The sequence below is a fragment of the Vigna umbellata genome, chromosome 6, assembly GCF_029865625.1.
Source record: "Vigna umbellata cultivar VRB3 chromosome 6, Vumbellata_1.0, whole genome shotgun sequence".
Classification (NCBI taxonomy): domain Eukaryota; kingdom Viridiplantae; phylum Streptophyta; class Magnoliopsida; order Fabales; family Fabaceae; genus Vigna; species Vigna umbellata.
The window spans coordinates 3174114-3318292 of NC_142170.1; the positions used below are offsets into that span (position 1 = coordinate 3174114).

General features: G+C 34.5%; 5 protein-coding genes, 1 long non-coding RNA gene and 3 pseudogenes across 7 annotated transcripts; 2 read left to right on the forward strand and 7 right to left on the reverse strand.

Annotated features, from left to right (window-relative positions):
* Positions 1-16878: 16878 nt before the first annotated feature.
* On the reverse strand, positions 16879-19477 carry LOC124836979 (Tetratricopeptide repeat (TPR)-like superfamily protein). 2 transcript variants are annotated; one of them, XR_015780127.1, is made up of 3 exons: positions 18776-19477; positions 17266-18533; positions 16879-17189 (listed from the first exon to the last, which is right to left on the reverse strand). XR_015780127.1 is itself a non-coding variant. In XM_047312256.2 (2 exons), the coding sequence occupies exons 1-2, from the start codon at positions 19375-19377 to the stop codon at positions 17699-17701; spliced, it is 1437 nt and encodes a 478-aa protein (XP_047168212.2). In that variant the 5' UTR covers positions 19378-19477; the 3' UTR covers positions 16879-17698. The 2 variants fall into 2 exon arrangements, 1 of the variants encoding a protein (XP_047168212.2); XM_047312256.2 differs by having other exon boundaries at positions 16879-18533.
* A 12114-nt stretch (positions 19478-31591) lies between these two features.
* LOC148196588 (uncharacterized) lies at positions 31592-32805 on the forward strand. The gene is made up of 4 exons (XR_015780057.1): positions 31592-31754; positions 32123-32194; positions 32537-32614; positions 32713-32805. It is a non-coding gene; the product is annotated as an uncharacterized LOC148196588 (long non-coding RNA).
* A 4946-nt stretch (positions 32806-37751) lies between these two features.
* Positions 37752-40039, reverse strand: LOC148196589 (uncharacterized; annotated as a pseudogene).
* Positions 40040-41636: 1597 nt separating this feature from the next.
* Positions 41637-49553, reverse strand: PRA1.H (prenylated RAB acceptor 1.H). The gene is made up of 5 exons (XM_047292413.2): positions 49126-49553; positions 48196-48332; positions 47249-47320; positions 47017-47159; positions 41637-41863 (listed from the first exon to the last, which is right to left on the reverse strand). Exons 1-4 carry the CDS (start codon positions 49509-49511, stop codon positions 47089-47091), a joined length of 666 nt encoding a protein of 221 aa, XP_047148369.1. The 5' UTR covers positions 49512-49553; the 3' UTR covers positions 41637-41863; positions 47017-47088.
* A 2357-nt stretch (positions 49554-51910) lies between these two features.
* Positions 51911-55807, reverse strand: LOC148196590 (uncharacterized). The gene is made up of 3 exons (XM_088093407.1): positions 54355-55807; positions 53880-54274; positions 51911-52280 (listed from the first exon to the last, which is right to left on the reverse strand). Exon 3 carries the CDS (start codon positions 52241-52243, stop codon positions 51911-51913), a length of 333 nt encoding a protein of 110 aa, XP_087949533.1. The 5' UTR covers positions 52244-52280; positions 53880-54274; positions 54355-55807.
* LOC148196591 (uncharacterized) lies at positions 54351-55364 on the reverse strand (annotated as a pseudogene).
* Positions 55808-57370: 1563 nt separating the features above from the next.
* Positions 57371-71922, reverse strand: LOC148196592 (uncharacterized; annotated as a pseudogene).
* On the forward strand, positions 62837-64690 carry LOC148196593 (uncharacterized). The gene is made up of 2 exons (XM_088092557.1): positions 62837-63744; positions 63976-64690. The coding sequence occupies exons 1-2, from the start codon at positions 62878-62880 to the stop codon at positions 64387-64389; spliced, it is 1281 nt and encodes a 426-aa protein (XP_087948683.1). The 5' UTR covers positions 62837-62877; the 3' UTR covers positions 64390-64690.
* Positions 71923-88837: 16915 nt separating the features above from the next.
* Positions 88838-101345, reverse strand: LOC124819714 (protein yippee-like At5g53940). The gene is made up of 5 exons (XM_047291275.2): positions 101159-101345; positions 99892-99935; positions 90019-90127; positions 89660-89715; positions 88838-89185 (listed from the first exon to the last, which is right to left on the reverse strand). Exons 1-5 carry the CDS (start codon positions 101252-101254, stop codon positions 89101-89103), a joined length of 390 nt encoding a protein of 129 aa, XP_047147231.1. The 5' UTR covers positions 101255-101345; the 3' UTR covers positions 88838-89100.
* Positions 101346-144179: the final 42834 nt, after the last annotated feature.

Here is a 144179-nt window from a genome sequence, read left to right on the forward strand (position 1 = left end):
GCACCATCAGCAACCACATTGCGTCGCGCCGTGCCACCGCCATCAGCAATCGTGTCACCACACCTCGCAAGTTCCATGAGGCTGCCACCATGACAACCGCGAGAGCTCTATCTCTCTCTCCTCCACACAACCTGCAATCAGAAAACAACACCCAAACCCAGATTGCGATGCTCCGTAACCACCATTAAAGCTGCAAGCCTCCACCTTCGTATCATGATACTTGTAAAAAATTCCCTACAAAAATTTGTTCATCAAGCTTTCCCAATTTACACCGTGAGTTTGATTCACCTGTAGCATCTGTGAAATTGCAAAAAGAGAAGCACAACGACGCGATAGAGGAGAAGAGGCGAAACCCTATTCTCGCATGCGTGATGTGCAACAGTAGAAGCCCCTTTCCCCAATCTGAAACCCTAATTTTGGGTGGAGAAGGGGCTGACACATGGCAAGGTGTCATTGGACGTGACCTATCTTCAGTCATAGATAGTCAAATGGTCAATCCTAGTCAAGTCTGGTCAACTTGGGGGTTTTGGTGCAATTTTTAAAGAAATAAAGGGGCTGAAGTGTAAATAGAGAAACTTTGAGGTGCTTTTATGTAATTTTGAAAATTTAAGAAGGACATTAAAGTCATAGATAATTTAGTTGATATTTTTAAGATAATTGATTGTCTAAAAATATATCAACAGAAATATCTTATCAACAAAATACTCAGAGTCCAAGCTCAATCAAGCCTATATAAAGAGACTTAGGGGAGGCAAAACTCATTCATTCTAAGACTCCTCCACTGGAAGCCATCATCCACCCTCATCTCACTTTTATTTCAGCATGGGTTTCACTCCATTCATGGAGGGCTAAGCTCCTAGGGCTATTCCATTGTAATTTCATTATGGATTCTGAGATTAAGTTAAATTAATGAATTTGTTTTTTTATTATTGATTTGAGTTATTCTTCTTCTATATCTTTCATCTCCAAAACATATTAAAAGCAATGATTTTAGCATCATAAGGTTTTTGAATCTACATGTATATTAATCATATGAGTTCAAGAGTTTCTCGGTTTGATTGTGAATCTACTTTGATTGAATTTAGGAACTTTCATATGATTAAATGGGTTTTTGCTATCACTGAGAATGTACTTTGATTAATGGTAATAATTTCAATTATAATTAATTGAGAATTTACTTTGATTAATTAGCTTTTAATTTGGTTAGGAGATTTAAGAAAAGAATAATTAAATACAATAGAATTTGATTGAGAATGTACTTTGGTTGAATTCATTGTGAATAATCTAGGAAGGTCTTGCATTTGATTAAGAATATACTTTGGTCAACTGCATAATCGCCCTCAATTTAATTAAGATTGTACTTTAATTAATTTGAAACTTGAACAATAATCAATTGAATAATTATTTGTGGATAACCGATGATGAATCTATCTTGGAAAAGTAGTGGAATTAGCTTATTTTATCATAATTGTTTCTAAGCTTCCTATTTGTTCTTCAAACATTCTCCAAACATTAACTTCATTAGCATAATTTCTCACTTTTATTCTTGAGCATTCATAACGTTCATAAGATTTAAATATTGAAAAACAATTTCGTATTCATTGGGAGACGACTCAGGGTTACTTTAACCCTATCTACTTTCTTGAACACTACTTGGCAATACTGAAATTGCCTTAAAAAGTAGTATTAATTTGATAGCTTCAACGATAGTGTATCACAGTACGATGGGGAAACCACCATAGTAACAATAACGCCCTCACTTCCTCCTCCGACAGCGTTGGCGGTGATGCTGCCTCCCCCCACACGCCCTGCGAGTTCGATCTAAACCCTCTAGCCGCCGGTGGGGTTCAACTTCAGGAAGAAAGTCAGTGGAGGCGACGAGTAAGAGGTAGAAATTCCATTGTCACCAAGAAGGTTTGCATGTTTTCGGGGGAGGACCACGATGCACTAGTGCAGAAAGGGCTTTAGACGTCTGTTCTTTTGGCTTTTTGACGTCCGACCTGTACCCGACGTCTTTGTGGGTGACGTTAGTCAGACGTTGGGGGTATGCCTCGGACGTCTATATAAACGTCCCTTGTGGTCAGACCCGACGTTTATATAGACATCCGAGGCATACCCCCGACGTCCATATGCCTGAAACAGGTTGTTTAGGGATTAGGGGGTTGGACGTCGATTTGTGCACTACCAGACGTCTATAGACGTCCGTCAGTGCACTAACCGACGTCTACTGGGTGTTCTTTTTTTAAAAATTAATTTATTTTTGCATTAAAATCACACCCGAAAAGCAGAAAATTGTCCGAGAACAATATAGTATAGTATATATGCGTTTCATATAAAGAAAGTCCTACTTAATGTACAAAATAATCCAATACCAAAACTATCAAGATATAAACTTAAACTAAAACTAGGCAATGTTCAACAACAAATAAAACTGTTCCTAACTTCATCTTTGTAGAAGATAAGCTATCCACTCCTGCCTTATCTGCCTAATTGTGTCCTCTGGTATAGGAGATGCATTCTTGAAGCACTGCAAAATTGAAGAAAGATTCATTATGGTTTCATATATGTTTAAAGATGAATTTGATTTGTAATGTATTCAAGGTATGCATCATTACCTCATTCCAGTCATCTGTAATGACAACTCGAATGATGGTCTTAATCCAACACATGACATAGAAGCCACATTCCCATGAATCTTGCTGTTGGTTACACTAAAATGACAAACTAAATAGTCAAGAATTTAGATCATTCAATAACATAGAAAATGAATTAGAACTATAAATGACTTACAACCTTTGGATACAAAATTTGAACTAGTTGACCTCGAGAGTTACCAATAACTCTATACAGATTGAAAACACAAAGTAAAATTATCATAACTATATTTATCATAAAAGTTTAAGGTGAACATCAAATTCAAAGTCATTTTTGGACAAACACTTACCCTTGAAGCATGGTTCTCAAGTCATTTTTCATCTTCCTGTGCAACGAACAAAACCATATAATTTTACATTGTTTGGGAATGATGACCATCAGCTGCCAATGCAACCTATCACGAAGGACAAATAGTTATTTAACTAATTAAGGAAACTTTAATAATGAACTTTTACATATAACAACACCTACCCATCAATGTATGGCACAAGGTATACATCTCTTTTTGACTCATTCATCCATGTTTGCAAATAATGTTGTCTGTTTTCAAGTGTGTTACAAGAAGGTTGAATGGTCTGAGGTTCAACAAATCCGTACATGGAAGACCGACCTTGGTCTACAACGATTGTGTCCATGTACCTAAAACAACAAAGTTAAGTTGTTAGAAACTATAGGAATGTAAATAAAAGGAATATGGAAGACAAAATTAACTATCTTACATGCACCATAGTTGAATGATGGAAATATTCAACATCCTGTCTCCCCCAATCACCTCCAATGCATCAGGCAATGTGATATATACTGGCACATGGGGGGACAGACCAAATACTCTCAAATCCCAGTATAATTCTAATGGTGCTCTCTTCAACCTGGGTAATCTTGTCATTAGCTTTGATAGAGGATCATCCTCCGCTTCAGCCATGTCATCATCTTCATGTATGACTTTATCATGAATCGGCAACTTCTGAGGATGTGTGAATTGAAGATAAGAATTTCATCAAAGAGTTATCAACAAATACTTTTAAACTTAACATAGAAATATTAAGTTCTTTGTATTTCTTCAAGCGCTCTTTGTATTTCTTTTTGTTCTTGTAGCTGCTCCATGAATCGTTGCTCCATTGATCTCATACTTTGGTTGAGTCTTTCCTCCCACTGAAGATCCATCTGCCTCAGTGCCTCCTGACTCATTGATTGAGTGGTTTTTTGTGTAGGGCCAAAGTAGTCACGAAGACCAATCGCCCCAGGAACTCCACGTACACGTGCTGGGTGCTCGGGCTTTCCAATGGCCGTTGTTAGAATGTCGTCCCTACCTTGGCCAACAAATGTTCCCTGAGTCTGCTGCTCAACCAACTCATCCTGCACATAAAAAAACCAAGTTACTTAGAAGACATGCTGTGATAGATACACAATCAAACAATGTTTAGAATTTGAACTTACAATTCTTTGTGAGATTAAGGCAGCTGAGGAAGATGTCATGTTCCCATCAGATTTAGTCCGAGCAGCCTTCCACAGCTCGTACCTAGCAGGTGCAGGTGCTAGGTCTGGTGACTCAAGTCCCAAGGCATCCGCTCTAGACTTTCTAATTTTTTTTTCCAGTTTTGCATAACCACCTCGTGATAACAAGTGTGGTGCATCGTTTAACCTTTGTCTTTCTTGGGCGGCTAACCTTTTACCCTGTGAAACCATGTATATAAATAAGTGTAAAATCATAAGAACTCAATGAAAGACTTTTCAGATGTTAAGAAACATACCTTCCATTCCTTAGACTCTCTAGATGCACGAAACTGTATCCACTCCTCCTCTGTGAAGGTATACTGCTGACATGGATTTTCATGTTGTCTGTCTCCAAAGACATATAGTCGTGTCAGCCTTGTCTTGAAATCGCTCCATCTTATCGCTATATGCGATAACAATTTCTTTCTAATTTGTATTGTGTTTGGAATATCATAATGTTGCTGTTTAAAACAAAAAAAATGTTATTGATAAGAAAAGATGAAAGAAATAAGTATATCAAAATTCTTTTAAGTAAACATACCTGAATATCTTGCCATAAGAGGTTCTTGTCGACCTCTCGGACGTCATCCCAAGTTGCATCAAGGATAGAGACATGACTTTTTGCTAACTTACCCAGATAACTCCTAAACCTATCAGCATTTGGCCTTGATGCCTGACTTGATCTGGGGTTAATGTCAAGATGTCTCCTCTGCCCATCAACACGTTCGGATGTCACATCTGCCAATCGTGTGACGCCTCGACCACGTTTGGTTTGTCCCGATCCTGAGTCTGAGGCCGACATACCTGAAAAATTATACAAGGTTAGTAATAATTCAATTATGATGAACATAAATATAAAGTCAATACAAAAATTATCACAACCTATTAAGATATTGTTTTCTCCCAAATCCCTTCATTGTGATCACTACGAATTGCCTGGATTACATCAGCAACGTCATCAACTGTAGTGTGACGCCACTATTTTGAACTCTACTTTTGTCATCTTCTACCTTTGTCTGAAAAGAAATATTGTTTATATAGTACCCACCATATGTAATAACATTTGTGTTCGGCCCACGAGATAACCTCAATAAACTTTCAGAAACATGTGGAGTCGCATAAATCTTTTTCTTAAACCATTGTAAGAAGGTTTTCACATGTTCATTAAGATGCCATTTTTCACTCATTCTTGGGTTTGCTGCCTTTATTTCATTAACGTGGTCAGAAATGTAAGGAATCACATCAATAGTGTTGTTTAAGATGTACAAATGAGCTTGGTCAACTTCTTTTCTGCTAACACTTTGAATTCTAACACCTCGAACACCCTTACCTTCACATTTTCCTTCATGTCTGCTCTTGGGAAGACCCACTGGTTCACAAGATGGCATATAACTTGAACAAAATTCAATGGCCTCCTCTGCAACGTATCGCTCTATGATTGAAGTTTCTGGTACATACTAATTCTTGACATATCCCTTTAAGATCTTCATGTATCTTTCAACTGGGTACATCCACCTTAAGAAGACCGGCCCACATATTTGAATTTCTCTGACTAGATGAACAATCAAATGTACCATGATATCAAAAAAGAAGGTGGAAAATACATCTCCAATTGACATAGTAGTCTTATTCCTTCATTTTCCAATTCATCTAAACCTTAAGGGTCAACAACTTTCTTGCAAATGGCATTAAAGAACAAACTCAAACTTGTCAGAATACCCCTAACAGAAGGAGGTAATATGCCTCGAATAACAACAGGTAACAATTGTTGCATCAATACATGACAATCGTGAGACTTTAAACCAACTAACTTTAACTCTTGCATAGAAACAAGGTTACTAATATTTGAAGAATAACCTTGTGGAACCTTCACACTTCTTAAACAGTTACAAAAACTTTGTTTTTCTTTTTTAGAAAGTGTGTGACAGGTTGGGGGCAGATAGGTGCGTCTTCCTATTATCTGTGGATGTAACTCAGATCGGATTCCCATGTCAGCCAAATCTTGTCGTGCTTTTATTCCGTCTTTGCTCTTCCCTTTAACGTTAATAAAGTTCCGATGACACTGTCACAAACATTTTTTTCAATGTGCATCACATCAATACAATGTCTAACATCAAGTTGACACCAATATGGAAGCTTAAAAAATATTGATCGTTTCTTCCAAATGTTTTTTGCAAAGGTACTTTTATGATGTTTTCCAAACACAATGTCAATGTTTTTGACTTCGTTCTACACCTGTTCACCATTTCGGGGTCTGCACACAACCTCATGCTCAGCACTTTCATTAAATGCTTTTTTCAATCTACGATAAGGGTGATTACGAGGAAGGAATTTTCGATGTGTTGTATATACCGTCTTTTGTCCATGCTTCAATTGAAGGTAACTAGTGTTTTCTTCACATATGGGACATGCAAAATGACCTTTAACACTATAACCGCTCAAGTTTCCATACGTTGGGAAATCATTTATAGTGCAAAACAAAATTGCACGCAAACAGAACTGTTCCTCAACATGTGAATCAAACACGTCGACCCTTTCTTCCCACAACAATTTCAAATCATCAATTAAAGGTTTTAAGTAAACATCAATGTCATTTCCAAGTTGTCTAGGACCCTATATCATCATGGACAACATCACATATTTTCTCTTCATGCACAACAAAGGAGAAAGATTGTAAATCATCAACATAACTGGCCATGAACTGTGTTTGCTACTTAAGTTTCCATAAGGATTCATACCATCAGGTTCAAGTGCAAGTCTAAGTTTCTTGGATCTGCACCAAATTCTGGAAATTTTTCATCAATCTTTTTCCATTGTGGTGAATCAGCAGGGTGTCGAAGAAGATTATCGCACTTTCTTTCGTCAAAGTGTCATTTAAGGTTCTTTGCATCTTCTTTAACAGAGAACATACATTTGAACCTAGGTATTATAGGCAAATACCACATCACCTTAGCAGGTGCACCATCATTACCTTCATTAGCAGTGTTTCTGTCAGATTTCTTTTTAAAACGGGATAAACCACATGTTGGACAATACTTTAGCGAAACAAACTCCTTTGTGTACAAAACACAATCATTAGGACAAGCATGTATCTTTTGATATTCAAGATCCATTGGACATAAAAAAAACTTTTGCCTCATAATTACGAATAGGTAGAGTATTATTTTCTGGAAGCATCTCCTTCAACAACTCCAACAACTCGGTGAAACTTTTATCGGTCCATCCATTCCTTGCTTTTAAACTAAACAACTTTAAAGTTGCAGACAGACGTGTAAAGTTCGAGCATCCGGGGAACAACAATTGCTCTGAATCATTTATAAGAGAATCATACAAATTAGCTCTTCCAAAATTATCTTCACCGACATCACGTATCATGTCCTCTAAATGATCACTCATCCATTCTTCCACATAATTCCTTCCTCGTGACATGGTAGGCTGGTCCAATACTTCTCCATGACAAGTCCAAATGGTATAAGTCCTCATTATGCCGAACATGAATAGATGGTCACGCACATTGCCTAAGTCTTGCCGTATTTGATTAAGACAACGAACATAAGGACAAAAATATGTCCCGTTCACAGACTTAGCATTTTGTTCAACGTATTGCAAGAACTCCGAAACACCTTTATCATATTCTTCACTGATGCAGTGTTCATTCATCCAGCTTCGATCCATACTATGTTCGTAAAATCATCAATTTAAGTTTTTAACTCTCACAAGGTTAGGCCCTACCCATTCAAAAAAATTATTTTTCATAATTTGCTAAGACACGTGCAAAGAAGTCTACATCATAAGTTTGATAAGATTTCGGGAGCATTTCGCATTGGTCTCCGAAATACACGAAATGAGAGTAGTCAACGATGACCACAATCAAATATGCATCCGAAGAACAACACAAATACTGAACCGAAATTTTATCAATCTTATCCATAAACTCCAACTAACATGTTATTGCAAATTATGAAAATTAATTTTCTCAAACTGTCCAATCGGACAATTCAAAATTTAATACAAATGATTAAAAGATTAATCGTTTGTGTTAAATTTCAAACGGGAACTAAGTTTCACTCAATGATTTGATACTTATAATCTAACAAGTCAATTATAATAACACAACTAATATATGCATATTCAAAAGCCAATAACACATGCAGACCTTAAAGTCAAAAACATGCATACACAAAACCCAATAACATGCATACAAAAAAATTATCAACGAAGAAGCTAACCTTTTTAGCAGATTCCAAATGAAATGGAGGGAAATCGAGGAGTGCACGACCTAAAACGTAGGCCAAAAAGAGTCAAAAATGTCACCCAAGAATACGCAAGAAACTGCACAAAAACCACAGAAAACGATTTTTAATCGGTTCAAATCAAAGATATTTCATCACAGAGCAATTTAATCGGATTAAAAGTAAATTTAAACGGTCCAAAATAGAGAAAACGCACCTGAAAATGCAATGCCGCAGAGAGAAATCGCGGGGAAGACGATGAACAGTGAGCGTAACTCCTCGCGAGTTCGCCATTTTAGTATAAATGGCACTAGACGTCGGGTACTAGGGGGCCCCGACGTTTATAATATTATAAACGTCGGGGCCATAACTAATATGACCTCTTTTGGATTTAAATATTCATATTCGCGGGGGGTTTTAGACGTCCGTTATCATGGCCCCGACATTTATAATATTATAGACATCGAGGGCCCCTCCAACGGACGTTTCAGTGGCTGAAAAAGTTAACTCTTCAACTACCCTGTCAGCAACTTAAACGTTCGTTGTGGAGGGTGATAACAGTTGAAAAACTGTTATTTTCATGCTTAAATTGATACTAAAAGCAATCTTTAACACTTAGAAACTAGCTTGAAATCATGCTTTTATTCATATTTTCAGAAATAAGAGAGCTGGACAGGTTTATGCTTGATTTCAGTGTTTTTGTGCAGGTTTTAAGGTGAATTTGGTGAAAGAAGTGAAGAAGGAGAGAGATGGAATCAGAAAAGACATCAAAAAGTGCAAAAGGAAAAGCCGCAACTGCCGCTCAGCGGCAGTTTACCGCTGAGCGGCACTCAGGAGTTCACGTTGGAACCGCTGAGGGGCAAAATGGCCGCTGAGGGGAAGAAACTACTCACGCACTCACCGCTGAGCGGTACTTTACCGCTGAGCGGCACACTTATGGGCTTGGGCCTAGATTTTCTGTAATTTTAGAATAGTATATAAGCTTTAGGACGTCCTAGGGTTTGTATCTTTGGCAGAAACGAAGCAAACACTCTCTCTTCCACCCCTTTGAAGGAGGATCTTGGATGCTCAGGCTACCTCTTCACCTTTCTAGGGTTTTATCCTTCATTCTTTCATTATTGTTCATCTAGGTTCACCATGAATATGGTGAACTAAACCTTGTATGTTTGTTGGGGAATCAATGTAATCTTTTGAAGCTCTCATATATGGAATTTGTGCTTGCATCTTAATCTAAGACTTATGCTTTCTTTCATCATTAGTTAGGGTTTTTCCTCTTTGCTCAATGCTTGCTTTGTTTAACTCATTCAATGCATGATTATTGGTTTTGTCGATCCGGGAACGTACGGGGAAGTCTAGATCCGGGGAATTTCTCCCAATAGTATATTGGTTGCCTTAAGCTCCTGTGCTAAAAAAACTAATTATTAGGAATGCTAGGAATCGTATGAACTCGTAATTAGGGAGAAGCCTTCTTGAAAGGTAATTTAGAGAGTGGCATTAACAATGATGACTTGAATGTTGAATTCCTAAAATATATGAGAGTGGATAAGATGAAATTGACCCCCAACAACATATTCATCAATATATTTCATTGAAAGTGCTTGTCTTTTGTTTTAGCCATTGATCACACTCATGCATACATGTTTATTTTCATCTTTTGCATAGTAAAATCCAATTATTTCGTTCTTAAGTCTTAGCTAATCAACGAATCACATAACTAAACTAGGTCGTGAGTCCTTTGGGAGAACGATACTTGGTCTTACCGAGTTTATTACTTGAAACGATTCGGTCACACTTGCCGATTGTTAAACAAGTTTGTGGCGCCGTATTTCGGTGTTCATAAATTTGTCATCAGAGGGGCCCCAACGTCTATAATATTATAAACGTCGGGGTCCCTCCAACGGACGTTTCAGTGGCTGAAAAAGTTAACTCTTCAACTATCCTGTCAGCCACTGAAACGTCCGTTGGAGGGGCCCCGACGTTAATAATATTATAGGCGTCTGGGCCCCTCCCCAACGGACGTTTAAGTGGCTAACAGGGTAGTTGAAGAGTTAACTTTTTCAGCCACTTAAACGTCCATTAGAGGGGCCCCGACGTTTATAATATTATAGACGTCGGGGCCCTCCCACAACGGATGTCTAAAGCCCCACCGGTCAATTATTTACGTTGGTGTTTTCGTGGACGGACGTCTATTGGGTGACGTTAAAGGCCAACTCTGCACTAGTGATGGTGATGATCAAACGGTGTAGCTTGGTTCACCTAAGAAATGTTTATTTGAATTTTATTGTAGGTTTAATCATTTCGGACATCCCTATTTATGTAGGATCATCTCAAATAGGTCATCGTATTGTAAATGCTCTCGATTAGGTCCCTTATTGTGAAAAATTGAATCAATTTAGACCTCGCCGTTAGTTTCGTACTAACACCGTTAAAGAAGGTGACACGTGTCAATTCGTGGTTTTTTTGAATTTTTTAATTATTATTTTTTATTTATTTTTATTTTTTTTAAATAAAAAAGAATTCCATGTGTCAAATTGATATATTGCCACGTGACAATGATAGTGTGACATGACATTGACAGTGCCATGTGTCATTGTTAGGCCACGTGTCATTGCATTAGTCTCAATTTCATCTCTATAATTTTATTGTGTCTCAATTTGATCCTTGTATTTTTATTTTGTCTCAATTTAGTCTTAATTTTAAAAATTAAACAATTTTGTCCCTCCTCAAATTCAAACAAAATTTAAATTGTATATAAATCTTAACAAATATTTTTTATTAAAATTGATATTTTTATTATATTTTTAACAAGATTAAGTTTAATTATATTTATATTTACTTAATCATATAAGTGTTAATTATGTTATTTAAATATACCTATAAGGGTTTAAAAAACAGTGAAATAACATGGTGGTGTGAATTTTCCAAATGGTTTAGCTCATTGAACAAATTATTAATGTGAGATTTCACTTTTTTTTAAATAAAAAATTTGAGAAAGTTTTCGTGAAAACGGTAATTAAAGGTAATTTCTTCTTTCATGATTTTCCATGGAAATTTTCACTACAAAAATTCACACCAACATGTTATGTCACTCTTTTTTTTAAACCGTTATAAGTATATTTAAATAACATAATTAACATTTATATGATTAAGTAAATATAAATATAATTAAACTTAATCTTGTTAAAAATATTTAATAAAAATATCAATTTTAATAAAAATATTATTAAGATTTACATACAATTTAAATTTTGTTTGAATTTGAGGAGGGACGAAATTGTTTAATTTTTAAAATTAAGACAAAATTGACACACAAAATAAAAATATAAGAACCAAATTGACACTAATGCAATGACACGTGGCCTGACAATAACACGTGGCACTGTGTCACACTGTCATTGCCACTTGGCATAATATCAATTTGACACGTGACATTTTTTTTTAATTTTTTTTAAAAGAAATTAAAAATAAATAAAATAATAATAATAAAATAATTAAAAATTAAAAAAAACTACAAACTAACACATGTCACCTCCTTTAACGGTGTTGGTATGAAACTAACGACAAGGTCTAAATTGATTCAATTTTTCACAATAAGAGACCTAATTGAGATCATTTACAATACGAGGACCTATTTGAGACGTGTAGAAATAGGGATGTCCGAAATGATTAAACCTTTATTGTAATTCAATTTGGTGGTTTGGTGAATATGAATCGTAGTCACTTAGTTTAATTTTCATTTGTTGTTTTTATTTTTATTTTCTTCAGTTTAGGAAAGATTAGTTTGGGATTAGGTTTGAATTTTGTTTTTAAACATATGTACATACACAAATTTAAAAGAGGATGAATGTTGTGATGAGCTAATAGACACATGATTAGATGGAACAATAAGAGACATGTGATGAGGTGTAAGAATGGGATGCAAAGTGCAATATTGATCCAAATCTTTAACAATGTTGGGAGTTGTTTGGTTTCTTGAGAGAAAACCTATTGAAAACACCTCACTCACACACAGAGAGCAATAATATAGAGAAACAAAGATAGAATGTGTATCGAATTTCTTTGTTCTGTACAGTGTATCCATGTCCCTATGGGAGCCAAGTTCTCCCTCCATAGGAAAACAAAATCCTGACTATACAAAAGAATTCATAAGCCAAGTATTTACAACAAAGAATAACTCTTTTATATGAGCTCTATTCCCGCCACTTCTAACTGTATTTCAATTAGAACCATTCGAAGCCACTATCCCTTCTCTCCTTCCTTCCTAACTCTTCTATTCCTCTCATAAACCTTCCATCCTCTATCATTACCCCCACCTGAAGATTAACATTGTCCTCAAGGTTAAAATCAAGGAATTGCTCCTGGATTGTCACCACATCCTCTCAAGTTGCACCTTCGGCCCCTCCCTCTTGCCACTCGACTAAGATATGCGGTATTATCTGCCCTCCTTGTTGTCTTTGTCTTCAACCTAAGATTCTGAGTGGCTAGAATGTTGGTCCCTCCCCTAGAAAGTTCATGGGCAATTCCTTCTCTACTTGCTTCGTGCCTACTGCCAATTTTAACCATGACACATGGAATACAGGGTGTATTCGAGCCGTCTCTAGTAGTATCAGCTTGAAAGCTACATTCCCCACCTGCTGGATTACTTTGAAGGGTCTGAAGTATCTCGCAGATAGTTTGGGATGCAACCTTATTGGTATAGAATCTGCCTATGGGCCGAATCTTCATGTATACCCAATCATCAACCTTGATGGTCACTAGTTTTCTTTGCGATTTGCATATTTCACCATCGTGTCTTATGCTCGTGCCAAATGAAACCGAAGTTGCTTGAGTGCTTCATCTCTAGTTTGCAGCTCCTGAGCCACGATCTCCACTGCCGTTTCTCATAGTACGAATTTCATGAGAGTTTCTCCTAGTGCAATTGGTCGTCCCCTGATAACTGGTGTTGTACAAGTATTCAACCCATGGGAGGATAAAGCTTCAGCTTTTGGGTTGTTCCGAATAGAAGCACCTCAAATACCCTTGAGGATTCGATTCAACACCTCAGTTTGACCATTCGAATCTAATGAACAATAAAGTTGAAACACGAAAACTCATTGCTAATTTCATTGTCTTTGCTGAAAAACAATTTAACTCTCAAGCTCAAATCATTCGCACAAACAATGGTTCTGAGTTCTCTATGCATGATTTTTTCACATCTAAAGGCATAATACATCAAACATCATACATTGAAACTCCAAAGCAAAATGGAATTGTTGAGCGCAAGCATCAACATTTACTTAATGTTACTCGTGCTCTACTATTTCACTCAAACTTACCTTCATGCTTTTGGAGTTATGCACTTTTGCATGTCACTTATTTGGTAAATATCATTCCGACTCTGTTTCGAATAATAACACTCCTTTTCAAAAACTTTATGGTCATACATGTGATATCTCTACACTGAAAGTGTTTGAATGTTTGTGTTACATTTCTACACCCACTACACATCGTAAGAAATTAGATCCACGTGCTCATCCTTGTGTTTTTCTTGGAATCCCACCTGCTACAAAAGGATACATTGCATATAATTTTCCATAATCGTAACATTGTAATCTTACGCAATGTATATTTTTATGAGGATCATTTTCCATTCATCTACATTCCATCAACCAGTTATGATATTTCTACTGTCTCACCAACTTCCTTTACTTATAATTCACCATCTCCTGATTTCGTTCCTGCTTCATCCCCTAAATCAGCTCCTGTTACTTCACCCCATCCTGTTCAACCAATTTCACCTACATATTCACTAAGGCGATCCAGTCGTCCTCGTCATCCTCCATCTTATCTGCAAGATTACCATCACTCTCTCATATCAACTTCCACCAATCTTCATCGAGGTATACGCTACCCTATTCAAGATTTTCTTTCTTATTCTCATTTTTCTCACAATTTTCAATCATTTATTTCATCTATTTCCACTATCACCGAACCACATTCCTATGCTGAAGCTGTAAAATATGATTGCTGGAAAGATGCCATGTAAGCTAAATTGGAGGCTTTAAACTTGAATCACACTTGGACCCTCACATCTCTGCCACGAAATAAACATGTGATAGGTTGCCGCTGGATCTATAAAATCAAGTATCACGCTGATGGAAGTCTTGACCGCTACAAAGCTTGTCTTGTAGCTAAGGGATACACCCAAATGGAAGGATTAAATTATATTGCAACTTTCTCCCCTGTTGCAAAACTCACCACGATTCGCTTACTTTTGGCTTTAGCTGCAATCTTTAATTGGCACCTCAAACAACTGGATGTGAATAATGTTTTTCCTCATGCTGACTTAGATGAAGAAGTTTACATGACTCTACCTCCAGGCATTACTCTTGCTTTTCCCAACCAAGTGTGCAAACTTCAAAGATCCATCTATGGCTTAAAATAAGCCAGCCGACAGTGGTTTGCCAAGCTCTCTTCCTTTCTCATTCAACATGGCTATCAACAATTTGAATTTGATCATTCTCTGTTTTTGAAGATTTCCGAGTCGTCTACTACAACACTCCTTGTATACGTTGATGATATTGTTCTTGCCGGTAATAACATTGAAGAAATTGGAACTGTTACACGCCTCCTTGATCACGCCTCCTTGATCACGCCTTTAAGATAAAGAATCTTGGCAATCTCAGATATTTTTTCGGTCTAGAAGTTGCCCGCAACAGCACTAGCATACATCTCTCTCAACGCAAGTACACTCTTGATATTTTTACAGATTGCGGTATGCTGGCTTCTCATCCTGTTGCAACACCAATGGATTATATTGCTCCCCTTTCCAATTCATCTGGTACACCACTTCCTAATTCTTCCTCATATCATCGACTTCTTGGACGCTTAATATATCTCACTACCACTCGCCTTGACATCTCCTATGTTGTGCATCATCTCAGCCAATTCATGTCTGCTCCTACATCTGCACATTCTCAGGCAACCTTTCACATTTTACGATATATGAAACAGGCTCCAGGTTTAGGCCTATTTTTCTCCGCTAATAGTTCTCTCCAATTGAAGGCATTTAGCGACTCTGATTGGGCGGGCTGTCTCAACACTCGTCGTTCCATTACAGGTTTTTCCGTTTACATTGGAGATTCACTCATTTCATGGCTTATAAGAAGCAACCTACAATGTCTCGCAACTCCTCGGAGGCTGAATATCGTGCCCTTGCAACCACAACCATTGAGCTTCAATGGATAACCTATCTGCTGATTGATATACACATTCCCTTCAAGCAACCTGCTCTTCTCTACTGTGATAATCAATCTGCACTTCAGATTGTAGCAAATCAAGTGTTCCATGAGCGCACCAAACACATCGATATTGACTGCCATTTAGTCTGTGAAAAGGTTCACTCTGAACTGGTAAAATTACTCCCTGTGTCTTCTCCTCAGCAACTCGCAAACATCTTCACCAAATCTCTGTCTCCTTCCATGTTTTTCACTCTTCGTACCAAGCTGGGAATGCTCAATCTTTATTCTCAACTTGAGGGGGGGTCTTAACCGTAATTAGTTTTTTGCAATATTTTTGGGATCCCGTTTTCTGTATGGGTTCTGTTATTACTTTTTCTGTTATTTGTTTTTCTCTTTCCTCCTCTTCTGTTTATATACACACTTTTATCTTTTAATAAAACAAGTCTGAGCAACATGATTCATGCTTGCATTACGTTTCTCTTTGCGCAATTCTATCTATTCTTTGTCAGAAAGTAAAACAAAACTTCAATTGCAGCTTGAATTAACCACAAAATCAATCACGCACAAGAAAGTGAGACAACTGCACCGATTGAAATCCTCAAAACGACAAGTCCGAAGAAAAATCAACGAAAACAAACATGCAAAGCGGTAATTCACGAAGCATCGTTGCAATTGAGTAACAGCGCGAAGAGAAAAGACATTTCACCGATTGAAACTTGAACTAAGTGAAGCGCAAGCAAAGTTCAAGAGAGTGGAACAATGTAGAAGACACTCTCAATATCATGTTGAAGCACTAGAACGAGAGAAAATGTGAGAAACATATATTGAATTGAACTAAATTTTATTAAATGAATATCATACTTGAATGTTCTGTACAACTTATATTCATACACAACATGTACTGTTGTACAAGAGATTTAAAACTAATAATGATTGACCATTGACCATAATTGACCACTAACTATTAACTTTACACTAACATTATAAAAATTTAAACTTATTAAAAATCCCAATAATTGACTTTCTAATTAATAGTTATTTTTGAGTACTGCAGACAATTTACAATTTTTTTAACTGCTATAGTTATCCACAACTGGTGTCTACAGCTGCATTGACTTTCTAACCTATAATCAACTTTTAGAAGTATATTACAGTGCATAAACATCTTATCATGCAACTGAACTGGTGGAATTGGTTGCTTACTTGGGCTGGAAATGAAATCTTAGATGCGAAAGTAATATTTGTCATATTATATGTCTTCCCTTAAAAAGTTTCCATTATTGCACAAATAAAAAATATTTTTATTTATGATAAAGATCTTGTTCACATAGTCCTTCTAAGGATTCACATGTCACAGAGAGGCAACAAAACAATTACAAGTGAATTGAAAATTAAAAATTACTTGGACTATAAATACATATACATACCAGTAATGTTACTGCCAACTATGTTAGAGTTTCTAACTATTCCCTTAACTACCAGCTGCCATTAACAATCTTGAGTGTTTTTAAGAACTTTCAAGTGAGATGCGACACAATGCTTAAAAGAGCATGTTTCCACTGGTTCTCAGCTGCAAACTCTAACACAACTTCATAGAAGAAATTGCCCTGTTATCCAATATTATGAAATTTTCAATTGCAAGTTAAGGAATAAAGAACACTTACAATTTGGAGATTATTGGAATAGCGATTGGGAGAATAACAGCAAGAACTCCATGTCACTGGAAACAAATATCAGCAAAGGTACATAAAGAGGAAGATGCAAACAAACATGTAATCTCTGCAAACAGATAGTGAAGCAAAAATGGGTCATTCTCAAGGCCAGAAGTCTTGGACAACGATGGCGGAAATCCTCGTTCATTTTGCAAAATCTCTGGCAGTTTCAGTACGTTATTGGTGGTGCCATTTGGTTCAGGCACTTCAATTTCCATGTACAAACATGGCAAATTAAGTTGTCGAGGGTTGAGGAATTGGCAATGAAAACCACCCCCATTTTAGTCGCAACCATGACATGATGAGACACATGAAGCTTCATAAAGCTACAGGAGAGAGATTGTAGAGTGAATATCCAATTCCAATAGGACCAAATTCCAAGACCTCAAAGCCCAGTTCTTTCCTCTTCCACATCTTCCTGTTTTTCAGTCCTCCCCTTCACCCGAATGTTTAAAGAACTTATTAACTTCTCTGTCCTTGGCTCTGGCACCATTCCTTTTGCTACCATCTCCTCAAAATAACGCACAACATCCTTCACCCTCCCTTTTTCAAAGTGCTCATGAATCATGATGGTATATGATCTCCTATCTGGCCCCCATCCACTCCTCTCCATTTCTTCCCATGTTTTTCTAACTCCATCCTCGTCATCCCATTTCATGTACAATCTCAACACCAAATTATAAACATCATCATTCATGCTGCACCCATTCCTCTCCATCCTCCCCAAAACCTGGTGTACTTCCCCTGGCTCCTTCAAGCTCTTGAGCAAGCAACAATAAGTAACAACATTAGGCAAGCAACTCCCGTTCCTCCTCTCCATCTCATCCACCAGTTCATACACCTTCTCCATTCGTCGTATCTTGCACATGTACTTAATAAGAGAATTGTAAGTAGCGACGTTCGGTTCGCAACCTCTCTCACTCATGTCACGAAAAATCTCCAAGGCCTCGGGAATCCTCTTCTTGAAACAAAGAGCATCAATGATGCAGTTGCATATCACAACATCTGGCTTACAACCCTTGTCCAACATGCCACGGAACAACCTCAGTGCCATCCCAAGTTTTCCTTTCTTGGTTAACGCCTTGATAAAGGTGGCATAAGTGAATACATCAGGCTTACAAGGAGAAGCCACTATGTCCCTCCACACCCTCTTTGCCTCATGAGCGTTTCCCAAAACACACCAACCATTCAGGATCACGTTCCAGGTCTTTATATCCGCACTACAAGACACATTAAAAATTAAAAAATAAAATAAATTATAGACTAAATTTAGCTTATGCATAAATAAAACATTAAAAAACTGTATAAAAAAGGCTTTATGAGTTTGAATAAACTAATTTTAACTACTTAAAAAATTTACTTCATTTTTTCTATTCATTTCTGCTCTTCTAATAAACAATCCCAAATCAAAGTAATTTCATCACTAATTCTGGTCAGTGATACCTTAATTTTTTTAGAATACCTGAAACCCTTCTTCATCACATTATGGAACAACGTTTCGGCCTCTTCGACGTGCTTGAACCTGCAAAGCCACATCAAGAGGGTACGAAAAGCCTCGGAACCAGGCTCCAAGCCGAACTCCTTCCTCCGGCGGAATAACTGAATTGCATCGTCCACTTTATGAGCACCCACGAACCTACGAAGCAGTGTGGCAAACATCTTTTCATCGACAAGCCCCTCTCTGTTTGACATTTCATCGAGCACCTGGTGCAACTCCTGAAAGCGCTGCATTTTGCCGAGGATGTCGAGGATCTCGTTGCAGACATCGGAACTGGGTTCATAGCCGGCGGTTTTTGACCAGTTGAAGAAGACGTGGGCGGGTCGCCAATCGGAACGGTGCCGTCGCAGAACGTCGAGAACGAGGTGGTGGTTGAGATCGACGCCGCACTGGTCAAGGGCTCGATGCAATTGGTCCGCGGGCTTGTCTCTTCGGAACTTGAGAATGTTCTGGATCAACGAGGCTGGACACGAATGCACGAATCGTGGGTTTGAAGTTCCAACGTTGAACAGTGTTTGGAACAATCCTTTGTAAGCCCTGCTACTGCTTCTACCGTTGTAAGCCATGCCTCACTAACAAGGATTTTATTTGATTTGTCGCAATTTGCAAATGCTCATTCATCGGAAAAACTATTTTGAACAAAAATCCAAATAAAGTGTTAAAGAATTTCACAATAACAAAAATAAAATTCAGCTTTCTTTTAAGTTTTTAATCTAAAGAAATATTATTTTATGTATAAGTTTTTGTTCTCCTTATCTTTATAGAGAGAAAGAAAATTCATTCATCAGATCTCTTAATAGACAACTAAATAACAAGGTGATTAAGCTTGTAAAAATTGAATTCCTATAAGTTGAAGAAGGGTTGGCTAGCTAAAGATCCTTACAAATTTTATGACTAACTGTGAAAATGTGCAAGAGAAAATTTGAATCATATATTTGAGAGAAAGGTCAGGTACATGACATTACTTTGTTGATTGCACTGTCAAATATTAATTATATATAGTGAGAATACAGCAAAGAATGAGAATCTACCCTTGTCTATCTCTCAGTTGGTCAAAAAATGAAAGATGCGATGATGCTAAGTAGAAATTATGATTGCGTTGAAACATAATTTTCGTGAGTGAGTGACTTAAGTGGATGAATTTGAGAGAATTAAAAAATAAAATGTGTGTTTATTTTGAGATTTAGAAATAATTGAGAGTTAATATAATGTCAAGAATATTTGATTGATCTAATAAATTGAAAAGAAAAGTTTAAATAGAGAGAAAATAAAAATATTAAATATCAAATTGTTCTTAGTAATAATAATATAAAATGATATATATAAATAATATAATTTTTGGTAAAAATTATTTGAAATATTATAATTAAAAAACTTAATAAATAATTAATACAATATTTTTAGGATACTTAAATTTTTTGTTTAAATAATATTTTTTAATATATACTGGTATTATTTATTGATTTTATACTAAAATTAAATATTAATGATCAAACAATTAATAAATGAACTTAAAATATGACATGAGATATTAAATGTACGTACATAATGAGGTACAACATGATTTAAAATAAGTCATAATGAAATTTTTCTGTTCATGTATGTAAGCAACATATTCAAACAATATTATATCAACGTCCTTATTATAGATTGTGGTTGCATGCGTGTGAAGATAAAAAGCGAAACACTGTCTAAATAAGTTGTCGTTTTGAATGTTCATTGTTGTTAATAAGTAGAAATTTCCTCTCTGGTATATTGAGATGAATGAGTTCTAGCAATTAGGTTGTTTATGGCAATAAACAGGGCATTCCAACATCCGAGGGTTATAAGTTGTCAGTCAACAATGACAAACATTCTTCTTGTTTGAACATTTTCTTCCTCTAGTTCGTCAATTATTCTAGAATCCATCTAATTTGAAGTCCATTAAGTTAAAATGACAAATAAAAAAACTTTAACAAGTTATATATAATAAAATATAGGATTAAATATGTTTTTAGTTTCTTAACTTTAAATGAAAATTGAAAATTTAGTCTCTCATCTTTAAAATTACGTGGATTTAGTCCTTTTAACCAAATTTTATTAAGTTTATTTGATGTTTAAAACACGTTTCTCATTTAAAATTGAAGTGAAAATGTGTTAAATTGTGTAAACAAATCAAATGCTACCATGAAACGCGTTTGAAACATCAAATAAACCTAACTAAATTGGGCCAAAGTTTTGAAGAGAGACTTTTCATTGGAAGTTAAGGGACCAAAAACATATTTAACCCTAAAATATAATTAAAGTTGATGAAATATAATGAAGCAAAGAGGATCATGATACAATTATGCAATTATAAACCTCTTAATCCTCTAATTTGTGGAGATTTAAGTTGACATTGAAATTGACTTTTGTCGTATGCTGGTTGGTGTACATAGTTACGTTGAATAAGTTATCTTCAATTTGCTGAACAAGTTGCATATCTTCCATTCATTGCATTATGTTTTACAAGTCTTGAACCCCCTCCCACATTTGACTCAGCATGTCATAATTTGAAGGGTAGGAAGGATGTTGAAAATCACCCACTAGGGTGTTGCCTTCCTACAATAGGGTCCTCATGCCCAAAACTTTATTCTTGTAGTTGTCCTTCATCTTCATTAACATGGAGGTTGTGCTATCATACACCGTTGACGTTAACAATATTGAACTTCTGCAAAGAATTGGTGGAAAAATGTTGTCTGAAACCAATTTGAGTGCTTGTGTTGGCAAATATCTACTCTATTGTATTGCATAATTTGGGTGATTAAAACACTATATGGGATAGGCTTGTCAACGAACTTGCATTTAATAAAAACAATATATGGGTGATCAACAACATAATGAAGAAGTTTGTCATTTATGTTCAGACAACCAACCGTTTTCACACGTTGACCTTACATGTCCGATCTTACCATAGAAGCTAATGACATGCCATGGTGAAAAAGGGATGTCTTCTGGTAAATCTGTAAAGGAAAATTTATGATCCTCGTACTTTAAATGGGCAATATTAAACCAATCATCTAGTCTCAACTTAATTTTTTCCCTACTCATCTCACTTAGTATGTATCCATTGGTAGAGATCCTTAGATTTGAAAAGAATTTTTTTATCAAATCGAGATAGAATGAACGGTCCAATGAAACAAAGTCAACCAACCCTTAAAATACAAGGTGGTGATGAAAATAAAGCCCAAATGTAGCGAAGGAATCAAAATATAATAATTTTTGACAGCATAAGAGTTCTTATATAAAACTCACTTGCGTAGTCCTCCATACGATGGTGATCGCTTAAGATTGTTATTGTGGCTAATGTTGTGCGCATTTGTGGATGTAAGTGTGTTACTATATTGAAGTCCACACCCACCACATCCTTCGCCATCTAAATATGACACATATAGTTCTTCTTCCATTTTTATTGCCTTAAACAAATATAAACACTATTTAATACAAATCAAGATGAAGTTATATTCATTTTATTCCTTTGAAAAACAAAACAACATATTTTATATTTCTTAAAACAAGAATTTTGTAAACACTAATACATATACTAAACATCAACATTTGAAAAATATGTCCATTGAACAACACAATTTAAGTTCAATATTTACCATAATAATGCATTCAACATTCAATTATTAACAAACTAATGCATGCTTCTTGATCATACATATTAATAATTAAACGCTGCATATAATCAAACTTACCTCTTGAAGACTTTTGTCGTAATGAACGAAACACATAACCAGGGACCTAACACACAAACATAAACCTTGCACACAACCACCACAAACCACAACCAGCAATGGAGCACAAATCAAAACAAGGGCGAACCCAAAACATAAGAACTATAAACCAAACACTAAACAACCACACAACATGAAGCACCTCCACATATAACGAGAACCAAAATGGAACTTGGCAAGCACTATCACCAACCACCACCACTGCTCCAAGATTACACAAACTACCAAATGTCAAACAAAACGAAGAGAGAAACAAACTTCACATCCACGAACCACCAACTAACCTCCACCACCTATAGTAAAAGTCATTGATAACGTTATCGTTGACACAATCAAATTAAGTCTACTAAACTATAGCAACTTCAGTATTGCTAAGATAGTTGCCAACAAAATAAAAATGGTTAATTCAACCATAAGTCGTCTCCCGACGAACACATAATTGATTCTAAAAAAAATTAGTTCTTATAAAACTATACAAAAGTGTTAGTAAAATAATAAAGAAGATAAAGATAAAGAAAGGATTAAAGGACGAAGTAGCAAAAGATAGATAGAAAGAAATTTATAAAGAGATTTGAAAAGATAGAAAAAACAATGACAAATAAAATAGGTTGATTTCATTGGTTTTTCAAAATAGGATTCATTATTGGTTATCTAAAGATTATTGTTCAATTAATTATTATCTTAAATTTTCAAATTAATCAATATAAATTCTAATTTAATTTGTTGAGGTTCTCACTCTTAACCAAAGTACATTCTCAATTAAAAACAAGAACTTTGTAGATTAATCATAGTAAATTTAATCAAAGTACATTCTCAATTAAATATTACTATGCCTAATCATGTCTATTCTTTTACCTCTTATATCAAGTAAAAAGTTAATTAACCAAAGTACATTCTTGATTAATTCTTGTTAAAGTTTTCACCACTAATCAAAGTACATTCTCAATTATTGGCAAAAACTCATTCAATCATATGAAAGTTTCTAACTTTAATCAAAGTAAATTCTCAATTAAAATTAAAAACCCTTGGACTCATATGATTGATATGTTATGTAGATTTGACACCATGCTAAATTGCTATAATGTAAAAATCATTACTTTTACTTGATTAAGAAGAAAAAGACAAATAAAAATAAATCATAAGAAGAATCACAAGAAGAATCAAAAGAACAAGCAAATGTATTCATCTAACCTCATAATCTAGTAGGAATTACAGTACAATCAACCCCAGGTGCTTAGCACTCCATGAAATGTTGAAATAACATGAAAATAAAAGAGGAAAGGGTGGAGAACATGAGAGAAGAGAGGGTGGATGAAATTCGGACCCCCCAAAGGGTTCCTAAGCTCCTTTAATGTGTTTCTCTAAGTCTCTTTATATAGAAATTTGATTGAGCTTTGTTTTTGGCATTTCTGTTATTGTAATCTTCTTTATGATAATATAATATCCTCCAATTATCTTCTAAATAATCCAATATCTTCAAAATATATTTGATTGTTGTAGAGATCTAATAATATTATAGAAGATATTTGCTAGATTAAAAAATAGATTTTGCAAATATTATCTTTTGATATTTATTGATATAGTTGTAGGAATTGGTATCGCGCAACGAAATGTTTAAGAGCGTGTAAACGAACACAAAATCAAGAAGGGAGGATGGAATTAGTTCTATTAAAAAATTTTGTTTTCTTTTAGAAATTTCTTTGAATAGTTTAAAGTAAGGAGATGCAGAGATAAGAAAAAGTACACAGAGGATTTTTATATTGGTTCGAATCAAGAGACTGTACATCAAGTTTTTAATCACTATAAAGGAGTGATTAACCTTTCACTAAAACTCACTTTGAAGTTACAAGAAAAACAATCACATAATTAGTACAGAAAATACCTTCCTTCAACACACGAGGGAATGTTCACCAACTTGAACAACTTGGTAGAGAACTGATTGCACATTTAGAAACACTAAAACCAAGCTTCTTCTTCTTCAAGACTTGATCCAGCTATTACTTAAGCACAAGAGCTTCCTCATAACCAATTTTTTGCTCTCAATAGTTTAGGTAGCCTTAGAAAGGTTTAGGAGACTTCTATTTATAGGCCAGGGTTCAGAAAATGAAAATCGATTATAATCGATTATTTTAGGTTGTTATGAGTTTTGAAAACCATGATAATCAATTATCTTTAGGGATAATCGATTATTGCCGAACCCTGGAAAATTCTAACTTTGTGGAGATAATCAATTATCCTTAGTGATAATCGATTATTTCAGAGACAAAGTCTTTTCTAATTTTACTTATGATAATCGATTATTCCCCGTGATAATCGATTATTGTCGAGAGAAATCAATACAAAAGAATAAGTTACATGACTTCTAAGTGCTTACAATTCAAAGATAAAGCCTAATACAAATGTTTCTACAAAAGATGCTTTAACAATGTATGTGAATGCTCCTTTAACTCTTCAAGTGCATCATCATCATCATCAAAATCTCTTTAAAGCATTAATGCTTTTCCTTGGCAACAATAGTTAAATAAGGTAAATATTTAACAATATCAAATAAAATATCTTAAGAAATATTTCCCCAAATTATCTATAATCATAAACATTTATCAATTATCAAAGCCCTTTTAGTAGAAAATATATAGAAAACCACAAGATCCAATTTTTGTTGCATGTTACCTCCTTTTGGCTTAGCTAAATTTCTTCACTTTTTCATGTTATGCTTGGATTGACTTCTTATGGTCATGATTATTTGCTATTCTTGGATTTATCTTTAAGGTATCATGAAACTTTAACCAATTTATTTCTACAATTCAATGAGCTCAACTTAGCTGTAGCTACATTAACACACCTCAAAATATGCAAAGAACATTTATGCAACTAAAAAGCTATTTTTAACATGTTTTTGTATATCATGCTAAATAAATCCAATTATAACAAATCATAATTAAAATATTCTATTAAAGTACAAAAACCAATTAAGAATCAAATATTAAAGGCCAAATGAGGTCATAAATATGCATTCATTAGTCACATCCTCCATCTTCTACACTAGCCACACTCAGATCCAAAGTGAGCACCACCAGTAGGTTCACAATGTCTACGTACCAGCTCTAGCTTCCCCTTCCACAATGTAACAACTACAACAGATGAAAAAAAAGGGTTAGATCGCCATGAAAACACCATTAAAAGTTTCGTGGATGGGTTATGCACTACAGATAATCGATTCCAAGCTCATGGAATCAATTACACACATCTTGGAATCAATTACTTTCTCCTCCTAATCGATTACATTGTCGTGGAATCAATTATATGCTCATGGAATGGGGTATCAGCTTTGTGGAATCGATTCCACCTGCTTCATCTTCGACCATGGAATTGGTTACTCTTCAAGGGGGAATTGGTTCCTCCTTCATCTTCAACCTCGTCTCCATATTGACGTCATAGAAGTTGTATTAACAACTCGCTTGCAACCTGCATCATAGCACTATGAACCATGAACAATGTCACCCATGAACCATCACACTCACCTGAAATAACTCTGAAGAAAACTCTCTCCAACATAGTGAAACCCTAATGAACTTAGGTTCTCCTTCAATGCGTTTGAAAACTTATAGATCAAAGACAGAAAACTCCCAACACCACATCACTATGTACACCACAACGATTGGATGAAATGAGGTTCTTCTTCATAAAAGTTATAATACACTCAACAATCATATACCAACCACCTACTACATATTTAATGGCTCCAAGAATGGTCAAAAGTATTAAGAAAGACTGTGTTTATTCAGGAATCTTTACTGTGTCTGCGTTGTGTGATTAAGAATCTCTATCTAGCTAGAGAAAAGAAGGAGGCATGAAGGGCTCGTGAAGGATACTGAAGGTAAAATTAACTTATCTTTATTATTATTATTATTAATATTATTATTATCATTTAATATTATTATTATAATTATTGCTATTTTATTTTATTATTTATTCTTACTATTATTACTATTGTTACCAATAAAACCAAAACATGTTTCTCAATTGAAATCCATTACAAAAATTCATGGTGCATGTAGTTTTCATATTCTCAAAAGTTGAGATTGCCGAGAGTAAAATGGGCTTTTCAAGATAAATACTCTCAAATATGAGTCAATCAGCAAAGATTGAAAAAACTATGAAACCTGCAAATCATCGCTTCCCGTCATTTCCCTTAACTTCCAAATATTTTCAAGTGAACATAACTTTAACCACAAATTTGTTTGCTACAATGCTTGTGAATATTGAATCATTCCGAAACGAACACAACATTAAACTTCTTCCGATGGACTGGAACCAGTCACAATAAAATTACATATTTATTTTTAAAATGTTACAGGTAACCTCTGAAGCTCTTAGGGCAATATAGACAATTTTTTATTTTAAAGAAACGAAACAAATATAATTTCTAAGATTTTTTTACTATGGAAAAAACGAAAGAAGAAAACAATTGATTTGTTTCATCAAGATGAAATAAAGAAAAATATATGTAAATAATCTAAATATTATAATAAAAAAAATTAACTCTATTCAAATTGAAAAGAATTAAGAATATTTTATCAGTTGACCAAATAATTAAATCTTTTCTCTAATGAAATTTGGATGGAATATGTGTAAACTCCTGTCAATTTTCTATGCGTTGTCAATCAACAAAAAAAAATGAAATATGTGTAAACCCATCCCGAATCTTTCCTCTATCCTTTATAGAGTACGTTTGATTGCTTTTAATTCAAAAATGAGTTAATAGAATAACTCATTCACACCATATGATTAGGGTTCATAAAATACACGTTTTCGTGCATTGTTAAACATAATAAAACATTGTAACACTTATCCTGATCGAGGACAAAGTCATTCCAATATGAATCTAAATGTGAACAAAATGAATTTCAGTTATTTATTGTCGCTAGAAAATTTTCAATTTATCCTTTGTATTTATCAATTATGATGAATTTGATTTATAAACAAAAGTGAGAAAGAAAAATGAAAACATAAATAAAAGGAGACTATTTACTATAACAATTATAGTAATACCGCTATCAACATAACATCATCTGGAGCATCTCAAATACCATGATCATCATCATAGATACACCACCATCATGACTATCTTAATCATGAACAACACCATACCAAAACACCATAGTGGAAAGAATCAGTTTAACTCCTGTACCTTACCTCACCTGCCTGTACCCGCTCCTACAAACCAATCTGTAGATAGATATGCTCGATTAATCTCGCAATCCAGCTAAGAAACATGTAGTCCTGCCACACAAGGACAAGGAACACACCGTCACTCCCACATAAGGAATGCTCAGTACCCGAACAACCCTTTCGATGCATACAAGGCAAAACGAAACACCTATCCGTAGATAACACCATGATTTACTAGGTACAACTAGTAGACTTATCTTCCACTCTCATGCTCATCAACCACAAACTTAGGTACACCCAATACTTACTCATGCTCCAATCTCAATCACAAGTCAAAACTGACCCTAAACATAACTATTAATCCCATTCTCTGATTATCATCACGTTATACAACTCCTCAAGCTTTGTCCATGTCCAATCTTCATTAAAACATATTGTTTCCAGTAAAAGTACTCTGGGATAATTGATCATCATAAGTGATAATTGATTATTCCCTAAATATACACATGTACACAAAATAATCGATTATCACTTAAGATAATCGATTATCGCAATGGTTCTACACAACAAATCATAGTTAATGCGCAAATAATCGATTATAACTAATGATAATCGATTATTGTTGAATCGAAATACATCTTGGAATGAATTCAAGTCTGCAAACACACATGGAAAACCCTAAATCACGAGGGAAACTCCCCCAAAACATCATGCATGCATTCAAGCCTCACATACCTTTATGAACCGACCTTAATACACACATTACATCACTTGAATCATCCAAAACTCATCATTATGCATATTATAACCCAACAAACCCAATATTCTACATATGATTATCATACCATCTCTATATAACATATATTTGCATGGTAAAACTCCCAAGTATCATAACTTTGTTCACCTTTAGTTTCAAACCCTATTATGGGATAACCCAACAAAATCATACATATATTCATAGGGGAAAATCCAACAGAAACATGATATATTCATGTAACCCTCTTTTTACATTTCAGATTTCTTTATTATTTTGCATGTTATTACTTCTCACACCCCCTAGAATAATTTATGCATCATTTAATAAAGGTAAAAATACCCTTTTGCCCCTAGGCCAAAAATATATTTAAAATCTAAGTTTCTCTTAAACTCTTCTCCCTAGGAGGTAAACCCACATCAATTCCATCCTAAACAATATTCCTACCAACAAACCAACACATCATATTGGTAATATCACACACATACAAATCATTAATTTAATAACTTACCAATAATGTGTTACACTTTATCAATAACAATCGTAAATAATCAATATAACAATTATAATTCTCAAAAACATCTAAATATTAAACACCAATTACCAAACAATATACTCAAGTCTCACAACCACGTTATTCCTTGATACCACAATTTTTCTCGGATCTTACAAAGTCTATACCCCAACGAACTTATAGGTGGTTACCCTAAGTGAAGTCGTTCCCCAAGTGAAGTTTAGAGGTTTAGGGTTTAGAGGTTATTCTTCTGTATTTCCAATTTCATGGTAAGTCTTGGTTGACGAAGTCTTCTTCCCTCTTTGCGAGTTGGTTGACAAAGTCTTCTTCTTCTTTCGTTGGGAGTTCATTGAAGAAATGTTGCATGCTCTCTAGTTTGGGGTTTTGCTTCACGAAGTCTGCTTGTGTCCTTGTGCGTTGGCTTAGGAAGTGGCAATGTCATTAAATCAATATTGATCGTCTTGCTCATGGGGGACCTCTCATGGTGGTTCATATAGAGGATTCGTTGGAACACAAATATATCATTGTAGCGATGGTGTTGTATTGAGAGTGACAAAAACTGTTAAGAATGAGGAGAAAAAATTTGGGGTTGCCCTAATTACAAGGTTTGTTGAGTGGTTTTACTTTTTAATTTGTTATAAATTTATTTCGTGATTAATGAAATGTTTATGGTTGGCTTTTTGAATAATGGAGTCGAAATGAAGAATTTCAAGGATGTAATTTTTTTAAATGGAGCAATGAAGATAATGTGGATGAAAGGGATAATATTATTGCTAGGAAAAGGAGCAAGATTAATAGTCTGGAAAATCAGTTATTGTTTCTTAGAAATGAGAGAAGTTGTTAATATGGTTGTTATGTTTTATGGGGTTGATTAATATCATCCTTGTTTGTATTTTGTTTAAAATTCCATGAAGTGTTGTATTAGTGAGATGTTGTAATCACCAAGTTGGGTATATTGTAATGTGATGTTGTTAAATGAATGAAAAATCTGAAATTTTGCTTTCAATATACAATATAAGTGATATTTATTATATAAGTGATATTATGCTTTAAATCACATTCAAATTAAGAATAAAATCAGAAATTAATTTTTCAATTAAAGTCATATTCATTTCAATATACATTGAAATAAAAAACTGGGTTTCAAATGCACATGATATTCATGTCAATATTCATTCAACAGACAACATTGTTCTTCAACATAGAAAACAAAACAATATAATAAGGTCCTAACCAAAATAAAGTGCATAATACATATTGAAATTTCAATTTATATGGCTTTCAAAATAGGCACCAATATGGACATTAATAATGTTTTATGACTTCTAAATTGATGTTGTAGTTGACTGACTTTGTTGGGGTTCTTGAAGCTGACATTGAGTAATCTGACTTGATTGAGATGGAGTTGGGTTTATTGTAGTTGGCTGGTGTTATGTTTGAGCTGCTTGTGGGCAAGTAGTTAGTTTATGTCCAAGTTGTCTACATATCCCACATCTTTTACGGGTTCCACCTTGTCTTAGTTGTGTCTCATCATTCTTTAACTCCCAAAACCCTAGTCTTCTTTTCTTTTTTGGTCTTTCAGGAAAAACCTTTTGAGGTGGAGGCAAAACATCATGATTTAAAGTCATTTTCCACATATGAGGATCCACTAGTCTAAAATAAGCTTTTTATAACTACGGTTTATACATATTAAAATTTATCAAGTATAAAAAATGATGTGGTGACAATATAGTAAATAAGATAAACATTTTTACATCAATTATACTAAAAATAGATATAAAAATAAATATGATAAAAAATTATAATAAATGATAAATAATTTTACACCGATTAAACTCTAAATAGGTATAAAAGTTATTTTTTATACCGACTCCACTTAAAATCGGTATGGAATATTCTGGCGCGTTTTCCCACTGCGCGCGCGTCTTCACTTTCACACTGCACTTCTAATTCTTCCTCGACAAGCTCGTCTATTTTCAGCGTAGAGTTCAAAACCGTCAACGTCAGCAACGCCGCGACCCTTTCCAGTTCGCCAAATCATTGCTTCACTTCCGCGCACGTCTTCACTTTCACGCTGCACTTCTTCTCCTTTGCTTCTAATTCGCCATTATCGTCGAATGCCACCACCGTGCCTTCCAAAACGCAACGACAACAAGCACAAGAGCATGCCTCTTTATGCGAAGAAGCTTCTAGAAAGTTCCCTTCTCTCATCGCTGAATCCGCGATCGTCGCTCAAATCATCCATGTCGACGACACCGTCCCCCTTTTCAAGGGCTTCAGAATTTGGCTCTCCAAACCTTCGATGCTCTCCTCCTCTCTCTCCCCGGGTTCGATTGTGTCGGTAATCACCATTATGTTCGAATTGATACAGTTCATTTCCCTCAACACTAATAAATCCCTAGGGTTTTGCTCTTCTTTTAATTAGAAGTTTTTGAGAAAATTATGTGGTTTGAAGTCGTATTTTATGATTTATTATTGTTTTTGTAGAATCGCGATGCTCAGTCCTTGCTTCCTCTAACAGTGAAGCAAATATACAATGCGCTTCAAACAAACGATGATAAAGCCAATTTGATTGTTGATGTTACTGCATAATGAGTTATACCGAAACTAATATTCCTACTCTGTATTTTGTATTGTCAAATCTTATACTACACTTCATTGCTTTTATTTTGATGTGAAGAGACGATAATGAAGGCGGGGAGTGAAAGTGCTGGTACTACCTGCCTCACCTTTTCAGATCCAAAGGTCACTGCTTATAATAAAGCTCCACGAATTTTCTATGCTCTAACGTGCTTCAACTTCCTTCTATTCTGTAAAATGTCACTACGCACACTTTTTCAATTTTTAATTTTAACAAAGAAATCTTTAAAATTTCAATTTCATAATAAAAAATTATCCCTTTCTTAAAATTATTATAATATTAATTAATTTTTCTTCTCAGTTATTAAATTTCACTTAATCATTACGAGGTTATGATCGGTTATTATTTTTATATCTCATATTTAAGAAATAAATAAATTATATCTATTAGTTTTTTCAAACGATGGTTTCTCAATAAGCATTTGTGATTATCTATTAGTTTATAATATCTATTTTAATTGTAATGGATGCAGGGGAGATGCTGGTTTCTCAAGTCAAATTTGCATTTGTATCTGGATTAGCAATAACCATTTTATTCATACCAGGTAGAAATATCACTTAGATTTTTTAAATTACTGTTTGGTGACATGTTCCAAGTTCAACTTAAACATTTCCTCGATGTTATAATTTGGTCAGATATAATTGTTCTCTCTCATTCATTTGGACCAGCTGGTTTAGTCTTACCTTTTCTTTTTCTTAAAATTTGCACTCAGTTTTGGGATTGACGCCACAGTGTAATCTTTATTTATTGTTGTAGGTAGAAGATGCTCGAATATCTGTTTTGTAAATTCAGTATCCAAAATGGCCAATAGATAATATAGTACTTGTTAGGGTAACACTTTGATTTGGTCCTTTTTCTTGCAGGAAGCTTAAAAAGTTTCTTGCAGGAAGCTTAAAAAGTTAACGTAAAACATGTAGCATTGGAGATTGACATTTCACCATATACATTAAATGCAAATACAAATGTAACAAGTGGAATTTGTCATGCTTTCTTTTTGGAAAATTATCATTCTTAGTATAATATTAATTTATTAATTTTATGTCCCAATCCTTTTTCTGGCAGGAAGCTTATGTGGCCCCTGATGTCCGACATAAAATAGTCAATTGACTAAAAGACCATGTATATTCTGGTGCATTTGAGAAGGGTTTAAAGGTCAATACCTTCATACTTTCAATATATATAATTAAAATATAATGCTTTTTTAAACTTTCTTTTTCTTTATATTGTTCTACTGTTTTGTTTTATTACTCTAACCCTTTTGCATATATAGAATAAACATTTGGTGCTTTTTTATAATTTTATTTCTACCTCCAATTTAAAGGTCTAATGGAAGTGGAAAAGTGGGTGATAAGAGACTGGTTTGAATTATTGACATGGCTGCATTTGAGCTTGTTCTACTAGAAGAATATGATTCACGCTTTAAGAAGCTGAGTCTAGGTGATAAATTGCCTATCAAATTCTCCAAGTGATTAATTGTTAGAAAGACAAGTTATTGAATTTTAAATAATGTAATTGTTAATTTTTTAAGTTGGATTACAAACAATGTAATTTTCAACTTCTCTGTATAATCCTTTTTAGATGATTAGATGTTTCAATATTACATTTTAAGTTGAAAAACTATTTTATGTATAATTATGTTATATAAATATATTTAGGAACTTTGTTAGGTAAATATTACATTGAGGAACTATTTTGATGTGTTAATAATAGAACCAATATTGATTTTTTTTTGTTATTGATTATTTAGACTGTATTATGAAATTGAATTTTATGTAGGTATGAATATGGATAGTGGCATATACAAATCAAATATTTAAAAACAAAACGTCACTTTTATACCTGTTAAAGCACAACAGTTATAAAAAGTCTTATTTTTATACCAGTTATAATAACGACAGGTATAGAAGTAATATTCTTTTATACCTGTTGTGGAACAATCAAGTATAGAAAGTGGTTTTTCTGATGCTTTTTTATACCTGCTCTCGGAATGACAGGTTTGAATACAAACTTTTATTCATGTATAGATAGAACCGGTGTAAAAATTTGAACTTTTTACACCCGTTATAGATTGAACCGGTGTAAAAGTTGAACTTTTTACACTGGTTCTAAAACCGGTGTGAAAAATCGAAAACTTTCTATACCCCCACTTCTATTCCTACTTGAAAATAAGTATAAAAATCATTTTTTAATAGGTATAAAAAATCTATTTTACACTAGTGATCGTTGACAGGGTATATCATTGAAATGTATGTTTCTTCATAGTTTGACCTCGTAAACCAATATGAGATGTAGTCTTCTCCATTAATGTTTAAAAATTTCATGGCAATCAGTGCATGAGAGCATGGGATTCCCTTTATTGTCCATTTTCTAGAATTACATTCCAGTTTACCTATGTCTACCACAAACTTGTTACCAATGGTGGAGGTGTGTCTCACCTCAAATATTTTGAGTCGTGACCAACTACAAAAATGAAAAACAATTCAAGTGAGAATGGGCTAATCCATATTCAATCATCAATAATTGAAGTTGTTGTGAAAGCATACCTAGATATCAAATATTTTGTGTTGTGTAATTCATTTTGTAATATTTTTTAATTTTCGGGCACATGGAACCTTCATATGTAGTTATCTTGTCTTTATTTCTTGCCTATCTCTTCATAAGATAGATATGAATGTCTTCCATCATTCCTATGATGGGCTTACCCCTTGCATTTAATATAACATTGTTAAAAGCTTTAGATATATTATTGATAAGGGTGTCACAAACAGGTGTTGCTGAAAACCTTGACCTTGACCAAAATCTAGTTCAAACAAAAGTGAAACATTTAAAACACAAACAAACAATTTTAAATAATTTACATGATTTTAAGTTTTGAATACATGCTTTGGTGGAATAGCTATCAAGTGTTTAAAGGCGTATGCATTCAAGTCTTTAATTTCTCTCATCATTGCCTCCCATGCTTGAAGGTGTGTTGATGATGCTACCTTCCATAACAGATGTTTCAGATTTTTTCTAAGAAATTTCTTCCTAAAATTTGCATATATGTGGTGCACACAGAACCTTTGGTCCACACCAAATAAAAGTTGTTATAATGTTGGCAAAAGTTCCTACCAAAGTAATCAATCAAAATATGACAATTAATTATAAACACATAAAGATGCAAGGCTAAGTTGTGATATTACAAAATAAGAAAGAAGTATATTACTTACTTTCTATTGATCTGAAATAAATGTACATCTTGAACAAATTCCAGCACCATCAAGATCGTCAATCAAGTATTCCATGTTTTCTTATTCTCCGCTTCCACAACAGCGTATGCCAAAGGTAACATTTGGTCATCACCATCTCTTCCAACAGTAGTTAACAACTCACCTCCATATTTCGCTTTCAAAAATCACACATCCTAACCTATAAAAGGCCTACATGATACAAAGTTGTCTTTACATACCTTCAAACACACGTAAGTCTCTTGAATATTGGGTTCTCTTCATTAGGTTCTACATTAACTATGACAGTTGATCCAGGATTTGATCTCAGTAGCTCATTTGCATAGTCATACTCTCTTTTATATTGTTCTTTGAAACAACCATCAACGTTCTTGTATGTCGTTGTTTTTGCCCTAAACGTTGTAGACCTAGACACACCAATGTTCCATTTCTTACAAACTTTGTTTCGGACGTTAGTGAGATTAATATTTGGATTTTCTTATATGGCCTTCTTTAACCTGCCACTTAATCATTTTAAAGTCATTAAACGGATATTAAATTATCTACTACATGTATGCTTGTTTACAATCTTTCATAACTGTCATGTACTTTGGACAACCTTATATGCATAATAGGCGTACCATGAACATTTCCCTTTTACCCTACAACATTTCACACAAACTTTTCTTTTGTCATTTTTAAAAACCTTCAATTTCCTACCATTCTTTACACCATAAGTTTTGATTGCTTTAGTAAAGTCTTTTTTTTTTCCAGTGAAGTATGTCCACACTTCCCATTTATATTCTTCCATACTCTTGAGCATTGAGAAAATCCCAAAATTTTCATACCGGTCTCTATCATCATCTAATGAATCACTTAATACGACACTACCTAAAGTTTCAGATTCTCATTCATTGTTAGATAAACCTATGTCCTGTACATGGTGAAATGGAGTAGAAGACTCACTTGGTCCACCCACTTCATTTCCATGGACATTAACATCCACAAGATCATCTTCACTCAACACATCCTCTTGGGACCTATTCCAACTATTAACATCAGACTTATCATGTCCCTCACCCTCCCTCTCCACACCAACATCATCATCTCCCTCCCCCAAAATAGCAACATCATCCTCTCCCTCACCCTCCCCCAAAACAACAACATCATCTTTGGGTAAATTACCAAAGTATTGGTTTCACCAAACTCGTATTTCAGTGACCCATTATTGACCAACTTACCCGCATGGTGAAAGACCACTACGATATCAAAGTTAATCATCTTAACTCATATATGTCTATACAGAAATTCTTATCAGATATCAAAATGACCAGGTAAGAACAACATGTCAGATTCACTTTGTTATGCCTAAATGGGAGAGAAAATATATAGTTTTGGCAGATATTACAACTACATAATTTATGTTTGTTTAGCCAAATAAGACTACATTTAGTTTTCCAAATCTAAACAACACAAGGTCAAGTAATGAACACTATTAGATTCATTTCTAACTTTTAACAAGTTCATAAACTTTGAATTTCATTTTTTCAACCGCAATAAACATTATTTTTTCTTGCCAATGTTCTTTTGTCCATTCATCATCATAGGCCATATATGTTTAATATGTAATATTATTTTGAAGAATTTAAAATTGTGCACTAAAAATGGATGGAACGATGACCAATATTAAATTGTGTTTACAAGAAGACAAATATTTAAGTATATACTTCAAATCATTTGGAAAAAGGAATTAGGAATAGTTCTTTCTTGAATTGTGAACTAAATTCCTTAGGATTCATTCTCATGTACACACAACAATACACATTCACAATAACTGTATGGATAAACAATTAAGATATTACACAAATGGCATTCCCCATACCATAAACTAAAATGGGGAAAGTGAGGAAAGTAGAAACATCGTAATGCACGAACATGATGAATCGTGTTTTTCTTTAATCACCTAGTTCCAATAATTCTAAATATATGAACCATGACGCAAATTCAATTACACATCTTTGCATGTGATGTCAAAGGAAATTAGTAAAAAAACTCTACCAACACATGGAAGCAATAACTCTACTGTCAATGGCTGGAAACCACAACCTGAACTTTGAATATCATTTTCAAATGGGGCACCACAAGAAAAACAACAATAGACATAATGAGGGATCACCAAGGTTTTCAAACTTGAGAGTTTACGTAAACTTGTGAGAGCCCAGTAAACTCGACTTGTAAACTCGTAAGAATTTACTTTATATGAAAAAAATATATAAATAACATCCTAATTCAAATAAGTTAACAAAATTATATAAATTTAAATACATAAGTTCATAGAAATATTGTAAAACATAAATTAAAATGCTAAAGTCTTTATGTCTAATAGTCTAATCCTCTAATAATGACATCATCATCTCCGTCATCATCTTCATCCAACTCTTCCTCTGATGAATGTTGTGCATCCTCATTGTTCCCAAATATTATGTTATCAAGATCAAGAGCATCTAGAGTAAGATCTGTTGTTGCTCCATCTAAGTGAACATTTTCACTATCATTTTAACCTTCAACTTGCTCAATCTCCACAACATCATATTCCTCTTCAGTTATACATTCATTATCTAATTCAAGTCATAAAATGGAAGAGCAATAGTTTTTCGAATCTGTCTACTTTTCAACTTAGAGTTATACATGACATAAACTAAATCGTTCATCTTTTTTTATACAAGCAATTCCTTCTCTTTGTATGAACATAAAAATAAATATAATATTTTTAGTGAAGATATAAACATAATAAAGAAAATTATAAATTAAAAATAATTTAAATTACCATTTCAAATGAGCTACATGTCCCATCATTCTCTTCAACTCCAGAGTTCCATCACCAAACATGTCCCATCATTCTCTAGGATTTAACTCTTTCCTGCACTCCTTTGCATTTTCCATTCCAAAAAGTCCTCTAGCATAATGAAATTCAACAATTTGTAAATTAATTTTTCTTCTTTCTACCATATCTAGTACCAATCTTCTCATGCACATATACAATCCTTCTTTCACCTCTCCACCATCATTACATCTAAAGTTAGGTTCATAGTGGAAATGAGAGTTCAGAAAATAGACAGCTACATGCAAAGGCCTATGAAGTTGATTATCCCATCGAGCATCAATTATTCTCCAAACCTCTTCATAACGACATCAATTATACTATATAAAAAATAATTTCACACATAAGTAATTAAACTTTGAATGAGTAAAAGTTTAAAAATTTACCTCTTTTTGATATTGTTAAAGTTAGACCTAATCTTCTCTTTTGCACAATCCATCTCTTCATAAATGAAACTCATTGCAGGTTTTACATCTAAGTCCACTAATCTTAAGACCGCCATAAAAGAGACAACAACTTTCAGGCATGTGGAAACATTTTTTCAAAACCGACTATCTAATACCACATGTTCTACTTTTCTCCACTCTTGTGAAGTTCCAAACTTGCTTGTCTTCCACTCCTTAAAGCTAAACATGGTCAACAATGACGCCTCCAATTCTAGAAGACAAGCAAGAGTTAAATACGTCATGGCAAATCTAGTCATACCTGGGCTTATCATGTCTCTACCTTTAGTGAACTTCTTCAACAAGGAAATCAACATTGATCTTCCATAAATGTAAGTGGTAATATTTCTTCCCTTCTTAATTGTCAATTGATGGAGCTTTAATTTTTTTTCAAAATCTTCAAATATCAAATCAATGCAATGTGCTGCGCATGGTGTCCAATACAAAATTTCCATCTTTTGCATCAACAACTCTAGTTACCTTGAAATTTGCAGCATTATCAGTGATAATTTGAACAACATTTTCCTCTCCAACAAACTCGACAACATCATCTAACATTTTGAAAACTTTATCAATTGCTTTTGACATGTCTAAAGAGTCAAGTAAATAAAGAAAAATTGTTCCTTTAGGACTATTCACCAAGAAGTTGCAAATAGAACATCTTTTTTTATCTGTCCAACCATCAGACATAATTGTACATCCAGTTCTCTTCCACTCCTTCTTTTAATCCTCAAGGATTTCAACTGTTTTATTGACAACTTGTTTCAAGAGCTTTTCTCTAATGTCATGATAAGATGGTGGTTTGTATCCAACTCCATACTTACCAATCATTTCACAAATCTTTGCAAATGTTGAATTTTTAATTACATTAAAAGGAATGACACTGGTGTAAAAGAATTCAGCCACTTGAGCATCAACTTCTTCTTTGTATCCTTTTTTTCATCATTTGTTTATAGTTGCTTGGACTCCCCCTTACTTGTAGTAGAAACTTTTTGTTTTCCTTTAAAACCGAATACCCTCTGTCCTCCTTCAACACTCTCATTTTCTTCCCCGTCTTCATCGATATTTAACTTTCTTTTCTTTGATGAAGCATTATTAGCTTCAACAACTATTTTTATCATCAAATGTTTTATTTCATCCAAAATAGAAGCACAAGGTTCAGAATCCTCCTTGGTTCCCACAAGATGGTGTTTAAATCTAAGTATACCTCCACTCACAATTTTTGAGCAATAATTACATTTCACTTTTCTTCCATTATTGTTAGCATCAAACCCATGTTTCCATCCAATATCAGATTGATTTCCCAAAGCACTTTTATTTCTACTCTTAATGGATGAAGATGCAATTACATTAATATCCGTTGATTTTATGCATTTTCAGATATGATGCTCTAAATTTTTTCACTAAAAAAACCATGACAAAAGAGGACTCATTTAATATTAAATATTTTCTTTTACATACTAAAATAATACAAAAAAACAACACTTCCTTCATATATGCATAGTGATTTTCATTATGAAATCAGGATTTCATTTATATAATAAAAGTATAATGGCAGGCAATGGTCACGTCTCATTTCTTTAATAAAATTAGGATTTCATTTATATAATAAAAGCATAATTGCAGGGGTAGTGGGCTTTTGAAACGAAATTTTTTTTACTTACCACTACCACACAATGCTCAAATGATGCGACACCAGGAATTGCGGCGATGAGCATGTCAGCCATCACGGCAACGAACATGGTGCGACCACGAGTAAGGGAATGACGACCACGAACCAAGCGGACGAAGTGCGTGACTACAAGCCAATGAAGCGCAACCACGAAACACAACGATGACCCAACAGAACGCAGCGACATGGTGAAGGAGAAGGCCACAAGTAGAGACACACGACAATAAACACAATGGTGGAAAAAAGCACAATGAAAATGAAGAAAAACAGTGGTGGAATCAAGTCATTAAACCTTAAACTCAAAACGACATTCTCTTTTTTCGTTTTTCCCTTATTCAAAATCACAAAATCGCACCAAAATCGCTATTCTACACGATCTCGCTGAGTTCAATTACGATTCTACTAAGTTTACTCGAAAATTGAGTTTACTTCCGAGTTACCTCGGAAACCAGGATTTTGAATGCAAACTCGTGTGAGTTAACAAGTTAACTCGCGGATTTGATAACCATAGGACCATAATGAAAATAACATCTAACTTCATGGGGAGGGGACCACCACTATAAACTGATTCCATAAACAAATAGCCAATACACCATAACACGACAACACTACCAAAAAGCAAATATAGACACACATTCAATAAAAACACACCTTGGACCTCCAATAGAACCCACTTTAGTGATAAAAAGAGATTGATTTTGCACTTTGCATTTTCACTTCTTCAATCTTCGAAATCCCCAAATGTGTTTCCCTTCTCTTTTTATATATTTAAAATCCTCAACTAAGATTCTTCTCTGTTCGTAATCTAAATCACGAATTCTCTTCGATCACGAACTCAATAATTCTTGCTCTCTATTAGAAATTTCCAAATTCGCTTTCGTTGCTCGAAATACCTAATTGTATTAACATTCATTTTTTCCCCCAAATCTAAACCCTAATTGCAAAATTTCCACGTCACCACCCTCTTGTTGGCTTACACGTGACAATAAATATCCCACAACAATAAAATATGCACAACACAACTTCATAAATAATCCAACGTTATTTATTTAAACACCACCAATACAATTGAATTTGATTGATGCACATTGCACAAAGTGTGGATGAAATTGACACTTTTCTAAAACTGGAGACAAAATTGACACACAACAATGAAAATAAAGACAAACTAAGTCATTAAACCTTTTTAGAATTACGATAATTTAATTCTAATATGTTATTAAGTTTATTTGAACTTTTAAATGTATTTCTCAACTAATATGGAAGAAAAAAATGTATTAAATAATCCAAGCAACAACATAAAAAATTCAAATGTTATTATGAAATGTGTTTAAAACATCAAATAAAGTTAAAAAATTATTAAAATAACTAAATAAACACATTTTTAAAGTCAGAGAATTAAATTGGACCAAAATTTCGAAAATGGACTAATTTCAGTTTTTCCTAAAAGTTAAGGGATAAAAACATATTTAACCCTTAATTTAAACCTATTCACAATATGTTTTAAGCAACAATTTTTTTAAACCTTAATAGAAATTGGAACCCAGGTACATGCACCCACGCACACGTACATATAACATGCTCAAGTCATGAATTAAGATTAAAATTGTGCGTCGAGCAACTGAAAAGGAAATAACAAAAAAAAAAAAAAAAATAGAAATGGCCTTTTGTTGAAATGTCCAATTGTAGTTAGTAAATAAGAAAAAACTTAGAAGTGTGGATTGGGATCCTTCTCGTTGATGACAATGGAAAACAATAGCCATACCAGAAGACAAACCTCGCAATGAGCGGTACATGAGTGTGCTTAACCCATTACGAATCATCCAAAGCTCAATTCCAGTTGCATCAACTCAAGTGTTATGAATAAATTAATAATCTCAACAATTGATATATCTAATAGCCTCAACACTTATTCCAAACATTGATTAATGCTAATCCAAAACAAAGAATAATCCAACCTCTTTACAGTGCCTGATCTTCTGTACCAGTTCTGTCCCTTAAAATCTACAGTGTAACTGTAAGGGGAAAAAACAGAGAATAGAATAATCTGGAAGAAAACAGGACAGAGAAGGAGAAATTCAGAAGAGACACGTAATAATTCTTTCTTATTCCCAACATAACAGAAAGGTGCTTTATATAAGCACTACTCCTTACAGCTAATATTCCTTCACATGGTATAACGGTTTCTCCTAAAAGGGAGACACGTCACTTAGTAACAAAATCCCTAAGATAAATTGGCTGACGCACAACCCTCTTAGGTCGATCAATAGAAGCCTCTGGAGTATTGGTTGGGCCGTGTTCAGCTTCTGCAGTAGTACTTGGGCTACCCTCACCTTGTGCACAGTCAATAGGATTAGAGTACTGTAAGGGCCCAATGATTCTTTCATCTCCCTCCGGATGGAGAAGCACCTTGTCCTCAAGGTGGAATTGCTCTTTCATAACTCCCCATGGTTCCCACGTAGCATCTTCTGGTGGAAGACCTCTCCATTGCACCAAGACTAAGTCAGAATCTGGCTTAGTGTTCAGAATAGCTATGGGTTCCAATATGGGCTGATTATCATTGAATTCCAAAGGAAGTTTTGAAGATGTTGTTGGGGGATTTCCTTTGTGTAGTTTGAGAAAGCTGACGTGAAAGACATTGTGGATTTTGGCATTTGAAGGGAGCTCTAATTTGTAAGCAACTTGTCCAATCCGTTCCAAGACCTGGAAGGGACCAAAAAATCGTTTCTGTAACTTGCCTTGGTAATGACCAGCAACTGAAACCTGACGATGCGGGCGAAGACGAACATAAACCCAGTCTCCAGGTTGGAATTGAAGATCGCGACGGTTGTTGTCTGCCCATCGCTTAATATCTGCTTGTGCTTTTTGGAGGTTGTTGTGGAGTTTACGGATGATGTCAGCTCTAGATTGCAATTCAAACTGAACAGCAGCGTTTGAAGTGTCAGGAGAAAGACCTTGGGGAATAGATGGTGGGGGATGGCCATACACGACTTCAAATGGGGTCATCTTGATGGAAGCGTTGATAGTAGTGTTGAAGCACCATTCGGCCCATGGAAGAAATTTGCCCCACAATGAAGGCTTGTGATGAACGAAGCAACGAAGATATTGTTGCAGTACCTTGTTAACCACCTCAGTTTGGCCATCGGATTGAGGATGGTAAGCTGTGGACATCCGTAATTTGGTACCACTTAAGCGAAAAAGCTCTCGCCAAAACTGGCTAAGAAACACAGGGTCTCGATCAGAAATTAAGCTCTTAGGAAGGCCGTGCAATTTGCAGATCATGTGTATGAATAAGTCAGCCACTTTGGAAGCTGAGAAAGACCTGGGTAACATGCCAAAGTGTGCAGCCTTTGAGAACCTGTCTACAACAACCAATATTGTAGAATTACTTTGGTATGGAGGAAGGCCCACAATGAAATCCAGGGATAAATCCTCCCAACATTTGGTAGGTGGGGGAATTGGTTGAAGTAGTCCTGCAGGTTTTTGAGCTGTAATCTTAGTTTGTTGACAAATTTCACATTGGGTGACAAATGTGTGAACGTCTTGACGCATTTTGGCCCAAAAGAAATTAGCTGCTAACTTCCCAAAGGTGCGTGTTACTCCAGGGTGTCCTGCCAAAGGTGTAGAATGGTACTCATGTAAGATAGTGGGGATGAAAGGGCATGATGAAGGAATCCAGATGCGTTGTTTGAACAGGATTAACCCATTTCTCAAAGAATATAGAGGAAAGTTAACAGGATTTTTTGTGATTCCCTCCTTTAGTGAAAGGAAGTCAGCATTGGTGGACAAATACTGCTTCAGATCAGATAGAAAATCCAATTGAGGGATGGATAAAATGAGAAGGCAGTGCTCCTGTTGTGGTTGTGAAAGTCTGGATAAAGCATCTGCTGCTGAATTAGACTTCCCTGGCCGATATTGTATCTCAAAGTCGTAGCCCAACAACTTGGAGAGGTAATGTTGTTGATCTGGAGTAAGAACAGTTTGGGATAACAACTCTTTGATTGATTTTTGGTCTGTTTGGATAATGAATCTTCGACCAAGTAAGTACTGCCGCCACTTTTGTACGGCTGAGGTAATTGCACATAGTTCCCTAATATAGGTGGATGAATTTTGCAGCTTCGGGCAAAACTGTTTACTAAAATATGCGATGGGATGTCCGTTTTGAGAGAGAACAGCCCCCATGCCTGACCCGGAGGCATCGGTTTGAACTAGGAACGTGTGATCAAAACGGGGCAGTGACAAAACAGGAGCATTCGTTAGTGCCTCTTTCAGATGTTGGAAGGCCTGTGAGGCACTATCTTGCCAAGAAAAATTGTCACGTTTGAGGAGGTCGGTGAGAGCACTAGCGATGGAGGCATAACCCTTCACGAAGCGACGATAGAATCCAGTCAAACCCAAGAAGCCCCGAAGAGACTTGACTGACGTGGGTGTTGGCCAATCAAGAACAGCTTGGATCTTACTAGGGTCTGGCTGCACGCCCTTATTAGAAACTATGTGGCCCAGGTAATGTATGGACTCCTTTCCGATTGAACATTTCTCCCCTTTAAGGTGAAAGCTATTCTGCACTAGCAATTGAAAAGTACACTCCAGATGGGAAATGTGTAAATCCAGTGTTGGGCTATAGACGAGGATGTCGTCAAAGAATACAATGATGAATTGACGAAGATGTGGGCGAAAGAGGTCATTCATGGTGGCCTGAAATGTAGAAGGGGCATTGCACAACCCAAATGGCATGACTCGGAATTCGAAATGGCCGTTATGTGTGCGGAAGGCAGTTTTCTCACAATCGCTGGGAAGCATCAAGATTTGGTGGAAACCTGAAAATAGATCCAACTTAGAAAACCAAGCGGCACTACCCAGCTCATCCAATAACTCATCAATGGTTGGAATTGGAAATTTGTCCTTCACAGTGGCGGCATTGAGGGCGCGGTAGTCAACGCAAAAACGCCAAGTCCCATCTTTCTTCTTGACAAGGATAACTGGGGAAGAAAAAGGACTCGTACTAGGCTTAATAAAGCCTGAGTCAAGCATCCGTTGCACTTGCTGTTCAATTTCGTGCTTTTGGAAGTGGGGATAACGGTAAGGTCGTACTAAAATTGGTGAAGTATTTGGCTGTAATGTAATACGGTGATCTGTGGGTCTTGAGGGTGGTAAGGTAGTTGGTGGTTGAAAAAGAGAGGAGTATTTGTGGAGGAGGGCTTGAAGGTGGGGGTGATCAGAGGTGGGAGTATGTGTAATAGTGGTGGCGGGGGAAGGATGGGGTGTGGTTGTGGTGGCAGAGTAAGAGTGGAAGGATGATGAGTATGTAGGCTCGAGTGTGAGTTGGAAAAGAGCCTCAATACTATTTGTTTGTTGCAGTCTCCGTAATTGGTGGACAGAAATTGGGCTCGGAGTTGGGCCGGTTTCTCCTTTCAGTTCCACTAATTGACCTTCCCACATGAATCTCATAAAAGGGCCATTGTAGTCCATCACAAATGGGCTTACTTGAGTCAACCAATGAACCCCTAATACAATGTCAGTACCAGACAATTCTAATGGATACAAATCAATGGAGAATTTTAAAGAGGCCAAATGAAGTTGGGCCTTGGGACAAAAAGTTGAGCAGGGGAGAAAATCACCGTTACCGACCATTACTCTCAAAGGAGTCGAAGTGGGCTCATTCTGGAGCTGAAGGAAATGAGCCACCCTACTTTGTATGAAATTGTGTGTAGCTCCACTATCCACCAAAACTTGGACTTTGTACCCGTTAATGGATCCCGTCAGACGTAGGGTGCGAGGAGCCCATTGACCCGAGAGTGCATGTAGACTAATGAGGCCTGATTCAGGAGAAGGGTCATCTATAACCCGTGGATCTGAGTCTGTTGGTGTATCTGGGTCATCGTCTGGTTCGGTTGAGACTAGAAGGAGAAATTGAGACTTACAACGATGCCCACGCGTATACTGTTCATCGCAGTTGTAGCATAAATTCTTCTCTCTCCTTGCCTGCATTTCTGTCTCTGTTAATCTTTTGATGGGTAGTTTATTGGGGGGTGTGGGTAAGAGTGGTGGTAGTGGTTTTGGGGAGGTAAGTGGTGGTGTGTTGGTTGATGGAGATGGACGGGAAAAACGATTGAATGGGGGGTTGCTAGAGTGTTTGTCCTCATGCAGCTTGGCAAACGCAATAGCTTGGTTCAGGTCTGACGGTTGGAGGACCGTGACCTCTCGACGAAGGTGGGGTTTGAGGCCCGAGATAAAACAACTCAGATAAAAGCTGGTGGGGTAACCAGAGATCCTATTAGAGAGTTTCTCAAACTCAGAGAGGTAGTCTTGCAATGAGTGTGTTTGAGAAAGCTTGCACAGGGTTGCGATAGGATCGTCAAATTTTGACGGAGCAAATCGGAGTTCGAGCGCTCGGAGGAAAGAGTCCCACGAGGTGAGTAACCCGTTGTTGTGCATCCACTGAAACCAGGAAAGGGCTTTTCCTTCAAGAGAAAAGGAAGCGAGCTGAATGCGTTGTTCCAGGGGAGTTTGGTGGAAGGCGAAGAACTGATTGGCTTTGAAGATCCAACCAAGGGAATCCGTTCCATCAAAGGGCGGAAGGTCCATTTTCATCGATCGGTAAGGGGTATTGAGAGGTTTAGGGTTGAGTGAGAGTTGGTTCTCAAGGTGGGATGTACGATTGTCAATGTCCATGAGGGTGTTGGAAAAATTGGCTTGGGCTAGTAATATTTGTTCTAATTTGCGGTCAAGGGAGGTGAATGGGTCAGGTGAGTCGGCCATGGATGGAGGAAGTAAGACTCAATGAAAGCACCAATTGTAAGGGGAAAAAACAGAGAATAGAATAATCTGGAAGAAAACAGGACAGAGAAGGAGAAATTCAGAAGAGACACGTAATAATTCTTTCTTATTCCCAACATAACAGAAAGGTGCTTTATATAAGCACTACTCCTTACAGCTAATATTCCTTCACATGGTATAACGGTTTCTCCTAAAAGGGAGACACGTCACTTAGTAACAAAATCCCTAAGATAAATTGGCTGACGCACAACCCTCTTAGGTCGATCAATAGAAGCCTCTGGAGTATTGGTTGGGCCGTGTTCAGCTTCTGCAGTAGTACTTGGGCTACCCTCACCTTGTGCACAGTCAATAGGATTAGAGTACTGTAAGGGCCCAATGATTCTTTCAGTAACCCTTGAATCACTGAAGTAATACGTGCTAGATAAAGGTAAGTGTATCATAGTTTGTTTGATTAGCCAACTACCTACTTCTTCCCACTGAAGGTTGCTTCACAGGGGTCAACTTGCGAAATGCAGCATGAAGTATCACGCCTACATAGATTTTTTTATGACTGAATAATCCGTTGTGTAACTGGAAGGGAAGAAGTTAGGAATAAGAGTATATAAGTAGAAAGACTAACCTGCATAGCTGACGCATATGGCACAAAAGAGAGCCATTTGAACATTAGAAAAGATCAAAATAACTGCGGTTGCTGCAAAAATTGTGATTGAGAAACAAGAGTTCCAGTTAACCTTGTGCACATGAAATTGAGAGAAATATTTGCAGCATAAAAAGCAATTTGCAATAAAGAACAAGATGTTCCGGCCACATGAGCTTCGTAGAAGATATTTCTACCGCGCAGCCAAATACAAACATCTTCAAAATTTTCTATTCATGCATGGGGAGATGAGTGAATTTCTTCATTTTTATTGGTGAGGATGATGGATTATGCATCGGGTAAAACAACAGCTTAAGCTTAAGTCTAGACAGCACATGCCAATTGAATATTGTCAATACCCAAAAGGTCAATACAAAATCATAGGAAAAAACAATTTTGTTTTTTAAGTAAATTCAATAATAAAAAAAAAAGATAAAATTTCGACAAGTTTTAGGTGTTTCTGATGCAGTTTTTCAGTGAAACTCAAATTTCACCTCAATAACGTATGTTCCTCTTTAATGTAAACCTCCATTATGCAGTGATTCAAATAAAAAAATAACACCCAAAAAATCAAAGAATTGCGTTTGTTCCGATAAAAAACCAGTTGATACTCTAAGTGATGAAAACAAAGAAGAAAAAAGGGCCTGTTTGATTCCCTTCTCCCTCAAGAAACAACATATAAGTTTTGTCCCCACACATTCACAAAAAAAAAAAAAAACTTTATTATCTCGACTATATAGATAAAACGTCAAATATGATTGAGAAACAACTCTAGAAATATTTAAAGACTTCAAATCAGATTGAAAAACAAGACTGCAAACATTTCAGAAAGTGCATCTAAGCATTGTCCTAATAAAAAACCAGTAGATACTCGAGGTACTAAAACACACGAAAAAAAAAAATCTCTCCTGTAGGAAATGATTGCTCACCACATTGGGCAGCACGAATCAAACACTGGCGAGTTAAGGGATAATGCTCCAATCCCCATCTGTGGCTACAAAACTTGAAGAAATCCCACAACGCCAAACACAATATCAACCCAACAAGAGCAACTGGCATCTTATACCTGCAACCGTAACAACCAAAACACAGAGTTTCATTGGACTAAATAGCAAGGTATGACAATAGCCACATTAAATTCGCCAATTCACTAAGCAAGAATAACACCAAAGTTCTGTTTAAATAAACTTCTTCAGAAGTGTTTAAAGAAGAAAAAATAAGTAGGCAAAACGACTCAGCTTCTCTAGTAAGTGAAAATAAAAATTCAACCTATACACCTCATCTTTTGTTAAAGTTAGATGATATATTTTCTATAAAATCAGGACCAGTTAGAATGAGCTAAAATCTGTTTATACATAAATTAAAGAAAAAAAAACAGATTATGCATTGATAATTTGAGGCAATTTTATACTGTCATCTAATTTAAATACACACATATACCGTAAGTTTATCGATTTTTATTATAGCAAACTAAAAATCATACCAAAGGTCATTTCTAATTGGTTGACTGTTTTCATAGTGACTATATAGCCATTAACCTGTAAGTGAAAATCAAATTTTTGGAAAAATTAAGACGGAAAATTCATGAAAAAAAAGAAGAAGCTTGCATTCCCAGTATTATTTTTTTTCAATGTACATGTGGCCTATAAGTTAACTTTAATTTCCTTTATGTTTTTCGCGACAGGGAAGCTTCGAGCATTCAAAAATTGAAGAGCCTAGTTTCCCCAAACAAATCATAGAATCTCCACTTCAAAGTCGCAATTTCAAGAACCTAATTTCACTAAATAGACCACGGATTCTCCAATTAAACCAAAAACCTTGAAATTAACAATGAGTAGATAGAGTGAGTGAGAGCGTACAATGTGCAGGCGAAGAAAAGGATGAAGAGATAGGCGTAGTTGCGGGCGTAGCGCTTGATATTTTCCTGAACCCTGAGGCGCGCCTGGGAGGGGGAGGAAGGGAAGGAGTAGGAGTCGGAGAAAGCAAAGAAGGAACGGGACCAGGATGGAGTATCGGCGGCGAAGTCATCGGCGGTTAGCTTGGCGAAGGGGTTGAGAGTGAAGAGAGAGAAGAAGGTGAGGAGGCGGGAGAAGAGGCTGCCGGCGGCAGAGGAAGGGGCGGGAGAGGCGGCGGAGGAGGAGGAAGTGCGGTGGTCGAGGATTTCGAGGTAGCCGGTGTCGCGGAGCCACGACTCGAAAGCCGGTTCCGGAACACTGAGAGCTAAAGGGTTGGAAGAAAACACCATCGCTTCGCTTCACTACACACGCTAACTAACTAACTTCACAACACCGTGTTTGTTTGGTTAAGAAATGCTAATAACACTTTTTTTCACTCTCTTTTTTAATGCATTATTAATTACAATATATTAAAAACCATACATTTAACTTTTTATTTTAGGAATGTCTCTTCATTTTATTCTATATTATATTTTTCATGTTTTGTAAGTATTTTTTTTTTTCCAAAACATTGTTTTGTCCTTACTTTTTAAGTTTGATTTCAATTTAAGAATATTTTCAATTTCAATACATGACTCTATTAAAATACAAAGTCACGTTTTTATAAGAACCTTTATGTAAAACCATTCAAAGGACACATCCAAATTTATTTATGATCTAATTCGTCCTCTTTATGGATAATAGAATTAACTAAGTGTTTTCATCGAAGAAATTAAGCAAGTGTTCAAAGTTGTGTTCAATCTTAATGTTGATAGTTCTTCTATATGGGTATGGGGCTTTTGTTTTATCATTTTTGTTGGAATATAATTGGTAATGATGTTTGTAAAGCTGTTCGAGAACTGTTTTTTTATAATTGGATTTTTATTGGGATGAATTTTTTTGTTATCTCTTTTATTTCAAAGTTTAATGGAGGTATAATTCTATATAGGATTTTAGATCTATTATTTAGAGAATCTTAGATTTAAATAATATTCAAAATATTTGCTGATAGACTAGTTTTTGTTTTTTTGCTATAATAAGATTGTTTCTCTTAATGAATATGATTTTGTTCAAAAGAGAGAAATGTTAAAGATTAAATAATGTATTTGTATTCTCTCAGAAGCTATAAATATGTTAAAAAAGAAAGCTAAGAAAAGATGTGTCCATAAAATTGATATTAAAAAAAGTTATACTCTTTATTAGAACTTTTTTTCTACAAGTTTTGATACAATTTAATTTTCATAGAACTTTAGTTACGTTGATTTTGAAAGTTGTCATGCTTTATTCAAGAGTTAACGGTAACTTGGTTATTTCTCTTGTATTCAAGGTGGTAGATAACATACATAGTCTTCTATCTTCTTTATTCTTTTTTTTTTGTTTCATTACAAAAAGTCCTAAGAGGTGGTATTTCTTTCTTGGTTGCAAATAGAAAAATACCGGTGCTTATAGTTGGTTTAAGTTTTGTTGGTTTAAGTTTTGTTATGAATGAATTTCATTATTTTAAAATACATTATTTTTAGATATCATTTTTCAAAAGTTTTTTAACTTCTTTTTGAGATTTCTTCCTCTCTACTCGTCCGATTTTTTAAAATACATTATTTTGGACCAATTAGTTTCTCCATTCGCATAAGCTAGTTTTCAACTCCTTTTTCCTCATCTTCTTTGTTTCTTCTGGTTGTATGCGAATTTTTCCTACTCACATATGTTCTTGTATTGTATTTCTTGAATCTCTGTTGATAAATGATTTTGTTTGTATGGTCAGATCGCTTTGATGTTGTCTCTAGGTGTAGAAAAGGAATAATATGCGAGTTAGGAGGCGTTTTGGCTCTTTGGGGTTAGTTTAGCAACTTTTTCAAGGTAAGGGAAGTTAATTGCTTTAGTGTGTGTGAGTTTGATAAATATGATATTTTTGCATGTTGATTGAATCTGATTGGTGTGTATGCTTAAATTGAATTGTACGAATTTTGAGGAATTATTCATGTTTGATTGTTGCATGGGTTGTGTAATTGAGATAACTTAGGATCTAAGCAATTGAGCAAATTGATATAAGTTTGAATGTGTAAAAATTGTTTTGAAGCAACTCACTAAGAAATGTGTATCAATTTTAGCAATTGATTAGGTTCAAGTTCATTTAAAATCACAACCTATTTGTTGGTAATTGATATAACGTTGAGTGGTTCTATGTTGGTGTTGAGTGTCAGCTTTGTTTGGGAACATTTTAGCTCCAAGATGTTGAGCTCTAGAAAGTACTATTGGCATCCACTTTTTTAAATGGTTTGACGTTGAGGTCTAGAAAGTACTATTGCTGAGTGCCACCTTTTACGAAAGGTTTGGCGCTAAGCACCACCTTTGAGTGTCAAGTTTGTATGTTGGATTTGTTTTCCTATTCAGCTATTTGTGATTGATTTAAATGGACTGTATGTCTGTTTATGAATATTACAGTGTTTTATTGAGATGATGATATATTGTTGTGGATATGAGTGGTGATGATCAAGGTTGTCAAACTCGAGAGTTTACGTATACTCGTGAGAGTCTAGTAAACTCGACTTATAAACTCGTAAGAGTTTACTTTGCATGAAAAAAAATATAAATAACATCATAATTCAAATAAGATAACAAAATTATATAAATTCAAATACATAAGTTCATAGAAATATTGTTCATAGAAATATAATGTAAAACATAAATTGAAATGCAAAGTATCTATGCTCTAATCCTCTAATCCTCTAATAATGGTATCATCATCTCCATCATCATCCTCATCTAACTCTTCCTTTGATGAATGTTGTGCATCCTCATTGTCCCCAAATGTTATGTTATCAAGATCAAGAACATCTAGAGCAGGATTTGTTGTTGCTCCATTTAAGTGAACATTTTCACCATCATTTTCACCTTCAACTTGATCAATCTCAACAACATCATCTGCCCCTTCAGTTATCCACTCATCATCTGATTCAATGTCATCAAATGGAAGAGCTACAGTGTTTCGAATTTGTCTACTTTTCAACTTGGAGTTATATATCACATAAACTAAATTATTCATATTTTTTTTATGCACGATTACTTCTCTTTGTATGAACCTAAAATGAAATATAATATTTTTAGTGAAGATATAAACATAATAAAGAAATTTATAAATTAAAAATAATTTAAAGGTTTAATCATTCCGGAGGTCCCTATTTTCGGACAAAATCTCAATTTGGTCCTTTTCTTTCTCGGCGTCTCAATTGGGTTCTATTTTTGTAAAAATTGCAACAATTTGGCCCTTGCCGTTAAATTGAACCCAACGACGTCAGTATCTTGTTGACATGGTACGCTGGAATGAATTTTTAATTGACATGTAGGGGCTACTCTGTCTGACGTGTATATTTATATTTTTCAAAAAACAAACAAATGGAAAGTAGGGTTTTGGTGTTTTTGATGATGGTCCTAAAGACGGGAATGGTAGCCGCGGAGGTGGCGGCTGGGGAGAAACCCATTGACCCCGGCGGTGGTCGTCGACAGAGTCTAGAGGAGGCAGAGCTCTTACCTTTTTCCATGGCAGCTTTAATGGCATCCGAGAGATCGGGCGAGACGTTCAACATGTTAATTGGGGATTGGGATTGGGAGAAGTTTGTCCTAACATTGTGGGGTTCTTGTAGGGTTCGTGCAAAGTTCAATCAATTTCACAAATTAGGGTATGAATTTGGGGATTTAGGTTTTAATTGAAGTTGACGTTGACAAAGAGCATGCAGTTGTCGTCTTCGTCGGAGTCGTGGGACGAGTGCAGCGTCTCGATCTGTTATGTCATCACTAGCGGGCAAAAACCAGTCACTGTTCAAGGTAATTCCTAGTAAACCCTTTTGAGATTTCTGCATACGCAATTTTCAAATATTTTGGTTATTTAGTCTCATATGGCATTCAATATAATTTCACATGAAAATAAAGCATTGTCCGAATATTGACTAGTGGTTTAACCCTTTGTATTAGAAAAGTTCAATTCTCATGTTCATGTACAAAGGTCAATATATAAATATTGATTTCTGGGTTTTATAAAGCATTTGGTGATATAAAACAGTTCAAGAGTGCAGAGAACCTGATACTTGGCCTTGTACAAGTTGGCAGCAGCAGCATGAGAAAGAAGTAGATTGTGCGAAACCAAAAAGGACTCAGTTCCTAAATCACCACCTGTGCAATTCAGTTTTTGCCAACCAGAACACCGACCTGGTGCATGCTCTCCAAATGTATAACCATTCAAGGCCACAGTGCTGGGTTCATTCAGAGTAATCCAATATTTCACCCTATCACCAAATTCCTTGAAGCACAGTTCAGCAAAGTCCCTAAAATCATCTCTGCATACTCACACCAATCATATAAGTTTATCAGTTTATAAGATTCACCAAACCCTCTCCACTCTGTCCTTTAACTTTTCTCTTAATTTTACAAAGTTTTTAATTTTAAAACTATCTTAATACACATCATTTATCCACGTCAAGCAAAACCAATTAGTACAAATCAGTACAGCGTGCCCCGTTTATAAGATACTGACGCCGTTTGGCTCAATTTAACGGTAAGGGCCGAATTGTTGCAATTTTCACAAAAATAGGTCCCAATTGAGACGCCGAGAAAGAAAAGGACCAAATTGAGATTCTGCCCCGAAAATAGGGACCTCCGGAATGATTAAACCTAATTTAAATTACCATTTCAAATGAGCTCCAATTACGCTCACATCCTGAAGAACTACAAGTCAAGCTTAGAATTCGAATAGCAAATCTCTTCAACTCCAGAGTTCCATCACCAAACATGTCCCACCATTCCCCAAGACTCAACTCTTTCCTACACTCCTTTGCATCTTCCATTCCAAAAAGTCCTCTAGTGTAATGAAATTCAACAATTTGTAAATGTATTTTTCTTCTTTCTGCCATATCTGGTATCAATCTTACCATGCAAATATATAATCCTTCTTTCACCTCTCCACCATCATCACATCTAAAGTTAGGTGAAAATGGGGTTCAGAAAATAGGCAACTGCATGCAAAGGCCTATGAAGTTGATTATTCCATCGAACATCAATTATTTTCCAACCCTCTTCATAACTACATCAATTATGCTATATCATAAATAATTCCACACATAAGTAATTAAAGATTGAATGAGTAAAAGTTTGAAAATTTACCTCTTTTTGATATTGTTAAAGTTAGATCTAATCTTCTCTTTTGCACAATCCATCTCTTCATAAATGAAACCCATTGCGGGTTTTACATCCGAGTCCACTAATCTTAAGACCACCATAAGAGGGACAACAACTTTGAGGCATGTGGAGACATTCTTCCAAAACTGGCTATCTAATACCACATATTCTACCTTTCTGCCCTCTTGTGAAGTTCTAAACTTGCTTGTCTTCCACTCTTCAGAGCTAAACATGGACAACAATGATGCCTTCAATTTATGAAGACAAGAAAGAGTTAAATAAGCTGTGGCAAATCTAGTCACACTCGGTCTTATCAAGTCTCTAACTTTAGTGAACTTTTTCAACAAGAAAATCAACATTGATCTTCTGTAAATGTAAGTGGTAATCTTTATTCCCTTCTTAATTGTCAATTCATGGACCTTTAAATTTTTTTCAAAATCTTCAAATATCAAATCAATGCAATGTGCTGCGCATGGAGTCCTATACAATCTTTCCCTCTTTTGCATTAACAACTCTCCAGTTGCCTTGAAATTTGCGACATTATTAGTGAGAACTTGAACAACATTTTTTTCTCCAACAAACTCAACAACAACATTTAATATTTTGAAAACTTTATCAGCTATTTTTGATATGTCAGAAGTGTCAAGTGAATAAAGAAAAATCATCCCTTTAGGACTATTCACCAAGAAGTTGCAAATAGAAAGTCTTTTTCTAATTGTACATAATTGTACTCCATCAAACATAATTGTACATCCAACTCTCTTCTACTCCTCCTTATAATCCTCAACGATTTCATCTGTTTTACTCACAGCTTGTTTCAACAACTTTTTTATAATTTCATGATAAGATGGTGGTTTGTATCCAACTCCATACTTACCAATCATTTCACTCATCTATGCAAATGCTACATTTTTAATTACATTAAAAGGAATAGCACTAGTGTAAAAGAACTCAGCCACTTGAGCATCAACTTCTTCTTTGTATCTTTTTTTCATCATTTGATTATAGTTGCTTGGACTCCCCCCTTACTTGTAGTAGCAACTTTTTGTTTTCCTTTAAAACCAAATACCTTGTGTCCTCCTTCAAGACTCTCACTTTCTTCCTCGTCTTCACCGATATTTATCTTTCTTTTCTTTAATGATGCATTCTTGGCTTCAACAACTATTTTTATCATCAAATTTTTTATTTCATCCGAAACAGAAGCACAAGGTTCAGAATCCTCCCTTGTTCCAGCAAGATGGTATTTAAATCTAAATATACCTCCACTCAATATCTTTGAGCAATAATTACATTTCACTTTTCTTCTATTACCGTTAACATCAAACCCATGTTTCCATCCAATATCAGATCGATTTCTCGGAGCATTTTTACTTCTACTCTTAATGGATGAAGATGTAGTTGCATTAATTTCCGTTGAATTTGATGCATTTCCAGACATGATGCTCTAAACTTTTTCACTAAAAAATCAATGACAAAAGGACTCATTTAATATTAAATATTTTCTTTCACATACTAAAATAATAAAAAAACTGCCTACAGATATGCATAATAATTTATATTATAAAATTAGGACTTTATTTATATAATAATAGTACATTATAAATTTACAATAAAAACACACATGGTCACGATTTTCATTATAAAATCAGGATATCATTTATACACTAGTGCAAAAATCACTTTAGACGTTTGTTATTTTGGGCTTTTTACGTTCGACCCCTACCCGACGTCTATATGGGTGACATTGATAGGACATCTAACTATATAGGTCGGACGTCTAAGACCCTGGAACGTGTTTGGCCTCTATAATTCATTGGACGTCTCTGTATACACTGAAAGACGTCTATAGACATCTGATGTGGCATTAACAGACGTCTAGTGGGTATTTTTTTTTAAATTGATTTACATTTGCAATAAAACCACACCTGAAAAGCAGAAAATTATCCCAGAACATTATAATATAATATATAAACTCGTTTCAAGTTAATAAAGTACTAAAAACAATCCAAAACCTAAACTATCAAAAGTTAAAGTTAACTTAAATGTAAATATGTTCAACAAAATAATAAATCTTCCTATCTAAGTCCATCTTTGCAAAGGATAAGTTGTCCACTTCTGTCTTATCTTCTTAATTGCGTCTTCTAGTATAGAAGATGTACTCTTGAAGCGTTACAAAATGAAGAAAGATGGATTATGTACCTAAAACAACAAAGTTAAGTTGTTAGAAACTAAGAATCTAAATAAGTTAAGCATCATTACCTCATTACAGTCATTTGTAATGACAGCTCGAATGATGGTCTTAATCCAAGACATGACATAGTAGCCACATTCCCATGAATCTAGCTGCTTGTTACACTAAAATGACAAACTAAATAGTCAAGCATTTAGATCATTCAATAACTAGTAAAATAAATTAGAACTATAAATGACTTACAACCTTTGGATACAGGACGGATAGTAGCTGACCTCGGTTTTTACCCATTACTCTATTTACATTGAAAACACAAGGTAATATTAATATAACTATATTTATCATAAAAATTGAAGGTCAAAATGAATTTGAAACATAAAAAAAGAAACACTTACCCTTGAAGCATGTTTCTCAAGTCATTGTTTGGGAATGATGAACAAAACCATACAATTTTACATTGTTTGGGAATGATGAGCATCAGCTGTCAGTGAGACCTATCATGATTCATAAATAGTTAGTAAACTAATTAAGAAAACTTTAATGATATTATACATAAAGCAACTCATACCCATCAATGTATGGCATAAAGTATATGTCTTTGTTTGACTCAGTCATCCATGTTTCCAAATACTTTTGTTTGCTCTCAATTGTGTTACTAGAAGGTTGGATGGTCTGAGGTTCAACAAATATGTACATGGAAGACTGACCTTGGTTCACAATGACTGTGTCCATGTACCTAAAACAACAAAGTTAAGTTGTTAGAAACTAAGAATGTAAATAAGTTTAATATGGAAGACAAAATTAACTATCTTACATGCACCATAGTTGAAGGATGGAAATATTCAACATCTTGTCTCCCCCAATGATCTCTAGTGCATCATTGAATGTGATATATAATGGGACATGGGGGGATGCCAAATACTCTATTATCCTCGTACACTTCTATTGGTCCTCTATTCAACCTGAGTAATTTTGTCATGAGCTTTGCTAGGGGATCATCCTTCGCTTCAGCCAGGTCATCATCTTCATCTATGACTGGCTCATGCATCGATTGCTTCTAGGGACGTATGACCTGAACATAAAAATTTCAAAGTTATCAATAAATATTTTTAAATTTAACATACAAAGACTAATAATAAAAATATTATACCTGTGGTGTAGAAATGTGTGACATGATCAATGATTTAGGCCAGGCTATAAATGTTCCTATTACCTCCCCCACAAAATGAATTTCTGAAGTGGGTACAAGCACCAGAGCATGGGAATCCCGAACCTCGTCAATCGTCACACGCACATGGTGGGGTAATAGGGAAACACCATGAACAATCTACCCTCCCTCAAGTACTCGTCCAACAGCCACAATGCATGGGGGATCCCCATCAACCAACAACTCATATTGAGCATTATACTTAGTAGGGTCTATAGTAGAGCATGATCCCCTAGTACTGACCCTAGGTGGTATGGGAGCTTCAGTGGGCAACCCCATGGTGGGCTGCGTCATGGCATGCAACTTTTCTTCAAGCGCTCTTTGAATTTCTTTTTGTTCTTGTAGTCTCTCCATGAATCGTTGCTCCATTGATCTCATGCTTTGGTTGAGCCTTTCCTCTCACTAGAGATCCATCTTCCTTAGTACCTCCTGACTCATGGATTGAGTTTTCTTTTATGCAGGGCCAAAATAGTCACGAAGACCAATCGCCCTAGGAACTCCACGTACACATCCTGCGTGCTCAGGCTTTCCAATGGCCGTTGTTATAATGTCATCCCTACCTTGGCCAACAAATGTTTCCTGAGTTTGTTGCTCAACCAATTCATCCTGCATATAAAAAAACTTTGTTACATAAAATACATGCCATGATAAATACACAATCAAACAATGCTTTGGTTTGAACTTATAATTTTTTGTGAGATCAAGGCAGCTGAGGAAGATGTCATTTTCCCATCAAATTTAGTCCGAGCAGCCTTCCATAGCTCGTACCTAGCAGGTGCAGGTGCTAGGTTGGGGGACTCAAGTCCTAAGGCCTCCGCTCGAGTCTTCCTCATCTTCTTCTCAAGTTTTGCATAACCACCTCGTGATAACACGTGTGGTGCATCATTTAGCATTTGCCTTTCTTGAGCGGCTAACTTTTTACCTTGTGAAACCATGTATATTCATAAGTGTAAAATCATAATAAAATGTATTAACTAAAGACTCTATAGATGTTAAGAGACAAACTGTCAGTCGACAGACTCTCTAGATGCACGAAATTGCATTCACTCCTCCTGTGTGAAATTGTAGTGTTCCCATGGATTCTCATGTTGTCTATCTCCAAAGACATCTGCACGTGTCAGTCTTGTCTTGAAATCTCTCCATCTGGTCACTACATGGGACAACACTTTCTTCCTAAGCTGAGTAGTGTTTGGAATTTCATAATTTTGCTGTTTAAAATGAAGAACATGTTAATGACATAAACCTATAAGAGAAAAAAGTATATCAAAGTCTTAATAAGTAAACATACCTTAATATCTTGCCATAAAAGGTTCTTGTCGACCTTTGGGACGTCATCCCATGATGCAAGAAGGATAAACACATGGGTTTTTGCTAACACACCCAAATAATTCCTAAACCTATCAGCATTTGACCTTGATGGCACACCTGATCTGGGGTCAATGTCTACATGTCTCCTCTTACCATCAACATGTTAGGATGTCACTTCTGGAAATCGTGACAGATCGACGACGTCCTGATCCTGAGGTTGACATACCTGCAAAATATATACAAGGTTAGTAATACATCAAATATGATGAATAAAACAACATTTAAAGTCACTAAAAAAATATCACAAAACCTATTAAGATATTGTTTTCTCCTAGATCACTACGAAATGCGTGGATGTCATTGGCTACGTCATCAACCTTGTCTTCAATGGGTATTGATGCAACAAATGTTGTCTCAAGTATATCAAGAGAATCTTCATCATCATATCCTTGCATTTTTTTTTCCTTCCGAAACCACTGACCATTTTTTATTTGCTAGATCATTTACGTAGAATATGTGTCTTGCTTGACAAGCCATAATAAATGGTTCATCAGTGTAATTCATCTTGTTAAGGTCCACTGATAACACTCTAGATTTACATATTTTTCTACGTTAAAAATCTTTTCTTAGAATTATTTTCTTTTTAATTGTTTAGAATTAGGCTAGTTTTAGGTTTTTCTTTGAATTCTTTAGTTTTGTAGAAATTTAGTTAAAATTAGATTTTTAGATACAATTTTTAGTTTTTGTTAATAATTAGAAAATTAATATTTTTTTAGAAAATTTTTTGATAAAAATTCTTTTCTTTTATTTGTTAATTTTTCTTTTCTTTCTTTAATTTCTGATAAATTTTTCTTTGTTGCTTGGTGAGTCTGATTTCAGGAATTGGGTGCTGCTGTTATGCTAGAACTGGGCCGCTGCTGGTTTAATGAAAATGCATGGATGTGGGCTTAAGTGAAACGGTGAGTTTTGGGTGCTGCAGCTGATTGGGGGTCTGAGATTTGTGAGTCATTTTGGAAAAAACAAAGGAAGCCCTCGAGCATTTGAAAAAGAGAAAACCAAACCCTTTGAGAGCTAGGGCAGAGAAAGGAAGAAGAGCTCCATAGTTGGTCCGATCCTGCCCATAGAAGGAGAGCTGAACGGAGCTAGCTGGCACGTGACCGAAAGGGGAAGCTCGAATCAATGAAGAGGTTGATCGGAGGGCTTAAACAAAATGATGAACAGTGGCCGCTGGATCAAGAAGAAGAGTAGTGAGCAAGTTTTTCCCTTTTCCCTCTTTCGTTTTCTTTGTTTTTCTGACCCTATAAAAAGGGCTTTCACTATGTAAATAGATGGAGAGAACACACTTCTTCATATACTTTTGAGATACATTTTCAGATGCTCTGTAGATTAGGGTTTTTACGCTTTTCTTAGAGTAGAGATATTGTTCTTGCTTTTGGATTTCGTTGAGACGATCGCGAGGGTGACAGGCCGCGAGAGTCTTGGTGATTTCCGGTAGTTTGTAAAATTTTCTTTTCATGTTAATAAAGTTGAGTTTTGTGTTCTTGTTCTGTTCTTGTTTATGTTTCGATTTTGTTCTTTGTTTTTGATTTCTGTACTTGTTATGTGTTGAGAAAATGATTTGGATTCTGTAACTCTGCACTTCTATGGTTCCGTTTGGAATTAAATGTCTCCGTAGTGAGCATTCTTCATCGAGATGTCTTCTCGAGACAGAGAACAGTCCAATGCATAAAAATTGATTCAAATATGTGTTTCTTGAATTTGTTTGTGAATTTTAGATTGATGAATAGGTTAATGAACATTGGTTGGACAAATCAGTGGAAAGAGTCAATTTAAAGTTTTGAAATATGACTTAGAATACCCTGGATTGGGATTCATATTATCAGGATGTCTTCCTGAGAGCTCTAAGCACTCTTTTATTCAATCCAATGTGCAATTCACCTATGACTTCAATTCTGATTTTGAGGTTGTTATATTGCTTTTGATTAGTTAGAATTTAGGTACTGTTTTTGCTTCGTTTCAATTTTAAATTCTGTTCTTGATTGATTTCTGGTGATATATAGATTAGGATAGAGTGATCTGTGTTGCTGATTTGGTTTCATTGCAAGTTGATTTCTGTTTTAGCTAATACTTCTTACTTTGATTTTTGTCTTCCTGTAAATAGACTAGGTTTAGTATATTAGATGTTTAACTGTCCACTCTCTTGGTTCTGATACATGTATATACCGCTGCTTTAGGGATCTTAGCATCTTGTTCAGTTTTAGTTTTGGTTTCCTTGCACTGTTAATTGTTAGCATTCATAGATTAGTTTTAGTTGTATTCACTGCTCATTTTGTTCTGTTATACATAGATTCTATAGTTTAGCTTAAGTTTCAGATTTTATTTCTTTGCATTTTACTTCTTTATTTTGTTATTTTTCTTTAAACAGATTTCAATTGCTTTATTCATTTCTTTTTAAATTGCATTGTTCATATTTCTTTTCCCCACCTTGCTTTAGTAGTTAGTAAATAGTAAATAAATACAAGATTTAATTCTACACTTTAAACTTAATTCTAGCCGAGTCTTTGGATTGATACCTAGGTTGTCCCTATACTTCATTAGTGGGGAAACTTAGTTTGTTCTGTTTTTGCGCGACGAAAAGCAGTTTAACAAATGGCGCCGTTGCCGGGGACTCGGCGAGTTAAGTTTTAGAGTGTTAGGTTAGTCTTGTTTAGGTTTGTTTTCTTGATTTTATTTCTGTTTTGTGTTCATATCTGTTCCTTTTTAGTTTAGGATCTGTTTGTCTGTTTTCATTTTTGTATATTAGGATCTGTTCTGCAGAGTAGAAATTGTGAATATAGCTTGTATAGATTTTCTTTTCTTTCAATTCTTTTGTTGAATTCTGTGATAGAGGCTTTATTGGTCTGATTGGTTTTTATCTTGTGAGCAATTGGTAAGCATGGATCACTCCTCTGCATATGGTAATTTCCCTTTCCCTTACAATGCTCCACCACAAAGAATTAACATGTTCTTTGAGCCTGTTGCTGAGGAATTTTTGCAGCCAATCAATCAAGATTTCCAACAGCAACCACCACTTTGTTTTCAACCATATGGTGAGCAGCAACCCTGGATTATGCAGCAGCAGCTGCCACATTCATATTGGCACCAGTATGCTGAAATAGGGCTGGAGGAATTCCAATCAGTACAGCCATGGCAGGATCAATTATGTGATCAGCAGCAGGGGATTCCAGCATATGAACTTCAAGGACTAACCAATCAAGTGGCAGAGTTAGTAGCTGTAGTCAACAAGTTGACTGGGAGAGTTGAAAAGGAGAAAGAGGCAGCAACTAATGAAGCACCACTAATGGTAGCTGCTGCCGCAGAGTTTCAAGAGATTAAGTGTCCAACCACCTCTGTAACTGTATACTCTAATCCTTCTTTCATTGATTCACATTCTAATTTAAATTTTGATGATGATAATTCCAATTCTCTGATGAGTGATGATTGTATGAATGCATCTGATGATTTTTCTGAATGTGTTTGTGAACCTTATGACCATAATTACACTGGTGATGATTTTGAAAAGCTAGTTGATGGTTTTAGGGAGTTGGCTGTGATTCATGATTGTAATAGTTTTGTTGCTGTTCCTATATCTGATTTTACCACTGCTAGTGCTCAATTAAGTGAAAATGTCTATTATGATGGTGATAGTATTGAACCTCATTCTTGTTTCAATAAAATTGATTGTACTGCTGATTTAAAAGCTGAATCTGCTGAACTGGAAGTACAAACTGATTTCAGAAAGTCCAAAGAGTATTTGAAAAAAATGAGGGAAGCTGCTGACCATGTTTTGGTGCTTCAGTACTATGAAATGGATTTTGATGCTGATGTGTGTGAGCCTGAAAATGATTTCAATGTGTTTGATCATATGCATGATGTGCCTGTAGAAGTTGTTGATTTTAGTCCTTGCTTTGATCATTCTAATATCATAAAATTAGCATTTTCCATTGATAGAGTTCATATACCTGCATCTACTGCTTTTTATGATTGCACAGATTTAAATGCACTTCTTGATGATGAATCAGATGCTCATGATGATAGATATGTAGTTTTTGATGATGTGAAAGTTGATATGGTTGATTTTGAAAATGCTTGTGCTGATTTAGGATTAGAACTTGAACTTGAGTTTGCTGGGTTCTTAAACTCTTTAGAACTGAGTAATGAAAAACTCACTGGTTGTACATGCCTTGGGGGTGGTTGTGAAATTTGTGAAGAAATTAGTTCTGCCATATGTTCTGCTTCTAACTATTTTGCAGGTGCCAAGGAAGAGATCATTATGTTCAAGCTGGATGGAAATGACCCTGATGAGGTAGCTAGTGATCAGAGAACGCAGGTTTATTCTGAACTTAGCATTCCCATAGAGTTCTCTAAGGTTCAATATGAATTTAATGCTTTGGATCTGTTTAAAGTTGAACCCATAGAACCTACTCTAGATTATGTTCCTGTTATGCCTGCACACACTCATATTTTAGATTCAGCCTTTTCCATTGAAAATATTGACATGCCTTATGCTGTTTCAGAGTTATGCACTGGTTTTGACATTATTCCAGTTGATGATAGCTTCACAGTAGGTGTTCATTTAGCTGCTGATTTGATAGATGCTAGTGAGGTCATTTTTGAGGAACCAGTCCAGGTTGAATCTGACTTTAATCCTTCTACTGGTATAGCTGAAATGCACACTCGTTTTCATGTCTTGCATGCTTTACCTGATGTGCCTGATACTTCTAAGCATTTTAAATTGCTTGATGAAATTTCTGTTGTGCATAATGTAAAGATACCTACCGATAGGTGCTATGAATTTAAGTCATTGTTTTCTGATAACCTGTTTGAGAACCTGTTGAATGACTGTAATGTAAATACACAGGTTATGATGGAGACACATGCTGACTTCGAATTCAGTGATGGCATTGCAGAATTGAACAAAGAGGAAGCTACAGAGACAAAGGCAACCCTGGTGGAGGCAATAGATGGTGTCAATATTGCTAAAGGAGTCTTGAACGTGCAGAAGCAATTGAAAAATTTGAATGGAGAACTGCAGTTACTGCAACAAATGCCTAAGCAGGAGAACTTCAATGCAGCCATGGAGACAATACACAAAGGAGTTGAGCACAATGGAGAAAATCCAATAAGCTCTTTCTTTTCCCTTCGTTTAAATAGTAGTTACAGATCTTTTATAGTAGTTTACATAGCTTTAAGTAGCATAATAAATAGTAGGATAGATAATATGTTGTTTTTCATAAAAATAAAACGAATTAACTTTGATTTGTGGCCAATCTGAATAAGTTCTTTTCCTCTTTAGTTTTATAGTTTTACTTTTAAGTCTTGTTTCTATTCTTGTTCAGTTGTTGTTCTTTTTGTGTTTTTCAGTTTCTATTCTTGTACATATTTGTTGCTGTTTGATTTGAGTATGTTTTTGTTGATTAGAAAACCTTACTCACTCACACATTGAGGGCAATGTGCCTCTTAAGTGTGGGGGTGAGGGGTTGTAGTTAAAATTTTTGCTTTTACTTTGATAGATGTGTTTAGTATCTGTTTTAGTAATAAAATAGGGGTATTTTTTTTTCTGAACTGTTTTTCTCTTAGTTTAGGTCTGGTTTAGTTTTAAATACCTAGAGTAGTTTCCCATTCTTGTTTTAGTCTATAAATACCTATTTTTCTTACTGATCTGTTTTAGTTTAGTTTTTAGCTTTGTTGTTAATAGTTCTTTAGGTTTTTACAGTTCATTCATTTTCTGGTTTATGTTGTTTTAGCTTAGGTTCTTTTACTGTTTTTTTTAATCTGTTTTAGAACTTCTTTTAGGTCCCTTTTCTTTGCTTATTTCTATTATTTTTGTCTTCCTTATGCTAGTTTCTTGCTCTGTTTTAGTTCTTCATTAGTTTCTTTTCTTCATTTTATTTTCATGCTTTGTTTCAAGTTTTCAATTAGGATTTTTTTTCATAATTAGTTTCTATTTTCTTTCTGCTACTGTTTGTAAAATTTTCTGAATTTAGTTTGTCAATACTTAGTTTTTTATGCTTTTAGAATATGTTTTAGGCTGTAGGATTAGACTTTATTTTTGCTTATAGTTTCTGTAATTAGAATTCATATTAGAATTTCCTTTCTCTGCTTATATTCTTGCCTTCTATTTCACGAATTAGATACTCTTTAATTTCTGTTTTAGCATTTGTTTCAGTTTTATTTTACCTTATAGGTTCTGTTCTGAGATTTTAATTTCTGAGTCCTGTTCTGGTTTTCAGTAATTTTCTAGGATCTTTTCCATTCATTGTTACTGTTATGATTTTCTTAGTTTTTTTTCTCTTTTAAATTCGAGTCTGTTTTAGTTTAGCTAGGTTCAGAGTTAACTCTTTGATTGTTTTTTCCTTTTACTGTCTTTCTGTTCTAGAAGCGTTTTAGATGGGAGTTGGTTTAGGTTATGTTTAGAGTTCTTTCTTTCTTCTTTTGCTGTTTTCTTTCCAGACTTGTAATTAGGATTTGTTAGCTTAATATCATTCTGCTTTAGATGTCTCTTTTGCTGTTTTACTTTGTAGAGCTTTAGTTGAGATTCTTTCTGGTTGCATTCTGTTTAGTTTTACTTTGTCTAGGTTGTAAATAGCTTTAGGTAATGTTGTGCAGGTATTTCTAGATTCTATTTCACATTTTACTTAACTTTTTGCTGACTTACTTAACTTCTTAGCTTTATTTCTTTAAGATAGATTGCCAACAGTGTCTTTAGCTCTAGATTTGAGTAGATGTAGCTCTAGCAGTAGTTTTTGCAGTTAGTTCAGTCTAAATAAGCAGGTTTTGCATGATAGAGAGTAGCAATTCCATTTTTTGACAAATCTTTAACCCTGGAGAGTTTTGGGCCAAAATTTTTCTTTCTAGTGTGATTGCATGCATGTGTAGTCATAGTTCTGATTTTGTATTAATTCTCTTTGATGTGCTTGATCTTGGTAGAACTTAAGAAATGATCTAGGCCTTCTTTCTTCTTCCCATTCACATTTCTTTCCATTGTACCCTCATTTGAGCCTTAGCCTTTTCTTTGCTTTCCATCCATTACATATTTTTTCACCACCAATAAAGCAACCTTGAGAGATTTGTGAGAAGTAGGGAGAATTTAGAACTCAGAAAGCAGAAAAGAGTAAGGTCAGAGGTGAGATTGAAAAGAAAAATAGAGCTCTAAAAAGAGAAAAATTTGATCTGAAAAAGAGAAGAAAAAGGTCTGGAAAAGAGAAAAAGAGAAAATTGATTGAGAAAAAGACCTGAAAAAAAAAAAGAAGATTCTGGCCAAGAAAAGAATGCAATACCTGCAGTGAGTTCTAGTTGTCCTCTCTTTCACATTTCTCTTATCCATTCCAGTTTCTGCTTTTATTTCCCATACATCTAGCCTTTCCATTCTCCATTACATTACAAGCCATGAAAGTCCTAGTGACCTAGAGTTATCTTGATTCAAGCAGTGTCAATTAGAGTTTTTCCAAAGTTAAGAATTGTGGTCTATCATGTTATGTGGAGTGAAACACAGGCTGACCTAAAACACTTGAGTGATTTGAGAGAAACACTTTATCCTGTGAGGTTGAACTTGGGCTGCTACTTCTCTAAATTGTAATTTTCTGCTTGTTTTTGGTTGAATTTAACTGTTATTTACTTGCTAGAGTTACTGAAACTTAGATTTAGAGTTGGTCATTCTGTTTGTGCAGTTCTTATTAGAGAAAAATAGCTGGTAGTTGTGTAATTAGCAGAGTTGAGTTTAATTGTGATAGAGTCCAGTGTTCCTAGTTATGTGTTTAGTCTTTTCCTTTGTAGATTGAGTTTTTCTTTTCCTTTTGTCTTTCTTGTTTGCCCCTGCCCAGGAGGGCAGTTGTCTAAGTGTGGGGGTGTGATAACACTCTAGATTTACATATTTTTCTACGTTAAAAATCTTTTCTTAGAATTATTTTCTTTTTAATTGTTTAGAATTAGGCTAGTTTTAGGTTTTTCTTTGAATTCTTTAGTTTTGTAGAAATTTAGTTAAAATTAGATTTTTAGATACAATTTTTAGTTTTTGTTAATAATTAGAAAATTAATATTTTTTAGAAAATTTTTTGATAAAAATTCTTTTCTTTTATTTGTTAATTTTTCTTTTCTTTCTTTAATTTCTGATAAATTTTTTTTTTTTTTTTTTTTCTTTTTTTTTTGTTTGCTTGGTGAGTCTGATTTCAGGAATTGGGTGCTGCTGTTATGCTAGAACTGGGCCGCTGCTGGTTTAATGAAAATGCATGGATGTGGGCTTAAGTGAAACGGTGAGTTTTGGGTGCTGCAGCTGATTGGGGGTCTGAGATTTGTGAGTCATTTTGGAAAAAACAAAGGAAGCCCTCGAGCATTTGAAAAAGAGAAAACCAAACCCTTTGAGAGCTAGGGCAGAGAAAGGAAGAAGAGCTCCATAGTTGGTCCGATCCTGCCCATAGAAGGAGAGCTGAACGGAGCTAGCTGGCACGTGACCGAAAGGGGAAGCTCGAATCAATGAAGAGGTTGATCGGAGGGCTTAAACAAAATGATGAACAGTGGCCGCTGGATCAAGAAGAAGAGTAGTGAGCAAGTTTTTCCCTTTTCCCTCTTTCGTTTTCTTTGTTTTTCTGACCCTATAAAAAGGGCTTTCACTATGTAAATAGATGGAGAGAACACACTTCTTCATATACTTTTGAGATACATTTTCAGATGCTCTGTAGATTAGGGTTTTTACGCTTTTCTTAGAGTAGAGATATTGTTCTTGCTTTTGGATTTCGTTGAGACGATCGCGAGGGTGACAGGCCGCGAGAGTCTTGGTGATTTCCGGTAGTTTGTAAAATTTTCTTTTCATGTTAATAAAGTTGAGTTTTGTGTTCTTGTTCTGTTCTTGTTTATGTTTCAATTTTGTTCTTTGTTTTTGATTTCTGTACTTGTTATGTGTTGAGAAAATGATTTGGATTCTGTAACTCTGCACTTCTATGGTTCCGTTTGGAATTAAATGTCTCCGTAGTGAGCATTCTTCATCGAGATGTCTTCTCGAGACAGAGAACAGTCCAATGCATAAAAATTGATTCAAATATGTGTTTCTTGAATTTGTTTGTGAATTTTAGATTGATGAATAGGTTAATGAACATTGGTTGGACAAATCAGTGGAAAGAGTCAATTTAAAGTTTTGAAATATGACTTAGAATACCCTGGATTGGGATTCATATTATCAGGATGTCTTCCTGAGAGCTCTAAGCACTCTTTTATTCAATCCAATGTGCAATTCACCTATGACTTCAATTCTGATTTTGAGGTTGTTATATTGCTTTTGATTAGTTAGAATTTAGGTACTGTTTTTGCTTCGTTTCAATTTTAAATTCTGTTCTTGATTGATTTCTGGTGATATATAGATTAGGATAGAGTGATCTGTGTTGCTGATTTGGTTTCATTGCAAGTTGATTTCTGTTTTAGCTAATACTTCTTACTTTGATTTTTGTCTTCCTGTAAATAGACTAGGTTTAGTATATTAGATGTTTAACTGTCCACTCTCTTGGTTCTGATACATGTATATACCGCTGCTTTAGGGATCTTAGCATCTTGTTCAGTTTTAGTTTTGGTTTCCTTGCACTGTTAATTGTTAGCATTCATAGATTAGTTTTAGTTGTATTCACTGCTCATTTTGTTCTGTTATACATAGATTCTATAGTTTAGCTTAAGTTTCAGATTTTATTTCTTTGCATTTTACTTCTTTATTTTGTTATTTTTCTTTAAACAGATTTCAATTGCTTTATTCATTTCTTTTTAAATTGCATTGTTCATATTTCTTTTCCCCACCTTGCTTTAGTAGTTAGTAAATAGTAAATAAATACAAGATTTAATTCTACACTTTAAACTTAATTCTAGCCGAGTCTTTGGATTGATACCTAGGTTGTCCCTATACTTCATTAGTGGGGAAACTTAGTTTGTTCTGTTTTTGCGCGACGAAAAGCAGTTTAACATCCACCAATGTGAAACCAAAGTCATCTATCATGACACCGAAATATATATCAACCCATTTACACTTGAAAACTGGGACTCTAAAAGTGACATAATCAACTTCCCATATTTCTTGTATTATTACAAAATAACTCATGGATGCTGTGATTGGATTTTTGTCTTTAGAACTAGTAAAGTGCACAGCCTCAGCTTGTAGTGTAACCCCACTATTTTGAACTCTACTTTTGTCATCTTCTACCTTTGTCTGAAAAGAAATATTGTTTATATAGTACCCACTATATGTAATGACATCTATGTTCAGAAACATCTGGAGTCGCATAAATCTTTTTCTTAAACCATTGTAAGAAGGTTTTGACATGTTCATTAAGATGTCATTTTTCCCTCATTCTTGGGTATGCTGCCTTTATTTCATTAACGTATTCAGAAATGTAACGAATCACATCTAAAGTGTTGTTTAAGATGTACAAATGAGCTTGATCAACTTCTTTTCTACTAACACACTCAATTCTCACACCTTGAACACCCTTACCTTCATATTTTCCTTCATGTTTGCTCTTAGGAAGACCCATTGGTTCACAACTTGGCATATAACTTGAACAAAATTCAATGACTACTTCTGCAACGTATCGCTCTATGATTGAAGCTTTTGTTCAATACTGATTCTTGACATATCCCTTTAAGATCTTCATATCTTTCAACATGATACATCCACCTTAAGAAAACCAGTGCACATATTCGAATTTCTCTGACTAGATGAACAATCAAACGAACCATGATATCAAAAAAGAAGGTGGAAATACATCTCCAACTCACACAGTATTCTTATTCCTTCATTTTTCAATTGATCTAAACCTCGAGGGTTAACAACTTTCTTGCAAATGGCATTAAAGAACAAACTCAACGTGTCAGAATATCTCTAACAGAAGCAGGTAATATGTTTCGTATAACAACTAGTAACAATTGTTGCATCAATACATGACAATCGTGAGACTTTAAACCAACTAACTTTAACTCTTGCATAACAACAAGGTTACTAATATTTGAAGAATAACCTTGTGGAACCTTAACACTTCTTAAAGAGTTATAAAAACTTTGTTTTTCTTTTTTAGAAAGAGTGTGACATGTTAGGGGCAGATAGGTGAGTCTTCCAATTGACTCTGGATGTAACTCAGAACGGATTCCCATGTCAGTTAAATCTTGTCGTGCTTTTATTCTGTCTTTTGTCTTCTCTTTCACGTTTAATAAAGTTCCGATGACACTGTCACAAACATTTTTTTCAATGTGCATGATATCCATACAATGTCTAATATCAAGTTTACACCAGTACGGAAGATTAAAAAATATTGATCGTTTCTTCCAAATGTTTTTTGCAAAGGTACTTTTATGATGTTTTCTGAAGACAATGTCAATGTTTTTGACTTCGTTGTACACTTCTTCACCGTTGCAGTGTCTGCACACAACCTCGTCCTCAACACTTCCATTAAATGCTTTTTTCAATCTACGGTAAGGGTGATTACGAGAAAAGAATTTTTGATGTCTTGTATATATTGTCTTTTGACCATGCTTCAATTGAATGTAACTAGTGTTTTCTTCACAAATGGGACATGCAAAATGACCTTTAACACTATAACCGCTAAGTTTTCATATGCTGGGAAATCATTTATAGTGCAAAACAACATTGCACGCAAACGAAAAGTTTCTTGAACATCTGAATCGAACACTTCGACCCCTTCTTCCCACAACATTTTCAAATCATCAATTAAAGGTTTCAAGTAAACATCAATGTCATTTCCAGGTTGTCTAAAATCCGATATCATAATGGACAACATCACATATTTTCTCTTCATGCACAACAATGGAGAAAGATTGTATATCATCAACATAACTGGCCATGAACTGTGTTTGCTACTTAAGTTCCCATAAGGATTCATACCATCAGTTGCAAGTGCAAGTCTTAAGTTTCTTGGATCTGCACCAAATTCTGGAAATGTTTCATCGATCTTCTTCCATTATGGTGAATCAGCTGGGTGTCATAGAAGATTATCGCACTTTCTTCCAGCAACGTGTCATTTAAGGTTCTTTGCATCTTCTTTAACAGAGAATATACGTTTGAACTTATGTATTATAGGTAAATACCACATCACCTTAGCAGGTGCACCATCATTACCTTCATCACTAGTGTTTTTGTCATTGTTCTTTTTAAAACGAGATAAACCACACGTTGGACAATACTTTAGCGGAGTAAACTCCTTTATGTACAAAGCATAATCATTAGGACAAATATGTATCTTTTGATATTCGAGTCCCATTTGACATAAAATTTTCTTGGCCTCGTAATGAAAATGGGTAGAGTATTATTTTCCGAAAGCATCTCGTTCAACAACTCCAACAACTTTGTGAAACTTTTATCAGTCCATCCATTCCTTGCTTTTACAATAAACAACTTCAAAGTTGCAGACAAATGTGTAAAGTTGGGGCATCCTGGAAATAACGGTTGCTTTGAATCATGTTTAAGAGAATCATACAAATTAGCTCTTCCAAACTCATCTTCACCAACATCACGTATCATGTCCTCTAAATGATCAGTTAATCATTCTTCCACATAATCTGTTCCTCGTGACGTGGTAGGCTGGTCCAGTACTTCTCCATGCCAAGTCCAAACAGTATAAGTTCTCATTATGCCGAATATGAATAGATGGTCACGCATATTGCCTAAGTCTTGGAGTATTTGATTAAGACAACGAACACAAGGACAAAAATATGTCTCGTTCACAGACTTAGCATTTTGTTCAACATATTGCAAGAACTCTGAAACACCCTTCTCATATTCTTCACTGATGCGACGTTCATTCATCCAGATTCAATACATACTATGTTCGTAATATACTTCATCAATTTCAATTTTTTAACTCTCAAAAGGTTAGGAGGCCCTACCTATTCAGAAAAATTATTTTTCATAATTTGCTAAGAGACATGCAAAGAAGTCTATATCATAAATTTGATAAGATTTAGGCAACATTTTGCATTGGTCTCCGGTATATACGAAATGAGAGTACTCAAGGATGACCACAATCAAATATGCATCCGGAGAACAACACAAATATTGAACTGAATTTTTATCAATCTTATCCATAAACTCCAACGTACATATAGAAAATTATGAAAAATAATTTTCCCAAACTGTCTAATCAGATAATTCAAAATTTAATACAAACAATTAAAGGATTAATCTTTTGTGTTAAATTTCAAATGGGAACTAAGTTTCACTTAGTTAGATACTAATAATCTAACATACCAATCATAACAACACAACAAAACTTTACCACATGCATATTCAAAAGCCAATAACATGCATACGCAAAAGCCAATAACATGCATACACAAAAGTCAATAACGTGTATATATGCAAAATCCTACAACATGCAAATCCAAAAGACAACAACATGCAACTTCGAAAGTTATTAACATGCATATTCGAAAGTTAATAACATGCATATCCAAATGCCAAAAACATGCATACCGAAAAGCCAATAACATGCATAGACAAAAACTTTTAAACAAGAATGCTAACCTTCTTAACCGATTAAGTTTTTTTTTACAAACGTAGTGGAGAAATTGGAGGAGTGGAAAACGCAAAAAAATGCTGCCCAAGAATGCAAGAAATCGTCGACCAAGGAAACGAACAAAACTGCACCAAAATACAGTGAAAACTCATTTTAATCAGTTCAAATGGAAGATAATCCATCAGAGACTAATTTAATTGGAGTAAAAGTAAGTTTAAACGGTCCAAAAGAGAAAAAACGAACCTGAAAATGCAAAGCCGCGAGAGAAAAATCGAGGAGGAAGATGATGAATTTTGCGCAAAGTGTAATAAAACAGCCTTAGACGTTGGGGCCCTCCCCCATCGAACGTTTATAGAGACATCAAACATCCAACATAGGGGCCCGAATGTCTATGTGTATTTAAAAAATTAAATTTGGCGGAGGCTATCCATGTCCGATATATGGGGCCTGGACATCTATAGAGACATCCGACGTTCGACATAAGGGCCCGGACGTCTAAAGCAATGGAACAGGCACCTTTTCACCTACCTGTCAAGTCTTTAGGCATCCGACGTAGGGGCCCAGACGTCTATATAGACATTAGACGTCCGACATAGGAGCCTGGACGTCTACACTGTGAAATAAAATGACTTTTAGTATTATGGTTCGACCATGAGACGTCGAGGTCTTTCCGGTCTGACGTCTAAGAGCTGTAAAAAATTATTTTCTACCACATTTTGGCGTCCGACTAGGAGGAGTTGACGTTTTCGTGAGTATAGACGTCGGGGCCCATCCCCGTCGGACGTCTACAACATTAACTTATTCAAGGGTCAGACGTCTAAAGGGCGACGTTAAAAGTCTTTTCTACACTAGTGATATAATAAAAGTATATTATAATAAAAGTACACATAAAATCAGGACACCGTTAATATAATAAAATACTATAATAAAAGTACACAGTGACATGGTCACTTTATGTCTCATATCTTAAATTAAGATGTCATTTATATAATAAGCAAGCAGGCAATAGTCACATCACATCACGTTCTCTAATACAACAAGAGTTCATATTACCGACGGGAAAATTTCGTGGGTAAGATATATATTCCGTCGGTAATAAGAATTTATCGATGGATTACCGATGACCCGTATACCGTCGGTAATACACGTGTCGGTAAAAATTAGTGACGGATTCGATCCTTGGGTAATTACCGAAGGATATATCCTTCAGTAAGGCTGTCGGTATATTCGTAGCAGTTTGTAGTATACATGTTCTTTAAGTAAACAACTCAAAATAGTGACCTGCATATTCCAAGAACAACCAACATTTACAAACAACTCAAAATACAATCCAACATTCACCCAACAAGGTCAACTCAAATCAATGCAACTCAAAACAATATAAACAAACTCCAACCAAGCATATATATATATATATATATATATATATATATATATATATATATATATATGTCTAAAACTTGTAATTTGTAAACAAAACAGAACTTGTAATTGACTAAGCAAACCTAAGTTATATAGGACTAGATATAAAATTGTTTTGGGAAGGTGCAAAAGTAATAATAATGTAAGTAATGTTTATAGTCATAAAATCTAATAATCCATATAATGATCATCTTCATGATTGTCTTCTTGTTCATTGTTTTGAGGCTCTGAAGTTGGTTGGATTGATGGGGTCTGGACTGGTATAGGCAGGACATGTGTAGGTTGAACTTCTTTAGGCTGGACTGGTGTGGGCTGCGAATGAGAGACCCGAGGCATTGCAGACTCGGGAAGCAATCTCATGACCAGTTCTTTGAAAGTGGTAAACTCTTGTCTCAATTCATTATATTCTCAGTCACGTGTTTCAAGCCGCTGCGTTAGGACAACAACGGTCTCATCAGGACGCTGGGAGGAAGAAGAAGGTTGTTGCTTTAGACCACCACGTCCTGCACTGAAATTTGCAGCCAGTTGTCCTGCCCCATAAATTCTTCCTTTTTTCTTGCCACCAACAACATCAATCCAACACTATGACCTAATAAGGTCATTGTCATCATCTAGTTGTTGGGTTGACTGAGGACATGATGAATGTGAGGATCTGACCCGTGAAAGTTTTGTGGGGAATTCTTCCTGTTAAAAATGATCATAAAGTATCAGTAAAATATACAATAGAAGGCACAAAGTTATGAATCAAGACTACAATTACAAGTAATTTCTTACATGGTTCTTTCGAGATCTTTCATCAACGAACTGGTCAGTTCCCTTGCGAAGATGAGTTTGGTGAAAAACTTCATCAACATGCACAGCTCGTCCCAACTCAGCTGCCTATAACAAAATATAAAGTTTGATATGTACATTAAAATTAAAGTTACATAAGTTATATGACTAAATGGATAATTGTTGAATGAAAATAGTTACCATACGAATGGCATGTTCATGTACGGTGATCGATCCACTTGTATGGAGAACACCGCCCTTTTCTGAAGTCCAATTCTTCTGGGCGATTGCACACTTGGCCCGGTACTGTGGCGAATTCCATTGCTCCTGTAAGGAGGTCCATATTTGCTCCCCAATTTAGTAGGGGCGTTCTCCTCCTATCCTTGCATCTCGAAACTTCTCAAAGAGCTTATGAGATGCCTTCGTGTGGAAATGGCGCTGAATTTGAACTCCATGTTCAGGTAACCACTGAACCTTCATTTGTGACAACAACTCATATAAAAATTATGTAAATTACAATATGTCTTGCATTACAATTAACATAGATGATGAATAGTAAATAACAAAAGCAAGTTGATTTCCTTTAACCTTAAATCGCTGCCAAAATGGTTGTTTGTCATTAGGTGATATTGCTCCCCATGTTGGCCAAGGCTTTAGAAATTGTTGCTTAATAGATCTTGTCATGGCCTGAGAAGCAACTCTAGATGGCACAAACCTGCATATAAATACATCAAAGTCATTTCAATTAATGATAGGTTAAACAATTAATGTAAAACAAATTAGTAACAAACTTGGTTCGGTGTTACCCTTTCCCATAAGGTTCAATCATCGGTCAATCAGTAGGAGCAGGGTCATCACCATCATCACTAGCCGAATCGTGATCAGTAGATGGTGGGGGACGATCATCAGACGGCGGTATGGAGAATGAGGAGGGAAGACTAGTAAGATCTTGTGTTGGTTGTACAAGAGGGTCTGGTGAGGGATGAATAGGAGGGTGTGGTGTGGAAAGAACATGACAGTCTGGAGCATGTGAGGGCCCAACATCTTATGATATATTGTAATTCTTCAAAATCACCATTAGGGTCATGCAAACTCGATACACGTTCAACTTTAATATGTTCAATATCATGTGACATTTCATCAACTTGGTAGGCAATGTCTTCTTCAACATCATTTGAGTCAATATGACCCCTAGGCTTGGTTTGTATTGCAATAGACCAACCATGTTTGTCGATGCTACGAAATGTGGATATGGGACATAATAAACTTGTCTAACATTACTTGCTAAAATGAATGGATCAAAGGGTCGGTACGGTGAACTCATTTGCAATTCAACAATGTTATACCTGAGATCCATTCTTGTACCACTTCTAGAAGGATCAAACCATTCACAATAAAAAACGACCACTGTCTTTGGAGAAGTAGAAGTGTTGTACTCTAACCATATATTTTTTGTATTATCCCATAAAAGTCATCGTAACCACCATTTGTGATGCCCTTGACGTACACACCAAAATTAGTTTTTTTTCCTTGGGACCATGCATGTGTGTGGAATTTGTACCCATTGACAAAGTAGGTATGCCACTCTTTGACGCATCTCATGGGCCAATTTGTCAAATACCTTAAATCTTGAAGTGTAGTAATACATCAGGAAGTGTAGTATTACATCTAAACTTCTCTAGGAAACATGTACATACAATATATCTGAACCAATTCGGAAATTCGGAGTGAATTCGGCCAAAAGCACTTCCTTCTGGAATATGCTCAGCCATAACAAATGAGTTGTTGAATTTGATGAGCACAATAAGTGAGTACATAAATGTCATCGTTAGAAAGTAAAGAAAAGGGATTGGGACATACTCAAGGTAGGGTTTAACTTCAATACAATTGATCAAGACATGGACATGCGCAGAGTTGAATTCAGCATCAGTTAACCAATGACTCAGCTCCTTGCCTACGTGATGGCCAACTTGTCGAAACACTGACAATGTTGAGTGAGATGTTTTGTTTTCCTACTCTGTTTCATTCCTAACATTGTTGGATGACAACATGAAATTCTTGAAATAATGTGAACAAAAGTATGTTGTCTCACGATGCAAGTAAGCTGCACAGATTGATCCTTCTAATCTAGCTTTATTCTTCACTAGTGTTTTGATTCTCCCATAAACCTTTCAAATGGATACATCCACCTATATTGCACAAGTCCACCAAGCCATGCTTCATAAGCAAGATGAATTGGAAGATGTTCCATTGAATCAAAAAAATGCAGGAGGGAGTAATCTTTCGAATTTGCAAAGAATGATTGGAATATTTTCCTCCAACTTTGTCAGTGAATCTGCCTTGAGGGTCGTGGAGCACAAATCTTTAAAAAAGTGATTGATTTCTATGAGTGGATTTAAGACATGCATTGGCAAACAATTGAATGCAAGAGGGATTAAAGTCTCCATAAATACATGGCAATTATGACTCTTCATACCTTGAATGTTTCCCTTTTAAATATTAGCACATCTAGCCAGGTTTGAAGAATAACCATCTGGCATTGTAAGGTCCTTCATCCACCGACATACTATTCTAGCCTCATGTAATTTGCTTTTGGTTTCAGCGACCTCCCGTTATCTATTGCCTTCAACTCCAAGTCTCTTCGTGAACAATATAAAGATAAATCTTTTCGTGCGTTTTCATTATCTTTGGTCTTCCCACTAACATTCATGACTATATTGAAGATGTTGTCAAAGAAATTTTTTTCTATATGCATGACATCTAGGTTATGTCTTAGCAAATTATCTTTCCAATATGGAAGATCCCAAAAAATGCTCCTTTTAGTCCAATTATGCCACTCCCCATACCCTTCAATCCTAATCACACTACTTTCAGTCACTTTTGGAATATGTTCGACTCTTCTCCAGACTTGTGATGGAGTGAGCTTAGGGGGGGCCATATTTGTTTCATCTTGTCCTTTGCGAAAAGCTTTTTTGTTTCGCCTAAGTGGGTGATCACTGCATAAGAACCTTTGATAGCAGTCAAACTAAGAACTTTTGCGACCATAACTCAAAAAGAATGACTTTGTGTGCTCCATGCAATGCGGACAAGCTAATCGACCATGCGTGCTCCAACCGAATAACATGCCATATGCGGGGAAGTCATTAATAGTCCACATCAAAGCTGATCTCATCAAGAAATTTTGCTTCCTAGAAACATCATATGTCTAAATACCACTCCACAACTTCTTCAAATCATCAATCAATGGCTCCAAATAAACCTCAATGAATGCCTTGGGATTAGATGGACCTGGAATTATACACGTTAAAAACATGTAAGGTTTTGTCATACACATCTCAGGCGAAAGATTGTAGGGGGTGACAATCATCGGCCAACATGAATATAGTGATGCGGACGCCTGGATGTAAGGAGTAAACCCATCTGAACATAGACCCAGTCGCACCTTACGAGCATCACTAGCAAAGGATGGATGTTTACGATTGAAGCTTCCAAGCTTCACCGTCAGAAGGATGACACAACACTCCTTCAATTTTTTTACCATCATGCTATGTCATGTGTTGTGTTGTTTGCATTGAGGCGAACATTCTTTGTAATCTTGGAATGATCGGCAAGTAGAACATGGACTTGAATGCAATTGGTTTTCTTTGCCTCCATCCCGGATGCAATGTCTGAAATCGAGGATGCCCACAGAACTTGCATTCGACCAACGATGCATCATTTTTCCCATTCTCGTTGTCATAGAAAAGCATACATCCATTCAAACAACAATCGATCTTCTTTGTTTCCAATCCCAACTTTGAAACATATCTTTTTGCTTCATAAAAATTCTTTGGCAAAGAATTGTTTGGTGGTGATAACCTTAAAACGAACTTTGTCATGAAGTCCAAGGCTTGATTGGGAACATTCCAATTAGATTTACAAGCCATAAGTTGAATGCACACTGACAATTTTGACTCAATTGACCCTTCAAATATAGGTTGATTTGCCTCTGTCAATAAATTATGCTTCTTCTTGACCATGTCGACCAAGAGCATGGTTGAGCATCTCTTGCATATTATTAATGTCATCTATCTCATATGTACGTACAAAAGTATTCGATCCTGAAGCCACCCCATTATCGCCAGCAGTCGAGGTAGAAGGAATTTCTTCTCCATGAAATGTCCAAATCTTGTAATTTGGCATGAAACCTTTCTGGTATAGGTGAACTTTGACGACGTCATCTTTCAAAATCCGTGTACATTTGCACTTCAAGCATGGACATCGAATCCCTCCATCAACAGCAAAATATTTATACTGTCGAGCCTTGTGAACAAACTCTTCAACTCCTATTACAAAAGTTTCCTTCAAACCCCTTCTACCGCTATAACAACGGTCATACATCCACACCCGGTGGTTGGGATTATCGGTCATGTTCTGTGACAAGCCAAAACAAAATGATGTTCAGTCACACAAAAGTGAGTTCACATTCATGTACAAAATACTTTCCAATCAAATATCTTTTTGAATTGGTCAATCCTATTCAACAATGAAGGACTAAATTATTCTCTATTAATAATAGAGTACAAAATTCGTTACCCATTGAACAGAAGAAACTCTTTCTACATTTCAGATTCATATAACATGGATCTGTTATACCTATAACCAAGTGCCAAACAACTATAATGGGTAGGGTATATAAAACTCATGCTTGAGTCATTTATGTTTGCCTTCAAACATAAATGGGTATGCTCTTAGATGATTTAAGCAGCAACATGATGGTCAATCCTTCACATGCACCGAACAAAGAAGGGTTACGAACGAAGACGAAGAAGACAACTCACACTCACACTCATGATGACGGAGCCTCTGTGAAGGAAGAGCACAATAGGGTTGAAGGGTTCTTTCACTTGAAGAAGGGTTCTAAATGGTTCTAATTGCTTCTAAGGGTATGGGTTCTTTCACTCGAAGAGGGAATGCTTAATTTAATTTCTGACCCCTTTACCGGCGGCCCAAATCCTTCGGTAATGACCGTTAACCATATCCTTGCCTTTACCGGTGACCATAATTCTTCGCTAATGTTACAGTCAACGTTCCACCGGAAGATCCTTCGGTAAAACAAAATTACCGGCGGACCAAAGTCCTTCGGTAAATATCCGCCATAAATTTCATTCTTTCTTGTAGTGGTAGTAAAAAAAATTTTACCAGCTCACGAGCTTTTTGAATGATTACTAAAAACACTCAAAAAAAGATATATATAATCTGATAGAAGTTCCAGAAACCTAACATAATCACATCTAAAAACATAACTCCAGGAGGCTTTTGAAAAGAAATTTTTTTTACTCACCATCACCACACAATGACGCCACACAAGAACTACGGCAACAAGTACATCGACGATTATGATGGCGAAAAAGGCACAACCACGAGCAAGGAAAATGACGACCATGAAACGTGACGCTGCGTGTGAACCAGGCCACCGGAGCGCTACCACGAACGATAATGCTGCAAACGGCGACCACGAACGGCGATCACGAACAGCGACCACGAATGGCAACCACGAACACATACAATGGTGGAGTGAAGTACAACAAAGAAGAGGAACCTAATCAGGTCATTAAATACTAATCTCAACAAAATCTTCTTTATTCGTTTTTACCTTTTTTAAACTCGCCAAATTGCGGTAAAATCGAGATTTTATACGATTTTACCGAGTTCGCTAACAAGACCAACGAGTTTACTCATAAACCAAGTTTATTATCGAGTTAACTCGGCAACCATGACTAAGAACACAAACTTGTCTGAGTTTACGAGTTAAGTCGAGAGTTTGATAACCATGGTGATGATTGTTGAAGGAATTTCAAGGAGAAATTATTTGTGGTGATATTATTAATGTATGAATTGACATATGGGGTCAAAAAGGAGGTATCCTGAACTCTAATAACTATTTACACTCAACTAGAATAGAATGAGTTATGTGGTGAGAGTCGTAGGAGGTTCTAGCCACTATAATGTTGGTCCTAGACATGAAAAGGGACTAACCTTATGAGTAGTAAGGTGATAACCCTTTTATTTATGTCTTTACAGAGCATAAATACTACTACAAGTGCATACATATGTTGATGCCCTATGTCAAAGTCATGTATAAAACCCAATAAAAAAATATCTAAAACATGTAGTGGTCATGAATATCGTTATTTAAAATAATAAAAGATAAGTATTATAGAAACAAAGTGCAATATAGATGGTGAGATTTCCTTGACACATTCCGAATGGAACATATAACTATCAACCCATAACAAAAAAGTTATAACCATCTAGGCTACACTTCACTTTTATAATACTTATCTTTTATTAGTTTGAAAAATGATACTCATGACTACTACCTTTTCTAAATATTTATTTTTTCTCCGTCTTACACTTTATTGCTTTAATAGGCAAAAACAAGGTTGAAACTTTGAAGACAGTCCAACAATAATTAGGGATGAGAAATAAATAACATAGATTTATTTGTCTTTAAACACTTTGTCTATTGAGTTTATTCTTTTAAACTTATCAAGTAATAAATGCATAAATTTAATCATTTTTCATTTTCAAGACTTGTAATTAATTCTCAAAACTTTTGTCACCATTTATTATGGATCCCTTATGTTTGATTATACTAACTTCTTCACAAGAAAACCTTGTATCTATCAAACTCTAGAATTTTTTTAATTTCTATTTTAACATCAAATATTGCTTTAAATATATAAAGTTATATTTTTAAAGAAAATTCTAAATGTGTAATGTCTTCTTTTTCTTCATAAGATGAAAATTTTGAATAGTTTTCAAGAATGTGGATTTATCTTATCAGCAAAGAATATTTATATTTACATGAAACATTTTTATATCTCAACCTTTTTACAAATTTGTTGTTCCTAACAAAGATATAACAATTATACTTAAACAGGATCATATTTACTTTTACCTTTGTTACAAAACATCAGCTACAGATATTGCAATGTACCCCTGTTTTCCCTGTTATAATTGCCTCTATTTTATGAATAAAAGTTGTGCATTCCATGGAAGCAAAGTGAAATCCTTAGCACTGCAATACTTGTAGAGAGCATTTTAATCTAAAATAATAGCTTCATGCGGTATAATAAAATCCAGAGTTACTACAATAATGATTCCTATTAATAGTGAAGTGTTGTACGTCGAGAGCTCTACCCTCCATAGTAAATCCACCTCAGTAAAGATATGTAAAAAACAATAAAGACTTCTAGACAATAAAGTCTCATTAGGTTAGAACATTGACTTCCTCTACATTAGATTTTGAGTAGAGGATACTAGGTTATAGATTTAATGTACTCAATAGGGCATAAATTTCAATCATTATAAGAGAAAAAAAAATAATTAAGTCTTTGTATTTCATCCACGCCCAAGCATGTAATTGTGCCAAAGTAAAATTTTCCTCTGGATCCACTTTTCCTTGTCTAAATACAATACCATGATTCCATATGTTCTAAATAATAGAAATCCATAAGCATTTCCATAATTTATTGTTGGAAATGCATATCTAATTGATTTTGTTGAACTAACATATACCTGTCCATTTATTACACAAGTCTCAAACTCTGTTTACAATATTTCACGTTAAGAATAAGTAATTTGTGTTTTCCTCCATCAACCTGCATAAAGGACATAATGTTTGTGATAATTGTGACTCTCTTCGCCTCAAATTTTTGTTTGTTGTTATTTCGTTCAACATTGTCCTCCAAGCGAAATGTTGTGGTGATGAAACTTTGTTTATACTCTAAAATAAGTTAAACATATCACAATTTTCACTAAGAAATAGAGTTTTTAGTTTTAAGTATGAAGATTAGGCTTAATTTTTGTTCCTCATCCTTCCATACCCAAAGGTCTTTTCCTTCTTTCTGCATTTGTGTTTCATTTAACAATTGTTTAAAAGGTTTAAACCCTCTTTTGGTCCTCATATTTGTTGGTAAATCTCAAGTGGGTCATCGCTTTTTAAACTGTCAAAATTGGGTCCATATATTTGTAACATTGAGCCAATTTTGTCCCTTTCGTTATGTTTTGTAAACAGCGTTAAGAGATGTTGAGCTGCAATTTTTTAAAATAGTGTGGCATTGTGTATTAAATTGAATGGATTATGTGTTAATTCCACATCAGAAATTTTCATTCACAAAAAAAAAAAATTCTCCCACCCATTAACTTCGTCTTCTCCATAGAAACCCTAGCCGTCGTTAGCCATGCCCGCCACCATCCTCGCCCAAACCACCATTGTGCTACATAACCATCAACACCGTTAAGCCACAACCTTCCACTATCAACCTTGTTGGATCCACCATCTTCTTTTGACCCAACCAGAAAAAAATATTACCTTTTTTCTTGCACCTCCTTCCATTGTGTATTTGATCATTCCATATTAAGTTCAAGAATATAAATACATTCACCAGGATGAAGAATTCGTAAAATCCAGAGTAATCCACATCCAAACAATAAGATGTGATCTGTTTGTTGGCTATATTCTACACAGTCGAAACCTCTCTTATACCTTCGTTAAACGAAATCACAATGGGTGTGTTCAACCTCGCTTCATCTTCACCCAATGACCTGAACAATAGCAAAAGCAAAATAAACTCCATTAGCGACTTTCAACGAGTCACGCACAAACCGAACTCAATGAACTGAAAATTGGAGTTGGACTCAATGACCTGCAACGAACGAGAACCTGCACATTGACGCCTTTGTCCTTATCGAACTTGTTGTGACCATTGGAACTAGAATCCGCAGGTCGCAGATCTCACATTAGCTTGTCGCCTGAGCGCGTCGTCTACGGTGGCGATAACGGCACCAATGCGTGTGTGACTCTTCCCAGAACCGGTTGGTCCATACATCATGATGGTGCACTTGTCCCCAAGCTCAACTCCATTGATCCTCGACTCCACAAACTTTTTATAGAACACATCTAGGTTCTCTTCCTCAGACACAAAAACCCCATCAAGGGTGAAATCTCGGTACCCAAAATCAGCTCGAACCCGGATAGAACTCGAGTTGGAACTGGTTTGAAGAACAGATAAAGGCTTATCCTTTCGATCTGGGTAGTCACAGATTTTGGCAACTACTTCAATTGGGTGTTCAGGAGGGGGTTCCTTGTTTGTAGCACAATTTGGGTTGGGAGAAGGGTGCATTTACAGTGCTGATTTGGGGCCATGGAAATTGAGACGGTGCTTGGACTGTGGAGTCTTCATCTGGGTGGGGTAGTTTTATTTGGAAGAAGGGGTTGGAGCCATAATGGAAAATTTGACTGTGAGAAATAAAGATTGAACTGAGAAGAAAGAATTGAGAAGAAGAAGAAATTGGCGCCGGAGACAGAGAAGAAGCTGGAGACCCAAGACCATAAAGAATTTACTTTCCCACGTGGAATTGTTGATTCTAGAACACATAACCCATTAATTTAATATATAATACCACGCAATTTTAAAAAAAATACAGTTCAACATCTTTTAACGCCGTTTGTCAAAACTTAACGGAGGGGACAAAATTGACTCAATTTTACAAGTATATGGGACCCAATTTTGACAGTTTAAAAAGCGATGACTCACTTGAGATTCACCAACAAATATGAAGACCAAAAGAGGGTTTAAACCTTGTTTAAAATCCTTAAATTGAGGCAATTCCAACTTAAAAATCTTTTCTTCATTCCATTTTCCATTCCCAGCCATTGGTAGTCCATTCACCACACTCTCTTATTGTTTTATCCCTAGTAATTGAGTTTCCATTTATTATAGGAAACTTTCTGTATAAAGGTGATGATCCCACCCATATATCTTCCTAAAATATAATCTTAGAACCTGAACCTATTTTCCACTCTAAGTTTTGGTCAAACGATTTTCCTTCCCCTTACCACATACATCACATAAGTTCTTCCACCACCTTAATGTGTAATGTTTTCTATTGTGTCCTCTTAGGCCTCTCCAAGACCCATATTTTGATTGTAAGATATCCTTCCATAATCCTTGTTTACCCGTGCCTAATCTCCACTTCCATTTAGCTAAAAGAGCTTTGTTGAACACTTATTAGGGCTTTATAAAATGAATAGTAAAGGGACAAGGTTGTGATTATTGATTTTATTAAGCATATTTATCCTGAAAAAGATAAATATTTGTCTTTCCATTTGACAATTTATTTTTAATTTTTATAATCACTGGTTGACAAAAAATTGCTTTGTTAAGTTATCTTCTACAACCATACCTAGATATTTGGAAGGTACTTCCATTGTATTACAATTTAAAATATGTGAGTATCGCATTAAATCACTTTTATCCATCTCCAAAGCTCCAATTTTGCTTTTATGAAAATTAGCATTAATCATTTGTGTTAATTGATTAGCACTGAACGATTATCATATGAGATAATCGATTATTACTAAATGTGTTTTACTCTTCTTACATTTTTAAACACTAATGATACAATAAATCAAAAACTACTTAAAACTTAAATCCTATACAATAAATTTAGATTTATTACAAAAGCTTTACGTAGAAAATTACAAGTTGTGGTGAATTCTTGGACTTATTTTCATCAGCATCCTTGTTTTAATATCATCAAACTACTTAATATCATCTTTCACAACTTCCTTAAATATCTTTGGATCTTCTTTCCAGTTACCTTGTATTTCCAACCCTTTAATAGATTAGTGAAAAAATTTAGAGTTATTATCCCCTTGTTTGATCCATTTTATTACACCAAAATCTGCATCTATCATAAGACCGGTATTGGCTTGCTCCTTATTTGAACTTCTACTGTCGTTGTGTATCTAAGTCCTTCCATGATGTCATCACATTTTCCTTTTCTTATTTAATGAGATTTATTGGCTTTGTTCTTGAGACATTTTTCTTTCCTGTGTCTTTACTTTTTGCACTCATAACAAATGATTTTTCATTATTCTGTTTTGTCTTTCTTGTATATTGTCTCCTTCCATTTGGAGGACTTCTTCAATGTCTTTCTCCTTTTTGAGTAAATTGTTGAACTTTTTCAGACATTGTAACTACTTCAGGATTTGTTGAAGGGTTAAAAGCTTTTCTTCCTTTAAATCTTGAGATTTAGTAACTTCAAACTTTAATTCTTTTCTACCTTTTTTTCACCTTTATATCTTGTCTCTTTGACTCTAGTGAAATTCTTACTCAAGAATTATTGAGAATATTTACTTAATATTTTTTTTATTTAAATTAGTTTTTAAGAAATATTTTAGCCTTAAAAATATCTTTCAGTTTTAGAAATTAGTTATTATTTAGATTTAGGAAATCAAGATTGACATATTTAGGAAATCAAGATTGACATATTTAGGAAATCAAGATTGACATATTGTAAATATTTAATATTTGATATTATGTTACATTTTTCTCTTATATATAAAGAATACATGAATAAAATAAAATAATAATTTTTTTCATTCAACATATCTCTTATATTTTTAATATGTCTCATATCTCTCATATTTCATATCTATAATATTTGCAAAACCCCTAAAACAATTCTTGAACAGTAACAACCACAACAAAAACACAACAATGTCATAACTATAACCACAAGGTGTAAGTAAGTCATCATACACTTAAGGAGAAATATATCATTTAAAAGGGACTCATCCTTAAGAAAAGATATAACTATGAATAATTCAAGTGAGTCTAAGTCCTATATTGAATAAAGATAACAAAGTTAAACATCATAAGATAAAAAAAAAAGACCTCACAAATCCATTGTCTTTGAGTTTTTGAGTTAAAAGTGGTGTCAAATGTCTATTATGGGGGTAAGACTCATGTCACACATATATAATCAAACCCAATGAACTTTTTCAAAAGATAAAAATAAACCCTCTATATGAAATAGATCCATCAGTTATATAATAACACTCATGATGATGATAGAAAAAGAAATACAATAAAGAATATCATATTGAATGAAGTTATGATAAGAGAAAAACAAAAATTACAAGCACAAAAAGAAAAGAAAATCAAGTATAACAAAAAGAAGAATCAAATTTAAAGATTTAAAATTAAATAAGCAGATATTAAGCAAGGAAGGAAGAAGGTTGAAAATATTTACTTAATATCTTTTTTATTTACTTTAATTTTTAGAAAATATTGTAGTTTTAAAAATATCTTTCAATTAAAAATTATTTATTATTTAAATTTAAAACATCAAAATTGACATATTGTAAATATTTTGTATTTGATATTATGTTATATTTTGATCTACAAGCATAAAGTTTATCCATACAAAATATATCTCTCCTATTTCATATCTATTTGCAAAACCTCTCTCAAAAATTCTCAACAAGAATGGACCTTCTACTTGATCCATGATTAGTAAATACACTTCATGAACTTTTAGAATACTTAAAAAGTCATCCAAAGGAAGGTTTTTTCAATTATGTGTCTCTCTGTACAATAACAATCCAAGACTCTCAAATCTTAAGCAGCTATCCAAGATTTTAAAGTTGAATTATACCTTTAAAGAGTTTTAAAAGAAATTGAAACTTTGAGATTATTTGAAAGCGATTAAATTACTTAAAATGAAAAATTTTAAATTCCAATAAAAAGTAAGAATTTGAATTTTTTTATATTCTCAAATTTATATCTCTTCTCTTTGAATTTCATATATAGCTCGACTTTGATTAGAACAACATCAACTAAGGTTGAGACATTGTTAGTTTAATCGTTTTTTAATATTATGACCTCAACATTGTTTTTAATAAATTTCGGTGAAAGTTACTTTTTAAACAAAGTTAATCATATATATTTTCTTGGCCAACATCATTAATGTTATTTTATTGTTAATGTTATATTATAGTAATTTTTTAACTGACGTTAGTAAGGATTTTCTTAGTCAACATAATAATGTTGTTTCTATTGATGTCATATTTTTTTTTCTAACTTATGTCAAGATGTTATTTTCAGTTTATTCTAATCAATATCAGTAGTTATTTTTAGATTATGTAAGTCAGAACTTATATATATATATATATATATATATATATATATATATATATATATATATATATATATAAATGTTAGTTAAGATTTTAACATTAAGATTGTGTAGACTAGATTCTTTTTATTGATATTATATAAAAAAAATATTTTTGATTAAAAAAGAGATTCATATATAAGATGAGTGAAAATTTAATGAAAAAATTTGATGGGTTGTGTATTTAAAATTTTCATATACAAAAGGTAAATTTTATTATAATCTTTTAACAAAGAAGACTACATATCACCTTAAGTTGGCTCATCTTAATCAATTGAGGCAATAACTATCTAAATGAAATAATAATTGAATTATTAATAGCTTGGATTAATTAAATCTCATTGGACCTTTATTTAATTAAACTAGTGGTGCATCTGATTAAAAGTGTAACTCAACAACTATTAAACTAGGTGCTACCTTTTATTTTTGAACTTGATGCACCTAACATAATTTGAATTATTGTAGTATTTTTTACGTTCTTAATTTAGTTTCTATTTTTCCATTAATATTTCTGAGAACCTAAGGAAAAATATATAAATATATGTGTAATGTAAAACTTTACCTCTTCCAAATGTTATATAAAAAATTTATATTTAAAAATAAATAAAGTTAGTAATATATATATATATATATATATATATATATATATATATATATATATATATATATATATATATATATATACGGACGTCTATATTAGTTTAATTTTTTTTAAATGTAATTAAATTCAAATTGAATCAATTATAAGTTTCTTGAAAAATTTTATAAAGTTAACTGATTTAAATCTCACTTATGTCAACCTCCATCCAACTTATTTTACAAATATATTAAGGGACATTTACTTAATAGAGTGTTAATTTAAATTACAACTATTTGATTTTAAGTTTGGATATTTTTCTCTCTTTCTTATAATGAATTTTGATGTTCACTCCTCAACTATTTTTTTATAATCTAGTTTCTTATATTTTTAATCATTATGCTAATCTTTTTCTTCAGAGAAAAATTCAAACAGGTTCATTACTAAAATATAATGTTTTTTAATAGGTCTATACTGAGAGGTTCATTCCAAGTATTTTGCAGCAAATCTAAAACTACCATTTCAATGTTTCATCTTTTTCTTTCTCCACAAATCATACACCATTGGCAACTCTCATTTCATATACCACACGCAAATAAATAAATTTAAAAAAAAAAAAAAAAAACTTCCCTGATCTTGAACATTTTTCAAGGGTCACCTTTATTGTTCATCATATACAGAACAAGTCCAGCGGCATGTCTTTTTAAGCCTCGTCACCATCACTCACGCAGACACGACTATCGATATAGAATTCAGTAGAGAACTCAACTTCATCAACTATCCTTCCTCTGTTGTATTCACACACACAATGACCCAAGTTAGTATAAACACCGTAACAAAAAAAAAAGTCCAACTAAATTCCCTTAACCAATAAACAAAAGCCAATGCAAAAATATATATTAAAGATATATATTTACTCCTTGATGCGAAATTAAAATTCGTTTTTTCAAAATTTTGATATATTTTGATATAAATTTTTAAAAATTCTAAAAATAAATGGATATAATATTTTTAACCCAATTACATAAAAACAAATTGATATGATAAATGTTTTTAAGACATTTTTATTTCAATGTTAACTCAAAATATGTTTAACATGTCAAAAAAAAATTAAAAATTTAATATAATTAAATTAAAAGAATTATATCTATTAATTTTAAAGTTCGAAAATCAAAATGTATTAAAGTTTTAAACAAAAACTAATTATAATTTTTTGTAAAGGTCTAAAACCATTTTTAACTTATAAATTTACATGTTAGTACCTTTCAAGAACAAACTTCCCTTCTTTATACTTTTGACTCTTCTCGTGTGCAGATTCCTGAAAGAAAATAGTAAATGTTAAAAAGTTTTGTGACAAGCTAACAACCAGCTTGAACTAAACAATGACGGTTGATAGATAATATTATATATGCCATCAACCAATCACAAACAAAATGATTCAGTTTGTCGACTATTACAATCACTATCTCATATCAGCCATAATTTATAAGTAGATAACATTGTAAAATTCATTTTAGAGTGATGGTGTGTTGTCATGAAACTATCTCTATATGTATTAAAAATTCTGGGTCACTGATTCCTGATTACGTGAAATCCAGAGAGGGGAAGAGAAGAGTATTACGTATTTCCAGCCAATTATTTGACCACAACAACAGCAAAAGATATCTGCCACAGTATGCAATCCTGAAAGCATCATCCTTTCTTCTGGTGCTCCGAGTGTGAAGTTGACACTGGATCATAGTCCCGAAACATAAGCAAACACATCATCAGTATAGATTATTCAGGTCTAGCGGTATTTTCAACTAATAATGTCAAACTAAATATCCCCAAACTTTATTTATTTATAATGCAAACAGCAAGTAGGTTTATAAATTTCATCTGACCAAAGAGAGCAGGTTAGACATAAAGTTGTTAGTAAGAAAATAACATGTCAAATAAGAACACAGTAAAACAGTGCCAAATTATGCGTCTTCTCTGTCAAATTATTTTTGGCTGCTTGCCTTCTTCTATTGTATTCTTTTCTATAAATAACAAATATTACATTACAGTTCCAAATGACAATTAAATATAATTCCTGATCTGTATAAGCTAAAAACTGAAATATAATAATATGAACTATTAGGAAGATTCTATTCACTAAACAAAAGGAAACAATAATTATAATTGTTGAAATAAGTAATAAGTAGTGCATTTGGAATCAATTACCTTGTCTTGTACCAAGGAGTCTAGTACACTCTATGAGTTGTACACTCTATGAGTTGTACTTAGGAGTCTAGAATAGTCTTTGTCTAGAATAGTCTTTGTGATCTTCCCATTGTAAGAGTTTTCTATCATTGTATATGCTTAATACAAATTTTGGTCCCTAATTTTGTTAGTTATATTCAAAGTGGTCCTCCTATTTTTTGAATTGTTTAGAGTGGTTCCATGTTTTGGTAAAATAGTTCAAGTTGGTCCTTTTTGCTGACGACATTAAAAATGCTAACGGTGTAATGTTTACTTTAGCCAATAGTTAATGACCTGTCTAGTTATTCATTATGTGGCAAGCTCAGGTCAATTGATGTGTAAATGTTAAATATTGACATGAAAAAGTTAAAGTTTAGGTTAAAGAAAATTACAATTAGGTTAGAAGCAATTCGCAAATTGGGATTGAAGAATCTAGTGAAATTGGTCTTCAAATTGGGTTTGTGGTTCGTTGAACTTGCAATTGGAAGATCGTAGGTAGGTAAGTGTTCTTAACCTGATGTTGTTCTTGTTGGTTTTAGGTGTTAGGGTTTAATTTGGTGTTGAATATTTTAATTTTGTTAAATGTATTATTTTGTTTTATTGGGTATGATTTTGGTGGTAAAAGTTTTGTAATTATGTGTTATTGATTGGTTAAATGTTGAATCTGTAGTTGTTTTGTAATTCGTTGTCGGTTTGGGTTTAAATATGATTAAAGTTGTTGCGTTTTGGAGGTTTAAGTATGGTAAAATTTGTCGCATTTTGGGGATTTATAATGGTCCCATAGGTGTTACTTTAAATTAATTTAGTGGTCCAATTTCCATTTGCAGGATAGGGATTGGGATGACTGACTAAAGGTTTGAGGTAGTGGTCCACCATGGTGGGACCTTGATAAAAGAGGTGCCCTTTAAGTATATAGATGAGGAGATAGCTTATTTGGACATTGACCCTGATAAATGGAGTTGTTTCTGAAATACTAGGTGTCCTTAAGGATGTGGGGTACCTTGAAGTAAAAGACTTATTTTACAATATACAAGATATTTTTTATAAGTTGTATCATCAGGTGCAATGAATATGATCAACGTGCAAAATATTTTGGGAAAGTTAACTTGTTTGTTGTACATGGCGTGGACGAGCAAAGGTTATAGAAAATGATGTCAATCAAATTCTTTATCTTTGTCAAGGACCTTTAGAGAGTGGTGAGGATAGTGAGGTTGGAGATTTGACGCATGTTGAGGATGGTGATGAAGGAAATGTGGAGGATGAAGTTGAAGTGCAAAAGGAGGTAAAGGAAGGAACAATTAACTGTGTGAAGTGGGGATGCACACAGAGGCTGAGGTGGACTTGCAGAATGATGCTTAGTTAGTGACTGAGGGTGAGTTGGTCAGTGAGGTTGAGTTGCTGGAGACAGAGGGTGGAGTGGAGGTGGAGACAGATGGTGGAGTGGAGGTGAAGACAGAGCATGGAGTGGAGATGGAGACAGATGGTGGAATGGACAGTGAGGAAGAAGTTGAACTAGACAATGAGGATGAAGCACATATGGATCATCTTAGTGGTGACGAGTACGTGGAGGAGGTAGAAGATGTTGGTATTAGATTGGAGGTACAAGAGAGCGATGAAGAATATAAGGCTGGAGAGAGTGATATTGAACCAAAAGGACATGGTAGGGCTTGTTAGATGATGAATGGGATTTTGAATTCCTGTTAACTCCAGAAAACAGTGCAAGTGAGGAGGATGACAGGAGGATGACACTGAGGATAGACCAAGTCATTTTCCCTTTCCTGCATATGGAAAACAAAAGTCAATGACAGATTACAAATGACAAGTTGGGACTACATTTACAGATAAGGATGAGTTCAAGGAGACCATTAGAAGTTATGTTGTTCATGCTGGAAGAGCTCTAAATTTTGTGAAAAATGATAAACGTAGGGTAAGGGTGAGATGCATGGTGGCCAACGTAAGTGTCTATGAGTAGCTTACTTTGAGTTTTTGCCATCACACAAAATTTAGCAATTAATGAAAATAGTTGGTACCCATACTTGCATAAGGCAATTTAACATTAAAATGATGAATAGTAAGTGGTTGAGAGAGAAATTAGATAGGTCTTTACAAGACAATCCTAATTTAAGGGTGAATGAGATATGTTCTAAAGCATTAAAGAAATGGAATACCAATGTTTCAATTTCTAAAGCACAAAGGACAAAGTTAATGGTCTCTAGTCAACTTGAAGGTGACTTTAAAGAACAATTTAGAAGGATTTATGACTATGCACATAAGTTGTTGAGGTGTAACCCAAGGTCTATAGTTAAGGTTAAAGTAGACATTGATAATGGTGACCCAATCTTCCAAAGATTTTATGTTTGTCTGAAAGCTTGTAAGGATAGTTTTGTGAGTTGTAGGCCCATTATCGGTTTAGATGGGTATTTTTTAAAAGGTTAGTATAAGGGAGAGTTGCTTATTGCTGTTGCTAGGGATCCAAATGAGCAGATGTTACAACTAGCTTATGCAGTAATTGAAGTCGTGAACAATGACACTTGGATGTGGTTTTTACAGTTATTAGTTGAAGACCTTGGGGGTAATGAAGTGTGTGGGTCATGCACGTGGATGTCTGACCAGCAAAAGGTACATGTAGTACTTTGATTAGTTTTGACTTCATGCATTGTAATTTTGATGTGGATAAGGGTTGGTGCCAGCTATCTAGGAACTTTTGCCTGGGGCAGAACAAAGATTCTGCATGAGGCACCTGTATGCAAACTTTAGGAAAATGTTTTCTGGTTAGACATTGAAGAATCTAATGTGGAGGGCTGCCACAAGCACCTACCCCAGCTTGGGAGAGAGAAATGCTCAATATTAGAGAAGTCAATGTAGAAGCATATAAATACCTCATAACTATTTTCCCGAGGTACACTTTTTTCCTTACATGCACATTAACGAAACTCATGTATGGTAACCCATTTTCCTTACTTTTCCAGAAACAGGTATTGGTCAAGATCTCAGTTCACATGAGTGAAGCTTTCAATCGTTTTATTATTCATGCTAGAGGAAAATCCATTATCACCATATTGGAGGAAATCAGACTTTATCTCATGAAAGGATGGGCTACGAACAAAACCAATGTGGCATCTATGGATTTCTCTATTTGTCCAAAGATTAAAAAGAGACTTGGCAAGGAATCAAATTTATCAAGATATTGGATCCCAACGTAATCTCATTTATGTTTATATCCAATTCTCATTTATGTTCATGTCCATTTTTTATTAATGTTCATGTCCTTTATTTCTTTCAGCTGATCTGCACAAAAGATGTTTGAGGTTAGACACGTTTCAGTAATTGGGAACAAGTTTACAATGGACCTGGACAGTGAATAATGTAGCTACAGGAAGTGGATGATCAGTGGCATCCCTTGTTGTCATGCAATTGCAGCAATAAACTACTCAAATGTAGACCCACAAAATTTTACTCCAAGTTGGTTCAGAAGATCATCCACATATGAAGAGGCATATGTCTCCATCATTTATCCTGTGAATGGCCACCTCCTATGGGAAACAACAAGCTTCCCAGATGTATTGCCACCATTTAAGAGGAAGTTCCTGTTCACAAAGAGCCAAAGCTCAATCTACAAGATTATCCAAAAGTACCCTGACACAAGAGCTCCCTGCCTTCTTATACCTAAATTGTTTCCTCATTCCTGCACCCATTACCCATTATAACCTATCATATTATATCCTATCATAATACTTGAAACCTTTACTATTTAGTGGAATCTTTTACAGTTGGTAAGCAGTATTAGATGTGGCCCAAGGTGAATAAGTATAAAACATAGTGTTTATTTTCTATTACTCTGTACAAGCCCTCCTTTGTGAAAATATTTCTGAACATATTCCAAAACTATTAGCCAACACCTGATTGGTGTCTAATAGATATCGTGTTGTGAAAAGTTTTTCAAGTTCCATTCAACCCTCTTTCAAACCATTTATTTCACCGAGAATAAGCTCTATTGTACACATTCTCTTCCATTGGTTTAAATTTATTAGAAATTTATATATTTTGTGTGTTCCACATCTTATTCATGAACTATCGATAATTGTGTAGTTTTAAATAAGTTTTAACTCAGAACCAGTAGAAAGTGTGGCTGCTGGTACTGGCACTCCTTTTTTAATTAAATAAGTTTTAACTCAGGACCGGTAGAAAGTGTGTGGCTGCTGGTACTGACACTCCTTTTTTTAAAATTATAACTAATGCAGTGCAATAGGTTGAAATGTGAGGGCTATTGACCCATGTACAGAAAAGGAGAGAAAAGTAGAACAGGTCTGTCAGCAGAGAGACCTGTTAATAGGTAATCGGCCACATGGATTTTCAAGCATTTTCAATGCCTTCAAACATGTACATGATTTTCCAATAAAAGGACAATACTAGAATTCAAAACATGAAAATTGCTCTAGTGGTTCAATTTTACCAAGCAATAAAACTATACAAGGTTTGAACTCACATAAAGACTTTGAAGGCTTTCAATGCCTTAAAACATGTTTTGCTAATCATATTACCCAGTTGAATTCTTTCAAAACATAAATTTAAAACTTATTTTGTAATGCCAAATTCTATGCAAAAAAAAAATAAAAAAATCTAAAAGATAGTGAAATTTGTATATGTTAAAATGTTGGAATTTATAATTTTGAAATGTTAATTAAGGCATAGACAAGTTTTCATATGATTCAATAAAAGTATAAGCCTCAGAGTCTTGCCATGATGATTATGATGATAACAAATAATACTATGTTTTGTTGTGTCTAACATTTTTATTTAGTGTGAAACAGGTGATATAAGTCTATAAGACCAAAGACTAGACTAAGTCTAAGCACTAAAAACATGCATAAGAAGTTTAGACAAAGTTTTCAAGGAAAGAGTAGACCAGAGATGGAAGTCTACAAAGAAGAGTAGAGACAATCTACATGAAGTGTCGGACATTTGGCAAGAGTAGACAGAATCTACATGAAGCACCAGATGCACTCGAAATGTAGTCTAAGTCAAGAGAAGCACTAGACAAGGACTAGCAAACGAAGTCAAGAGAAGCACTACATGAAGACATGCACGAAGCGTCAGAAGAAGTCTAAATGCAAGCGAAGAGAACAAACGCTTCTCAAAGAGTAGACAAAGCTTGGTACAAGACACAAGTAGACAAAGCTAACACATGAATATTACAAGACACAATCGTAATGCAAAGAACATCTAAAAGTCATGCAAGTTTAGTGACATCCCGAAGATGACTTTGACACAACATTTTTCTAAATTTGGTACTGTGAGAAACACGGAAGAGAATGTGATAAAGGTGTTCCATGCTAATCATGTTGAGTATAACAACAAATGTTATCAGAAAAAGGTCAACCATGTTCTGTAAAATACTGACACAAAAGACAAGAAAAGCATGCAAGTTACTACGGTCCTTTTTACGACATCTGTAAATAGAAATGAAACTGTGTAAAAACAATTAATGCTCTATACACAATATACACGAAACATTGCTTGAAAAGAGATTCACAAGCTTCTAGTGCTAAGTTTAAAGATAGTTTGCTAAATGACTTAGAGAAAGGGCTAAACTTGTAAATCCTTTTGTATTTCCAAGAGTAGCATAGTGTACTGGTTCTTTATCTAATGGGAAGATAAAGGGTTACTTAGGAGTGACTGAGTTAGAAGTAATAGTGAATACTTGAAACCTTTACTATTTAGTGGAATCTTTTACAGTTGGTAAGGAGTATTAGACGTGGCCCAAGGTGAATAAGTATAAAACATAGTGTTTATTTTCTATTACTCGTGTACAAGCCCTCCTTTGTGAAAATATTTCTGAAGATATTCCAAAACTATTAGCCAACACCTGATTGGTGTCTAATAGATATCGTGTTGTGCAAAGTTCTTCGAAGTGTTTTTCAAGTTCCATTCAACCCTCTTTCAAACTATTTATTTCATTGAGAATAAGCTCTATTGTACACATTCTCTTCTATTGGTTTAAATTTATTAGAAATTCATATATTTTGTGTGTTCCACATCTTATTCATGAACTATCGATAATTGTATAGTTTTAACCCAGGACCAGTAGAAAGTGTGTTAGAGTGTGTGGCTGCTGGTACTGGCACTCCTCTTTTAAATTATAACTAATGCAGTGCAATAAGTTGAAATGTGAGGGCTATTGAACCATGTACAGAAAACGAGGGAAAAGTAGAACAGGTCTGTCAGTAGAGAGATAAGAAGCAAAAAATGGAAGGAGAACGGAAATATAATGAAGTCAAAGAGTGCAGATATCCCATGGAAGAGCTAGATGCCAAACAGACTAGACAGCTGGCGGTAGACTTAGGGGGGAGAGAAATAGAGAATCATAAGGATAATGATGAGAGAAATCAAAGGGGGAAGGGCCAGAAGGACAAATACGCTTTAGTCCTTAGCATCTATTCCTTTTCTACTTTCTTCTTTTCATTTTCAGTTTACTCCATTCCTCTGTGATTGATTTTGATATAGTTTGGGACAGTTTACTATTTCTACTTTGAATTTCTGGTTTTCAAGAGAAATATTTTGCAATGAAAGGTGCTAAGCTGCATTTCTTCTAGAGTTTTTGATAGGATCTAAGGTAAGAGGATAGAAGAAAGAGGAAATAAGAGAGCAGTTAAGAAAGGCGGGAAAATGAGAGAGCAGTTAGGAAAGGCGGGATGAGAGATCTTATATAGATAGAGTTCTATTCATTGTTAGAGAGGAGTTTTTGAGTATTATTTTATAAATATGGACTTTGGCCAGAAGAGGGGGATTATGCCTCCGTTAGGGCTAAGAGGGGGATTAGACCTCGTTAGGGTTAAGAGGGGGATTAGGCCTCCATTAGCGCTATAGTGTACTTTGTTCTCAATATCAATACAGAAACTCATTCTTTCATTGTTCTTTCTATCTTTTGAGTGTGTTCTTGTTAGGTTCCAAACCCAGGTACCTAACAAATTGGTCCAACCTGTCGGATCTATATCAGAGGAGAAAACGGAGCGCGTGTGAAGAAGAATGGAGGGACGATTGAAGGCGATTGAGTCGACGATGGAGGAATCAAAAGTGGAGGTGCGAGCGATGACTCTCGCGTTCCAACAAGCTTCAGGACATCACACCAGGAACCAGCCTAGGAGCTCCGAAGGAAGTGGTGATTCCATCAATGCGGGACGCGAACGACGACTATATGAAAACTCGAAGGAGGAATCGGAAGAAGACAGAGGAGAAGTTCGACGCAGTTGGAGGAAGCACGTTGAACTACCTACATTTGATGGCACGGATCCCACTGGCTGGATCGCACAGGAAGAGGAATTCTTCGAGTTACAAGGGGTATCGTAGGAGGAAAAGGTGCGCCTAACCGACATCAGGATGGAGGGGAGCGCTGGCTACTGGTTCAGAGCCTGGAAGGGGAAAGCCAAGAATCGTTCATGGGATGGTTTGAAGGAAGCCCTGGTGATAAGGTTTGGAACCATTGTCGAGCGTTTGGCAGCATTGAAACAGACAGGGACAGTGGACGAGTATGTACAATACTTCAAAATATTGGCGGGTTGAACGAGGAGGATGCCGGACGAGCAGCTGTTAGGATATTTTCTTGCGGGATTGCAAGAGGACATCCAGAATCAAGTCCGACCGTATAACCCGAAGGAATTAATGGTGGCGATGTGGATCGCAAGGGATATTGAGGAGTTTCAGGGAGGCGCAAAGGTGGGGAACGGGAGCGGGATTGAAGACCAGTCGTCTTGGGGACGAACGAGCGCAGAGGTGACACTGTCTGAGGCCAATCATTATAACCCAAGCCGATCGAGGGTTGCTGAGCGGTCCGAGGCAATGCGCTATAGCCCAGGCCGATTGGGAGCCGCCGAGAATGTGGGGTTAGTACTGAACACCCGGAAACTGCCTTACTCAGAATTCCTGAAACGGAGAGAGCAAGGAAGAAGGTGTTTCAGGGGACCATTCGGTCCAGGCAACTATTGCCCAGAAAGGAGTCTACGGATGGTTAGGTTGGCGGAGGATGAAGAGGAGGAGACTGAAGGAGCTAAGACAGAATTAGACTTGAAGCAGACGGAGTTGTCCACAATTGAAGATCTTACAGCAACTCTGCCAAGGGTTGTTAACACGAGCCGAACGGTTGAAGGCAAGGGGGAGGAGCCAAACGGTATAAAGATAGGGGGAAGAAAGCCGAACGGTGTAAAGATAGGGGAAAGAGAGCTGAACGGTATAAAGATAGTGGGAAGAGAGTTGAACGGTATAAAGATAGTGGGAAGAAACCCAAACGGTATAAAGATAGTGGGAAGAGAGCCGAACGTTAGAAGAAGTTATTTTTCAGGGAAGAATAAGAAGCTCCTTACCTTCAAGGAAATAATCCAAACACGAAAATGGTCCCATAAGTTCTGTCTCTCATTTCGACCACTACCCAAGCCTCTAGACAGGAAGTTGTAGGTAGTAGCAGGTAGTAGCCAGAGGGTTCCCTTCCTATGATAAGACCATATCACAATGCTATGGGCTCAAACTTCATTGTTGCAACCTTGAGGACAAGGTTGTTTTGCAGTAGGGTGTAATGATAGGATCTAAGGTAAGAGGATAGAAGGAAGAGGAAATGAGAGAGCAGTTAAGAAAGGCGGGAAAATGAGAGCGCAGTTAGGAAAGGCGGGATGGGAGATCTTATATAAATAGAGTTCTATTCATTGTTAGAGGGGAGTTTTTGAGTATTATTTTGTAAATCTGGACTTTGGCCAAAAGAGGGGGATTATGCTTCCGTTAGGGCTAAGTGGGGCATTAGGCCTCCATTAGCGCTATCAATGTACTTTGTTCTCAATATCAATACAAAAACACATTCTTTCATTGTTCTTTCTATCTTCTAAGTATGTTCTTGTTAGGTTCCAAACCCAGGTACCTAACATTTTTGGTTGACTACTATCGTGAATTTTAGTTTCTATCAAAAAGCCTCAATGATAAATTGTTTCCAAAGATGTGGATGCATTACCATTAAATCCAGTTAATATGGTAAAAAAATGCGGAGGATTTCAAGTATAGAACAATTTAGTACTCATGGTAAATTACACAATGCAATTTCAATAGAGCTTTGACTTTTGCAGAACATGCAGAAGAACTCCGAATATGTTGCAGGCAATTTTCATCTAGCAATAAAAAATGAGTACCAGGCATGTCAGCTTATCAGTAATCATACACGACACAGTACGGTCATTACCTTTAATTTCTTAGTCACCAATGGATTATCCAAGAAAAACTTAAATATACTCACACGTTATTGAATAGGTATGCTTTTCCCCTCCGGCAATGAAACGACTGAAAGAAGGGTCACAGAAGATTAATATGAGAAGTAATTTAAGAATCCATGAAAGCAGTTGGAAACTTAGAGCATTATATTGGCAAAAACCAAGCAAAAACAGATGTACAGACATTATGCATTACTTTAGAAGTAATACATTTAGCTTGTTATCTTTTCCCAAATCTCAAACTATATGTGAGGTATATATTTAATTGAATGAAACATGATTTTATGAATATCATGGAAAGACACCACCACAGAATAAGAAGGATACAAGGTATCAAAAGCAATCAGGCAAGAGAGCAGTCCAAATTTACAAGGGCATATTGTGAGTTCCCCTAAAACTTGGTACATGAACCTCTACTGTATATTCCTTGGATAAATAGTTTCTGAACTCATCATTCAGACAGATTTGGCCCCCTTGAGTATTTTACAAAGTACATCATTAATGGAAGAACTACCCGTTTCATCACAGTTCAACTATTTGCAAAGCACAAGGATTGAACTGAATAATATCAAGGACTCATACAGCAAAGCGCATATTATCCATCAGGATTTGTTGCCAACGTATCCATCTGAAATTCTTTTCCAGTAAGAATAGATGATGAGCAACTATGCGATCCACACTCAATCAAAGGCTATTTATGGCCTTTTTCATTAATCAGATGAGCCAGTGTATAATTTTGACCTTTTTTTTTAATTCTTCAGTGGATGTAGCAGGTGATGCAAAACGGGAATGCTTACAGGGGATAAGTATAATAGCAAAGAGTATTCATAAAGGGTACATAAGGCTAAGATCCAAAACTACGGTAATTCTCTAGAAAACCTGAGTTCAGAAAAAAGCACAAACTTTGCATTCAGATAGAGTAAGAAACACAACAATAAGCCAAGAACAAAACACAAAAAATTCCAATAAACATCCCCCACCCCAAAATTCGTTGCTGACCCGGATTTCAAAATTGCATAAACCATCTCAAATTTAACTAACAAATCTACCAACACAATATTCATATATTAACAATAACCTAACTCAATTCAGATACTCTGATCCAGCTTCAATCATGGTACAACCTACGATTACAGTTCAATGGGGCAAGTTGTGTTCATATTCCACATATGAAAACGTCCATAAAATGATTAACTGTGTCTGAAAATTGAATATGCCCTAAAGGGTAGTGTTCTTCATTCACAAACAGATTCAGAAATATAATCAAAGCAAGCATAAGGTTTGGTAAAGTACCCTTGAAATGAGATCATCTGCAAGGGCCAAGTGAGTACTACAAAACTTGCATCTATAAGACCTTCCCTCAAGCTCCATCACAAAGAATCTACCCATATTCTTTCTGCTTTCTCTGTTGTTTTCTTGTGTCACCACCGTCACTTGCTTCTATTGCTCATAGCGGTTCATGGGAACAGAAACGACAATACAAGTGCCTCTTTCTCTGGAAACTTGCTCTTCAAAGGGACACGTGTTGGTCTAGAAATAAATTAAAAATAAAAATATTAATATTAATATTATTTTTTCTGAATTAATTAATATCTCTTATAGTTAATAGGTGTCTATTACGACCACCGTACACGCAAGTTTTAGTTTTCAGTATTCTGACTCCAAATTTGTTACCAATTGGTTGATGAAAGTTACTGATAAATAATTAAATAATAGGTCATTATATTATACTAATGATATATTTAACATCGATGAGTAAGTTTCCATTCAAAATTTTAAAATCGTAGTTTTTTTTAATCAATTTTCTTATTTTTATTAAACGTGAGAATTTTCTATACTTGAATTTATAATAATTTTATATAATTTTGAGAAATATACAAACAACAACTTCTTCGTCTTATAATAAATAAAATTATTTTAAGTAAATAAATGCGATTGGTAAAGAAAGAATTGGTCCTTTAATGTGATTAGTCTTGACAATAACTTATGATTAACTTTGTGTTGTGGCAATCTTTTACTAACCATGATGATGATGTTACATTTGGTTATTGAAAGTAATTCTTTGACATAATCCACGGTTTTGAATGTTTCTCCCTTCTCAACGTTGAATTTTCTGTTTTCTATTCCTCTCAAATTAAAAATTATTATTTTTACACATGATATTACATTACTTTAATTTATTTATTTTATATGTTGAATAAAAAAATATAATTTCAAGTATCATCTAGTATCTTAATCTAGTAGTATAAATATTAGAAAACAAGATACTATCTTATTGTCTATACCTCCTTTAAGGACACATATGCATAGTGTTATTTTTAAATGTGAGATTTTTGTCATTTTCAAAATGTGGATTTATCATACTAACGCAACCTACTCATCTCTCCTTTTGTGACACATTTACATAATGTTCTTTTTTTTCCTTCCGTAAATGTTCATCTACGTTTACTTTTATGATATTTATCCACAATTTGGCTTTTTGGTCTTTTACATGCGCATAATTTTTTTCTTTATTCTAGTTTGTTTGCTTTCCTGCAAACACTATTTTGTTAAAAAGAGAAATGATGGAGGTGAAAGACATCCTGGAGCAGGAATTTTAAATTGAGTTATTTGGTTGTTGGCTAACGAATGGGTTTGCTTTCTGCTTAAATCCATCTTCTCTACCACTTGTTTGTACTCGGTGAACTACAAAATTTAGAGAATGTGAGTTTATCCATACAGAATAAATAAATCTAGCAATATATAGATGAAATAATTATATGAATCTAATAACTAATAAATAAATTTAATATATTAGATGAATTTGTTCACCAACAAAATATATGTTTATTAATACACGTTAAACGAGTTTGTTTACTAAGTATAATAAAAATATTAGATAAATCATTTCATATATTAATTAGACAAGTTAAAAAATACATATTAAATAAATACATATTAAATATGTATGTTCAACATTAATTAAATAAGTCTAGCAACCACATACATTAATTAGACAAATCTATGAAATATAAATTAGATGAATATATAAATACACATTAGACAAAATTGTACATATATTTATTAAATAAGTCTATCAATACACATTAAGTTACATATATATGTCTTGTACATCGAATCAAGACCAGGGTACGCGTTTAGAACCACTTATCAAAAAAAACCTAAAAGAACACCTAAACGACACATGCAATAGAGCCAACATCACATGCATTTGAAAACGTGAAACTAGAGAAAAGAGTAGAAACTAAATTACTCTTTTGAAATAACTAATAGGATGAAAATGAAGACCTTACCATGATCATTTAGGACCTTCATGATTAAAGAATATAAATAACCCAACAGTTAGAAGATAAGAAAAGATAGTAGAGAACTATTAAAAAAAGAGTTTTAAAGAAATTGTGTGTCTTGAATAACGAGACTTGATAGTTAAAATTCTATTTATACTTCAAGCTTTTTAATAGTAAAATAATTTAATCTCTCCGTTTAAAACACATTATCAACACTAAAACTCTATTTTCCAAACTCTAACAAATATTTCTTTATAATATTTTCTTAATTATTTTATTGTTTTTTCAACAATAAAACACAAATTTATTAATTTTCCCCAAGTCGTAAGTTTTGTTCCATTTCTAAAATGAAAAAAAGAGTAAAATACAAATTTATTATTTATTATTTATTTTTTTCTCATCTGTTTTATTTTATTTTTGAAAAAATAAAATAAAAAAAAATTATTTTGATTCACTTACCAATAAAATATAATTTGATAATACGATATTTTTCAGGTACATGAGTTGTTATTGTTTCTCATATAATTTTTTTTTCTATTTCTGAAAAATATTTGAAATGATTTCTGAAATACTTATATTCTCCTGAGCGATTCTAGAGCCAGGTTATTATAGAAAAAAATTCTAAAGAAATAATAACTTAAAGTAAATTTATAAAATAATAATTTTAATTTTAAAAAAGTATTTATTTAAAAAAGTGGAGAAGCTTTGTGACTTGAAAGACTTACCATCTGGCTGCATATGGGTAAAATGCTGGTATACAAAAGTGGTAAAATCAAGCTCTAGGCAATACCCTTTATGATGTTTCTTCGGGTATGAATTGTGCCTTTTCCCAATTTGTCAATACTTGACAATTTGTCTGATTTGTGACAAATTTAAATCATTTTTTTGTTTTCAGATACTTTACATTTTACCAAAAGAAGGATAGTTTCCATTTACAAAAAAAGGATAGTTTACATTTTTACATATAGTTATGAATTCGTTGAAATGATGTCATAAACAGTGAACTGAAAAAAAAAAAGAAATTCTATAATAAAAAATGAAAAAAAAAATCTCTGTTTCTGGGCTTTAGGTTATATGAACCTAAAAAATCTCTATTTCTTTTACACAACTTCCTATTGCTTTCAAAGACACTGTTTCCTCTCTTCGTCAAACAAACCGTATACTTTGGGATCAGCATTACACTCTTATGTATTCAGAGCCTTCTCCACAAAGAGCACCACCCAGTCTTGTTCCAAAGAAAGAAATTAAAACCCAAGTGGTTGAGAATGTTGAGCTGATGCGAACCAGGCTAAGGATCTACTACAGCGTTTCAATGACAGTGCTTTGAAGGCAAGGAACAAACCTACATTTGTGTTCTATAATTAAGAAAGCAAAAATCGTAGAAGTGAGTAGAAGAAGTTTAAGATGACAAAAACGTGGAAAGGACAAGAGACTAATATCCATTGACCATCTTTACGTACCTCTTTTCCCATCATCGAGAATTGTCTCAAGTTTCGGTTTTTACGTGCTAGCTGGGATTGCTCAGATTCGAATCTGAGAATGTTCATCTCTCAGAGCATGTGAGTGGTATGTCACCTGCTGAATTGGCTCGAATCCAACTACAGATGATGTCTAATCCAGAGCATATGTGAGATGGCCTCGGAGAGCATGAAGAACATGAGTTCTGAAAACTTTAAACTTGCTACTAGCAGTTGAAGTATACTCATTCATAAGAAATGGTTGAGATTGATGAAAATATGGCCAACGCCTCAATCTCAGCCATTTCTTCTTAACGAATGTGCTTCGTCTGCAAGCAGCAAGTTTAAAGTTTTTAGAATGTTCTTCGACCATCTCATCAGCTCTGGATTAGACATCATCCGTTGTTGAATTTGAGCCAACTCAGCTGGTAAGATGCCACTCATACTCAGCAATTCTAAAGCCAGGTTTTTATAGAAAATTTTTTCTAAAGAAATAACTTAAAGTAAATTTGTAAAATAATTATTTTAATTTTAAAAATGTATTTATTTAAAAAGTAAAATTGGAAAAGTAATGTCAACACAAAAAAGAAATATATATATATATATATATATATATATTATATATATTAAATATATTAAATATATTATTTTACTTTTCAAAATTATTTATCATGATTCGGTGACTCTTGGGTATGTTAACGTATGTTTCAGAGTTTTGCATGTCTGAATATTATGGAATTATATAACCCATGCCTCTTGTAATACCTTATGTGATACAAAATTCTAATTTAATTTTCTGATAACTATCTCGTATTGACTCTATTATTTTCAAAAAGAAATATTTATTTCTCTATTTTAACACACTTATGGTTGTAATTTATGCCAAAAAAGCAGAAAAGTCTTACCTAGTTTCTTATATTTAAGAACAACTTGGATAATAAAAGTTGTGGACTTTGTACACAAGTTGTGGGTCTTAATTATTTTTATATGCGAAAATGTTTTACCTTAATTAATATATTATATTGATGGCAGTTTATAAACATTTTTATAATTTCTATAAGAATTATGAAATTATGAAACTGTAACATCACAATATTTAAAATGTGATAATCAATAATAATGTTAAAGAACTTGAAAGTTAGAATATGCTAAAAAGAGATGTGAACCACTTAATCAAGCCCTAAATTATTTAGAAGTTTATGTTAATATTAATTTTTGTAGTCTTTTATTTCTCTCATTACTTTTTTAAGATAAAAATTGTGATATAAAGTTGAGGTAAAAAATATAATAATTAATTATTTGTTTTCTTTGAGCTTTTAAATATATAGTTGGTATATTCTTTTTATTATTTGAATCAAATATGCATTTTTAATCCTATTTTTGTGGACAGTTTTGAATTACCCTTGTACTTAGTAAACAATGAAAATAAAAACTAATTAAACATTGAATAGACAAAATACACCCAATTTGATACTGGCAATTCTTAAAATAAATAACAATTAAAAAGTTATTATCGTCGATTTTAGAAGCACAAGAGTATTTAGATTATACTTTTATATTAAATAATTAAATAATAGTGTCAGTCTATCATATCAAAGCTTAATTTAAATAAAATATAATAAAGTGTTGCTTGGTTTATTTAACGCAAAAAAAAATTCTTAAATTGTTGTTGATTAAATTAATGTTATCAAGATGGTATATAGTCGACACTTATTAATAGGAAAAATAAATAAATAAATAAATAAATAAACTGAGCTATGTAAATCATCAATCAAGTATTCGTGTCATTTATTTCATATTTTTTTCTCTTTTTTTTTCAATTTTCAATTCTAATTCTGACATTTAAAGTGACATTAGTTATATTTAAGGATGAACTAATATATTAACAAATTGTTATAAAGTATCAAAATCAAGATACTGAAAAACGGTATGAGGCAAAAACATAAAAAAGAATGATGTGATGTAAGTAAGAGAAGGATGTGGAGAATAAAACTAAAAGAAAATCGAGACACAAGGTATCAAGAAAGAATATAAAAATAAAAGTCAATATAGGAATTAAAGTGACCCAAAGAATGGTCAAGAATTCAAGCAATGCATTAAGAAAGGCAACATCTAGAAAAAGGTTAACTGGGCAGATTTTAGGTCATTGGTTTTGTAGATTTCTTATATCAATTTCTAGTTTAGCTTTAGTAATTTAGTTTCTTGCAATTTCTATCCTTGCAATTTACATTTCTAATTGATTACTCTAGTCCATTTTCATCTTCTCCACTTTCCTTTGTGACCTTTCACTACCCATACATCTTTCCATCTTTATACACAAAAGTACAAATTAAGATTATTGAAAAGAAATGCATTACTTTCTTACTAAAATCCACATCAAAAGAGAATCAGCTAATTGAATATCTTTGTAAAATTAATCCATTAATATTAGTGGCTTACACAATTTCATCTTAGTTGTGAAAACATAAAAGTACACACTCTAATGTAGATTGAAAAACAGTAGTTTACTAGTCCACTTGACAAAGAATGTACAAGTTGATTTTATTCATAAAAGAACAAATAATTGAATAAGTATTGAACCAAAATCCTCGAAGATATATGAACATGTTCAAAATGAAGTCCCTGTTGAAAGCCCTAATCGTGAAGTAGATGAAAAACATACAAGTGTGTGGTTGCGAGGAGGTAGAGATCAAGTGGTGTCCTTATTGAGCAAAGATTCTTGGATTGAGATTTAAACCTTTTATCATCATTGTTCTAAAGGTGGTTTCTCGAGTGAGTTTTCTTTATCTTTATGGGATTTTTTGTATTAAGTTTTTTGTTTGGTGTTGCATTCAATAGTTCGAGTGATGGTGGAGGTATATGTTGGAATTGTCTAACGTGCACTAGTGCAGAAAAGACCTTTAATGTCACCCTTTAGACGTCTGATCATCGAATATTCAACGTAAAAAATGATCGGTGACATTTTTCATAAATAAAACAACTATTTAGACGTCGGCTATGGCGGAGCCCGACGTCTAAATACTCATATACGTCGACTCCCCTGAATAGACGCCAAAACTAAACGAAAAGGTAAAAAATAAAATTTATTCTATTTAAATGTCTGTTATGGGGAACCGACTTCTAAAGCCATTTAGACGTCTGTTATGGGGGAACTGACGTCTAAATACATAACCCAGAAATTTAAAAAGTCACTTTTTGACTCTATTTAGACGTCTAATCCCGCCACTCCGACTTCTAAAGTCATTTAGACGTCTTTTATTGGGGGAACCGACGTCTAAATGTCGGCATTAAAACACTGCGAACGCGAGGTAGCCGTTACGCGTACTCATTGTTCATCATCTTCGTTGCGTTTTCTCTCTACGGGTTACGCTTTTCAGGTTCGTTTTCTCACTTTTGCACCGTTTTAAATTAATTTTACTCCGATTACATCACTCTTTGATGCATTATCTTTCATTTGAACCGATTAAAATGCGTTTTCGTTGGGTTTGGTACAGTTATTCTCGTGTCCTTGGGCGGCGTTCTTCGACAGTGGTTTCTTGCGTTTTGCACTCCTCCAATTCTCTCCACTACGTTTTTAAAACCATCCAATAAAAAAATGTACAATACATTCTCTTCAACTAAAATATAAAGTTGTAAACTCGAATCACTTTGAGTCAAAAGCAACCTCAGAAACGTCTGACCTGTATGGATCCGACGTCTATATAGACGTCTGACCTATAGTGTCGGACGTCTCATTAACGTCACCCATATAGACGTTGGACAGAGATCAGACGTTAAAAGCCCAAAATAACAGACGTCTAAAGTCTTTTCTGCACTAGTGGTGGTTTTTTATAGTCACTCTTCATTACAACGTTTGACTTGACAATTTTAGTCTTGTCCTTTGCCATGATTTTCACTTGTGATGTGTCCATTTCTTGGATGAATTTGTTTGTTGAGTTTGTTATTCTTGTTTCGTGGTAGTAAACTTTTGAAAGATATGGTCAATATTTTATTTACAGCCAACTTTAAGACGAAGTTATTCGTCAGAATTGGAAAACAATTTCATAAGATTTTGACAAGTAGAATATTAAGATTTAACATTCCTAATTATGTATTATAATAAAATGTCACTAGTGCAAAAAAGGCCTTTAACGTCACCCTTTAGACTTTCGACCCTCGAATATCCAACGTAAAAAATGACCGATGGCATTTTCCGTAAATAAAACAACCATATAGACGTCTATTATGGAGGAAACAGACGTCTAAAGTCATATAGACGTCTGATGTGGGAGGGGGGAACAAACTTCTATGTACTAATTTTTGAAATCTAAAAAGTCACTTTTTAACTCCATTCAGACGTCAGATTCCGCCAATCCGACTTCTAAATCCAAATAGAGGTCTGATGTGGGGAGAACAGACTTATATATACTCATTTTTGAAATCTAAAAAGTCACTTTTTAACTCTATTTAGACGTCAGATCCCGCCAATCCGACTTTTACAGCCATACAGACGTCTGATGTGGGGGGAGTTGACTTCTATATACTCATTTTTGAAATATAAAAAGTCACTTTTTACTTCCATTTAGACGTCAAATCCCGCCAATCTGACTTCTACAGCCATATAGACGTCTGATGTAGGGGGAACCGACTTCTATATACTCATTTTTGAAATCTAAAAAGTCACTTTTTAACTCCATTTAGACGTCAGATCCCGCCAATCCGACTTCTACAACCATATAGACATCTGATGTGGGAGGAACCGACTTCTATATGGCTACATTAAAACACCGCGAGCGCGAGGCAACAGTTACGTGCACTTAATGTTCATCATCTTCCTCGTGTTTTCTCTCTACGGGTTACACTTTTCAGGTTCGTTTTCTCACTTTGGCACCGTTTAAATTAATTTTAGTCCAATTACATCATTCTTTGATGCATTATCTTTCATTTGAACCGATTAAAATGCGTTTTCGTTGGGTTTTGGTGCAGTTTTGCTCGTGTCCTTGGGCGGCGATTTCTTGCGTTTTGCACTTTTCCTATTCTCTCAACTACGTTTTTAAAACCATCCAATACAAAAAAAACGTACAATACATTCTCTTCAACTAAAATATAAAGTTGTAAACTCGAATCACCATGAGTCAGGAGCAACCCGAGAGGCCTCAAGCGGAAAAAGAACCAATCAAATATGGCGACGTTTTAGACGACTGATCTATAGTGTCAAACGTCTATGTAACATCCCGATTTTTTTTTCAAGATGTCACGTTGTAAAAATTTTCACAAAATAATTCCATAAAACAATCCTTTAATACAATCAAACTTTATTTGATTAAAATGCAGAAGAAAAACATAATTATAAACGTTGTCTGTTCAAAACGACAATATCAAAATAATCTCTTTTACAATAAAATAGAAAGTCTGAAATCTTTTAAATAGAATAAATGATCATTCCCGAAATAAAGATCTCAACTCTACGTTCGATCCAGCCTTATCTGCAACATCATTTACTCTCGTACAAGTACGATCATTGTAGGTGAAAACCATAACCACAACATGCAAGGGTGAGCAACCAGAAATATCATAACACACAATATACAATAAGCATATTAACTTCAGAGTATATAATCGTACAACATATTTCATCACAACATCAACATTAAAGCCAATCCATTCATGACCTAATGTTGTTTCCTTCTACTGTGTCGTCATAACCTGATTCGCAAAACAGGACAATTCGAGTCGTCTTCTATCGCAACTTCCGACCTATCTCCCCGACTTCTCAAGGAATTACGAGTAAAAACTTCGGTTAGGCGCACCCACCGAGCACTATACTCACACGAGCTGAAGTCATTTTGGGTGAGACATCCACATCCCTCGCAGAGGGAAGTGACACTCAAATCACTATCTCTAAACGAAAGTCCAACACAATATTACCGTAGCTTAATACGAAAAGTTCATCCATGACCGGCCACACTAAAAGGAAATAACATAGTTTCATATTCACATCACATTTCCATACATATTCTTAATAACATGCATTGCTCATCCATCACAAGACTTATAATACAATCTCCTTACATTCCACCTTTAATCTCAATAATAGACGTTAACTCATCAATAATAAGCATTACTCACCAATTACAAGGTTTATAATATAATCTCAACACATTCCACACTTAATTTCAATAATAGAAATTAACACCACAACACAATCTCAAGAGCACACACACATTAATCATCGATCCAGTAAATTCAACCTTACTAAATCTTTGAATAACAACTTTCAATAAGACTTCCATACACAATTACTAAAGTATGACATCAAAACACTCAAATCATATATTATTTATCATAACTTCCAACAGTCCTTGTATACCACATTGCAATTGGCACATGTCCTTTTGATAATAATATTACCACATTAAACAAAATATCAGAATAGACATATCAGAGCTCATAATAGGCCATTTAACGTAAGGAAGAGGGTGATACATAAGCCTACTCAAGACCTTGCCTTCTCAAAAGAAAGATAACCAAACTATGGCCCATCAACACCTATCACTAGTAAAAAGGTTAACTAAAGAAGTATATAAACACATAAAACTCGTACTAGGCTACATAATCTAAAAAAGAAATGCACGAGAGTCAAACGTCTCTTAAGCCATGCACGAGACTCTCCCATGCATCCAAAAAGAAAAACAAAACACTTCCATCTTCAATTGCAAGTGAGATTCCAATGCAACTCCTATAGGAGGACTATCATCACATAAACCATTAGACCAGTAATAGCTGACTGATATTAAAACAAAATTATCTAAATATAAACTTTTCTTCAACTCATTTTGAAAATTAAGACAAAAATAGTTATTAATTAATTTTCACACATCTCCTTAACATTTTTATCACTCGGAAATATACCATAAATAAATCTTTAATACTAGAAAATATAAAAATAAAAATAAAAGATATTTTTATTTTATCGAGGTCTTACCGTCTATATAGATGTCTGACCTGTATGGATCGGACGTCTATATAGACGTCTGACCTATTGAGACCGATGTCTCATTAACGTCACCGATATAAACGCCGGACAAAGATCAGACGTAAAAAACCCAAAATAACATACGTCTAAAGTCCTTTCTGCACCAGTGTGTATTAATTGATAAACTTAATTTTCATATGTTAAAGCTATTTAACTTATGTTTTTCTAATTTGATGTTGAAAAAAATTCTAATAAAAAAGTTCTTAGAATTAATCAAACCTTTTCTAAATTTTGGTTTTGGACAAATAAACATCACATCCAAATTTAAAAAGAGATTATATAGTGATAGGAATACAAAATAAATGAAGAAAATTATTGCTATGATCAAGACATTTTCATTGTTGTATATTTTCTTGTTGTAACAAAATTCGTTTTGGACGTACCTTCCTTTCTCTGGAGCATGATCAATCTAAAACTATGTCCATGTCTTTCAAAGTCACACGCGAAGTGGAAGTCTATAATAGACAACTTTAACAATATATATTAGACGAATTTGTCTATAATAGTTTGAGTTAGATTATGAAGTGAAATTCTAACCTTAACCAATCTAACTATTCAAACCAAAAATTAAGTATGAAGCAATGCATCAAATTCAACGAGGAATGAGATTATATTCATGGCATTTTTCTTCAAATGCTACATTATGACCAATTCGCCCTAACTGCCACTCTATGGTTTTTAATTCACATCATGTCACACTCTTAGACTCAAATATCATTATTACTAGTAAAGAAAATCTTTTTTCTGTTAAGACAAGATCATCTATAAGACTGAACTCTCTAAATGTCCTCGTATGTTTTGAAGTTTAACAAACAAGAATAAACGAAATGAGCATATGACAAAATGTTATCTTTGGAAAAATAATATTAAAAGATAAGTGTTTTATGAAAAAGTTTTGTGAAATCTAAGCGCTTTGAGAAAAGCTTTAGTAAACAAACGCACTACAAAATGATTTCCTCATAAATGCGTCAATGAGAGTCTCTTAAACACACTCGTGCTAATGCTTTGATAAACAATGCTAGACGAGCTCTCACTATAAGTTATAAAATGATGATTTTGGTAAAATTGTTAAAAGGTTCAAACATTAATCCAAAAACATATGTCGGAAGATATTTTGCTAAACGCACTCTTGAACTAAAAGATAAATTACTAAACAGGGTTGTTAGGAAAAGCCTTGCAAAGGCTAAACGATACTTGTGCTAAACAAAGTTTTCATCCAACGATTAAACTCTCATGAACTACTTGGTATCTTTACAAGAATGCTTAAACGATCAAATCCTGCTAAAACAGTACAAAACTTGAAAAACTTACAATTGTTCCAAACGACATTAAATGACATTAAATACACAACGTTAAAAACAAACAAAAGTTATAAGAAAAAAGACATATCTACCTACATGCATATCTACTCTACTTTGTGCAGATTACCTATGTCAAGCATTCACCTGCTCCACTGTATGCAAATCAGAGGTGAACATTGGAGACAAAGAAGATATTCATAGAATGTTCTCTCTATCAAAAGTCGTGTCTGAAAGTTCGTACTACCTACTTTTTAGAAAAAAGCAAGGTCAAAAGACAGGCAAATACTCTCACGCTTCATAGAATCATAAGCTTATTGTTATAAGAAGAGAGAAAACTCAAAGAGTTTGTTAGATTGATTTGTATTGTAAACATATATCCTCTATGTGATAGTAATCATCTAAGGACTTATAAACAATCTGACTGATTGAATATTTTGAAGAGAATACAAACACTTAACGCTTAACTTGGTGGTGTTAAAAGGTATGTAGACGGGTTTGTCTAGTGGAAACCAAGAGTGGATGAAACTCAACTAGACAGTGTATCAGGAAGATACCGGGAGTGTCTAGGGATACCAAAAGTGGTAAAGAATATTACACAATTAAGAGTTAGTGAAACTCGGTTCTAATGAGAGTAACGTGGGATACTTGGATTGACTAGGTGATACCAGAAGTGATGCAAATACTAAGTTGTAATCTTGTTGAAGATTATAGTGCAACCATCTAAAAGGTCTTAGAGGAGAACTAGACGTAGCTTAGTAGAGTGAACCAGAATAAAATAATTGTGTGTTTATTACTTCAGTCTTGCCAAACGTTTTTCTTACAAACCCTGAAGTTGCTTAATATCTCAATAGTTTGTAAAACTTTATTGTCACCAAATGCTATTTTTATCAAGAGCTATATTTCTTAAAACGCTGCAGCAGATTCAACTAGATGACTGAAAAACATTCATTTAAGAATTTGCAGTTTGAACAAAACTTTCAAGACAAGTGTTTAAAAACTTACACAAACCATTTAATCTTTATCAAAGGTTGTTAAACTATCGTTCAGTGAAAAGTTTTCCTATAACATTATTCAACCAACACCCCTTCCTTTTAGTATTTTCCATATGCTTTCACTTTACACATTGAAGGTGAAGTTCAATTTCACAATATGATGATTTTCTATTTTATTAATTTTACTGAGATTGTATTGTTTGTAAATTAGTCATAAAATATCCTGCAAAAAATATTAATTATTTTATAAAAATTGCCTTAATTAAATTTTACTATTATTGTAATGTTTTACTTTCAAAATATATTGATTTTAATATTAATATAAGTTTTCTAATATGTTTTAAAACATGAAAATCAATAAACATTAATTTATTCGGAAGGTATATATAAGGTAAATAACATTAAAATTTCATTAAAAAAATGCATTACAAATTCAAATTGAACCCTTTACTATGCCAAAAATGAACATAAGCATCGTATAGTTGAATAGTTAAGTTGGGCTAAAATTTCTTTTTGTCCTCTAATTTGATTAGAAAATTCACTTGGACTCATAATTATTATTTTGTGTAATTAAGTCCTTTAGTTTTTAAAATTAATCCATTTAAGTATTTGTCGTTAGATTGACATTACCATTGTCCAAATTTGTAGTATTTTTATTTTTTAAAAAATCTTTTTGTCACATGTCAGGTCAAAGTCATGTCACATGTCAGGTCGATGTCATGTCACATGTCAATGACAATGCCATGTCTTAATGGTAATGCCATGTGACACTGATGGTGTCATATGTCCTTATCTTATATTTCATTTAGTCCTTATATTTGAAATTTTAACTCAATTTAATTTCTTATTTTTTTAAATAGAGCAATTTTGTTCACCGATAGAATGGGATATATATATATATATATAATATATATATATATATATATATATATATATATATATATATAATTTGTAATTAAGCTTAATTACTAATTTGATCTTATTTTGGAGAAAGACAAAATTGATCACTTTAAAAGTGAAACTAAATTGAGTTTAAATTTCAAAGATAAATACTAAATTGAATGAAAGACATTATCATGTGACTTTATCACGCACTACCACTACCACGTGGCATGACATTAACCTGACATGTGGCAAAAAAAAATTGAAAATATTACGAATTGACACGTGGTATGTACGAAACATTAACTGTTGAGATAAAATCGAAATTTCTAGCAATCCAAGTTTTGAAGCTATTCAAATAGCACTCAATAAAATATTGCTTATAAAGAAAAGTGTCTAAGGAAAGAAAATGTCTTTCAAATAAATCATCTAAAGAATGATACATGTAACAAACAACGCCTGAACGTTTAAAAGGTCAACTCGTCACAAAAAGCATCTTACTAAGATAAGCGTCTCTTTGAGACTCAAACAACGTTTTATCAAGCATAAGTCTTGTGAAACATATCATCTAACAAAAGTTGATAAACGATGTCGAAAAACATATATAAGCATATAATAAATAGAATGTTTATGAAGAAAGCAAGGATAAAAGAGAGAAATTTTTTCAAGAAAAATATTTTCCAGACTAGTGTTAAACGGTACAAACTCCTAACAAGAATATCCAAATAAGCTGGTGTCTCATGAAAACGAAAGTTTTTCTCTTGTATAACACTAAGACTAAAAGAAAATCTTATTCAATTACAGTGTTATCTCAAGCAAAGCTTTTTAAAGAATACAATTTCTGATGAATGACCGCTAAACAATATAGCCTTTAAAGAACCATCTAATGTTCATATCATCATATTATTATACATGTTATATGTCTTACCAAAAGATGCATTTATGAATGACATGAAAAATGATAAAATGACTTGAAGACACAATACAATCTAACACTTACCAACGTTCAAAATATTTAATGCATGTATGATAAAGTACCTTAATGCTTGCATACCTTGTTTTCTTTATATATATAGGAAATGACAACACCAAGCTTTATCTCAAAGCTCTAAACAAAGAGATGTTGAGAAATAAGAATGTCTCTTCAAAAGCCTCTAGCCTAAAAGGATCGTCCAAGCTACTTACGTGAAAAAGCATTGTTGCCCTACAATGTAGACATAAGTCTAATCAAGCTACTGAAAAAGGCTATAAAGCATATCTTGAAATCTACCCATGTCCAACGGACATCCCTTAAGGAATACTATATAAAGAAGATCAACTAAAGAGAAATCATTGTAGAAGGCAGAAGTAGAAGAGAGAAAATGAGAAAGAGTATGCTCTAGAAAAATCATCAAATATCAACACTACTTTATCTCAATACTTATATTATATAGTATGATGCTCTTCAATAGAGATGGTGAAAGCATAGTCAAGCAAGAAAAGATATGAAGAGAAAGTTATCATCACTTCTAGCCTTCTACTTTTTCTCCAAGCCTACAATGTCTGATACTTCTAGAATACAATAAGAAAAAAGAAAAAGAAAAGAGAAAAAAAAAAAGAACAAAGAGCTATTATTGAATATCTACTCTGAAGTTTATAACCGAGCTAACAATGTATAATGCTCATTCAAAGATGAGAAGAGATGAAAAGAGAGAAAGAACTTCATGAGCTTATATAGTCTACACATATACCTTGGTTTTTAATAGTTTCAAAACCTATCATATGTTGCTTGCAAAAAGTTTTAGAAACACTATTCACCCCACCCCATCCTGCCTCTAGGTTTTCCTTGTGTATTTTCATTAAGGTGAATCTATGATAAAAGTCCTATCATTTTTAAAAACTAGATGACTTGATTGCATCAAATAATAATTAAGGGTCTGATGAAAATTTTCAAACAAATTAGAGGTTAAAAAAGATATTGGAGCCTTAAATTGATAAATTTATGTATTCCTTCCCTTGGTCGTCATCTTCCTCATAACATTGCATTCCACGGTGGTTGGTGGGTAGCACTTGAGATTATAAATCACAATGTTATTGATAAGGTTCTTGATATGATATTCTCATCGCTGATAAACATTCTCCTACTAATGCCTGATTTAAACAACAAAAAACATCATTGAAAACTCATATAAGCGACGAGAAAAAGTACACACATGCTTATAGCTTTTGCCTCAGAAGACAAATTCATGTTGAAACAAGTGGAAACTATCAAACTGCACAAAAAAGAATAAGCATATATGGAGGAAGTTGTTTGAATTGGTACCCCATGAAAGTAATGGGCGAAGAGGGTTAACCAAAAGATAACTCATTGTTTGGTCGAAAAAGTCAATTGTATACCTAAAACTTAGTTTTTTAACTCATTTAATTTAAGTGGGTAATAGGGATGACAAATGAATTTCACATGCTTGTCATCTAATATCTATCACATCTTCATATAAACACCCTTAATTTATTAGGTACTCTAAATAACTTATATTATTTTTTCTTTGATCCTTATATTCGTAACTGATTTTTAAAACGCACATTTAAACAACTTTTATTCTTTTTTTACTCTTTTATAGAATTATTTTACTTTTATCCAATTCTTACTTGATATTTATAAAATTATAATTTTTTTCTCAATTTTTTACATTGGAGAAAAGAAAATGTATAACATTTTGACATTCAATAAATGATTTTTTCTTTTTTTGATTATTATATATATATATATATATTTAGAATTGTAAAAGGGTGAGTAGGAATATATCGTTATCCTATTAACACTAGTGCAAAAATATCATTTAACATCAAGCATTTAACATTTAATAAACGAAAAATCAACGTAAAAGTTATTAGTGGCAGTTTTATACATCTGTCATCCTCAAATTGAACGTCAAATAATATACCAACAAAACTAAAAGTTATTATTTTATTAAATTTAGATGTCAGTCATAAGACGTGTAAGTCATATTAGACGTCTGATTTCATCACCACAAATGTAAAAAATGTGTGAAAATATACGATTTAGGTGTCAATATTAATTTTGTTTAGGGAACCGACATCTTAAAGCAATTAGACGTTAACTACAAAGGGACCGATGTCAAATGTGGTGCATTTCACAACTCCAAAACGCCAGCGTCAATTACGCGTTTTGTCTTCTTCCTCTTGCTTTCCTCAAAAAGTCAATTAAAAAAAAAATAACAATTATTTTCTTTTGATTCACTTACCAGTAAAATATTAAGTGACATACATGAGTTGTTATTATATAGGTTTAATTGCTTCCTTTGTCCCCAGTTTGGTTGAATTGTGTCAAATTCATCCTCATTTTTAAAAAAGTTTCATTGTCATCCTCACGTGGTGTAAAAGTTTCATTGTCGTCCTCACGTGGTGTAAAAGTGTCAATTGAATCCAAAGATAGAAAAAATTTGTGTCAAAGTAGTCATTTTTCCTATATATCTGTGTCTTCCTTTCATACAATCAAGTACAGATATTCATTTTACCTTATCCAATTTAAGGCTTTTCATAACTCCAGAGAAGTGACATATGAAAGGAAGACACAGAAATATAGGAAAAATGACTACTTTGACACAAATTTTTTCTATGTTTGGATTCAATTGACACTTTTATACCACGTGAGGACGACAATGAAACTTTTTAAAAAATGAGGATGAATTTGACACAATTCAACCAAACTGGGGACAAAGGAAGCAATTAAACCTATTATATATCGTATAATTTTTTTTCTATTTCTGAAAATTATTTGAAATGATTTTTTAAATACTTATATTTTGTATTTTTTTCTTACTTTCTAATTAACTAATTTAAGTATTCTTATAAATATTTTTATATAAAAACACTTTACTGAAAATCTTAACTTATTATAATCATTTTTTAATTCTGATTTATTTAGTATATATTTTTCTTTTATAAATAAGTCTCTTTACATTATAACTATAATTTAATTATTAATTAAATAATTTTTTTTAAGAAAAAAAATCTGTTATATATATATATATTAATAATTTTAATTATATTAAATATGTTTATTTTTATTAATATATATTAGTGACAACTTGTATAGTTTACGATAACAAAAAATAATAAAAGTACTACTACTACTATTATTATTATTATTATAAAAATAAAATAACTTTAATGACTTTATTTTGTAGATGGTTTTATAACTAAAAAATATTAAATTTGTTAAAATTTTAAAAAAATTATTAAATTTAGACAAAAAAATACTTAACGTAAATTTATAAAATAATTATTCTAATTTTAAAAAACTATTTATTTAAAAAATAAAATTGGAAAGCTAATGTGAACACAAAAAAGAAATATATATATATATATATATATATATATATATATATATATATATATATATGTTAAATATATTATTTTACTTTACAAAATTATTTATCATGATCCGGTGACTCTTGGGTATGTTAACGTATGTATGAGAGTTTTGCATGGCGTATGAATGAATGTTATGGAATTATATAACCATTCCTCTTCTACTACCTTATGTCATACAAATTTCTAATTTAATTTTCTGATAACTATCTCATATTGACTCTATTATCTTTTTCAAAAAGAAATATTTATTACTCTATTTTAACACACTTGTGCTTGTAATTTATGCCAAAAAAAAGTCACAAGAAATTGGTATACCAAGTTTGTCATCTATTGGGCTAAAAATGACTGTGAATGAATGATTCTTCACTGATGAGCAAACTGTTGGAAGTATACCTACTCCTGCTGCAGATCATACTTCCTTCATTCCATAAACTGATTTTGAGAAATATGTTGTTGATCAATTTAGGAAGAAGTCTAAAAGGGATGAGAGAGTTGAAGATACTCTTTTCAGACGGGAGAAGAAGGGAAACAAGAATGACATTGGCTTTGAAACTGAAGATTCTAATGATGAGTCAGCTGATGAAGAATGAATGAAATCTTCTTCATAAGAATAGGGACTACTTTTGTATGTGTATTTTTTTTTTTAATATTTTGTAATCATGGCTATTAAGTCACCTCTGGTTTTATGTATTGCTTTCGGTTTTATTTTGAAATGAAATGAAGATTTATCTTAGTAAAGGATATGTGAATTGTGAATGTTGATTGCATTGTATGTGGACTAACCCTCAATCTAGTTGAGAAGAGAAGATTATGCAGTTCTGATATTGATCAAAAACTGATCACTAGTTTAAAAGTGCAAATTTCAATACACTGTTAACTTTAATCGATTAAGGAAGAAGTAAAAAGAAAAAAAAAATTCATGTTTGATTTTAAAGAAAGAAGAATCATAAGAGTGCCACATTTTTCTATGGCGGAAGAAAAAAACGTCGAAGCCCCATCGAATACGACATTGTATTAAGCACACCATTAATGCTCCCAACTACTTCAATTCCCTTCACGTCCCAGCCCTACAGCCTTCGACGTTCTATTAATGCTCTCCTGTTTAAAAGAAAAAAGTAAAAAGAATTAAAAAGTAGAAACTTTTGGCTTCCAATACTACGTCTAAGCCCTTCAAATTCGACGTAACCTTTGCACTTTATAAGAAAAAATTAATAAAAAAAGGCACGCTGTTTTAAGAGAAAACGTCGAATTATTTGGGACTTCGACGTTGCTTTTAAATATAACGTCAAATTTTTATTGTATTCGACATGAAATTTATTATTGAATGTAAAAACATAACACAGTCTCATTGTTTGTTCGCGGTTCCATTTCTGCTTGAACTTTCTTCTTGGTGGACGACTGCGATAAAGAAAGAAGGTTATTTTTAAGTCGTTTCTGTCTTTGTAATGTCATTTGGTTCTCATTTCTAAGTTTGACCGATTGTTTTTTCGTTTATCTTTAGGCTGTTTTTCGTACGTGGTCAGCGAACTTCATCATCTTCTCCAAAGACACCATTTGAAGTATGTTTTTTTTCTTAAAATACTCCGTATGATGTATGTGCTCGTGTTTGTGTTGTGTTTGTCGATTCTGAACATATGATATTTATATGTATAATGATACTATGATAGTTTTTTTTCCTTCAACATATGATATTTGTATTCGTTCGTGGTCAGAGAACTTCGTCATCTTCTCCAGTGATACCATTTCAAGTTTGGTTTTTTTTTCCTTCAATATCTCTTACGTATGATATGTGTTCGTGTTTTTGTTGTGTTTTCGATTCTGGACGTATGATATATGTATAACGATAGATATTTGTGTTTGTGCACGTATACTATGATAGTTTTTTTTTCCTTCAACGTATGATTGATATTTATTTTTGGTTCTCTACGTAAGTTAGTTTTTTTTTCGTGGATTCTTTGCTTTTAGTGTAGTAGTATGGATCGAAGCTGGATTCATCAGCGTCATATTAGTAAAGAGTATGAGCGAGGTGTTTTTGAGTTCATACAATATGTTAAAGAACACGCAAAACCAGTGAACAGGGCATACTTTTGCCCTTGTGTTTGTTGTCTCAAATCAAGTATATGAAGACTTGGACAACATCCATGATCATCTATTCATCTATGGAATAATGGGAAGTTATACAGTTTGGACTTGGCATGGGGAAGTATTATATAAGCCAACAACTTTAAGACGTTCGGATTTTGTCGACGAATGGATGAGTGATCATTTAGACGAAATGGTACGTGATGTTGGCGAAGAAAATTTTGGAAGAGCTCATTCATACGATAATCTTAAGAACAATTTAGAGCAAGAGTTGTTGATGGACAAATTTATGAACACCAATTTATGATGTCACAAACTTGTTTTTCAATCGGCAAGTATGACCGAATCGTTCAAGTAATAAACTTGGTAAGACCAAGTATCGTTCTTCCCAAAGGACTCACGGCCTAGTTTAGTTGTGTGGGTTACTGATTAGTTAAGACTTAAAGACAAAATATTTGGATTTTTATATATGCAAAAGACGAAAATTAAATATGTATGCATGAAGTTTTGATCAATGGCAAAAAGCAAAAGATAAACACTTTCAATGAAATTTATGTATGAATATGTTGGGGGTCAATTTCATCTTATCCACTCTCATATATTTTAGGAATTCAACATTCAAATCATCATTGTTAATGCCACTCTCTAAAGTACCTTTCTAGAAGGCTTCTCCCTAATCACGAGTTCATACAATTCCTAGCATTCCTAATGATCAGTTCATAAGTGCAGGAGCTTAACGGCAACCAATATCATATTGGGAGAAATTCCCCGGATCTAGACTTCCCCGTACGTGCCCGTATCGACAAAACCAATAATCATGCATCGAATGAGTTAAACAATGCAGGCATTAAGCAAAGAGGAAAAACCCTAACTAATGATGAAAGAAAGCATAAGTCTTAATTAAAAGATGTAAAAACAGATTCCATATATGAGAGTTTCACAAGATTACATTGATTCCCCAACAAACATACAGAGTTTAGTTCACCATATTCATGGTGAACCTAGATGAACAATAATGAAAGAATGAAAGAGATAGAAAAACCCGAGAAAGAGAAGAGGAGAGCTGTCACCATCTCCCAATCTACCCCCAAGGGGTGAAAAAGAGAGTGTTTGCTTCGTCTCTGCCAAAGATACCTAACCCTAGGAAACCCTAAAGCTTAAATACCATTCGTAAATTACAAAAACTTAGGTCCAAGCCCATTAAAGTGCCGCTCAGCGGAAAATACCGCTCAGCGGTAAGTGCGTGTCTTGTTTTCTCCCCTCAGCGGCCATTTTGCCCCTCAGCGGATCTCCGTGGTGCCTGAGTGCCGCTCAGCGGTAAACTGCCGCTGAGCGGTGACTTCGGCTTCTCCTTTTGCACTTTTTGATGTCTTTTCTGATTTCATCTCTCCCTTCTTCACTTCTTTCACCAAATTCACCTTAAAACCTGCACAAAAACACTGAAATCAAGCATAAACCTGTCCAGCTCTCTTATTTCTAAAAATATGAAGAAAAGCATGATTTCAAGCTAGTTTCTAAGTGTAAAGGTTGCTTTTAGTGTCAATTTTAATCATAAAAATAACAGTTTAAAAACTGTTATCACAACCCCAAACTTAAAACTTTGCTTGTCCTCAAGCAAATAATATGTAACTCAATCTTCAACCAATTCATATGATGGTTCACTCATTCAAAAATCTTCTTTTCAAGATAAGTAAAAACTTCACTCAAACTTATGACCAAGAGTTCAATCAAGATGTGCACATGCTTTAGTGTTCACAAAGTCATTTAAATTCCAACAAATGCTATTTTCATGAATGATCAATCAATTAAGCATGGATGTTCATGTGTTCATGGAATATTTCCTCACTAGTAAAGTGTTTCACTCACACACAAGTGTATAAGAGATGTATCACTCATTCACTCTACTATCACAATGTCACATGAATCAACTTTGCCTTTCATTTTACCACAATCAAAAACATTCACAAGCATGCATCATCACAAGGACTTTTCTATGGCTTATAACGTGGCTGGGCTAACAAGAAAATTGGTTTTTCTAGATCACAAAACCCTTGAGTTAAGAGAATCATACAACACAATCATCTTATTCTTTCCCAACTTTCTTTTGCCTTTGCATTGAGCTTTGCTTCTTTTTTCTTTTCTTTTCTTTTTCTTTGCATATTCTTACTTTTTAGCTCTTAGCTCAATGCTTTTCATGTTTTCCCAACAACCCCAAACTTGAACATTTAACAATACCACACAAGATCTTCTACTTAACTCAAGGTAAAGATTTTCAATCAAAGGGTTTCAGTGTATGTTCAAGGCTAAGGGTTCAAAGGATTGAACACAAAGTGTTCTCTTTTAGTGGGCTAATTTTTACAAATTTGGCCAATAAAAAGGTTTCCAACAAACGGCCTTGATCATATGATGCAAAACAAGCAATTAATTCAATCATAGAAAACCTGGGCAAAATCCATTCATGCTTTCAAAGTAATAGCATTCAACAATAACAACTCTGGAGCTCAAAATCTCACATATAAGCTCATTCACATTTGACATACACATCCTGCTTAATTTCACAATCACAATCATGATATCATGCATTTGTTCACAAAGCTTGTGAATCACCTGTATAAGCATTTTAATGTGCACATCATCTCAACATCAATTAATCATAAGCATCATTCAGTCATTACTTATCACACAATCACAGTTAATAGCAAACCATCACAAGAAACCAGGTTTCAATAGAGTACATCAAACCCTAATCTAAAAAACAAAAACAAATAAGTTCAGAAAACTTAAACCACAAAAGCATAATCATATGATAGCATTTATCAGTAAATGCTATCTCAGCTCCTCATCAGTCTGAGCTGTCCTCTGTATCTTCTTCTTCTTCCTCATCTTCAGCATCTTCAAATGCATCATCATCATCAGCTTCATCTTCTTCCATCTCTCTAGCTGAAGCTTCAGCTGCTCCAGCTCCTCCTCCATGCACTGGTTCCTCTGGCCAAGCTACCACATTATGGAATTCATCCATAGTCCACCTGTGGGCTGGAGGTGTATCATACATCCCCACAATCATCTCAGCAGTGGCCACCTGCCCTCTGTGAATGGACTGCAACTGAGCACCTATAAGAGACATATACATGTCCCTCATCTGGAATGGTTCTGCTTCATGTGTATCAGCAGATGTCTGGCTCTGTGCTGGCCCTCTCTCTCTACGAACCCGGCGTGGTGGAACTGGCTGAGCTGCATCCTCACCTCCACAGTACTGTCTATAATAGGCCTCATCAATAGCTTTTCTTGACCTCTCAAATGGTGGAACATAAGTGTCCACCCCCGCTAGCTTGCAAAGGTGAGTGATCAAAGAAGGATGTCCTAGTGGTGCTTTGTTGTTTGAGGTGTTAGCACATACACTAATTTCATCAGCTATCACCTGCCCAATATTAACATTTAAATTTCTGATAGCACAGTAGATGAATAGTGCCCTGCTGAGAGTAATATCTGACACATGTGAACATGGCTGAATGTTGGCATGAGAAAACGCCATCCAATACTTTGCAAGAGGAGTCAAATCCGTCCTCCTAATGTTAACCACTGAGCCAGATCTATTCCTTTGGAAGTGTCCTCCAGGTATACACAATACTCTCTCCACATCCTCATAATCAGCACCTTCCTCCATGCAAAGAGCAAACTGGCACTGCTCACCAGCCCACACAGTATCCAGGAAGTTATTGATAGAATCAGGATCATACCTGATAGCATGGCCTCTGACATAACCCAAATAATTCTCAGCTGGATAATCACCAATCTTCTTTGCATTGGTGTAAAATTCCTTTACCACAGCTATGTTGGCAGGTGCAGGATAAGTGGCTAGCTTTCCCCAATCATTCCCTAACACTTGCTCTCCAAATTGAGGAGCAAAGTTAGGTATCATTCCAACCTTTCTCTCCATCAGAAGTCTCCTGTCCTGAACCACCCTAAAGTGCTTCTCATGTTTCCTAGATAGGAACCTGCTAGATTGGGGTTGCTCTGGTTCCTTTTCCTTTCTCTTGGTTGCCATGGTTTTCAATCTTTTTCCTGATGAGGATGCCATTCCTACATTCAGAACACAAACAAAACCACAGAACATGATGTTAATCATTAGTAAAACACAGAACACAACTCCTTTCGAAGCTAAACCACCGCTGAGGGCCAGAATTCCCCCTCAGCGCCACCAGTACCACATTCCATATCACAAAAAACCAGAAAAATCAAATCTGGCAGAGTGCCGCTCAGCGGCAGTTTACCCCTCAGCGGTAACTCTGCAGATTTTTGAAAAACCTGTTTTAAAGCTTTCCTAACTCCACCCAAATGCAATTTTCAGTTTTCCAGTTCATAATCATGCAGTTTAATCGGTTCAAACATCAAATATATCATCAAATCATGCAAAGAAATCAAAACCCCTAAATCTTCATGCTTTGACAATCATATTCAAAATCAAAAACCCTAGAATGAACAAATGCATTTTACTTACTTGGGTGGAGATACTAGATGCAATGAGAATGCTTCCAAGCTAGAATGCTCTCTTCCAACCCCAAACTTTGATGGCACACTAGTGAAAAAGTGAGTGGAAGAGAAATTTTCTTAAGAGGGAAGAGTGAAAAGATGTGGAAAACCTTGGAGAAGGTATGTGGGAGTGTTTGTGCAGAGAAAAATCTGAAAGTGTGAAAGAATACGCAGCTTAGGGTTTAAAAATACCCTAATGGGCTCGGGTCCCGCTAAGGGGAACTAAAACCCAATCTGCGAGAGTAAGTACCGCTCAGCGGCACTTTCGTGATGTGTTCTTCTCCTTCTTTTCTTAACCTACGTGCCTCCTAGACATGCCCCTCACTGGCTCCCTGCAATTCAATGTTCAAAATGCTTATGCAAACCCTAACTAAAACAAATCAACAAAAATATTCAATCAACTGGGTTGCCTCCCAAGGTAGCGCTTGTTTAACGTCACGAGCCTGACCCAAAATCCACCAACACCCTTCAGTAGGTGCAAAATTTTCTTACCAACACCCATCAGTAGGTGTTACAGCCATTGTATCCTTCAGTAGATACTTAACCACCTAGCATCCTTCAGTAGATGCTATATCCAACAAAATAAATTACAAAAATAATGTTCACAAATTAAAAATTACAAAACCAAATCAAAAGTTTTTAAATTCACTGGGTTGCCTCCCAGCAAGCGCTCTTTTAATGTCATTAGCTTGACCCAATAAAGTTCAAGTTCCATCTTCTTTATAGTTGATGTTGTCATTCCACCAACTCCTCAGCTGTTTCCTTTGAACTGTTTTGGTTCTTCTAGAATATGGAGACTCTATCTCTATCATCTCCTTCTCTTTAAAGCCCTTCACAACCCACAACTTGTTCTTGATTCTAACAGGTGTGCCAAGTTGGAGTCTTCTTTTCTTCCAGTCTCTAGGAATTTCTTCTCCTCTTCCAATCTCTTCTTCCTGGGGTACCTGAAACAACAAACAATGGTTACCTGAAACCTCAAGATTTTCATCTTTACGGCTAGTCATGGGTGCATCTCGAAATGCAGCTTTATAACTAGCTTCTTCCTCCTTTGCTTGCGTCTCATCTTTGAAGACATCTACCACCACTCTCTCCTCTCTGTCCTGGAGCACCACTATACCTTCATTTACATCTATGATAGCCCTGGCCGTTTTCATAAACGGTCTTCCAAGTATGATAGGTATCTTCTCGGTCTCCATCTTCATCACCACAAAGTCTGCCAAGAACTGAAGTTTGCCAACACAAACTATAATGTCCTCTACAATCCCACATGGCTCCTTTGAAGATCCATCGGCCATTACTATTTTAACCTTTGCAGGTTTCACTTTAACATTGCCGATTTGCTCCAGTAAAGAATAAGGTATCAAGTTAACACTTGAACCTAAATCAAGAAGAGCTTTCTTTACCTTTTTCTTCCCTATAGTACAAGGGATAGAAAAACTGCCTGGATCTGATGCTTTAGGAGGGAATGACTCTTTCTTAACAGTTATACACTCTTTTACCTCATCATCTCTACGTCTCTTCTTTGTAGAGATTTCTTCATCAGATTTTGTGTAAACTGCAATTTTCTGTAGAATCTGTTCCCAAGGTGCTTCATTATCCACCATTCTGAATAATTCTGTGAAGTCCATTTGTTTCTCTTGATTTATTGGAAAAGGAAAAGTGTTTTTGCTCTCTATTTCTCTTCTTTCTTCTGTTTCTCCTTCTTCTAACTCAATTGTCTCTTCATTCACACTCTTTACCACTTTGCACTCTTCTCTGGGGTTAACCTCAGTATTAGCCCCAAAATTTCTGTTTGGCCTTTCTTCCAATTGCTTGGTAATCTGACCCATTTGAATCTCCAAATTCTTTATAGCAGCTTCAGTGCTCTTTTGAGAAGATTCAGTTTTCTGTATGAATTGCTGAAGAGTTTCTTCCAACCTTGTTGATCTTTCATTAAGCATAGATAACTGTTGCCAAAAGGTTGGTTGCTGCTGCTGCTTATTATATTGATTTGCTTGCCCAGTTTGTCCTTGACCAATGCTTGGATGTGGTTTCCACCCTTGATTGTAATTCCCTTGACGGTATGGAAATTGATTAGCCATGAAATTAACATCCTCCACGGCTTCCACTGGAAAAAGCACATTGACCATTGATATGATCACCTCCACATAATTCGCACAACTGGGTTTGTACCTGTGCAGCAGTTTTCAACTCTTTAGGTAATTGTGCAAGAGTTTTAGTCAGAGTCTCCAGCTGTTGAGTTAGAATTTTATTTTGAGCTAGCAAGGCATCATGTGTCTGTAATTGGAGAACCCCTTTTTGTTGCATAGGAGCTCCTCTCTCACTGTGCAGCTCATTATCACTAGTAGCCATGTTTTCTATAATTTCTGTGGCTTCCTCTGGAGTTTTCCATTTAATATTGCCTCCTGCTGAGGCATCAAGCATCATCTTGGTTTGTGAACCAAGCCCTCCAAGGAAAGTTAAGACTACTTCCTGTTCTTCAAAACCATGCGTGGGTGTTTTTCTTAGCAGACTTTTGTATCTATCCCATGCATGCCCCAGTGATTCTTCCATGCCCTGCTTAAATGAAGATATCTCTTGCTTGCCTTTTGTCACCTTTGATTGTGGAAAGTACTTGTTCAAAAACTTTGTTACCACTGCTTCCCACTCTGTGAAACTTCCTTCTGGAAAAGAATTCAACCAAAGCTTAGCATTGCCTCCCAATGAGAAAGGAAACAAACTAAGTTTGATCGCTTCAGTCTGGCACCCCATTGATTTTGACTGTGTTGCAAATTTCATTAAATGTAGTAAGGTGCTCATATGGGCTTTCATGAGATAACCCATTAAATTGATTGCTCTTCACCAGTTGGATCAGTGCTGGTTTGACCTCCATAGTTAGCTGCATTGACTTCTAGGTCTAGCTATGCTGTTAAAGTGCTGAGGTCCAGCTATATTGGTGTAATCAGCAAGATTCTTCTGATATTATTGTTTCTCCATATTTTCTTGTGCTATTGTCAGAACCTTGTGGTGATGGTTGCAACAGAGTTTCCGGAGGAGGGAAAAAGTTCTCTAGATGTTCTGATTCTTCTCCTCCGTCTACTGTCTTCTAATCCTTCAAGCAGAGGTTCTGTTGTTTTCTTGCTCCTAGTTTCGAATTGCCTCCTGCATACACAAGAACACAAAACCCTAGAAAAAGGATTTGGTTAGCACAAAAGATATAAGAGAAGATATAAGATTCAGAAAATAAAAAACAGAAAACAGAAAAAACAGAAAACAGAAAAATAATAAAATAAAATAAAATACAAACTGAAAAATTAAAAACAAAAATAAAAACAGAAATTAGAAGTCAAAGATAATCAATAATCACACAAATTAACCAGTTAAACCACGAGTCCCCGGCAACGGCGCCAAAAACTTGATGGACAAATTTATGAACACCAAATTATGATGTCACAAACTTGTTTTTCAATCGGCAAGTATGACCGAATCGTTCAAGTAATAAACTTGGTAAGACCAAGTATCGTTCTTCCCAAAGGACTCACGGCCTAGTTTAGTTGTGTGGGTTTACTGATTAGTTAAGACTTAAAGACAAAATATTTGGATTTTATATATGCAAAAGACGAAAATTAAATATGTATGCATGAAGTTTTGATCAATGGCAAAAAGCAAAAGATAAACACTTTCAATGAAATATATGTATGAATATGTTGTTGGGGGTCAATTTCATCTTATCCACTCTCATATATTTTAGGAATTCAACATTCAAATCATCATTGTTAATGCCACTCTCTAAAGTACCTTTCTAGAAGGCTTCTCCCTAATCACGAGTTCATACAATTCCTAGCATTCCTAATGATCAGTTCATAAGTGCAGGAGCTTAACGACAACCAATATCATATTGGGAGAAATTCCCCGGATCTAGACTTCCCCGTACGTGCCCGTATCGACAAAACCAATAATCATGCATCGAATGAGTTAAACAATGCAAGCATTAAGCAAAGAGGAAAAACCCTAACTAATGATGAAAGAAAGCATAAGTCTTAATTAAAAGATGTAAAAACAGATTCCATATATGAGAGTTTCACAAGATTACATTGATTCCCCAACAAACATACAGAGTTTAGTTCACCATATTCATGGTGAACCTAGATGAACAATAATGAAAGAATGAAAGAGATAGAAAAACCCGAAAGAGAAGAGGAGAGCTGTCACCATCTCCCAATCTACCCCAAGGGGTGGAAAGAGAGTGTTTGCTTCGTTCTCTGCCAAAGATACCTAACCCTAGGAAACCCTAAAGCTTAAATACCATTCGTAAATTACAAAAACTTAGGTCCAAGCCCATTAAAGTGCCGCTCAGCGGTAAAATACCGCTCAGCGGTAAGTGCGTGTCTTGTTTTCTCCCTCAGCGGCCATTTTGCCCCTCAGCGGATCTCCCGTGAGTGCCTGAGTGCCGCTCAGCGGTAAACTGCCGCTGAGCGGTGACTTCGGCTTCTCCTTTTGCACTTTTTGATGTCTTTTCTGATTTCATCTTCCCCTTCTTCACTTCTTTCACCAAATTCACCTTAAAACCTGCACAAAAACACTGAAATCAAGCATAAACCTGTCCAGCTCTCTTATTTCTAAAATATGAAGAAAAGCATGATTTCAAGCTAGTTTCTAAGTGTAAAGGTTGCTTTAGTGTCAATTTTAATCATAAAAATAACAATTTTTCAACTGTTATCAGTTGTATCCAGGATGCATCAATTTTACAAGGTTATCAACTACTTTGAAATTGTTTTGTTTGAAAGCAAGAAACGAATGGACTGATAAAAGTTTCACTGAATTGTTGGAGTTGCTGAAGGAGATGCTTCTAGAAAATAACACGTTACCTATCCGTAATTACGACACGAAGAAANTTTTGCTTTTACTTTGATAGATGTGTTTAGTATCTGTTTTAGTAATAAAATAGGGGTATTTTTTTTTCTGAACTGTTTTTCTCTTAGTTTAGGTCTGGTTTAGTTTTAAATACCTAGAGTAGTTTCCCATTCTTGTTTTAGTCTATAAATACCTATTTTTCTTACTGATCTGTTTTAGTTTAGTTTTTAGCTTTGTTGTTAATAGTTCTTTAGGTTTTTACAGTTCATTCATTTTCTGGTTTATGTTGTTTTAGCTTAGGTTCTTTTACTGTTTTTTTTAATCTGTTTTAGAACTTCTTTTAGGTCCCTTTTCTTTGCTTATTTCTATTATTTTTGTCTTCCTTATGCTAGTTTCTTGCTCTGTTTTAGTTCTTCATTAGTTTCTTTTCTTCATTTTATTTTCATGCTTTGTTTCAAGTTTTCAATTAGGATTTTCTTTTCATAATTAGTTTCTATTTTCTTTCTGCTACTGTTTGTAAAATTTTCTGAATTTAGTTTGTCAATACTTAGTTTTTTATGCTTTTAGAATATGTTTTAGGCTGTAGGATTAGACTTTATTTTTGCTTATAGTTTCTGTAATTAGAATTCATATTAGAATTTCCTTTCTCTGCTTATATTCTTGCCTTCTATTTCACGAATTAGATACTCTTTAATTTCTGTTTTAGCATTTGTTTCAGTTTTATTTTACCTTATAGGTTCTGTTCTGAGATTTTAATTTCTGAGTCCTGTTCTGGTTTTCAGTAATTTTCTAGGATCTTTTCCATTCATTGTTACTGTTATGATTTTCTTAGTTTTTTTTTCTCTTTTAAATTCGAGTCTGTTTTAGTTTAGCTAGGTTCAGAGTTAACTCTTTGATTGTTTTTTCCTTTTACTGTCTTTCTGTTCTAGAAGCGTTTTAGATGGGAGTTGGTTTAGGTTATGTTTAGAGTTCTTTCTTTCTTCTTTTGCTGTTTTCTTTCCAGACTTGTAATTAGGATTTGTTAGCTTAATATCATTCTGCTTTAGATGTCTCTTTTGCTGTTTTACTTTGTAGAGCTTTAGTTGAGATTCTTTCTGGTTGCATTCTGTTTAGTTTTACTTTGTCTAGGTTGTAAATAGCTTTAGGTAATGTTGTGCAGGTATTTCTAGATTCTATTTCACATTTTACTTAACTTTTTGCTGACTTACTTAACTTCTTAGCTTTATTTCTTTAAGATAGATTGCCAACAGTGTCTTTAGCTCTAGATTTGAGTAGATGTAGCTCTAGCAGTAGTTTTTGCAGTTAGTTCAGTCTAAATAAGCAGGTTTTGCATGATAGAGAGTAGCAATTCCATTTTTTGACAAATCTTTAACCCTGGAGAGTTTTGGGCCAAAATTTTTCTTTCTAGTGTGATTGCATGCATGTGTAGTCATAGTTCTGATTTTGTATTAATTCTCTTTGATGTGCTTGATCTTGGTAGAACTTAAGAAATGATCTAGGCCTTCTTTCTTCTTCCCATTCACATTTCTTTCCATTGTACCCTCATTTGAGCCTTAGCCTTTTCTTTGCTTTCCATCCATTACATATTTTTTCACCACCAATAAAGCAACCTTGAGAGATTTGTGAGAAGTAGGGAGAATTTAGAACTCAGAAAGCAGAAAAGAGTAAGGTCAGAGGTGAGATTGAAAAGAAAAATAGAGCTCTAAAAAGAGAAAAATTTGATCTGAAAAAGAGAAGAAAAAGGTCTGGAAAAGAGAAAAAGAGAAAATTGATTGAGAAAAAGACCTGAAAAAAAAAAAGAAGATTCTGGCCAAGAAAAGAATGCAATACCTGCAGTGAGTTCTAGTTGTCCTCTCTTTCACATTTCTCTTATCCATTCCAGTTTCTGCTTTTATTTCCCATACATCTAGCCTTTCCATTCTCCATTACATTACAAGCCATGAAAGTCCTAGTGACCTAGAGTTATCTTGATTCAAGCAGTGTCAATTAGAGTTTTTCCAAAGTTAAGAATTGTGGTCTATCATGTTATGTGGAGTGAAACACAGGCTGACCTAAAACACTTGAGTGATTTGAGAGAAACACTTTATCCTGTGAGGTTGAACTTGGGCTGCTACTTCTCTAAATTGTAATTTTCTGCTTGTTTTTGGTTGAATTTAACTGTTATTTACTTGCTAGAGTTACTGAAACTTAGATTTAGAGTTGGTCATTCTGTTTGTGCAGTTCTTATTAGAGAAAAATAGCTGGTAGTTGTGTAATTAGCAGAGTTGAGTTTAATTGTGATAGAGTCCAGTGTTCCTAGTTATGTGTTTAGTCTTTTCCTTTGTAGATTGAGTTTTTCTTTTCCTTTTGTCTTTCTTGTTTGCCCCTGCCCAGGAGGGCAGTTGTCTAAGTGTGGGGGTGTGATAACACTCTAGATTTACATATTTTTCTACGTTAAAAATCTTTTCTTAGAATTATTTTCTTTTTAATTGTTTAGAATTAGGCTAGTTTTAGGTTTTTCTTTGAATTCTTTAGTTTTGTAGAAATTTAGTTAAAATTAGATTTTTAGATACAATTTTTAGTTTTTGTTAATAATTAGAAAATTAATATTTTTTTAGAAAATTTTTTGATAAAAATTCTTTTCTTTTATTTGTTAATTTTTCTTTTCTTTCTTTAATTTCTGATAAATTTTTCTTTGTTGCTTGGTGAGTCTGATTTCAGGAATTGGGTGCTGCTGTTATGCTAGAACTGGGCCGCTGCTGGTTTAATGAAAATGCATGGATGTGGGCTTAAGTGAAACGGTGAGTTTTGGGTGCTGCAGCTGATTGGGGGTCTGAGATTTGTGAGTCATTTTGGAAAAAACAAAGGAAGCCCTCGAGCATTTGAAAAAGAGAAAACCAAACCCTTTGAGAGCTAGGGCAGAGAAAGGAAGAAGAGCTCCATAGTTGGTCCGATCCTGCCCATAGAAGGAGAGCTGAACGGAGCTAGCTGGCACGTGACCGAAAGGGGAAGCTCGAATCAATGAAGAGGTTGATCGGAGGGCTTAAACAAAATGATGAACAGTGGCCGCTGGATCAAGAAGAAGAGTAGTGAGCAAGTTTTTCCCTTTTCCCTCTTTCGTTTTCTTTGTTTTTCTGACCCTATAAAAAGGGCTTTCACTATGTAAATAGATGGAGAGAACACACTTCTTCATATACTTTTGAGATACATTTTCAGATGCTCTGTAGATTAGGGTTTTTACGCTTTTCTTAGAGTAGAGATATTGTTCTTGCTTTTGGATTTCGTTGAGACGATCGCGAGGGTGACAGGCCGCGAGAGTCTTGGTGATTTCCGGTAGTTTGTAAAATTTTCTTTTCATGTTAATAAAGTTGAGTTTTGTGTTCTTGTTCTGTTCTTGTTTATGTTTCGATTTTGTTCTTTGTTTTTGATTTCTGTACTTGTTATGTGTTGAGAAAATGATTTGGATTCTGTAACTCTGCACTTCTATGGTTCCGTTTGGAATTAAATGTCTCCGTAGTGAGCATTCTTCATCGAGATGTCTTCTCGAGACAGAGAACAGTCCAATGCATAAAAATTGATTCAAATATGTGTTTCTTGAATTTGTTTGTGAATTTTAGATTGATGAATAGGTTAATGAACATTGGTTGGACAAATCAGTGGAAAGAGTCAATTTAAAGTTTTGAAATATGACTTAGAATACCCTGGATTGGGATTCATATTATCAGGATGTCTTCCTGAGAGCTCTAAGCACTCTTTTATTCAATCCAATGTGCAATTCACCTATGACTTCAATTCTGATTTTGAGGTTGTTATATTGCTTTTGATTAGTTAGAATTTAGGTACTGTTTTTGCTTCGTTTCAATTTTAAATTCTGTTCTTGATTGATTTCTGGTGATATATAGATTAGGATAGAGTGATCTGTGTTGCTGATTTGGTTTCATTGCAAGTTGATTTCTGTTTTAGCTAATACTTCTTACTTTGATTTTTGTCTTCCTGTAAATAGACTAGGTTTAGTATATTAGATGTTTAACTGTCCACTCTCTTGGTTCTGATACATGTATATACCGCTGCTTTAGGGATCTTAGCATCTTGTTCAGTTTTAGTTTTGGTTTCCTTGCACTGTTAATTGTTAGCATTCATAGATTAGTTTTAGTTGTATTCACTGCTCATTTTGTTCTGTTATACATAGATTCTATAGTTTAGCTTAAGTTTCAGATTTTATTTCTTTGCATTTTACTTCTTTATTTTGTTATTTTTCTTTAAACAGATTTCAATTGCTTTATTCATTTCTTTTTAAATTGCATTGTTCATATTTCTTTTCCCCACCTTGCTTTAGTAGTTAGTAAATAGTAAATAAATACAAGATTTAATTCTACACTTTAAACTTAATTCTAGCCGAGTCTTTGGATTGATACCTAGGTTGTCCCTATACTTCATTAGTGGGGAAACTTAGTTTGTTCTGTTTTTGCGCGACGAAAAGCAGTTTAACATCCACCAATGTGAAACCAAAGTCATCTATCATGACACCGAAATATATATCAACCCATTTACACTTGAAAACTGGGACTCTAAAAGTGACATAATCAACTTCCCATATTTCTTGTATTATTACAAAATAACTCATGGATGCTGTGATTGGATTTTTGTCTTTAGAACTAGTAAAGTGCACAGCCTCAGCTTGTAGTGTAACCCCACTATTTTGAACTCTACTTTTGTCATCTTCTACCTTTGTCTGAAAAGAAATATTGTTTATATAGTACCCACTATATGTAATGACATCTATGTTCAGAAACATCTGGAGTCGCATAAATCTTTTTCTTAAACCATTGTAAGAAGGTTTTGACATGTTCATTAAGATGTCATTTTTCCCTCATTCTTGGGTATGCTGCCTTTATTTCATTAACGTATTCAGAAATGTAACGAATCACATCTAAAGTGTTGTTTAAGATGTACAAATGAGCTTGATCAACTTCTTTTCTACTAACACACTCAATTCTCACACCTTGAACACCCTTACCTTCATATTTTCCTTCATGTTTGCTCTTAGGAAGACCCATTGGTTCACAACTTGGCATATAACTTGAACAAAATTCAATGACTACTTCTGCAACGTATCGCTCTATGATTGAAGCTTTTGTTCAATACTGATTCTTGACATATCCCTTTAAGATCTTCATATCTTTCAACATGATACATCCACCTTAAGAAAACCAGTGCACATATTCGAATTTCTCTGACTAGATGAACAATCAAACGAACCATGATATCAAAAAAGAAGGTGGAAATACATCTCCAACTCACACAGTATTCTTATTCCTTCATTTTTCAATTGATCTAAACCTCGAGGGTTAACAACTTTCTTGCAAATGGCATTAAAGAACAAACTCAACGTGTCAGAATATCTCTAACAGAAGCAGGTAATATGTTTCGTATAACAACTAGTAACAATTGTTGCATCAATACATGACAATCGTGAGACTTTAAACCAACTAACTTTAACTCTTGCATAACAACAAGGTTACTAATATTTGAAGAATAACCTTGTGGAACCTTAACACTTCTTAAAGAGTTATAAAAACTTTGTTTTTCTTTTTTAGAAAGAGTGTGACATGTTAGGGGCAGATAGGTGAGTCTTCCAATTGACTCTGGATGTAACTCAGAACGGATTCCCATGTCAGTTAAATCTTGTCGTGCTTTTATTCTGTCTTTTGTCTTCTCTTTCACGTTTAATAAAGTTCCGATGACACTGTCACAAACATTTTTTTCAATGTGCATGATATCCATACAATGTCTAATATCAAGTTTACACCAGTACGGAAGATTAAAAAATATTGATCGTTTCTTCCAAATGTTTTTTGCAAAGGTACTTTTATGATGTTTTCTGAAGACAATGTCAATGTTTTTGACTTCGTTGTACACTTCTTCACCGTTGCAGTGTCTGCACACAACCTCGTCCTCAACACTTCCATTAAATGCTTTTTTCAATCTACGGTAAGGGTGATTACGAGAAAAGAATTTTTGATGTCTTGTATATATTGTCTTTTGACCATGCTTCAATTGAATGTAACTAGTGTTTTCTTCACAAATGGGACATGCAAAATGACCTTTAACACTATAACCGCTAAGTTTTCATATGCTGGGAAATCATTTATAGTGCAAAACAACATTGCACGCAAACGAAAAGTTTCTTGAACATCTGAATCGAACACTTCGACCCCTTCTTCCCACAACATTTTCAAATCATCAATTAAAGGTTTCAAGTAAACATCAATGTCATTTCCAGGTTGTCTAAAATCCGATATCATAATGGACAACATCACATATTTTCTCTTCATGCACAACAATGGAGAAAGATTGTATATCATCAACATAACTGGCCATGAACTGTGTTTGCTACTTAAGTTCCCATAAGGATTCATACCATCAGTTGCAAGTGCAAGTCTTAAGTTTCTTGGATCTGCACCAAATTCTGGAAATGTTTCATCGATCTTCTTCCATTATGGTGAATCAGCTGGGTGTCATAGAAGATTATCGCACTTTCTTCCAGCAACGTGTCATTTAAGGTTCTTTGCATCTTCTTTAACAGAGAATATACGTTTGAACTTATGTATTATAGGTAAATACCACATCACCTTAGCAGGTGCACCATCATTACCTTCATCACTAGTGTTTTTGTCATTGTTCTTTTTAAAACGAGATAAACCACACGTTGGACAATACTTTAGCGGAGTAAACTCCTTTATGTACAAAGCATAATCATTAGGACAAATATGTATCTTTTGATATTCGAGTCCCATTTGACATAAAATTTTCTTGGCCTCGTAATGAAAATGGGTAGAGTATTATTTTCCGAAAGCATCTCGTTCAACAACTCCAACAACTTTGTGAAACTTTTATCAGTCCATCCATTCCTTGCTTTTACAATAAACAACTTCAAAGTTGCAGACAAATGTGTAAAGTTGGGGCATCCTGGAAATAACGGTTGCTTTGAATCATGTTTAAGAGAATCATACAAATTAGCTCTTCCAAACTCATCTTCACCAACATCACGTATCATGTCCTCTAAATGATCAGTTAATCATTCTTCCACATAATCTGTTCCTCGTGACGTGGTAGGCTGGTCCAGTACTTCTCCATGCCAAGTCCAAACAGTATAAGTTCTCATTATGCCGAATATGAATAGATGGTCACGCATATTGCCTAAGTCTTGGAGTATTTGATTAAGACAACGAACACAAGGACAAAAATATGTCTCGTTCACAGACTTAGCATTTTGTTCAACATATTGCAAGAACTCTGAAACACCCTTCTCATATTCTTCACTGATGCGACGTTCATTCATCCAGATTCAATACATACTATGTTCGTAATATACTTCATCAATTTCAATTTTTTAACTCTCAAAAGGTTAGGAGGCCCTACCTATTCAGAAAAATTATTTTTCATAATTTGCTAAGAGACATGCAAAGAAGTCTATATCATAAATTTGATAAGATTTAGGCAACATTTTGCATTGGTCTCCGGTATATACGAAATGAGAGTACTCAAGGATGACCACAATCAAATATGCATCCGGAGAACAACACAAATATTGAACTGAATTTTTATCAATCTTATCCATAAACTCCAACGTACATATAGAAAATTATGAAAAATAATTTTCCCAAACTGTCTAATCAGATAATTCAAAATTTAATACAAACAATTAAAGGATTAATCTTTTGTGTTAAATTTCAAATGGGAACTAAGTTTCACTTAGTTAGATACTAATAATCTAACATACCAATCATAACAACACAACAAAACTTTACCACATGCATATTCAAAAGCCAATAACATGCATACGCAAAAGCCAATAACATGCATACACAAAAGTCAATAACGTGTATATATGCAAAATCCTACAACATGCAAATCCAAAAGACAACAACATGCAACTTCGAAAGTTATTAACATGCATATTCGAAAGTTAATAACATGCATATCCAAATGCCAAAAACATGCATACCGAAAAGCCAATAACATGCATAGACAAAAACTTTTAAACAAGAATGCTAACCTTCTTAACCGATTACAAACGTAGTGGAGAAATTGGAGGAGTGGAAAACGCAAAAAAATGCTGCCCAAGAATGCAAGAAATCGTCGACCAAGGAAACGAACAAAACTGCACCAAAATACAGTGAAAACTCATTTTAATCAGTTCAAATGGAAGATAATCCATCAGAGACTAATTTAATTGGAGTAAAAGTAAGTTTAAACGGTCCAAAAGAGAAAAAACGAACCTGAAAATGCAAAGCCGCGAGAGAAAAATCGAGGAGGAAGATGATGAATTTTGCGCAAAGTGTAATAAAACAGCCTTAGACGTTGGGGCCCTCCCCCATCGAACGTTTATAGAGACATCAAACATCCAACATAGGGGCCCGAATGTCTATGTGTATTTAAAAAATTAAATTTGGCGGAGGCTATCCATGTCCGATATATGGGGCCTGGACATCTATAGAGACATCCGACGTTCGACATAAGGGCCCGGACGTCTAAAGCAATGGAACAGGCACCTTTTCACCTACCTGTCAAGTCTTTAGGCATCCGACGTAGGGGCCCAGACGTCTATATAGACATTAGACGTCCGACATAGGAGCCTGGACGTCTACACTGTGAAATAAAATGACTTTTAGTATTATGGTTCGACCATGAGACGTCGAGGTCTTTCCGGTCTGACGTCTAAGAGCTGTAAAAAATTATTTTCTACCACATTTTGGCGTCCGACTAGGAGGAGTTGACGTTTTCGTGAGTATAGACGTCGGGGCCCATCCCCGTCGGACGTCTACAACATTAACTTATTCAAGGGTCAGACGTCTAAAGGGCGACGTTAAAAGTCTTTTCTACACTAGTGATATAATAAAAGTATATTATAATAAAAGTACACATAAAATCAGGACACCGTTAATATAATAAAATACTATAATAAAAGTACACAGTGACATGGTCACTTTATGTCTCATATCTTAAATTAAGATGTCATTTATATAATAAGCAAGCAGGCAATAGTCACATCACATCACGTTCTCTAATACAACAAGAGTTCATATTACCGACGGGAAAATTTCGTGGGTAAGATATATATTCCGTCGGTAATAAGAATTTATCGATGGATTACCGATGACCCGTATACCGTCGGTAATACACGTGTCGGTAAAAATTAGTGACGGATTCGATCCTTGGGTAATTACCGAAGGATATATCCTTCAGTAAGGCTGTCGGTATATTCGTAGCAGTTTGTAGTATACATGTTCTTTAAGTAAACAACTCAAAATAGTGACCTGCATATTCCAAGAACAACCAACATTTACAAACAACTCAAAATACAATCCAACATTCACCCAACAAGGTCAACTCAAATCAATGCAACTCAAAACAATATAAACAAACTCCAACCAAGCATATATATATATATATATATATATATATATATATATATATATATATATATATATATATATAATGTCTAAAACTTGTAATTTGTAAACAAAACAGAACTTGTAATTGACTAAGCAAACCTAAGTTATATAGGACTAGATATAAAATTGTTTTGGGAAGGTGCAAAAGTAATAATAATGTAAGTAATGTTTATAGTCATAAAATCTAATAATCCATATAATGATCATCTTCATGATTGTCTTCTTGTTCATTGTTTTGAGGCTCTGAAGTTGGTTGGATTGATGGGGTCTGGACTGGTATAGGCAGGACATGTGTAGGTTGAACTTCTTTAGGCTGGACTGGTGTGGGCTGCGAATGAGAGACCCGAGGCATTGCAGACTCGGGAAGCAATCTCATGACCAGTTCTTTGAAAGTGGTAAACTCTTGTCTCAATTCATTATATTCTCAGTCACGTGTTTCAAGCCGCTGCGTTAGGACAACAACGGTCTCATCAGGACGCTGGGAGGAAGAAGAAGGTTGTTGCTTTAGACCACCACGTCCTGCACTGAAATTTGCAGCCAGTTGTCCTGCCCCATAAATTCTTCCTTTTTTCTTGCCACCAACAACATCAATCCAACACTATGACCTAATAAGGTCATTGTCATCATCTAGTTGTTGGGTTGACTGAGGACATGATGAATGTGAGGATCTGACCCGTGAAAGTTTTGTGGGGAATTCTTCCTGTTAAAAATGATCATAAAGTATCAGTAAAATATACAATAGAAGGCACAAAGTTATGAATCAAGACTACAATTACAAGTAATTTCTTACATGGTTCTTTCGAGATCTTTCATCAACGAACTGGTCAGTTCCCTTGCGAAGATGAGTTTGGTGAAAAACTTCATCAACATGCACAGCTCGTCCCAACTCAGCTGCCTATAACAAAATATAAAGTTTGATATGTACATTAAAATTAAAGTTACATAAGTTATATGACTAAATGGATAATTGTTGAATGAAAATAGTTACCATACGAATGGCATGTTCATGTACGGTGATCGATCCACTTGTATGGAGAACACCGCCCTTTTCTGAAGTCCAATTCTTCTGGGCGATTGCACACTTGGCCCGGTACTGTGGCGAATTCCATTGCTCCTGTAAGGAGGTCCATATTTGCTCCCCAATTTAGTAGGGGCGTTCTCCTCCTATCCTTGCATCTCGAAACTTCTCAAAGAGCTTATGAGATGCCTTCGTGTGGAAATGGCGCTGAATTTGAACTCCATGTTCAGGTAACCACTGAACCTTCATTTGTGACAACAACTCATATAAAAATTATGTAAATTACAATATGTCTTGCATTACAATTAACATAGATGATGAATAGTAAATAACAAAAGCAAGTTGATTTCCTTTAACCTTAAATCGCTGCCAAAATGGTTGTTTGTCATTAGGTGATATTGCTCCCCATGTTGGCCAAGGCTTTAGAAATTGTTGCTTAATAGATCTTGTCATGGCCTGAGAAGCAACTCTAGATGGCACAAACCTGCATATAAATACATCAAAGTCATTTCAATTAATGATAGGTTAAACAATTAATGTAAAACAAATTAGTAACAAACTTGGTTCGGTGTTACCCTTTCCCATAAGGTTCAATCATCGGTCAATCAGTAGGAGCAGGGTCATCACCATCATCACTAGCCGAATCGTGATCAGTAGATGGTGGGGGACGATCATCAGACGGCGGTATGGAGAATGAGGAGGGAAGACTAGTAAGATCTTGTGTTGGTTGTACAAGAGGGTCTGGTGAGGGATGAATAGGAGGGTGTGGTGTGGAAAGAACATGACAGTCTGGAGCATGTGAGGGCCCAACATCTTATGATATATTGTAATTCTTCAAAATCACCATTAGGGTCATGCAAACTCGATACACGTTCAACTTTAATATGTTCAATATCATGTGACATTTCATCAACTTGGTAGGCAATGTCTTCTTCAACATCATTTGAGTCAATATGACCCCTAGGCTTGGTTTGTATTGCAATAGACCAACCATGTTTGTCGATGCTACGAAATGTGGATATGGGACATAATAAACTTGTCTAACATTACTTGCTAAAATGAATGGATCAAAGGGTCGGTACGGTGAACTCATTTGCAATTCAACAATGTTATACCTGAGATCCATTCTTGTACCACTTCTAGAAGGATCAAACCATTCACAATAAAAAACGACCACTGTCTTTGGAGAAGTAGAAGTGTTGTACTCTAACCATATATTTTTTGTATTATCCCATAAAAGTCATCGTAACCACCATTTGTGATGCCCTTGACGTACACACCAAAATTAGTTTTTTTTCCTTGGGACCATGCATGTGTGTGGAATTTGTACCCATTGACAAAGTAGGTATGCCACTCTTTGACGCATCTCATGGGCCAATTTGTCAAATACCTTAAATCTTGAAGTGTAGTAATACATCAGGAAGTGTAGTATTACATCTAAACTTCTCTAGGAAACATGTACATACAATATATCTGAACCAATTCGGAAATTCGGAGTGAATTCGGCCAAAAGCACTTCCTTCTGGAATATGCTCAGCCATAACAAATGAGTTGTTGAATTTGATGAGCACAATAAGTGAGTACATAAATGTCATCGTTAGAAAGTAAAGAAAAGGGATTGGGACATACTCAAGGTAGGGTTTAACTTCAATACAATTGATCAAGACATGGACATGCGCAGAGTTGAATTCAGCATCAGTTAACCAATGACTCAGCTCCTTGCCTACGTGATGGCCAACTTGTCGAAACACTGACAATGTTGAGTGAGATGTTTTGTTTTCCTACTCTGTTTCATTCCTAACATTGTTGGATGACAACATGAAATTCTTGAAATAATGTGAACAAAAGTATGTTGTCTCACGATGCAAGTAAGCTGCACAGATTGATCCTTCTAATCTAGCTTTATTCTTCACTAGTGTTTTGATTCTCCCATAAACCTTTCAAATGGATACATCCACCTATATTGCACAAGTCCACCAAGCCATGCTTCATAAGCAAGATGAATTGGAAGATGTTCCATTGAATCAAAAAAATGCAGGAGGGAGTAATCTTTCGAATTTGCAAAGAATGATTGGAATATTTTCCTCCAACTTTGTCAGTGAATCTGCCTTGAGGGTCGTGGAGCACAAATCTTTAAAAAAGTGATTGATTTCTATGAGTGGATTTAAGACATGCATTGGCAAACAATTGAATGCAAGAGGGATTAAAGTCTCCATAAATACATGGCAATTATGACTCTTCATACCTTGAATGTTTCCCTTTTAAATATTAGCACATCTAGCCAGGTTTGAAGAATAACCATCTGGCATTGTAAGGTCCTTCATCCACCGACATACTATTCTAGCCTCATGTAATTTGCTTTTGGTTTCAGCGACCTCCCGTTATCTATTGCCTTCAACTCCAAGTCTCTTCGTGAACAATATAAAGATAAATCTTTTCGTGCGTTTTCATTATCTTTGGTCTTCCCACTAACATTCATGACTATATTGAAGATGTTGTCAAAGAAATTTTTTTCTATATGCATGACATCTAGGTTATGTCTTAGCAAATTATCTTTCCAATATGGAAGATCCCAAAAAATGCTCCTTTTAGTCCAATTATGCCACTCCCCATACCCTTCAATCCTAATCACACTACTTTCAGTCACTTTTGGAATATGTTCGACTCTTCTCCAGACTTGTGATGGAGTGAGCTTAGGGGGGGCCATATTTGTTTCATCTTGTCCTTTGCGAAAAGCTTTTTTGTTTCGCCTAAGTGGGTGATCACTGCATAAGAACCTTTGATAGCAGTCAAACTAAGAACTTTTGCGACCATAACTCAAAAAGAATGACTTTGTGTGCTCCATGCAATGCGGACAAGCTAATCGACCATGCGTGCTCCAACCGAATAACATGCCATATGCGGGGAAGTCATTAATAGTCCACATCAAAGCTGATCTCATCAAGAAATTTTGCTTCCTAGAAACATCATATGTCTAAATACCACTCCACAACTTCTTCAAATCATCAATCAATGGCTCCAAATAAACCTCAATGAATGCCTTGGGATTAGATGGACCTGGAATTATACACGTTAAAAACATGTAAGGTTTTGTCATACACAT

Excerpts from the sequence above, each read along its gene's own strand:
- LOC124836979 (XM_047312256.2), bottom strand. The coding sequence starts at position 19,377 with ATGGCTTACAACGGTAGAAGCAGTAGCAGGGCTTACAAAGGATTGTTC. Across the intron at positions 18,534-18,775 it reads GTGATGAAGAAGGGTTTCAG|TGCGGATATAAAGACCTGGA; the intron begins GTATTCTAAAAA and ends TGTGTCTTGTAG.
- PRA1.H (XM_047292413.2), bottom strand. The coding sequence starts at position 49,511 with ATGGTGTTTTCTTCCAACCCTTTAGCTCTCAGTGTTCCGGAACCGGCT. Across the intron at positions 48,333-49,125 it reads CTTTTCTTCGCCTGCACATT|GTATAAGATGCCAGTTGCTC; the intron begins GTACGCTCTCAC and ends TTACGGTTGCAG. Across the intron at positions 47,160-47,248 it reads CATATGCGTCAGCTATGCAG|GCGTGATACTTCATGCTGCA; the intron begins GTTAGTCTTTCT and ends AAATCTATGTAG.
- LOC148196590 (XM_088093407.1), bottom strand. The coding sequence starts at position 52,243 with ATGAATAATTTAGTTTATGTGATATATAACTCCAAGTTGAAAAGTAGA.
- LOC148196593 (XM_088092557.1), top strand. The coding sequence starts at position 62,878 with ATGAGGGAAGCTGCTGACCATGTTTTGGTGCTTCAGTACTATGAAATG. Across the intron at positions 63,745-63,975 it reads TTTTTGAGGAACCAGTCCAG|GTTATGATGGAGACACATGC; the intron begins GTTGAATCTGAC and ends GTAAATACACAG.
- LOC124819714 (XM_047291275.2), bottom strand. The coding sequence starts at position 101,254 with ATGGGTAGATTCTTTGTGATGGAGCTTGAGGGAAGGTCTTATAGATGC. Across the intron at positions 90,128-99,891 it reads GCATACCTATTCAATAACGT|TGTCAACTTCACACTCGGAG; the intron begins GTGAGTATATTT and ends ACTATGATCCAG. Across the intron at positions 89,186-89,659 it reads GGGAAGTTTGTTCTTGAAAG|AGGAAGGATAGTTGATGAAG; the intron begins GTACTAACATGT and ends TGAATACAACAG.